General features: G+C 42.6%; 1 protein-coding gene across 6 annotated transcripts; it reads left to right on the forward strand.

Annotated features, from left to right (window-relative positions):
* The first annotated feature begins 4636 nt into the window (after positions 1 to 4636).
* TMEM154 (transmembrane protein 154) lies at positions 4637 to 73930 on the forward strand. Of its 6 annotated transcripts, none has more exons than XR_003609474.2 (13): positions 4637 to 4802; positions 10823 to 10876; positions 25124 to 25384; positions 25478 to 25516; positions 31031 to 31058; positions 32347 to 32432; positions 34255 to 34312; positions 52153 to 52301; positions 55323 to 55638; positions 62086 to 62244; positions 66292 to 66375; positions 66479 to 66639; positions 73635 to 73930. XR_003609474.2 is itself a non-coding variant. In XM_028104309.2 (8 exons), exons 1-8 carry the CDS (start codon positions 4712 to 4714, stop codon positions 52154 to 52156), a joined length of 621 nt encoding a protein of 206 aa, XP_027960110.2. In that variant the 5' UTR covers positions 4637 to 4711; the 3' UTR covers positions 52157 to 54608. The 6 variants fall into 6 exon arrangements, 3 of the variants coding, with proteins under 3 accessions (XP_027960110.2, XP_027960111.2, XP_027960109.2); XR_003609475.2 differs by having other exon boundaries at positions 66479 to 66631; XR_003609472.2 differs by lacking the exon at positions 73635 to 73930 and having other exon boundaries at positions 66479 to 66899.
* Positions 73931 to 115910: the final 41980 nt, after the last annotated feature.

The raw sequence follows: 115910 nt of genomic DNA on the forward strand, positions 1-115910 counted from the left end.
AGAGAGCTTGAGGTCCAGATTTGTGGTGCCACCAGCTTTGCTTTTCTTTCTCAAAATTCCTTTGGCTATTTGGGGTCTTTTCTGATTCCATACTTCCTTATGATTTTCTTAACATTTTCTTTTCTCTAGCTTACTTTAGTGCAAGAATGTGGTCTATAATACATATACAAAATTGATGTTAACGGATTATTTGTGTTATCCATAAGGCTTCCGGTCAACAGTAGGCTGCTAGTAGTTAAGTCCTGGGGGAGTCAAAAGTTATACATGGATTTCTCATTGTGTGGGAGGTCAGTGCCCCGATGCCCTGTGTCGTTCAAAGGTCAAGTGTAAAAGTCTATGGTATTTTGTATGGCAGCCCAAGCTGACCAAGACATGGCAGAATTGCTGTCAGCCCCTCTCCTGGCTATAGCCTCTCTGCACATGCTGGGGTTCAGTTTAACCCTTTGGCCCCAGCCCTGCCCTGCCCACTTATCTGTATGGGCACTCCTTTCAGAGCCTGGGACTTTAGCCTACTCCCTACACCCTCTCAGTCAGCTTCAGAGTGATTTACACGCCCACCTGCTCTTACAATTACCATGTCTGAGGACCTTCTTTATTAAGCAAGCACTGCAGACCATCAGCTGCCACCATCTAGCATTTAGACAGAGAAAGAAGCCCCAGAAAGTGTGTGCATGTGTCTCGGTGTGGGTGGAGTTTTTGTGTGAGTATGCATGTGGGTGTGTGTTGAGAGATGATATATAAACAGACAAAGGCCAGACCATATATGTAATAATAAAACTGTAATCCACGGTCTGTAGCAAACAACTCAGGAAGCCAGCCTGCTGTAAATCAAACGTGTACAAGTCAGACCCTATCTCTAGTAACCGGTCCAGGAAGCCAAACAATAGTCCTTGTAACAATGGCCCCTACTTTTATTCCCTCTTCCAAGTTGGGAGAAACCAAATATGCGCCCCCTAGCCAGTCACTAGAACCAGTAATTAGAACTTGTTTCGGGTTCCTCATGCCAACAGCCTCTGCTATCAGGGCATACGTGAAACCTTCTCTTTTTCCCACTATCAAGTTTTCCCACTCCTGTGCCTGCCTTTGAGCCTCGGCCAAAATGCAAGTGATGGTGGCCGACTCCCTTGCTCCAGCAAGCTTGGAATCAACAGTCTTTGCTTGTTCTCATTTGGATGATCTTCATGTATTTCCGCAGCATGCAGGAGCGTGGAGAAGCATGTGCATACGAGCCTGCACTCACTGTGAGATCTCATCACTTCTGGGTTGTTCCCTTGCCCCTCCTCTTGTAGAGCTGATGGGAAGGGAGGGTTGGGCAGGGAGGAAGCAGGAGGGAAGGGAGGAGGATTTGGATGAGAGTCACTTCTGTGACACAGACCATTGATGATAAGAGCCAAACTTTTGTGTGAAGTGATAGAGTCCTAGAACCTAGAACCAGTCCCCCCACCCCATCTCCAGCCCTCTTGAGCCTGACAAGGCCTCAGAGCGTTTCCCAGTCACCATACTTCATAACCTCCGTTTCTCCTTTCATTGTTGAGAGCCAATGGCAGGCACCAGGACAAGGTTACCCCCCTGCCTCTGTGCCTGCCAGTCCCTCCGGAGCCTCCCCTGTGTCTCATCGTTGTGACTGGGGCCCTGACTTCCCTTTAGTTCCAAGTGTATCAGGATTTAATCCGAGGCCAGGCAGCCGCTTGCCAAAATTAATGGTTAGTAAAATTAGAACAAACAGAGGTAAATCGCCTTTACCTAGCACACAGCCTCCCTGTGATTTTAACGGCGGCAAAGAGATCACTGAGGTGCTACAATTTTCTGATCAATGGTGGTAATTTTCCTCCCCCTTAAGATAAGCTTAATCACACTAAGGGTCTTAGCACAAGGGTCAAAAGAAAATTACATGGTTGTGCAGGAGCCATGGCCGGCACACTCGGAGAGATCGTGCGAAGCTGCCCGACTCTGCCGCAGAAAAGAGTCCGTGCTCCGGCCACATATACCGGATTCTGCAAAGCCCCCTGGCGAGCTGTCCTTTTAAAACTGAAGAAAGCAAGGCTGACACCCCGCCCTGGCCAAATGAGTGCCTGCAGCCCGGCGTCCAACACTAGTCCTACTAGGGTGTGAACGGCCGAATGGAGGAAACACCCACCCCTGGGCGTCCCCTCCAGCTCGTGGGTGTTACAGCGAGGGATGTGCGTGCTGGGACGGGGCACCGGCAGCCAGACTCAGCGCCAGACCTGGCGCCCGCACGTCCGAGCCCGTGGTCTGCGCACGTGCTCGGCGAGAGTTCTCGCCGTTTTTAAATCCATCATCCAGTGTTGAACTTGCCTGTTTTCTCCAGCTGTGTGCTCTGCATCGTCACCTACGCTGCAGAGGATCTTGTATCAGTTGACTTAAGCCAGTTTAAAACAGTGAAATGCATCCTGTGGATCCATGAACAAACTGAACATTTCATGAATCACCAACCCGTTTCTTGTGACTAAGAACGGAGATAAACAGTGACTAATGTCGCTGAAAAGCAACTATGCACTAAATCCCAAAACGGATGGCTGTGTCAGGGGCTGAGGAATTCCAGTTGCCTGGAGTGTTCACAGCAACCGGAGCACCAGAGATAAACTGACTGGAAGGGGGTGACTCATGGTACCTGCAGGCAGGGGGGTTAGAGACCAGATGGGTTTCTGATGCCTCTTTTTCTCTCTCGGCCCTTCTTGGCACTACCGCAAACCTGATTATGAAATTTCATTCTGTGCTGCCTAGGCCCTAAACCTAAACAGAGGGAAGGACTTCAATTAGAACACAAAAACCTAACACACTCTAATCTCCCCTGCTTGCCGGTCTAAACAGACACCTCCTTCCTGCATTGTTTCCACTGGGCAGGATTTCCACCCCCATTCTAATCCAACTCGGTCCTATTTTGTTTGCTAACCACCTCTGAGAAATTTATTGTTATGTAAGAAGGAAGAAAAGTGAAATGAAGATTTTTTTTTTTCCCCTGAGAACATATTCTGCTTCAGAAATGGGCCCTTTAAAAGATCATTTCTCTTTACCATAGATCCAGCAATCAAGCCCTTTGGTATTTCCCCAAAGGAGTTGAACACTTATATCTGCACAAATGCACCCAGATGTTTCTGGCAGCTTTATTTATAATTGCCAAAACTTGGAAGCAACGAAGATGTCCTCAGTAGGTGAATGAATTAATAACTGTGGTACATTCAGACAATGGACTGTTATTTAGCGCCAATAAGAAATAAGCTATCATGCCATGAAAAGACATGGAGGAAAATTTTCTTAAAGATTTTATTTATTTAGTTATTTATTTGAGAGAGAGAGAGATGAGGAGCATGAGGAGAGGGAGAAGCAGACTTCCCACCCACCGAGCAGGGAGCCTGATGCGGGACTCAATCCCACGACCTGAGATCATGACCCGAGCCAAAGGCAGATGCTTAACTGAGTGAGCCACCCAGGCGCCATGTAATGGAGGAAACTGAAATACACATTACTAAGTGAAGGAAACCAATCTGAAAGCCTACATGTCGCATGATTCCAACCATACTCCATTTGGGAAAAGGCAAAACTATGGAGGCAGTAAAAAGATCAGCGGGTGCCTGGGGTTAGGGTGGAAGGAGGGATGAATGGGTGGAGCATGGAGGATTTTTAGGGCAGAGAAACTATTCTGGAGGATATTATCATGGTGGATTTGTGTCATTATACATTTGCCAAGCCCATAGAATGTGCGACACGTGAGAGAACCCTAATGTCAACTGTGAACTTTGGGTGATTATGATGTATCAGTGTGCGTTCATCCACTGTAACAATTATACCACTTTTGGAAGGTGTTGATAATGGGACGCTGTGTTTGTGGGGGGGGGCAGTTAGGGAGTGTATGGGACATCTCTGCACCCTCCTCTGAATTATGCTGTGAACCTAAAACTGCTCTAAAAACACAAAGGCTTTATAAAGAAAAAAATAAATAAAAATAATAGAAATCATTTCTCTCCGGGGAAGCAGAGCACATTTGGGCATGTGTATAGCATTGTCCTTTACCTCCCTATGAGGGAGGTGGCATTCAGGGCCCAGGGATGGTGCTGTGCCTGGCTGGAGAGAAGTGTCCTGGCCATTTTCTGTTGGTACACATGCCCCTGCTTGCTAGGCCTAAGCTGTCCAACACAGCAGCTGCTAGCCATGTGGAGTTCTTTTAATTTAAATTAATAAAAATAAAACTACAAATTCATTTTGCACTGGTCTCATCTGAAGTGCCCTATAGCCTATGTAGCTAATGGCTACTGCATTGGACAGATTTGGGACCTTTCCATCATCTCAGAAAGTTCTACTGGATAGCACTGCTCTAGACTCTGCGCAGCCCCAGAGACTCCCCTGGGGGGGAGTAAAATCACCAATGGAGAATGCTTGTGGTCCAGGATCCTCAGTCCCGGATCCCAAAGGACAGCTGAGCTATGGACACTGTTTCTAAGAGACAGTTTCAAAAGATGGGGGCTGGCAACAGGGCCAGGACTGAAAAAGGCTCAGGAGACCTTGTTAACTGAATCAGTGCTTGTAGAACAACTTCTCTTTTGCAATCCTTGCTGGTCTGACAGGCTCCTGCAGAATTACATCACTTCCTAAAAAACAGGCAAACACCTCTCCTTCGAGTTAGCACCGACCCAAATGAGCAGGAAACAGGAAATGTTCAGGTTTCAGGGAGGCTGAAGCCCAGCGCAGCATCATGCCCGGGCGGCGAGCTGACAGGAAGGCTCCCCGGGCTGCCCTCGCCTTTGCCCTGGTGATCACGCTCCTTCCCACCAGCCAGGCTCGGGGTAAGCTACCTCCCCGTTCTCCACCCCAGGGAAGGATAGCCAGGCTTGTTCAGTGCCCGAGGCTACAGAACTCTGCGGGGGTGGGGGGGGGTGACACCCAGAAAACCTAGTCCTTTCTGCGAAAGAAGGAGACGAAATTAGAATTGTAGTTTTGTGGGGGGGGGGTCGGGGGGGGCTTGGCAGGCTTTCCCTGCAGCTGGCCAATCCCGCTCCAGCTCCCTCACTCCATTTAACTTTCCCGCAATTTCTGTCTTCTAACAAGTGCAGGGTCCCTGTAATGTACCGGCTTTGACAGGCATATTAAGGAAACCATAAACTTTTTTGGCAGTTTGTGTAAAAGAATGTTTCAATCAGAAGTCATGAACTTACTTTTATAAAAATGTGGGCTGGGAAATCTGCTAGTACCAAAATCTCCTAGAAAAACTAGGGTATGGAAATGTACTACTGGAAAGTATACTAAAGAAAACCAGTAAGTTAAAAAAAGAAAAGTAAACAGGAAATTATCGGAGGAGTTACCAGGCATCCATTCTAACTTTTCAAGAGAAGTCTTTCATCTGTTTTTCTTTGATCTTTTTACTTTGGGGGGATATTTTCTTTGCATTGATTGTTACTAATGAACTTTTATTTTAGAAAGTAATGTGATTGTAGCAAATCAAAGGTATTGGAAAGACAAAATATTAAATCTCCTTATTTGGAGCTAAGAGCCACCAATTGATTTATACCCTTGACAGTTGCTACAAGCACAGTCACCCTCGATTGCCTCATATTGTTTTGTTGACTTGCCCTTGGGTAAATAAACTCATTGCCCATGATTTCTGTCAACAGATACTACCTGTTTCTAGTAGTGTAGGTCAGTATTTCAAGCAAAAGGAAAGTTCTCAAGTTTAAATAGGATAGGGGGCAGGGGGCAGGCACAAGGCACTGACCTAGCATGTGGCAATTTCCTGGAGATTCACAGTCAGCACCCAACCACACTGCCCCTCCAATTTCTCTTGCCCTGGGTGCTCTCCATGTGGTCTTGCCAGGCATCTGAGGTGGAAAATGAAAAGTGAAAGGCAAACCATTCTGACTGGAAAGATGTCTGGTTGAGATGGGAGGTAGTGTTTCAGATGCGCCGAGGGGGACAATGTGCTGTCTTAGGCACAGTTTGGGGGCTGGGAACAAGCATAAAGATGACGAGGTTCAAGCTGCATGGGTGGCACAGAGGAAGGCGCTAAGGCAGCGGAAGATCAGATGTCCAAGCCCCTTGGCTGCTCAGCTCTTCTGACTGGGACTCCGGGGGTCCCTCCTCTGCCCCAGTGGAGAGCCCTGTGGGCCAGACCCCTTTCCCTGCAGGTTGTCCTCAGCAGCCCAGGAAGCAGAACTCAGCCATCCCACTTCCACTTCTTGTGCATCTCAGTGCTACCACAGAGGCCTCAAACATGCCCTGAGAGTAATATTTAAGTTTGCCTGAGTATTTTCTTGAGCTTCTGAGTATTTTCTTGACATTTCTGAGTCGAAGCTTATGCCATCTGGGAGATGCAGAAGGATCACCTGAAGCCTCAGCACAAGTTTTCTTTCTAAGGCTGATATCTGATCAGTGGCTTTTCCACATAAAGACCTTTGGTGGCTCCTTATTTACGCCACTTCGACTCTCGCTTCAACCTCCTTCCCATGGCATCTCCCCCCATGTGCCCTCCCCCAGTCCAGTCATACCGAACGGAGTGTGTGCTCCAGGCCTCTGGGGCTCTTGCCAAAAGTGAATGACAAGTCCTCTTTTTTCTACTTAGTGAACTCCTATATAATCCTAAAGACCCAGACTGGAAGTTGCGTCCTCCTTGATGTCTCCCCTCACTGCACCTTCCCTGGTGACTTTACCTGTGTCACGCCCACATAAAACTTAACTTCCATACACACAGCTAATTGTGTTGAATCCTAAGTGTGTATGTGCCCATATCTCCCACCAGGCTATGAGCGCCACCAGGGAAAATGCTCCGTAGCTCATCTCTTACTTCCCAAAACCTTGTTGGGATCCGCATAAATCAAGAACTGCATCATTGTTGATAAATGCTACAATCATTCTAGAATGGATTTGAGGCTGAGCATTAAAAGCCGATGAGCTCCTGAAAACAGGCAGTGTGAGAATGTCAGGGAAGTCAGGAGAAAAACTACATTTCAGCCGAGAGCAGAGTTTACCTAGATAGTCCAACACACTTACTGGGCCCTGTCTGGATTTCCAATGTCAGAAAATGCAAAAATGCCCACTCACAAAAAGCTAGATAATCAAAGCCAAGGGGAAGTCTCTTATAAATTAAAGACTGATTATCTATTTTTTTAATTAATCAATGTCTACCCTTTTGAGCTAATGGTGCCTAAGACCATTAGTTAGTGTATAGGTGTCACACTCTTATTTCCCTGAATTCTTCAGAAAGTATCTTGGAGATGTTTGGTAGTAGGGGCCAGTCTACTGAACAGCCTGACACCCCTCCTTGCAAGCATATTCCAGTATATAGCTCAAGTCAAGCCAACCACAAACAGGTAACATAATCTAATATCAGCAGTTTCCTGGCCCAGTATCAATACCTCAGAGTCAGGTGTCCTTTCTCTTTACATGGAGAGTCTGCTGCCGTCTTGATTACTATCCCAAGTGAAATAATCTACTTAGGAGTCACCAGGAGAGAAATGAGAAAACAGCTTTTCTGGGATTTTGACCAAACAGATGAGCCCAGTTAAAGAAAGCCTGTGGCTTTGGGTATCTTGGCCAGTGTTGGACGCTAAGGAAATTCAGACTCAATGTCAGGGCGACATTCTGTCCAGGGAGTGAGGGAGTCATTTTCACCTGGCTTCTTGCCCTGTGCCCTATCAATGTTAGCCTAACACTATCAGAGAACTAAAAGCAACTTCCCAGACACCGAAACCATGGGATTTATTAGCTGAGATGGGCAGGATGGTTTGTAAAAGAAGAGCTAAGGGCACGAGGCAGAAACAAGGAGGCTGTAACTGTTTTGGTGGCCAGGACTAAACACCAGGTTTGACCGGAAAGACTGGGAGATTTTCTGCACCGTTTCAGAAGAGTAAGAACCATGTAAGTAGTAGATACACCTTGAGAAGAAAAGAAAGAATTAAAGAAAACACTAATTGCATACATGGAGCTGCGCTTTCTGACACTGATCTCATTTCACTGAATGTGACTGGTATCTGCTATTGCCTCGGACAGTTCCAATTTCAAATAGTAATAATGATGAGAGCAAACACATATAGTCCTCATGGTATGCCAGGTGCCCTTCTAAATAATTTACATACGCTCACTCATTTAGTTCTCCTAACGACCTTATATAGTGGGTTCTAGTACTAGCAGGGGTTTTACATATGAGAAAATGGAAGCACAGAGAGGCTAGGTGACTTGCCTCAGGTCACACAGCTAAATAGTGGCTCTAAGTAAGATTCAGTCTCAGGAATCCGAGCTCTAACATATGCCATAACACCTCTGGGTGTTTTAGGCTCTGCCAGGATATGTGTCTAGCTTCAGGTTTAGAAAAATATGTCTATGGTATCCTTCCAACTGTCGATGTATCACATACCTCTTAGACCCCCTCAGTTAGGGTCTAAGGTTATTGCATATTGATAAAGGAGCTCTATTTGTTTGGTTGGGTCAGAGACTGGCCTATAGGAAAAGGGATGGAGAGAGTTGGTTTAACTTTGGCCTGTAGAGGGGGAAGGGAAGGGCTGCAAGGTGCAGAGTGAGCAATAGAGCATCTGGGGATTAGCAAAGTGAAGACCAGAAGCAGGAAAAGTGGAATGATGAAGTCACTGGTAAGAGGTGTCAGGGTGTGGGAACCAGGGAGAAAAAGCACAGCTTTGTGGGAGAGCCCTGTGGAAGAGCCCTGCTGAGCGCTGACCCCAAGGACCGAATCAGGGACCCAAAAAAAAAAAAAAAAAAAAAACAGGCAGAAAGGGATTTACTGGGGTTTCAAGTCCCTCTGTGTCTAAAAGCCTGATCCAAGGATCCAGAAGAGGGCTGGATCTTGGCTGGGATGGGCCCAATTCTGCAAAGAAACAATACAACCTGCAATCTGCCTACCTGTGTCGAGTTTGCACCACCCTCAAATGTTGGCAAAGATCTAGAGAAACAGGAACTCCGCACCACTGGTGGGAGGGTTTGTGCAATCCCCTAGCCTATCCTGCTGCTTAACCCGTTCATTGGGCTTTTCATTTCAGTAATATTTTTCACTCTAGAAAATTTTGTTCATTTCCAGAAAAAAAGTATACTGTCTTGCTTTTATTTTTTTCTTGTGTTAGTTATTTCTTCTTTTATGTCTTTTTTTTAAAAACATAGTATTTTCTGATAACTTTTATCTGCCGTGTATGTAGACCTAATGTTGTTGCTCATTGTATCTGTCAATTCCCATTCATGATAGAAATCTTGGGGGCACTGAGGACGCACTCTGGCACACAGGAGATGACTTCACCCCATTTGACAGAAACCCAGATTTTCTGATTCCAGCACCAGGTTACTGTAAATACTTTCCCAAAACAACCTAGTCCTGTCACCACAGAATAGTGTTTGGAAGATATGGAGGCAGGGATGCGCCAGGCTTGAGCAGAGCCGGTGGTGCTTGGACCTCAGGCTTAAAGCCCAGCCTCGGGATGGAGAGGGGACCGGCTGAGCCGGCCTCAGGGGTCAGACTCCAGGAGTTGTATGAGGAGGAGCCAAAACCCCATGAAACGTACAAGCCAACAAAGCAGAGTCTGCTGTGGGGGCCGGTCAATTCCAGAAGCAGGTAGACAAGGATGCCAAAGTTATTGCCAAGGAGAAAGAAGTAGACAAAATCAAATTGAAAATCAGAAGGGGGCCAGGGTCCACAGAGTCAGGATAATGGTGAGATCAGCCTGGGCGTGACACACCTGACTCTGATTAGAACTTGGCCAAGATCATTGCTCCTTCCTTTCCTCCCTCCCTCCCTCCCTCCCTCCCTCCTTTCTTTCTTTCTTTCTTTCTTTCTTTCTTTCTTTCTTTCTTTCTTTCTTTCTTTCTTTCTTTCTTTCTTTCTTTCTTTCTTTCTTTCTTTCTTTCTTTCTTTCTTTCTTTCTTTCTTTCTTTCTTTCTTTCTTTCTTCTTTCTTTCCTTCTTTTTTCTTTTTCTTTCTTTCTTTCTTTCCATGGCCTGGTGTTTTAGCTTTAACTTTTAACCCAAGAGATGGACAAGAGCCCCTGAAAGCATTATATAGCCTCTTATGTTCCTATGGGCCCAAACCTTTGTTCTAGGAAATCCCCATAGGTAAATTTGTCTCTGAATTTAAATTTCCTGTATCATCTTTTTCTTTTCTTCTTCTTCTTTTTAAAACATTTTCTGGGGCCTGGGGATTTCCTTGCTTTTTTGAGACTTCTTTATACAAGTAAAAAGTTGCCTCATATTTCATTCAGGATCTCTAGATGTTGCATATTGGGAGAATTTTTCAGGTTACCAACTATATCAGATTACTGAAAAAGGAAATTTTTCTATAGAGTCAGCCTGGAGAACAATTTGGAAATATTTAGTCAGCTGAATATGTTCATACCCTACAACCCCAACAATTCAATCTTAGGTATATACCCCAGATCAAAAACAAATGTGCAGCAAAGAGTCATGGCCAAGAATGTTGACTGTAGCATTGTTTGTAAAGATGGAAAAAATAGAAACAACTTAAATGTGCATGTACAGAAGAAGAATACATGAAACTTAATATAGTCACAAAATGAGATAGCATACAACAGGTAAAATTAACGAACTAGTCCAAATGTAGGAAGATGACTTAATCGCAAATGTAGTGTTGGCCAAAAGAGCCAACTGAAGACTATTATGCACAGAATGATTACATTTATTTAAAGGTTTTAAAAACACCCCAAATTATGCTTATATTGCTTAGGGATATAGGCATATCTGAAAAGTTGGGACTGATAACGTGAACTTTAGGAGAGCGGTTACCTTTGGAGAGGTGGGGGGGGAATGAGATTGGGAAGAGTACAAGGAGGGCTTCACCTGCATTTCTGATGTGTTTCAGAAAAAAACATGACAGTTCTGAAGACAGCAAATGAAGACCCATTGGCCAATCCCTGTGAGTGTCCTGTTTTTTTTTTTTTTCAGATCCATGAGCTAGGAATAGTTTCTATATATTTAAATGGTTAAATGAAAACTGCATTTTGCTTTCTGGACCAAAAGATCTAAAATATTTATTCTCTGCTCTTTAAGAACCACCCTTTGGTCAATATGGAAAAGTGTAAGAAAATTTGTGGTGGGTACTCGGTTATCTGTTACATTGTTCTCTAAAAAAAATGTTAAAAAAAGTATAACCTCAATACAATTATTGCTTTAAAAATTAATATCATCATATATCCAATCAATGTCTAATTAGCTCTGATAATTACCTTGTAAATGTTTTTTAATAGTTGTTCTGTTCAAATTAGGATCTAAACAATATCAACACCTTTTAAAAAAAAGGTAGGTATCCATTCATAATAAAAAATAACTAGAGCACCTCTGAGTTCTTCTCGAGCTTTCCTCTATCTTTCCTTTCCATAATTCCCAATCTCTTTGAAAGACAGTCAACATGTCTTTATCTCAACCCACTGCAAGCTGGCTACTGTATCAAGCACAGCCACTCAAATTGCTCTCTCTGGATCACCAGTGCTTTCTTTCTTTTTTTTTTTTTAAGATATTTGTTTATTTATTTATTTATTTATTTATTTATTTATTTATTTATTTATCAGAGAGAGAGAGCACAAGCAGGGGGAGCAGTAGAGGGAGAGGGAGAAGCAGGCTCCCCGCTGAGGAAGGAGCCCGATGTGGGACTCGATCCCAGGACCCCGGGATCATGACCCGAGCCGAAGGCAGACGCTTAACGACTGAGCCACCCAGGCGTCTCCACCAGTGCTTTCTAATCGCTAAACCAAAGGGACCCATTTCTGTCCATATTACACGTCTTCCTCTGTATCACTTAACATAATTAATCAATTATAGAAATGCTCCTCTTCCTTGGGTCTTATGATGCCATTTTCTCCTTGATCTCCTATGACCTTGATGGCTCCCTTCCAGTTTGGGGTTAGGAGTCTTTCTTTTCCACCTGGTCCTTTCATCGTAATGTCTATCTTTTGTTTCTTATTCCTTATATCCTTCCTGGGCCACGGCATCCATGTTCATGGCTTTCATCTCACTCCTCGGCTGATGATTCCCAAACACACCGCCTCCCACCAGGCCTCGCTGCCCAGCTCTAGACCTGCATTCTCGCCCTCAGTTCTCCTTGGACACGTCATAGGGGCCTTAGGTTCAGCATGTCCAGAGCAGAACTCTTCAGCTCCCTGCTAGTTTAGGCCCTTGTTAGCGCTCACCTCGTCTGCTTCATTAACTTCTTTTTTTTTTTAAAGATTTTATTTATTTATTTGAGAGAGAGAGAATGAGAGACAGAGAGCATGAGAGGGAGGAGGGTCAGAGGGAGAAGCAGACTCCCCGCTGAGCAGGGAGCCCGATGCGGGACTCGATCCCGGGACTCCAGGATCATGACCTGAGCCAAAGGCAGTGGCTTAACCAACTGAGCCACCCAGGCGCCCTGCTTCATTAACTTCTTAACCTATCTCCTTGCCTTTAGTCTCATCTCCGAAACCAATTTCACGTAATGTCCAGAACAATAGCTCTGTGACAAAAAGTAATCATTTCCTCCTGCACTTACCCTTCAGTGGGATTTCCTTTCCTTAGCTTCCAGACCCCTTGACATCATTTCAAGCCCCTTTGAGTTGTCCTGAGTTCCTTTCCTGCTTAACCCTGACACTCCCCACCGCACGCCTGAGGGTACAACGGCTTGAATGTGCCAAACTCTGAGCCTTTCTATGTGCTTCAACTGTAATGCCTTTCCCTGACATCTTGGCTTGATGAACTCCTGAGATTCATTTTAAGGATCTCCTCCTCTGTGAAGATTTCCTGAATCTTCCACCCCCAGATGAATGAAGACCTTCCTTTCCCATGTCCTCATGGGACTCCATACACAAACAATCATACACAATTGCTTTTATTAAACTGTATTTTAGTTATTGATTAATGTGCTACTGTCCCTACTTACCCGTGTCTGCCCTGGGAGGCTTGGACCTGGTCTCATTCACCTTTATCCCAGGACCTAGAACAGTGTCTGGTACATTATAGGCACATGACTGCCTGAGGAATGACATGAAATTTATCCAAGATTTATACATGTATTCATGACAAAATCATAACCATTTAAGTAATAAAATGAAACTGTGGTAATACCTGGATAAATATGATTTTTTAGTTAACCACATTTTTTTTATTCCAAAATGTTAATGATCCCAATCTTTTTATGTAGGGTTTACTTCTGTCTTCTCACACCCAAACAGGCAACAGTTACTGCTTCCCTTCCTGTATATTATGTAGCCACATCTACGAGTAGTACTGAGAAAGTATTCTTTTTTTTTTTTAAGATTTTTATTTATTTATCTGTCAGAGAGAGAGACAGAGAGAGAGTATGAGCAGCGGGGAGAGGGAGAAGCAGAGCCCGATGTGGGGCTCGATCCCAGGACCCCGGGATCATGACCTGAGCCAAAGACAGACGCTCAACTGACTGAGGACCCAGGTGCCCCCTGAGAAAGTATTCTTATCCGTCTTCCTCTCAAACTAGGGATGGAGTTCAGACCCAGAAAATATACATTGAGCAGCATGACAATTTGCAGAAAGGCCAGGTAGTCACAAACATTTTGGGGAGATTTTGAAAGGAATATAAAAGGAATACAAATTCCATAGATGATAAATTTCAAGCCAGTAGGAGCTGATTTGAAAACTCGAAAAAGAAATAAAATTTCTGTATCAGGAAAAATGAATAGAAAAATCTGCCTGGGGGTGGAGATGACAGCACAGAAGAAGGTGGTTTGAAAGGGAAGTTATCTACCAGAGCAGGGTCCAGTTGGTGGTGGTGTTTTGGTTTCTTTTCCTCGAAACAAAACCACCAAATCTAGTTTGTTTTGGAAATTTGAATTTTTCTTCTGTGTGTCTTTGTTATATATGAATTACAATGTCTTTATTATTTCCCGCTTCCCCACCCCACTGTAGTTTTCAGAAACACGAGCTCAGTGGTTACGAGGGTTTGCTGACATGTGCTTTTATCTTACATTGACAATATTAATTTAAAAGTTAATGTATTCTTTTTTAAACATAATGCTTGTTTTTTATGGTCAAGATTACTAGATTTAGCAAATAAAACTAGAGGACACCCAGTTAAATGTAAATTTCAAATAGACACTTTTTTTTTTAGTGTAAGTACATCTCGTGCAGTTCAGTGTTAGAGGCCACACAAATATTGCATGGGACATGTTTAGACTAAAACATTATTTGTTGTTTATCTGATATTCAAGTTTAACCGGGCAGCCTGTACTTTAGTAGCTCTCTGACTATGATTATCTTTTGTCAAGCAAAGACCATCCTTACGTTGGTGCATCACTAAGACCACAGGCATATTGGCTGTGTAGCCAGTTAGCAAATATTAGAAGAAAATTTAGGCTGAGTCCTAGATCAATCATTCAACTCATAAGTAGAGGACCTGTGCTGGAAAACGCAAAACAAAACAAAAAACACCCCAGTGATTGCATAGGCTAAAACCAGGAATCCAGGAGTGGATCAACTTTAGAGAATCTACTAATGTAATTCATCCCATTAAAAACTAGAAGAGAAAAAAAAATTGCAGGATCATAATAATAAAGGCCGAAAAGGGGTTGACAAGAGAGTGGGGCTGCCCAGCATCAGTAGCTCAAGTGGCAACACTCAATTCTCAGCGCTCAAGTCCTGCTAGATTGCCCCGGGGTGGAGGGGCAGGGCTGAGTCTCAAGGTGAAATAGGATCAGAGGGAAGCAGGGCTTAGAGACCCGGTAGGGGCCTTTGCTGACCCCAGAAAATCCCACCCACAATCTGCTCCCCTCAGACACTGCTCCAGAGACCTCAGGAGATGGCCTCCTTCCTCAGCCTCCCAAACTCTTGCTCTCTGCTCCTCCTTAGGCTGATGATGTGAACTTCTGATTGCACCCTGTCCCCCTTCCTCCTGCAGCTTGTGGTGAAGGTACATTAGCCCCTGAGATACTAGCCCACATCTCCTTTCCCTACCCTCCCGTCCTCTGATGTATCACAAACATACATCTACCACTGAGCTTTTTGGCTTGTCTCTGTCTTTCGGTTGCTTTCTCTGGCAACTCTGAGCCTGTACTGATCTGAGCAAGGAGTGCCATGCCTGGACAGAGGGCGCAAGAGCCCACCTGTCTCCCTCCCCTACTCAGGGGGGCGCTGATCGCAGGCCAGGGGGAGGACAAGGGCATGGCCAAGGACATTTGTTTCCAACTTCCTCTCTAGAATTGTATCCTTGAAACTGGCTATTCAAAAGAGAGACAGAGGGAGGCCTGGGTGGCTCAGTTGGTTAAGTGGCTGTCTAGCAAAGACAGCAGAATAAAGAATCCTAACTGCTTGAGACTATTTGCTGTCTCTATGAGACCCATACTGTTCAGACAAAGTCTAAATAAATTCAGTTTAAAGAGCATGCATCAAATACTATGAGTAGAGCATTGTGATACATGCTAAAAGGGAAACAAATGATATATACGGTCCCTTAGGAAGTTCAAACTCTAGAGCTAAAATCTTAAAACTTAAAAATTGGGGCATCTGAGTGGCTCAGATGGTTAAGTGTCTGCCTTCGGCTCAGGTCATGATCCCAGGGTCCTGGGATCGAGCCCCACATCAGGCTCCCTGCTCAGCGGGGAGCCTGCTTCTCCCTCTCCTTCTGCTGCTCCCTCTGCTTGTACTCTCTTGCTTGCACTCTCTGTCTCTTAAATAAATAAATAAATAAATAAATAAATAAATAAATAAAATCTTTTAAAAAAGAGAGAAATATAATAAAAGTGGAAAATTATTCAGATTAGTAATGATAATAACCATATTTTAATAAAATCCTCTTTTTTCCCCATTTTAAAGCACTTGTGTGTCTATTATCCCACTGATGGTAGAAAGAGTTTTAAAGGTGAAAAGTGTGTATGTGGACTCTGTCCCATAAAAATACATGTATTCCTTTTAAACTGCCAGGTACCATAGGCCAGTATAAGTCTCCAGTGTGCAAAAAAGATAGTCAGAAGGTCAAAAATGCAGCTTTCCCAGGTGAGTAACTTCAAACCGAGACAGCCTGAGGGTCTGGGCAAGTCTGACTAAATATGAGTAAGTTTTCTCTTAAAAAGACATCAAAATAAACAGTTTAAAACAAAAAAGACATCGGAGCATTGTGGTCCCCCTTCGTGGGGCATGTTTTCATCTGATAATGAATTGCAATTGCAGGTGTGTTTCTCAAGGCAAGGTGGTAAAAATATAACCAAACTTCACAAGTAAATTCCCAGAGCAGACTACCACAGGAAAGCATTTTACCAGATGACCCTCCTCAAAATAAGCAAAGGAAACATTTGTCAACCTTCTTTCAACGTAAGGCATCGTCACCTTCAGTCATCCGGTGGCTGGAGAGAAAGGGTGTGCAAAACACAGGCACAGCTTTCCCTGAACTACCCTGTGAGAGTTAGAACCTGCCCTTACCCCTCTGTGCTTTTGCCTCACATCTGTTCAACCATACTTAGTCTGACCATATCTTCTTCAGGTACATATGTCAGGAAAAATATATTAAGTGAATATTTTCAATTAACCAAAATTATTAAATATGTCGTACAACAGAGCCTACAGTGAAAACAACAATGCTTCCGATGCCCTAGCCCTGTCCCCAGAGAATTAGGTCACCTGAGGGAAACCATGTGGAACACCGGATTCCCCCCACCCCACCAAACAAAAACTAGAGACATGAAAATTTTCATCACTCAGGATTCTTCACTTGGCATTAAATGGTTCCTCCCATTTTCCAGCGTTTTCTTTAAAATTCAGATAACATTTTGAGGAAACCACCTGAGATCCCTAGTTCTCTTTGTGACTAAGAATGCACTGTGTGTATTCTTGGAAGAGGGTGGACAGAGGGGAGGGGACACGATATTCTTGATAAAAAGGGGAGAGATGTCTTAACAGTGTCTCTCCGACTAACCTGGCCTATTTACGTTTCCTGAGCAACTTGTACCCGACGGCTACCTCACAGCAGACAGGGTTCCAGGTGCTGGGGATAGATATGGCGCCAAGCCGCGGTGGCCTCGGGCAATAAACGAGTACCTGAATGAACTACTCTTGGATCATAAACAGTTAGCACTCTTTTTGAAACCAAGCAAACCAGAGAAAGGCCAGAACACTTCAGAAGCCATGCAGGATGGTGTCCCAGGGGCCCAACGTCAAGGAGCCATGGTCCATCCACTTGGTGTGGGCAACTTCCTGCTTCAAACGCGATCACCCTCCCACAGACAGGCTGGGGCCTGATTTTAAGGTGTTTGTTCCCATTTTTCCCTGGCCCATCACAGCCAGATTCCACAGATGCTGAGTAACTGATTTGTAGAGAGATACCAGAACCGGAGAGCTAGACCATTTATTTGATGGCTGCATATATCCGTTCACTTTGCTTTCAGGGGCTTCTTTCTGGGTAGGGTTCTCCAATCATCTTTAAAGCTGGTAAGGACTATCTTCACAAATAACAACAAATTAAAATAAAGTCAATTGAATTACAGTTTAACTCAGTAACTCTCAACCCAGCATACTTACTGTGTACTCACTGCTGAAATCATGGGGGGAGCTCTGAGAACAGATCGTTGCCCACGTGCAGCTGCAGATACCCTCACATAACGGATCTGGGTGGAGCTTAAAATCCACCAGGCGATGCTGGTGCACAGTAAGTGTTGAGAACAAGAGGTGTTACCAATAATTAAGCACAACTAAATGAGGTTGTTTGGGCAACTTAAACCAGTGGCTGTCAAAGTATGGCCTCCAGACCAGCAGCATTTTGTTAGAAATGAAAATTCTTGGGGTGCCTGGCTGGCTCAGTCAGCAGAGCGTGTGATTCTTGATTTGGGGGTTGTGGGTTCAAATCCCACCTTAGGTGGGGAGATTACTTAAAAATAAAGTCTTTAAAAAAAAAAACCCTTAAAATTCTTGGCCTCATCCCAGACCTACTAAAGCAGAGACTCTGGGAGCAGGGGCCAGCACTCTGTGTTTGAGAAGCCCTCCAGGTGATTCTGATGCTAAAGTTTGAGGACCACTGGTGTAAACCTCCAAGCTGATGTGTCGGCAGTGACCATTAGTGGAAATGAGGGTTTTACACTCCAGCGCATTCTCTCCTGTTCAGACTTACTCGGGAAGGCATGGTCATGACAGTGTTCTCTCAGTCTAGCCTGGCCAGAGTCTCTCAGGAGCTCCAGGCTTCAGTGATGATTCTTAAGCTACTGCATTCTGGTGATTGAGTTGGCAGCTTCTAGGCAAGCCTTGGGCATCCAGCTCCCTGACCTCTGATTCTTCTCCACTTTACCAAGGAGGAGCACAGAGAACAGGAGGGGAGGGTGTTGGGGTGGCCCAGGGGAAGACGAGAAATGGGTAGGGTCGGCAGCAGTGGTTCTCAACCTTGGAGTCACCTGGAGAACTGTAAAAAATACTGAGGCTTGTGTTCACCGCAGATACCATGAGGTAAAGGTTTGGGCATCAAGAGTGTTAAAGGTCCCCAGGCGATTCTTTCGTGCAGCCAAGGCTGAGAACCACTGGAGAGCTTCTTGGTTTGGTTTTGTCTCATCCTTCTCTCACTGACTGGCTCTTTGCTGTGCCCAGACGTACGGGGGTGATAAGAAGTAGGCAGACTTCTTGAGTTTGGTGTCTTGAAAGCTTGAAATTCATATCCTCCAGTTACTCCTCAGAGCAGGGCTGAGTTTGAATGCCTGACACTCAGCTTGTGTTTCCCTTTGTTTCATTATCTGAATTATAAAATTGTTAAAAATCGTAAAAAAAAATGGGCTCTTGGGTGGCTCAGTCGATTAAGCATCTGCCTTCAGCTCAGGTCATGATCCCGGGGGTCCTGGGCTCCCTGCTTAGCGGGGAGTCTGCTCCTCCCTCTGCCCCTCCCCTCCCCAGCTTGTGCCCTCTCTATTTCTCTTCCAAAAATAAATAAATAAAATCTTAAAAAAAATAAAATGAGATAAAATAGTTGACACAATTTGTGCACGGAGTCTACATAACAGATGAAAGAATGGGTCCTCTGATTGAGGTCCAACATACTTGATGATATCCTGAGTTTATGCCATTCTCTCAGCCTTGTTCTGTTTTCTGCTATAACAGCGTTCTTTCAGTTCCTACGTAATACTTGCTTTTTGTGTTTTTTTTTTCACTTAAAAAACTAGAGCTTGGTTGCATATTTGTTCCACTTTCAAAAAAGGAGAAGTTAGCTAGTTTGCTTCACTGGGAAGCAGAGTCATTTCCACTTAGTGACGGTGTTTGGAGCTGTGATGGGGGGGGGGAGGGGTGTGACCGGCCCGCTCGGAGGGGGCTGGGGCTGCCAGGCTCACTTCCAGCATTTGCCTGTTTCCGACCCACAAGGATTTCCTCAGGGTCCTTGCCAGATGTGTGGAATATGCGTCCCAGATGTGTTTGCATGGATATAGTCAATGATCCTTTGTGAGGGATGCCACAACGGTGCGGTTGATGATCTGGTAATTTTAGGATTTGAGGATTAAAAGCCAAGCGAAGTGCTTTCCTGGTTCCCGTCACTATGCCCATGATCTTGTAGTAATGCGGCAGGATCTGAGCAGAGGGGGAGAGATGGTGAAAGGGAGAGTGCGGGGGACAGGGCGGGGGGCGGGGAGGGGAGTTGGCGTTGGGGCCACTTGAAGACAGGGCTTCCGTGGCCTGGAGCCCTGGCCGCCCCGCGGGCATTCCGTGGGCAGCTCGCGTGCAGGGCCCAGGGTCCCTCCGCGGGCGGCCCTCACACACAGCCCGTCTGCTTGTCACGTCCTGTGCTCGCTCTTTCTTCTTCTCTTCCGTACTTTTGCTGGCTAACGCCTCTCCCTTTTCGCTCTCAGGCTTGATCCTCTCCATTTCTGCAGCTTTCTCAGCTTTAGCCCCCCGGACCATACATCTTTTACCCTGAAATATGTCCAAATTTAGGTAAGAAGACACAACCAAAAACATGAAGACATTGTAGCAGGCAGATTAGTCCCGTGGGGAGCCGCAGAGAAACTGGAGAGTCTAGAGATCGCGGAGGGCGGGTGGGTAGAGCGCGGAGGAAGTAGCAAACCCACCAGCAGGTGGCATGAGCGCGGTGTTCTCTGGGTTATCTTGGGTTGTCAGGGGTGTGATTCCCTTTGCTCTTCAGCCCAACGGTACGCGAGAGGCAGGACAGGGGCCTCCTTTCCTGGCCTTTAAGAAACAGAGGGTTGAAGCCGTGAGGGGCTTTCGCAGGCCCCGTCGGTCTGCGTCTTGCGCACCACCCCATACCACGGAGATGTCCACAAAGCCCGCGCACCATGCAAGACACGGCCCTGCACGCTCTGCTCCACACGGCAAGCTCCAGACTCACTTCCTGAAAGAGAGTTCTGGGTTCTCCCGCAATAGTGCTGGACCCCTTAGGTTGTCAAGTGTCGCTTTTATCCCAGAAGCATAGGATGGTTCCTACGGGAAATCACCACGGACTGCTAGGGGCCTTAGCAAGTGTTGCTTAGAAAAGGCTGGGGTCCAAAGGCATGTCTGGGGACACCCGTGTCCATTGGGTTAAAAGTTGCTGTTACTCCACAGGCCACAGGAGGAACCTCCATAACGTCCCCTGAGTTGCCCCCTGGACTCCCCTGCCTGCTCTTGTGACCCCTGGCTGTGCTGCGGTTCCCACCTTGGGTTTGTCCACCTCTGGTTTTCTTGCTCTTACCTCTCTGTCCCCTTGGTCACCCATGCTCAGTCACTGATTTGATTCAGTGGCCCACCCTGCTTTTCCAGCTCCCCTTCTGACTACAAGTAATGCTCCTGGCATGAACTCTTGGGCCTGATCCCCACTGTTTGTCAACTCCTGCCCCCGCCTTTCCCATCCAACACCCCCTGCACCCCCAGCACTTTCCTGATTTAGTTTCTGCCAGTTTTCATCGTGTGAGGCCTGGGCTGGAGCTATTTGGAGAAGCTGTGAGGGCGGACCACAGGCTTGGTGCTGTCCGTTCTCCTCCTGCACCCAACGCCCTCGCCCCTATTCTCACCACACTTGAGACAAAATACAGACAGTACAGGGGTGCCTGAGTGGCTCAGTCAGTTAAGCATCTGCCTTCCGCTCAGGTCATGACCCCAGGGTCCTGGGATCGAGTCCCGCATCCGGCTCCCTGCTCAGCAGGGAGCCTGCTTCTCCCTCTCCCTCTGCCGCTCCCCCTGCTTGTGCTCTCTCTCTCTCTCTCTCTCTCTCTCTCTCTGAGACAAATAAATAAGTAAAATCTTAAAAAAAAAACAAACCAAACAGACTGTATGTGCACATGTGCCAAATGAAGGATGGGCAGGGGTGTTTATTGTGGCATCTCTGAAAACGGAAGAGAAACAACCGAAATCTCTGTCAATAGGAATAGGTTATGATACAGTCAAATAATAGGGGGAAAAAACAACTGTCTGTATATAGACAGGAAATAATCTTGAAAACCAATTTTTAAGTGAAAAAAGCAAGAGACAGAACATATATAGATTTTGCTACCTTTTGTGTTAAAAAAAGAAAACAGGAAATGATATTTATATACGCATGGAGTTTCTCTGGAAGGCAACAGAAACAACGGCTACCTCTGGGGAGGGAACAGTAGTAACTGGGGGATGTGGTGTAGTGACATTTCCTTTCTGACCTTAGTACCATGTGTCTAGTACCAATTCAAAAATTCTAATTAAAAACAAGATAAACACCATATGTGTGGAAATGTGGAAGTAGATGGGGCTTTGGGGATCACCCCTTAGTTGTACAAATTAGGACATTAAGTCACAGGGGTAAATAATCTGTTCAGATTCTCGCTACTATGAAGTGACAGAGCTGTGACTAGAACCTTCGCTGTCATTTGGTGCTTATGCTCTAGGGAATGTGGCTTCCAAATCATATGTAGCAGAACTTATAAATGACAGGGTTGTACCCCAGGACAAGACATTCGAGACTCAGGTTCTTCATCTGTAAAATGTGCACAATAAAGTTGTTATTGTGAAGATGAAAGTAGGTAGTGCCTGTTATCCTAGCTAGTTCCTAGCATACGAAGCATCTGATAAATGCCAGTTACTGTTATTTCTTATTTTTGGCTATGATGGTGTTGGATGGGGCAGAGAGGGCTGGGAAGAAGGTTATCATAGAAGCATCTGGAGATGAAGGCTTGTAGGGTAAAGAAAAATAAAATAGAGAGGGAGAGAGACCAACCCCTTGGTTCTTATTTATTTAGGTAGTCACTAGAGATTCTGAGAGGGTAAATGATGCTTAATGTGGAAAATGTATGTTAGGGTGTATGTGAGAGGGATATGGGGAGAGAAATTCCAGCCCTTTTCACTGCAAATTGTCACTAAAGGCCACCTGTGACCAGCACTGCCCCTTATGCTAAAAGATGAATGTACAACCCGGGACCATCTGGTGTGCTTCTTTCCATTTCTCTTTCATTCCTGATTATCCAAACGCCCTTGTTATTCCTGCTACCTTATTTCCTTTCCTATTTTCTCTTCTTCTGGGGCCATGGGTCAAATGGTGACCCAAAGCCTTCCTTGGAGGGGTGCCTGGTTGAGCATCTGACTCTTGGTTTTGGCTCAGGTCATGATCTCAGGGTTGTGGGATCAAGCCCTGCAATGGGCTCTGTGCTCAGCGGTGCATCTGCTTGACATTCTCTTTCTTTCCCTCTGCCCCTCCTCCTGCTTGTGATCTCTCTCTCTCTTTTCTTGCTCTCTCTAAAACAAATTAATTTTAAAAATAAAATAAATAAAACTTAAAAAAAAAAAAAAGCCTTCCTTGGAGAGGCGCCGAACACATCCTGCTCTTCTGGACAGCTTTGCTCACAGCACATCTGGGCTGAGGAGCTTAGCAGGAGACCCACAAAGCCAAGGCTTCTGGGACCCATCCCCCTGCCCTTCCCTTTCATGCCAGAAAGCCACCTCCTTATAGGCAGAGGGGCAAGGACATGGGGTTCCCTCTCTTGTTCACCACTTGATGACTGGTAATCATATTCCGGTCTAATTGGAAGGAAAATACCGTGTGAGGTTCAAAGCTCAGGTTCAGCGACTGGCCCTCTTGGGTTCAAATCCTCCTCCATGATTGCTCTGTGACTATGGGCAAGTTGTGTAACCTCTTTGCCCCAGTTTCCATCTGGGAAAATGGTAAGGACAAAATGAGATAATCTGGGTAAAAGGCAGAGGCTTAGTCAATTCTCTATAAAGGTTAGCCTGACATAGTGGCGGCAGCCTCAGCTGTAGTAGAAGTAAGCAAAAGAGATAAAAGGCAAGTCTGGGGATTCGAGGAAGGTCTGTAAGCACTGACCTCAAGGAACAGGGTCAGTACCACCAATTGCACCTGCATATGTGCCACTCACCCCCACCCCCTGTAAATGTCTCATCGTCACCAGCTGGATTATCAGTGAAGAATGCTATTTGGTCTCCGTAGTTCTGCAAGCAATGTGACTCTAATGAGGAGATTGTTCTAGTGGACAAATATCTTTTCCCGGTTCAGGGTGATACATGATGCATCAAAGCTTTTAACATATGCTATTATTATTAACTTATTACCTTATTTCCAAGACGTAAATATAAGACAAAGCTGTTTAACCCAGACAGAAGTCAATAAATAGTAGATATTTTTTTTTAAAATCCTGCTTTTGGCATAAACACGTGAGGAATACCAGTTAGTTAGACTCTGCAGTTTATAATTGATTCTGATGGTTTGGGGTGGCATTTACCAATGTGATTATCAAGTGGATTCCCTGGTCTTGGAGGAAACTGAAATGTTCATCTGTATAACCAAAAAAAAAAATAGACTGTGATCAAATAAATATTTTTATATATTAAATCAGAGGAATCCCTTGTCATTCAGTTGCACAGATGGATAGGGTGTGGGATGGGCCCTGCAGGGGCCTGCTCTGGCATTCCAAATGGTGACCTAACCTCTGGTTATAGAGCACGGCTTGAAGCAGCTGACTTTTCTGTTTGCACAGCACCTTGCACTTTAGAAAGAACTTTCCCATACGTCATCTTATGTATTGGGTAAGTTTTCTAAGGCCTAAACTCATATGCTCTCTTCCTCGGTGGGCCGCATTTGAACGATAGACAATGTTATACTATGGTAGGATGAAAACCTTCGGCTTACCTTACTGTGGTCACTACATAGCTAAGATGAGGAGAGATTTTTCAGATAATCATCAGGCTCATAGTCCTTCCCTGCCCTGGGATGGGCCCCAGGATGGTTTTCCAACACAATCTGAAATTCAAACAGAGTAAACTGGTTTATAGCTTCTTAATAGGGAAAGTTCTAAAGATGCTTTTTATTAAATACATTTAAATATTGGTGCAGTTTCCTTAGTCTCTAAGGGAACTTCCTCTTTGAGAATGTCACCTTACAAATGAAATCCGCACTGTGTTTTTATTTAGAACCCAGGAAGATTTCTGTCAGATAATCTCAGAGAGACTCAGTTCTCTGCAGAATGTGAGAACTGACACTGAAATCTAATCAGTCGCCCCAGTTTCCAAAAATTCTTCCACACCGATAGGTAACCTTTTATTAAAAATTAGGACAGTGCGGGGCGCCTGGGTGGCTCAGTCGGTTAAACGTCGGACTCTTGGACTCTAGGTTTGGGCTCAGGTCATGATCTCAGGGTCGTGGGATGGAGCCCCATGGTGGGCTCTGCGCTCAGCGGGGAGCCTGCTTCAGATTCTCTCTCTCCCTCTGCCCCTCCCCCTCGGCTCCTGCCCTCACTCACACAAAGGCACATGCAATCTCTCTTTCTCAAATAAATAAATAAATAAAATCTTAAAAAAAATTGGGACAGTGTGCATTCCTTTATACCCAAGTGTTGTGAGGAAAGTAGTTAACTTCTAGTAGATATGAATTTAGATTTATAGCATAAAAATAGCATCATGCCCTATAGGAGATGTTCTGGAATATCACCCTCTTGACACAACAAAGCTTCTCAGTGCCCTTCGCGTAAGTGTGTCTAACGTATCTGGTCAAGGCTAAATTGCCTGCATTTGTGGCAGGTTTCTCTCTGGGCTCTGATTCCATGTTCAATATACTCCCAGCTCGAGCTCCATTTACGCTAAATCAACACTCTGTCACACTGAACTGGAAGACCAAACGCAGTGGATCAAGTTTACCACTGGATGCATGTAGGATATATTTAAAACTCATTGAAAACAACATAGTAGCTTTGTCTCCATGGCACTCTCAATTTTGTGTGTGTCCCTACAGATTTCTCTGAGGAAACAGAACAGTCAGCAGAAATGCCCCTGGAAGAGGAAAACAGAGATGAAGCTTTTCATATTCAAACTGCATTTGTTGCCGTGACCACGGGAGCATTCATGGCAAATTCAAGTTTTGGCGACATTGATGAGGATGAAAATCAGTTGGAGTTTGTATTAATGGTGTTGATCCCACTGGTTTTATTTGCTCTCTTATTTTTATCAGTGATAATCCTTGTAATACGCTATAAAAGAAAAAGGACCAAACAAGGTAAATATTTTGTATGTTCCCATTTCCGGACAATCGCTTCATGTGTTAATGAACAATCAGTAAAACAAAATATTTTTTGCTTCTTCTACACAGAGCCTTCTAGCCAAGGATCTCAGAGTGCCTTACAGACATGTGAGTATGATCCTAATGCCTGTCTGGAGTGGGTGATGGGGGAGGAAAAAGAAGGGAGAGGTTTTAAAGTTGAGCAACCAGGACCACATAAACTAGTAAATGATGAACATCCCCTTATTTTTCAAAAAGAGAATGGCTTCAGCCTAAAATGAGATTTAAAACACACAGCTCCCCTCTCTGTACCTAATCCAGAGGAGGGCCTTGTCTAATATCGGCCAAGAGGTCCATGCAACATTCCCTAAATTGGAGGAAACGTTCAAAAGGGCAAAGCGGTGGGTCAGTTTGGGGTTGGGGATGGGAAGGCTGAGACCTTGGGCTCGTCTCCACTGGAAGAGGATTCTTCTGCCGTATATTCTGTATATTATATAATATATTCTGTATATTGCCGTCGAAGATACCGTTTTCTCTTCCATGCCCAATTCGATTGTGAAAAAGCCTGAGTAAAGCATTGTTCTTATTCTCATTAAAGCTATGCTAACTTTTGTACGAAATTCCTAGTTGGCTGAAGATTACCAGCATCAAGCTGAAACCGATCTGATAGAGAATTCCCTAGGTCAGAGATACCTCTGTGGGTATTCAGCTCCAAATCTAGGAGCAACAAATACTAGGTGTCAGGGTGCTTCTAAGTCCAAAACAGACTTGAGGACTTTTGGCTTGTGCTGGTAAAAATGACTCTAATTAGACTTTTTAAAGTTGAAGCCTTTAGTTATTCCAAAAATCACTCAAGGGATGGGACTATCTCTAATGAGCTACATATTGATATGTGCATACAAAAACTCACTGTATATCCCTCACACTCACTAACAGGGCACCCCTGGCTTTGCGATCATGCCCTTGGCCTGCAGGCCTGGCTCACTCTCCTCGTATCAGGAGAGCCTTTAAGCTCTCGGCAGGAGCTATAAATGGTCATTTTCCATTATGCCAGCAGGTATGGTAAAAGTGAGCTAGGGAAGAAGCACTGATGTGCGTTACCTTTCTTGGCAGGAGCCAATATAATAGTTTCCAAGGGAGTCGAAAAAACCACATGTTTTTCCACTGCTTGAAATTTCAGGGTGACCTAGTAACAGTGGTCACATGGGAACTCCTTTGTAAGCTAAAGAAAAAGATAAAGCAAACGGAGATGCCTGGACCCCATTTTTTTAACCTCAGGGACAGTAAGAATTTCCTGCCTAAACCATAGCCCTGCAGCCAGTCTTACCTAATGATATTATGGGATTTGGGGGGGGATGTTGGGGGTGTCTGGTCAAATGTGCCTGCTTTCAAGGCTCTAAATACAGGAAGGGATTTTTCATGGAACTTCGTTGTGAGCATCTCCAAAGTCAAAAGCCATTCACCATCAAGAACTGGCCTCCTTCTCAGAGGACTCATGCATCGTGCTGGAGCCACACTCCCAAGTATTTGCTATTCCCGGAGCCTGGCTTATACACACGTTCATGATGCTTACATGCCTGGTTGACACTACTCTTCTGTTTGGGATTTCCTTCTTGTCTGCTTGGCAAACTGCCATTCCATTCTTCCATGCCCAGTTCTGAAGTTTTTATGAAGCCTTGAGTAATCGCTCCTTGGGCAAAATGAATCACCACCTCTTCTGTGTTCTCACTTACTGCGCACAGCATTTACGTTGCGTAAGTTGGTGACTTGTCTTTTTTCTTTTTTTAGTCTCTCTTACTAGGTTATGTTCTCTTTAAGGTCTGAGAGAACCAAGAACTTGTCCTATTTATCTTGTTTAATGGTGTGATGTGGGGGTTAGAGTATGGGCTCCGGAACCGCACTGCCTGGTTGGCTTTTTTCCCTAGCTCTACGACTTCTCTGATTCAGTTTCCTCATCTGTGAAATGGGCAAATCCAACACCTGGCTTACAGAGCCTCGGTGAGAAGGAAATGGATTCATCTATGTAAACCACTTTGGAAAAAGGGTAGCTGGCATATTGTGTTAGCTGCTGCTTCTTATTATTATTGCCCCTTTGACCTGACACGGTATTATATTAGCTGCTCAATACATGTGGTTGAATGAACGAGTTAATGAAACAGCGTTAGTACTTTTTTAAAAGAACACTTACCTATTCTCAGAGATAAAAAACAAATTCGAAACTTATTCTTAATACAAACTGGCACATTCTTTTTGTTTTAAAATATGCCTCACTTTTAAGAGAAACAACACAGAGATCTTAAATTTTCAAAACAATTGCTTATCACTAGTTTTGATAGAGAGAGCTTAATTTGAATATTTCCTTTAATATAGATACAGATGGTTAACTGCTTAACACATGAATATCTCTTCAAGCAAACTAAATGCTGAAAAGTTAAGCACTACTGTCTCCCAAAGTCCACCCATTCATATTTAACATTATAACGCAGATCAATAAAAGGAGAGGGGCGCCTGGGTGGCGCAGCGGGTTAAGCGTTGAACTCTTGATTTTTGACTCAGGTCATGCTCTTAGGGTTGTGAGATTGAGCCCCACATCAGGCTCCATGCTCAGCGGGGAGTCTCCTTAAGATTATCTCTCCCTCTCCGTCTGTGTGCCCTCCCCCCAACTCTCTAAAAAATAAATAAATCAGTCTTAAAAAAACAAAGGAGACTGTTCAAATTAACAAAATTTGATTTAAGTATTTTTTTCCAGGAAAAATAAAACTGTCACACTGGGTCAGACCAGCGTTTTGCTTGGAAAGCATCCAAAACGATGTTTTGTGGGAGGGCATGGGTGATGTCGCCTCAGAAAGTTAGAAATAGACACATTGGTTCTCCCCCCACGTGAATAGCGCCTGGTGTGTTCTTCTCCAGCAGGAAGTAAACCTGCACATTTGATGACTGGGGAGGACCCGGCCAACACCTTTAGAAAGAGCCCTTCTTCTGACCGGCAATCAGGTTTTTTTTCCTTTGGCCTTGTCCATTTTCAAGTCCAGGAGAAGGGAAGTGCTGGGCGGTAATTTGCTGTTCAATTGCCCTTCTTCCTAGATCTCCAGGAGTTACATTTGTAGCTGTTCTTATTTAACATTTATTAAGGGACTCGATGGGCTGTGTCTCTGTGTTAGCTGCAGGCATCCCTTTAAACAGGCTGTGGCGACGTGAAGCCTGGCTCGGCTCAGAACATCTCCAGAAAGACTCTCTCTTGCTCAGGGTTCCGCATGGAAAAGAAAAGCTAAGCCAGCTGGTCCCCTGTGGGGCTCCGCGCCACCCCCCGCCCCCCTCCCCCCCCCCACGCAGCCCAGCGGTCCCACCACCCACCACCCCACCACCAGAGGTGCACAGAGGAGAGTAGCTGACAGGCGGGGGTACGGGCGTGCTAAGTGGGTGTAACTGGGGACTGGAGGCAGAGGACAAAGTGGGGAGGAGGGTATGACACGGAAGGGCTGTAGGAGGGAAAATGGAATCAAGTGCAGGTGCGGGGTTGTGTAAGAGGTACATTTGCCCTCCAGTTTCGGAGGGAGTAGATGGCTATTAATAAAGAGATAGAGGCCAGGTGGAGAGGTGCGGGCAGGGCCTGATTGCTGGGGACATGTAATTGGTCTCCCCCCTGGCTTAATGCTCAGCTCTGGTGAGCTCTCCCAGATGTTTTTCTGTTGCCATGGTGGCTGGGCCGGGGGTAATGGTCTCGGAGCAGGAGAGACGAGGCCACAGAAGGCTTTTTGCTCTGTTTGAATACTGATTACAGGAGCTTCGCATTTGGTGCATCTGGAGCACTTTTGTAATGGGTTTTTAAACTTTTCCATCATCTGCATGCAGGGTTAGCTTTTGCTCTCCACAAAGCCTGCGGGCACTCAAATTATAAAGATAAATCCATGCCTTCTACGGTGGGGCTGTGGGGCCACTTGCTCTCTGAGAAATTAGTGTGGGTGTGTGTGTGTGTGGGGGGGTGTTACTAAGCAGGAAAAGAGGGGGAGGAAAAGGGGGGGAAGTGACAAAATAGGGGGATCTTTATGAGTCACCGGTAGGGGAGGTTCAATGTGCAGGGACTTTATTTATAGTAAAACCCCTTAAGGAAATATCATGTCAATTTGAGATTAAAATTATATAAAAATTATAAAATGAATATACTCCCCTTTCCCCAGTCCAAGTGTCTGCACCTGCAGGGAGGATCAGGCGCCTGCAGGGAGCTTCAGATTCCTACCAGGGGCCAGAAAGACATAACCCAGTGGCCCTGGGAGGTAGGCAGTAATGGCACGAAACTTCCATCTGTGCCTAGCTTTCCTGGATCAGCAAGGCCGTGAAAGCTTGCCAACCCTCAGGAAATGACAACGGCTCCCAGCTTCCAGGAGCTCAGTTCCCGGTGCCTGCTGGCTGTGTTTCCTTGATGGGGACCCGCATTTCTGCAGGCCTGGTGAAAAGAGACTTCTGATTGCCAAGGATCGGGAACATCTGACTATTCGGTGGACCCCTGTAAAGTGGTTTGCTTCCTGATGGTTTTCACATGGTAGAGGGTGCTGGGGGCCTATGCTCTCCACTCACATGACATGACTGCCTCATTTCTCTGGATGCATTGGTTCCCCTGCCAAACAAAACAGAGCTGGAGCTGGGGCAATGCGCCCTGATTCTTGCCACATGTTCATCTGGAGTCTGATGGGCATTTGACAGTCTGTTACCTGGTTCTCACCTCAACCACAGCAACACAGAGCAGTTTTGCTCAGAGCTTCGATTTTACGATATTACGAAGTCCAAAACCGGGTGTGAATTTAATCCGCGTTGGACCATCCAGATTAAGACCTACTCATTTATTCAATACAGATTTACTGGGTGTTTGCCAGGTACTGTGCTAGCTGGATGGGAGGTGAGGGGACATCAGGGCGAACAAAACAGGCATGATGTCTGTCCTTTTGGAACTATGTTTTAGCGGGAGAGACAGACAAAATTAAGCAGATGGGTTGATCAGTGACAAATTGTGGCAAATGCTGTGAAGGACCAAGAAAGGTGCTGGGCTGGGGAACAACTGGAAAGGTGGGCCCTACTTCAGATGTAGAGTGCTCCTTGAGGAGAGACTATAAACTGAGACCAGAAGGAAGTGAGGAGTCCAGCCAAGCAAGCAGCAGGGGTGAGGATAGAGTTCTAAGGGGAGCGCTTGATGGAATATACCACGACCTGTTCCGGGACAAAGAGACAGTCCCAGTGTTGGGCTTGATGTGTCACGGGAGATGCAACAGTGATGTTTTGAACTGGGACATTTTGGGTAGGGGGTCAAGGAACCATCCCTCTTGTCTGGCTCCTCCTTGCCTTCCCTCACCACTGTTTTCTTCCACATATGGATTAAAAGAATAAAAAGGGATAAACTTCTGATTTGAGGTAAACACTCTCAGAGGACCATCTTATCTCTAAAAAAAAAAACCAAACAGATTTCATGTGGATTAGGACCTCGTTTCAATATGGCACATGTTTGACTCAGAGGTTAATTATTGCTCCCTTAAAAATGCGATTTGAAGTCATCTCCTGTGTTTGTAAAGGAGATCTCAGCTGTTGTTGAAATAAAAAGTTGTTATGGACAGTGAAAGCTAACATGGCCTTTATTTTTTTTTTTCTCTTTAGGTGAACTGGGAAGTGAAAACATCAAAGTGTAAGTCCCCACTACCTCTGACCCAGCTCAGTGAGGACAAGGGTATCAGGGAGAGGAGCAGATTAGAAAGCCATCTGCTTTTTATGAGTTTTTGTTCTGACACCCTTCAGGGACCCTTGAGGGGCCTCTTGCTTCCTGGGCCCTGGGAGAGGGCCCTGAGCAGCCTATGGGGATGCACGCTCATCCCCCAACCTCAATTCAGTGGGGGATCTGGGTAAAGAACAGGGTCCTCTTCAGAAAAAACTAAATCTTTTTGACTACTACCAGTTCCAAATGCATTGTAGTTCAATATTCTGACACTGGGTGTATTTCAAGGACATTGGTTTTTTCATTCTTGTTAACATTTTATCACCGGGAAAGATATGTTCCCTGGTATTAAAGGAGGAGAGCCCTGGTAGAAGCCTAAAGTTCATGTGGCAGAACCATGGTGGGGTGGGAGGGAGAAAAGGAATGGAGGGGGAGAAGAAGGAAGGATGGTGCAGGGAGAGAGAGAGAGAGGGGGAGGGAGGGGAAAGAGGGGAGAGATGGGGAGAGGGAGGGAGGGAAGTGGGGGGGGAGAGAGAGAGAGAACAAGGTTCCACCAGAAGAGTGTGCTGGGGCCCGGTCACCACCCTCGCCCCCACTTCCCCCTAGCAACCTTGCTTGTTTAAACACTTTGCTCACTTCCTCTCCACGGTGTCACGCCCACACTGTGGTTCAGAGCTGGTGGTCCTCCTCCCCAACCCCATTTACATTGACCGGGGGCTTCTTTCCCGTAACTGTGGGCTCTGCGCCCTGCTAAGTGAGTGCGGTGGGTTTCTGAAAGCAAGGGCTCTATTTCTCCATGACAGAAGAACCTGGGAATTGGAAGGAGAGGTGAGGAAAGCAACCTGTTCACGGGGGCCTCTTGACCTGGGGCCCAGATCAGAAACCTCAAAGAAAGGGAAGTGAAATTAAGCAAGGCTAAAATGCTCAACAGGGCAACTCCTCGGAGGATCCTCACCGTGGAAGCCTATTGGCTCAACGTTGTGCCTTCTGGGGGGCAGGCAGTGTCTCCGGGTCTCCCTTTGAGCTGCGTGCCCTCCATCTTTGGATCAGCGATAGAGGAAGGTTTATTTTCGTTCTAGCCTTTCCTCCATTTAGAGTTTGGTACATGTGAATAGGGCAACCCCCCCCCCCATCTGCCCTGGAGTGTCACACACGACCTCAAGTTCACCTTTCTCCCACTCAGCATTCCAGGCTCTCCCAAAAGGAAACTCTGTCCACCACACTTCTTTTTGTTTTAACGCGGTTTTTGCTCTCTCTCTAGCCCCATTTTTGAGGAAGACACGCCCTCTGTTATGGAAATCGAAATGGAAGAGCTTGACAAGTGGATGAACAGCATGAATAGAAATGGTACGGTCACCTAAAGTTCTTTTTCTGTCTTCTCTAGTATGAGAAGACTGTCAGAGTTTCAGAAATACCCCGTAAATCCTGGAGTGTGTCAGGGTGAGCCCAAGCCACATTAGATTTGGAGCATGCAAATGGTGAACCTGGGTCTGACCATCGTTAAAGACTCCGTTTGATTAGGCCATCACTTGGTGCCCTTGGTTTTTACTGTTGTACAAGCTTTTCAAATGGCCTCTTTAAAGAAGCCGATGGTCTTTTTTCAAACAAGGAACAGGTCCAAATTATCTGGAAAAAGTTAGCATCTGGCATTACCTTATATATGGTAGAATTTAGAGATCTACAATTTTAATCTGTATATGGATATAAAACTTTACCACATATAGTTTACACAGATCTGTGCTGTCCAGTACAACAAATGCTAGCCACATGTGGCTATTTAAATTAAAAATTTAGAAAAATGAAATAAAGTTAAAAATTTTGTTCGTCAGTCACTCTAGCCACATTTTGAGTGCTCTGTAGCCACTTGCGGCTCATAACTACTATATTATACAGCACAAGTTTAGAACATTTCCATCATATAGAAAGTTCTATGGGACAACACTAATATAGTAGTATTATAGATTTGCTCATGAACTTGTTGATATCTGGCAGTAATTGTATGTGTTCTTTACTTTTCATTGAATCAATGTTTGGATTTAAAAATGATGGTAGCTGTTTTTTTCCTTTTTAAAGTTCCGTTTAAAAAGTCAATAAATTATTTTCACGCTCGGATTAAATTAATAAGATCCAATATTTATATTATCATATCATTCGTATTTTTCACATTCGTCTTTAAAAAATACTCCGGGGTCTGTCAGATTCAACAATAGTGAAGTCCAAATCCAGAGACCTGTTATTAGAATTATTGTACCAGAGGCTTATCAACATAAGCTTTCCAAAAGATTAGAACCATTCAATGAACTTGTGTAATTTCCAACAGAACAGTTTTTCATAGCCCAATATGGAGGAAAGAATGGCTCTGTAGAGCATTTAAGGATGGGGGCAGGTCACTGAGGTAATCCTGAAGGTAGTTTCATTTTGTTATTTTTAGTTTATAAAATATACCTACATAATAGAATTTGGAAAATGCAAAAAAAAAAAAAGTAGAAAGAAGAAAAGAATATACCACCCAAAGATAACCTCTCTTAATCATTTGCCATATTTCCTTTTGTGCCTGGGACAATTGTAATACAAAATCAGGATCCTGTTACACTCACTAAACCAGAAACCTAGAAAAAGGCCTTTCTTTTTAACACCCACGGCAAAGAGTTATTTTGACACATATGTGATGGAGCCGATGGATTTTGTTTTTCCTTAAAAATAACTGGGGCATAATAGGAGGGAACTCTGACGACTTTAAGAAGGTTAGTTGTTCCTCACTTTACCTGCTGCTTTTTGATTGGGCATCGTGACTGAAATCATTCTGCAGGCACATCAGGACCTCCGGTAAAGCAATTTTATTCCAGTGTCTAACCTGAAACATGCAGATTCTAGCTTTTGGAGCAACGGTGGGGTTCTTCGGGGACTGAATAACCAAGCAGGGAGGCATTGTGCCCTTTCCAACAGGGCCAGGGCCATGCTGAAGTCTTGTATCTGCGCTACTGATGCTTTTTCCATTTCAAGAGCCTTGCCATCATTAATCTTTTAACCTCGGGAACTCCCTAGTGAGGCCATTTCTGCACAAGTAACCATACAGATCAGGGAAATGTGATGCTTAAATGTAAGAGTTTTGCGGATAGAAAATAGAATTTTGGTGACTAAAAATGAGTTTGCTTTTTTTCTGTCCTAGCTGACTGTGAATGTTTACCTACTTTAAAGGAAGAAAAGGAATCAAACCACAACCCAAGGTACTTCTAGTTTCCACTATTGATGATAGTTGTGTGGGGGAGGGGAGAGGAGACCACAGTAGAGCCCTTTTGCTTACCGTCTCTGTGCCTGTAAATTTTATGGGACAATTTACATGGGTGTATGTGTGTGTCATGTGGAGAAAAGAAAGTGTGAGTTATGGCAAAGAGGAAAATGTAAAGTAAATATCCTAGTGACTCCATCTTTAGAAGTAAATTGGTATTGGCATTTTCTTGCCCTTCTAAAGAGACACTGTTGTGTCGGCTTCCGTTTTAGTCATAAAACTGTGATTATAACAAACTAGAGGTTTGTTTAGCTTGGATGGAGAGATGTTTGGTAAGGAAAACAGATGGAAGTGGCCATCTTAAAGGGGATAACTGTAAATAAATGAGCAAAATGAACATATTAAAAAACAAAAACAAAACAAAACCAAACAAAACCCCACCTGGATTGGATTGTTATAGGAGAGAAATTAAGTGAGAATTTGATAAACATATTCCATCCTACCACTAGGTGGCTCTGCCTGATAGAAGATTTTGGTGTCTAGGGCTTGGCGTTGTTCAGCACACCGTAATCTTGTTTAAATGTTGTTCTCTTTTGTGAGGATGGAAATGACCATGTTTGGGGTGTTTTTGATCAGAGAATTGTTTGGTCAGGACGCGAGAAGTGTCACAGGAGAAAGGATTGATGATGCAGCAGCTTGGGTACTTGTCCCACATGGCAGCACTGTGATTTGGGGGGTGCCAAGTTGTTGGTAGGGGTGACTCAGAGGGGGTCGGGGAGCAGAGAACGTGACTGAGCCTGTGACCGAGACTTTACACTTCTGTGGGAATAAATAGAAGAAACTTTCAGAGCAGGATAAACACCACCCGTCTTTTCTCCCTCCATGTTAACCAAAGTTCCTGTGCCAGTCATCTTAACTGTTTCCAGAACGCAGTCACTTGTCACTGGGCAGTCCCTGAGGCTGGAGCATCACAGGGGAAGACTGATAGTCGATAGTGATTGGGCAGTCAGATGTTTGTCTTCTGAACCCTTATTCTGCACCTTTCCCTCAACCTCCTCTGAGAGGTGGTCACCCCACATCTCACACATCAGGCCTCCACAGTCTTACTGAGGCAATCCTCAGCTTTGACGTGGAAATTCACTTCGTATTGAAGGTTTCAGTCATTATTATCTCTCCAGGTATCTTCATGTTAAAAATTCATCACTGGCTCAGAAAAGATTCTATACTATTTAAATGAGATGCCAGATATTAACAAGCAGACGAAAGAAGAAAATGTTAGGGGGAGTATCACAAAGGAAATTACAAAGGAGTATTCTCTCCACATTTTAATCTTACCTAAAATTGAGTCATTGTGTATGTTCAGTGTGGGGCTCACCCACATCACCACCGAAACCCTATAAATGTCTTGTTAGCGTATCTCTGACCGGCACCCTCAACTGATGTGAAACATGGTGGTTTTTATGTACCTGCCTCTTGATCTTTGAAATTATTGGCAACATAGAAGAAACTGAATGTTAGAGGATTGTATGGTTGTGAAAGCGTGTTAGAGATCACATTTCTGAAATATTGGAAGGTTGGTCTTGTTAATAAGCTTGAGCTCACTTCTGCCTGTGAGACAAATACTTAACCTATTTGGAGGGCTGCTTTATGCTAAACTATTGCTTTTAAGGTGCATGTCTACATTCCTCCGTTGGTCCAAAACAATCTGGCTTCAGTTCGCAGGATGACAGTCTGGCTTCACCTCGTTCCCACTCAGTGAAGCCAGCACCAGCGTATGGAACCAACAGTGGCAAATCCCAAGGCTTTGGTACTAAAGGGACTTTCTGATTACTCAAAGAGCAGTACAAGATTGTAAAGCAAATCTAATTTTTAGTCACTAAAAACTCAGAAAGATACAAAGCACTTGGAACAAAGCCTGCCACAGAATAAACTCTCAAGAAGTATTGGTATTATGATTATTTTTAAAGGTTTTATTTATTTATTTGTCAGAGAGAAAGAGAGAGAGAGAGAGAGCACGAGCAGGAGGAATGGCAGAGATGGAAGCAGGCTCCCCGCTGAGCAGGAGCCTGGCATGGGACTCGATCCCAGGACCCTGAGATCATGACCTGAGCCCAAGGCAGACACTTAACCCACTGAGCCACCCAGACATCCCTGGTATTATTATTATTAACTTAAAATTGATATACATAAATTCACTGCCTCTTGGGCTAAGGAACCCATGTCCAAGGACCCAGGCACATCCATATTAGTGGTTGGGGCATTAAAAAAAAAAAAAAGCTTTCTATTTTAGTGCAGTTTCAGGTGTACAGCAAAATGAGCAGAAATTACAGAGAGTTCCCATATACTCCCAACCCCCCCACACGCACAGCCTCCTAGACTTGGTGTCCCACACCAGAGGGGTACATTGGTTACAATCAGCTAACGTACGTTGACACATCATTATCCCCAAAGTTCCCCATTGGCTTTTACGTCTGCGACTCATCCTTCCTCTACCATTCAAGTAGCGTGCAGGGGAACACAATGCTTCAGAAAGTACATAACAGTCACTGGAGAGTGAGCTTAGTAGAAAACACACGTCTCGATCCTCTTGCTACATTAAGACTTCCAGAACCCATTTAAAGGGTTCAATCCTTCTTGATGCTAGAAAGACACCCTGACATGGAACCTCTGTTATATATAAAGTCCATGTGCTTCTGGAAAAAGGACTCACTCTGGTCACCACCCTCCCCTTAATGCACTGCACTGGGTGTGAAGACTTTTCTCATTAGGGTCCATAGTCTCCGGTCTTTCAGGTCTTTTCCCGCATATCCCATTGGCCAGCCATTGTTCATTACTTTGCCCTGTCCTCATGGAATGGACATTTTCCTTTATGCTATGGAATCTAACATTTAGCACAGAACTTTCATAAGGGTCAGAGACATACAAAGCACTCTGGGAAGTTTATACTATGGTTTTCATGTTTTTAGAAAGTCAATAAGGAAATATAACAAAGGAATTGTGGAGGAGGGGGAGCTTTATGTTATTTCCTACCTTAGCATTTTCCCCCTAATTCTTGTCTGCTATGGGTGAGGCATTGTGAGAGTAGTGGTGGAATAGTAGTGTTGGTGGAGTAGTGTCCAGGGGGTATGGCGGGGCAGTGGGAGGTGGGGAGAGGTCTGCCCTGGAGTTGAAGAGAATTTCATCAGTGGCGTTGTTAAGCTTTGCCAGCACTTGGTGATAACAGAAAGCAGATCCGTTGTGTTGGTTTTATTAGTGTTTAAATTCTCGGTAAAGAATGCCTTCCCCTTCTTGTCTACCCCAACCCTTCCAGCACCTTCCTGAAAGCTGCTAGATAGTTGTAACCACATGAAGGATAGAATCCCTTTCATCACTGTGCTTAAGGTCTAGCCAGCCTGTCCCTTCTTCCCGAGGCCTTTATATTTCGACAATTTCCTGCAAGTGCGGTGTTTCTGTCTTTGCAAGTTTAGGTGAATAATCACAGAAAAGGAATCGCAAATATTAGCCAAGTGTCCATCTTCTTTCCCGTTATGCCAATTGGCCACAGTGATGAGTTTATATTGAGAAATAGCATTGGGGAAGACTAGGGGGAAAATCGATTTGGTTCCATCCAAGTGGATTTAGAATTTTGAAAACACATTTATAACAAAAAATAATAAGACATTTATACAGAATTTTATACATACCAGAAGCCTAGGTACTATCACCTTGGAAGTTAGCTAGTCAGGGTAAATAACAGCATACCTGTTCCGGTTTTGTAATAATTCAATTGTTTATGATTCATGTCTGAGCTCAATGACGTAAAAATGGATCACTTCAATATTTCTCAGGAAAATCCAGGTTAGTTTAATAAAGAATTTTGTGAATTTCTTCCTGTTTCTGCTCCTCTCTGTCTTTTTTTTTTTTGAAAAGTATGATTGTTGATGTCGTTTTACAAAATATATTTACTGAACACCCAGTATGTGCCTGGCATGGTCTACATCATGCTGGTTCAACCAGTTAAAATGAAATAATCTGTATGAGTAAACCTGGAATCAGAGAGGTTAAGTGACTTGTCCAATTTCCACAACAAGTTTATGATAAAACTCAATGTATCTTTTAAAACTACATTTTCATTTACTTTTATTAATTGGTTAAGATAAGAGATATTCTACAAATTAGGAGACAAATTAGAGATTAAAAAATAGAAGGGACACTCAGCAGCAAGGAAGGCAGCCACCGTGAGGCGAATACATGACAGTATCTGGTGGATGACGTATCCATCACCTCATGTAGTCATTGACAAGACTGAACCATTAATTGTGAGAAAACAGCAGGTTCGGTGAACTGTTTTGGCCTCTCCACTCAAGTAAATCTCTGTGGCCACTTTCCTTCTTTCCTTCCTAATGTCTCAAAAGTCCTTTAAAACTCAACAGGTATTCAATAGGAAGTACGTTGAGTGGCAACTGATTTCCCTCAAATCTGAGCTTTGTTTTATGAGGGATACAAAGTAACATATGAGGGGCACAAAGTAACCGCTCATAATCCTGCAGGATGATAACCTCAAATAACATTGTTGAAAAGGAGGTGTGGGTGCGCGCGTGCACGCGTGCGTGCGTGTGCATGTGATGGTGAGGGACAATGTATTCAATTGAATAAACCACAGCATTGCTTGAAGAGTGGCCAGGGTTATGTCTGCCGTGGGCATGATCTATGTGTGTTGGATGAATTTTAGATCTGGCTGTGGTTAGCCAGATGTGTGACCTCTATAATTCCCCCCGCGCGGGCCAGGCCCGTTTCGGGAAGGAGAAGGGAGGTTATACTGATGAAGAGAAAGGGAGCATGATCGAATTGTTACGTGACTCTGTGTTATACTGAGCTCTGCACTGCTCCAAGCTTTGGAGCATCATGACACCAGAAAGGTTTGATGCAGGTTTATTGCCATCTTCGGAGCTAGGAAACATTAGCCGTGGTCAGACGGAGGGAGCGCTAGAAGATAAACTGGTCAGGAGACCAAAGAAGGCTGATCTGCTCCCGCCTGCGACCCAGGGGCAGTTAGGAAACGAGGTGTTCAGAGCAGCCTCTGGCCTCGTTTCGCTGCTGGCGTTCCAATGAAACGCTTTCTTAAAAATCGTAAGATGATGCTTTGTCATCAGTTCAATTTGTTTTTACAGTTTGTAGGCCTGTTACTATAAAGGCTTTTGGGGAAGCTGTCCCACATGCTTAAAATATCTCTATAACACTCTGAGAAAAATTGCTGGCTAATGCCACTGTCGCCGGCCAGACGCCAGAGCCGCCAGAATTAACATGGAGGCAGGCACAGAGGTTTCAGGCAGGATCCCTGAGTTTATTTGCAATCGTGGGGCAGTTTGCCAAGGTATTTTTCACAGGGAACTCTAGGATTTGCCAGCGTTAAACACAGCCGGGCTTCCTTGATCAGTTTGCACGGATGACAGCAGGGAACACGTCTAACTAAACGAAGGGACGAGCGAGCGAGAGAGAATGCCTCCAGGCTCATGTGGGGGCCAGATCCCAGGGCGTGGACTTCCTCCCGGGCCCAACGGCCACTGCTCCACCATCCCGGGGAAAATGGGCATGTGAGAGTTGTGACACTAGGCATGACCCAGTGCCCCACAGCTGCAGCAACTGGGGTCCGCTTTGGGAGCGTCTTGGGTGGCAGGCCCCCTGCCCTGCTCACCGACTCCAGAGCTGAGCTAAGCAGTGAGTGCGGCGTGTGCGCTCCCGGGCTCTTTGGTGCTCGCAGTGAACAGTTGGGGTTGGTGGACGGTCGCACACACTAAGCCTTCCAAATGCTTGTAGGGTGTTCTTACCCCCTGTAAGTACTTTCTCCTCAGAAATGGAAAGTGTGTTTTTGGAAGATGGTTTCTGAAAGCCTTTGGATGTTTGAAGCTGTGTTGAAGCTTGTGTTGAACCAATAAACATTTGCTTGCATAGAATCTGCAAAATAAGAAGAATCTACGTTCATGGGTTTGTATGTCAGGCCGGTAGCGTGGCTTCCTTAGATTTGCTCACTTCTTCTTCTTTTTTTTTTAAGATTTTATTTATTTATTTGACAGAGAGAGAGAGAGCACAAGGAGGGGGAGCGGCAGGGAGAGGGAGAGGCAGAAGCAGGCTTCCCGCTGAGCAGGGAGCCCGATGTGGGGCTCGATTCCAGGACCCTGGGATCATGACCTGAGCTGAAGGCAGACGCTTAACCGACTGAGCCACCCAGGCACGCCTCACTTATTCTTTACAACAACCCTATAAAGTCCATGGCATTATTATGTATGTTTTGCGGATGAGAGGAAATCAGAAAACTTAGGCCAAGAAGGGTGCCCTTGCCCAAGGTCACCCAGCAAGGAAGTGGCTGAGCCCTGATTCCAGCTCTGGCCATCTGACCCTGTGCTCTTACCTACTGTGTAGAAGAGCTTCTGTTAGCACATACTAGCATGTGCACAACCCTAAACGCAACACGAGCTGCGAAATACCGAGGCATAAACTTAACCAAAAAAATGCATGGTGTAACATAAAAAGAAATTGTTCAGTTTTATGGAGGGACATAAAAGATTCTTAAAAATAGACAGAGACATACTGTACTCCTGAAAGACTCCACATTGTAATGATTAAAATTTAGAGCTGTCTCATGCTTTAGATTAGACTCCAAATGAGTTTAAATGTTGAAAAAAGAAAAAAAGTCCAGAAAAAATATAGATAAATATTATTATAACTTTAAGGTGGGGATGGGTCGAAAGCATGCCACACAAGTTAAAAACCATATCAGGAAAGCACAGATGTACGGGTGCCAGGGTGGCTCAGTCAGTTAAGCATCCAACTCTTGATTTTGGCTCAGGTCTTGAACTCATGGTTGTGGAATGAAGCCCCTCGTGGGACTCCACACTCAGCAGGGAGTCTGCTAGAGAGTCTCTCTCTCTCTCCCTTTCCATCTCCCCCTCCCCCCGCACTCGCACACGCTCTCACTCTCTAAAATAAATAAATAAATCTTTTTTAAAAAAGCATAGATTTGAGCTACATTAAAATCTCAAAATTTCTGTACTTCAAAAAACACAATAAATAGAATGAGAAGGAAGAGGAAAACTGGGGGAAAGTATTTGCAAAATATATATATGATGAACAAAAATTATCATTCTTAATACATGAACCAATAAAAAGGTAATAGTCCCATTTTAAATATGAGTAAAAACTATCAATAAGGAATTTAGCAAAAGAAGTCAAAATTACCAACAGAGCTTTAAAAAAATGTTTACTTTTCTTAGAAATCATTAAAAAGTAAAATCATTAAAAAGTAAAAGCTTTAAAAAAATGTTTACTTTTCTTAGAAATCATTAAAAAATCATTAAAAAGTAAATCATTTACCCAAAAGTAAAGGTAAATATGATACTATTTTCACCTATTGGATCAATAAAAAATGAGAATAATAATATCCAGTATTGGAAAGAATGTGGGGAAAGGAAATCTCCCTAAAGAAAGTGTGGGGAGGAAGGTAAACTGTGCAAAAATGTCTAGGGAAGGGGGTAATTTGACAATGGGCTGTTCAAGCTTTAAAATGGCATACATTTTAACCTGGCAATTCCTCTTCTAGGTATGTTTAGGCAAAGGTAACAATTGGAAGTGTGCAAAGATCTTTTTATACTAAATAAAAACTAAAAATCAGAAATAGAGTCTACATGTTTAACCATAAGGATATAGTTTAAAAAATGGTTTTTGGTCTGGTGACACAATGGAAGTCTCCGTAGCCACTAAAAGATATGGTATATTTATTAGCAAGGAATGATGTCTGTATGTGAAGGAAGGTGAGAAAAGCAGATTACAGCACGAAATGCATAATATGATCCCATTTTTGTACAAAAAAATGTATATCATCATCAAAAGAAGGAAGTTTGGAAGAGTACACACCAAGATGTTAACTGTGGTAAGATTGTTAGTATTTTTGTTTTGCTTATTTGTATTTATTTTTTCAACAAAGGCTACGGATTGGTTTTACAATACTTTAAAAAATCACTCCTATTAGGACAGCTGGATGCAGATCGGTGCTGTAGACAAAAGAGGGCTTGCGCCCATAGCTATCCAGCTTTGTGTTACACTCTGCTTAGGGTGGCTGAAATTTCCAGGTAAGGCCGCAGAAGGAAAGAGACTTATGTGCTATAGAGATGAACTCCTAGATCTTAGAAATAATATCCTGCTACCCACCCAATTTCCAGGAAATGGAAACTCCTTGCCCAGTTTAAGAGTAGTTCAGGGCCACTGAAGTGAAGGGGTGGTTACATCTGCTCTTCGGCGAAAAAAATGTCTTAATTTTCCTTCCATCAGCTTTCCATTTCAAATAAGTTTTGCCACAGAAGTTGTCTTTTATTCACAACTGTCTGCCTCCTCCTTTCTCATCGATGGCCCGTCCTTAATCACAGCTTCTTCCCTCGCCTTCACAACACAAACACAAACACAAACACATAACCGTACACACAATGTCTCCCCTCTCCTTCCATGGATAGATCTATTTATCTATCAAATTGCTTCAGTCTTTTTGGAAACACATGCTGTTTCCCTGAGCAGGAGAGCTCTGAAATAGGAGTCAGAAGAATCTAGTCGGTGGCAGACTGTCCATGCCTGTGAGCGAAGGAGATCCGAGGTTCTGTTGGCTATTATCATTCAGGCCCTTTCTTGGAGACAAAGGTCACTTCAAGTAGGGGTATTCTGGAATTTGAGCGATGGGGCACACGACTGAAAAAAGAAGGGGAGGAGAGGTAGAGTGGCCTGCTTCCCGGGAGACGTGGGGGGGGAGGGCATGGCCTCACTGGGGAAAAGCTGCAGAGCCAGATAGGTGGCCAAGATAGCCAAGTTAGAAACAAAAGCACAAATTAGCCAGCCAGCACAGTCATGTCCGAATACCATGTCCATACTTTATGTCTCCTCACACCCCAAGATGCCTAATGATTGAATTCTAAATGACACCAAGAAGGCACCTCCAGATCCTTTGTGGATATGAGCGAAATGGGCTTTTGAAAACACGCCAGGACCACAAACTCCTGAGAACAAAACAAGACAATTTTTTTAAAAAGAAAAAAAAAAAGCAATTTGGCATTGATTCATAGAGAATGGGATTAGATTTAATTAAAGAGGGGAACCCCCAACTCCATCTGGTTCTCTCCACATCAGCACTAGGGAGGGATATTAGAGCAAGAGCTTGGGATTATTTCTCGGCTCTCATGGATTTCCTCCTCAGGGATGAAATATAAATTCTAAACCAACCTTTGTTTCAGAAATCACAAGCTGGACACCCTGGGCTTCCTGATTGTTTACGTTTTCTTGAGTCACCTCCATAGTGGAGTGACCCGCTCTCAGGAGCTCCTTGGAAATATACGATTGTTCTGTTTTCTGCAGTGACAATGAATCCTGAAACTGAATGGTGCTAATGTTTTCCAAGAGAAGCAGCCCCGGAGGGAGCCCGCCGAGCCTGCCAACAGAGGGTGAAGAGGATGCGAATTTAATTAATTTCAAATCGACGTAGACACGAGAACCTTTTGCTGTTTCTTCCAACGCCCACTCTTCCTAATGATGGCATCACCTGTCCTTGGAAGAATGCACGATTGAGAAGCACTGGGAAGAGGCTTGGCTGCCGTCCAGGGTGGCCTCTGAGGAAAGGAGGAGCCACGTGGTCTTCACCTCTCATCAGGGCCACTTCCCTCCTCTGGGCCAGCCTTCACGCTGCCTGTATTCATTCTGGCCAGCTCTCTCGGTCTTTGTTATCTTTCTGCTTCGTTCCTTGGAGTTTAAATCAGGAAGCTGTTTCATATATGGCTTCCTTCTGGGTCACCTTATTACCTAATTAGCTCTGGATAATTTCCTCTGATTAGTCAAGTCCTCTGATAGGTCATCTGCGTTCGGCAGGAACTTTCCTCCAGGCGAGTTACATCACGGAAAAGACAGAAAACAAAGCGAGTGTTTCACTGTACACATCATCCCAGGGGCTCGGTAAGCTCATCTACCTGCCCAGAAGGTGTACTGAGAGAGTCCACCGTCCAAAGGAGATGCTGTTTGGTGCCTTGTGGACTCTGAGCTGACCAGACCCCTTGGGACCTTCTCAGAGGAACAGGAATCTTCAGTGAGAGAGCAAAGTGATTTCCTTCTCAGCTAAAATCACCTGCTTGTTCACATTTCCCAAAGCGCATTCTTGCTCTCACCACACCTCCCTTGCCCGTGGTATGTGAATAGGACACGTGCACAGGGGGATCGGCTGTCAGCCTTCTATGTTTTTGAGATCTTTACGGTCATTTGAAACAAACAGAATAGGAATAGGAAACACCTGCATGTGTGGCTGATTTCACTCAGTGCACTTTCCGGTCAAGCTGGGACAAGCCCCGCATCCTTCTCGATGCAGCTGTCCAGGAGGCCACTATCAGTCCATCAGAGAGGACATTCTCCACCGTATTTGGTGACACCCTTTACAAGAAGCAATGGTGCAGAGGGCAGAAGGGCCTGCTTATCATTCCCATTCATGTACAATCAATCCTCATTTCATCCTGAATTTTCTACTCCTGACCTTTAAAGCAATCTAGCACATTGGGAGTCCTCAGGTCTTCTACAACAGCTATTTTATTCCAGGAAAGAAGTAAAGAATGAAAACTTTATTTATTTTCCTCTCTACATATAAACTGAGGAGAGATGAGGTTCACCAAACATTTGATGCTGATTTTGGGGTCTTGAAAGGCTGCCTTAATGTGTAACAAAAACTGCCCCTCTCCTCCCTTTTGGATCCTTCTGGCATACACGCCTTCTGAACTGTGCCCATAGTTTTAAAGGCAGAGTTCCAAAGCCAGGGAGATCTTTCCACACAATGAAAGAAAACTATCTGGTTGTGTTTAACCACTGCTATTCTGCTATCTTGAGACTTCACAGAGCTTTGGTAAAAGAGTCTTCGTGGTATATAATTTCAACAGATTTGTCTGTCATAGTCTCCTTAGCACATCCTAATATGGCATTTTTGAAGAACTTCTGTTCTGCACATTCATATTCCACTGTGGTCCACAATGACTCCCAGATATTTATGCCAAAATTGCCATTTTTCTGAATCATCGTTTCTGCCTATTTTGTTACTTTGTTTCTTCTCAACATTTTGGCTCTCAGAAGAGTCTCAGATTGCTTCTTTCTCTCTCCAGTTATCCAAGATTTTTGGTGAACACTGAGGCTTGTAAATTTTATCCAAGACTATCAAATACTGTGACTTTAGAAGTTTAGAGATCCAGAAGGGGTCTTGGAATCTCATGTTGATGAAACAATATTTTATGATACGATAAAAATATTCTCATTCGGTATTTAAAATCATGTCAAATTCCAGAAGAAGCAAGTTTCAGCAGCATGTCATTCAATTTATGTCTGAAAAATGTACCAACCTCTATAACTGCACAGTAAAGAAACCATTTTTTTAAAGGTAGTTTTTTCTGGCAAGATGTATGAACCAAAGCAGTGAAGAGTCAATCCTAGCACCCTATATCTTGTGTTACTGTTCAATCAATAGGTATCATATATTTATGATAATTTTAAGACTTGCTTTTAAACTCAAAGTTAATTTTATGTTTCAGATTATTGTTTGTAAACATCTAACAAATTTTCTCTTAATTGGCTAGCCAATCAGAACAAAATCTGACTTCAGAATATTTTAAAGATATATTAAGTGTCACTGCATGTTTTGGACATTTTAAGCAAACCAGGTTAACAATATTGTCGAGCCAAACTTCTCAGGAAACTTGTTTTAATAAATATGTAAGAATATCAACCTGTTACTCTTAACTCAGTAATGTGACGACTCTTTCTGGGGAGCTCACTGGTATCCAAACACAGGAGTACAGAATGGATCAAACTTCATATCCATGGTGGGGGGGGGGGGCGGAGGCAAATGCCTCTAGCAATGTAAATGGATGCTTTAAAAATGCTTTTGTCTATTTTTTTTTTATTTTGGTTTTTTAAAATATCAATTTGCACCATCTCTGGAAGGAGGCCCCTATCATGAGTAAACAGAAAATATAGACTTTAGTTTCAATTTCTGTCAGAATTCATACAAATTCTGAACGTACTGGAGTGATAAGGCGCAGTTACATACTAGGAAGACACGGCTGAAATTCCCATTGTGGGGAAAACATTGAAACTTTATGCTAAATTAAATTTACACATGCTATGTTTTTACACTCAGAAGATACTCAGGATGAATCCTGGGGTTCCATTTAATAGGTACGACAGGAAGGCCAGAGTAGTTTCACTCATAGATTACATTTCTCCAATCTTAAAGTAACCAGGAGAGTCACTATATAGTAGTGTGGACTGGAATTAGTCAAAGTGTTTATTAATTATTATAATCCAAACAATAAATTGCCTAAATTTGTTTGTTTGTCTGAGCAGCTCTTTGGTATTACCTTGGAACTCTCCCATCTGATACCAAAATTTTATTTTCCTCCCAGTCCTTTTGGGGGGTGGCTATTTTTAGATACACAGTAGGTTTTTTTGGTTTCTTTTGGGTTTTGCCCTATTACCTTTTCTAAAAAAATGTCATATTCACAGAATAGTGATCCATACAGTTATATAAAATAAATTTTTTTTAAAATCGATTCTATAGATACTCTAAGCTCTTTTTGAAATATTTTAAGAAGTTAAATTCCTAAACCAAAGTACATCCAGGAATATGAAGACTTTAATTTCAGTGCTGTACAAGTTGAGAAATTCAGCACTGAACTGTTTAAGACAACCAAAGGTGAGTGGATTCTCTTCAATTGGACTTCAGGCGTGGAGGGCTCAGGTAATCATGTTCCTCACTTCCCATCACAGTATCATCTCTGGCCTTTGGTATTTTATAAATAAGTAATTGGACCTTTTACAAAAAGCATATTCTTCACATTTTTCACTTCTTTGGTCTGCATGGCAAGAATTAAATAAATGACACATAGAAACTACAAATAGTGAGCAACATTTTTTTCAGTGTAATTATCAGTGGTGAGTAATCACCATATTACTCTGACTTAGGTGAAACCCCTGAAATTATAAATAACATCAAGAACCTAGGGAAACCCTGTGTGTTTAATAAATGTCAGCTTTCAGAAAGAGCGGATAATGTGATTTGCCAACAAGTTAAAAAATAATCTGGTAGGTCGTTAGTAATTTAGCATGTATGCATCTTGTTTTTAAAGTTAAGAGAAAATAATGTAAAAAACTACTTTATTAGATGCTCTCATTTTTCAAGCAGTATCAAGTATTTCCTCAGAAATACCTTCCTCAGAAGGTCAGTAAGATCATCAGATGTTGTATTTACCACTTGGCTTCAATGTAGAAATTCTACCTGGGAAGCCTCATGTGAGAAAGGGCCCCGTCACTACTGATTAAGAACTGATTTGCAGGGCGCCTGGGTGGCTTAGTTGGTTAAGCGACTGCCTTCAGCTCCGGTCATGATCCCGGAGTCCTGGGATCGAGTCCCGCATCGAGTCCCGCATCGAGTCCCACATCGAGTCCCGCATCGAGTCCTGCATCGGGCTCCCGGCTCGGCGGGGAGCCTGCTTCTCCCTCTGACCTTCTCCCCTCTCATGCTGTCTCTCTCTCTCTCTCTCTCAAATAAATAATTAAAATCTTTAAAATAAAAAAAATCTTTAAATAAAAGAACTGATTTGCAAAACTACTCAAGTTTTGTTTTTGTTTTTTTTCTGTTTGTTCGTTTTCAGAGAGGAAGGGGAGAGGGGAGGGGCAGAAGCAGAGGGAGAGAGAGAATCCCAAGCAGGCTCCACGCCCAGCACCGAGTGCAGCATGGGGTTTGACCCCACAACCCTGAGATCACGACCTGAACTGAAATCAAAAGTTGGTGGCTCAACCAACTGAGCCATCCAGGCGCCCCACAACTACTAAAGTTTTAAGACTGATTAAAGGTTTTAGGGTTTTTTCTCTTGCCTTGTATGCTGAGAATCATATATATAAAATATTTTTCCTTTACAGCTTATGGCTTTAGAAATATCAGATATACATGTGTATATGTATAAATTGCCCTATTCTCAGCTGCATGATTTTTTATAAAAAAAAAAGAGTAAGTCCATACCAGTTTGTATGCTAAATTGTTCAATCAGCAGTGATCAACTTAAAAGCATTTCTAAATTTAATTGAAAAATGAAGCACTATAAGATAGGAGTAAAGAATATCTTTGACTTTAGTTTCTATGTAATTAATGTATATTAACATTTAAAATAAATGTTTATTTGAAGGTAAGATATTTGTTTACTAAAATGTTGTAAAGGGGTGAATTAAACATCTTTTAAAGGAAAATTCTTTTAACTTCTGTGACTATGAAAAAGAAGGATTGTTACCTTCGATAATTATGCTCTTTTGATCCATATACTTTTTAAATAAATGAAGCAATGTCAATTTTAAAAGTTCTTATAGAATTGAAACTGCTTTATACAAAATTATCTACCCTAAAAATTAATTGGATTTTCTACATATCTAAAAGATATTATAACACATTCTTGTCTTTTTTTCCTTTGCAAAATATTTTTAAATTGAGAAATGAAATTTTAATTGTCTATGGAATGTAATTTTTAAAAGTATTTTTAGTAAAAATAGAAAAATCTCAGAGCTGAAGCCTTCTCTTTGTCCTGATTACTCACTTTTCTTCGTGCCTTTAATTCTAATTTCATTTTCTACACATTGACATTGTAAAAGTTAGAACAAGGCTGACAGGCAGGTTCACCACACACAGATCATATGAAGACATCTTTGAATAAGAATGCGTTCTTGCAGGTCACAAAAACTAGTCAGCACATTGACAAACAATGAGCAGAAAGATCCCCCCCTCCAGGCCACAGTTAAGGTACAACCTGGTCACTTACGGCAGTGTTTTACCCCTAGAGTCTGTGGCAGCGGGTATTTCCTTCCTATTTCAACCAGAATGACTAAGGGACTGAAGTGATGAGACAGATCAGCCTCGAGACGGCTTGAACCCAAAAAGCAGACAGTCTCACAGCATTAGGGAAACGAGACTAAGAGAGAAAAATAATACTAACTGTAACTAGCATCTATTGTGTGTATCAGTTAGGAATTAAGTTCAGCTTCTAATAGTAGACACACAAAACACAATTGTTTTAAGCAAGATCTTTTCTTCTCACACATGAAAGAGTACAGAGGTAAGCTGGTGTGGTAACTCCACGGTCACCTGGGACCTGGGTTCCTTCTGACCCTCCCCCCTCCATGGGGCGGAGCTCCCGTCCTCCAGGTGGCCATATGAAGGAAATGCTCTAGCATCACGTTCACAAGGAGGAGAGAAAGGGAACCAGAGCAGGGGGGAGCCGCTTGAAAGAGCTTTCCTGCCAGTGCATTGAAACAACTAGGCCTACATCTCATTAGCCAGCCTATCTGCCAGGCAGCAGGGAACAGTGGTCTCCGGGGTTGGCACATTAGCCCATCCAACAATAAGGTTCTGCTTCCCAAAGCACTGAGACAATATTAGGTATCCGAAGAGGTAGCAATCCAGGCCATAGGGGGTTAAGCACTTATCATGTATCATCTCATTTTAATCCTCACCATATACTTTTAAGACTGGGTTAGAGAACTCATGAACTTGTCCCATGTCTTCCCAACTCCAGAGCACGTGCTTTAAACTACTATACTAAACCACCTGCCCAGTAATAAACAGTAGGAGAATGATTAAGAAGGAGTTAGTCATTGTCAAGGAGGCCCATCGGTGGGCACGATCAGATGAGAAGTAACGGAAGCTGCGGGCTGGCGGGGAAGGAAGGACCGTACACAGTGCCAGGGGGAATGGTTTATCATGCTGAGAAAAAGAAGCCAGGCCTTGGAATCGGGGGGATAAGGGAAAAAACCTAGTCTTTGGACCTAGGTACTGGTAAGGATTTGCTCACTGAGTGAAAAAATAAAATCCCACTTACTGGAGCTGAAGTCAACAGGATAGTGGTTGTCCTCTTTAAGGCTGCAATAGAGAGGCATGCCCAGGTACTCTCAAATACAGGTGGTTAGGGCGCCTGGGTGGCTCAGTCGGTTAGGCGACTGCCTTCGGCTCAGGTCATGATCCCGGAGTCCTGGGATCGAGTCCCGCATTGGGCTCCCTGCTCGGCGGGGAGTCTGCTTCTCCCTCTGACCCTCTCCCCTCTCATGCGCTCTCTCGATCTCATTCTCTCTCTCAAATAAATAAATAAAACCTTAAAAAAAAATACAGGTGGTTAGCGCGAGCATGTGAGAATGTAGAGTTGCTTGAAAGATCACCTCTTCAACAGCCATAATCATTGTGGCTTTCAGAACAGCCAAACCTGGCAGGTACATAGCACTTGCGTGGAAGAGCGAAAGCAGCATTGTTTGAGATTCTCCCTGAGCTCAAGAGTCCCACCTCTGGAAGCATTCATACTTCGCAAGAGAGAAAAATCTGATTGAATTGGCATTTTGTCCATGTATTGCCGGCTAACTACTTAAAACTTAGTAGCTGAAACCAAAAACAAAATAAAACAAAACAACAACAAAAACAAAACCAAAAAAAAAAAAAATAGTAGCTTAAACCAGCAACAATCATTTATTTTGCCCATGAGTCTGCAATTTGGGTGGGACTCATTGGGAATAGCTCATCCCTGTTCCACATGGCATCAGCTGGGCGACTGAATTGGGGCTGGGGGATCCGCCTTCACCTGGCTCACCCCCATGGCCGGCAAGCTGGTACTGCTGTTTGATTGGAACCCAGCCAGGTCTGTGGGCCAGGGGCCTTGGTTCCTACTACATAGTCCTCTCCACTGCAGCCACACAGTAGGATAGCTGGGTTTCAAGAGCAAATATCCCAAGAGAACGAAATGGAAAGACATGGCATTTTTACAAGCTAGACTCAGAAGTCACATATCATCACTTCTGCCATCCTCTGTCATTTGAAGCAGTCAGAAAGTTCAAGGGGGAGAGGACATAAATGCTACCATCAGTGTCAAGAGCAAGTGGGGTAAGAGATATGTTACAGGCATTTTGGAAAACATCATCTGCCAAAATTGGTGTGGCCCCATGCTAACCAGAGGAAATACAACAGGCAAGCTCACACCACGTGTCCTCCGGAATATTTGACCTCCCTTGAGTCTAGTGCCTGTATGGCTGTCTTTGGCTTAGACATATATCCCTGGTCCAGTAATTTTTGGTAGGTTTCACCACCTCCATGAGGCCTGAGACACAGCATAGAACAAGCTGTGGGGGGAGCAGACACATAGAAACTTATGCCTATTCTCAGTACCTAAGGTTCTAATGGGAACAGATTCGACTGTGAGCACCTTGAGGATGGGGATTAAAAACCATTAGGCATCTCTGTGTCCTGAACAGAGCTTGGCACTAGGAAATGTTCAATTATCATGGGAAAACCAATCACCTACTGAGCTAAGAGTCACTGTACTGCCCTTACTCAGTATCAAGTTAGTCTTTATCATCAGTGACAACAGGACCCAAATAGAGAATTGCTTATTGTCCATTATCATTTTCTTCCCAAGTTTCCAGTTCCATTGTGTTTCCCTCACCTTCCAGCTAATAGTTTCTGATGCTGTTTTTAATCTCTTTTTTGAAATTGTGCTATTGTGTGTGCTTTTTGTTTTTAGCTGTCTTAAATCCAATCTGGAAGGTGGCAGAGAACCACCATAATTGAACTAGCAAGAAAGTGGAAGTGGAGGAGAAAAGGTGGCCCTGATTTGGAGGGGAGGGAACATGAGGGGGCAGCCCAGCAGATCACTGAAATCCTCTCAGCCGCTTCTTTCTGCTCAGCTCTGGGCTCCCCTTCTTTGCTCTCTAGACCGTGCATGGGGAAAGGAAATGCGAGTTTTATTAATAAAAAGAGTCAATGATCTATTTTAGGTGATGATACAAGCAAGATATGAACTGTTTCTTCCCTGGATGGGAAGACAGATGAACAAAACGAGAGGTGCTGTAAATTCTTCCTCAAAGTTCTCCAGCCAGCACTAAATATAGATGAAGCCAGCCAAGCCAGCTAATGGGGCAAGATGGTAAACTATAGGACCCATTTATTTCTCACCTCCATGAATCTGTACAGAAATCCCTCCGTCTTGTTACATGTGGTGACTGATGACTTTTCATCTCATGTGAATTTGCCTTTCTGTCCGTAACCCACCCCTGTTCCTTTCAAGACGAACCTCCATCCTTCCTCTCTGCTTAGAGTGCCCAACATTCTACCTTCAGGGACTGGGGATAGATATATCTGGGGAAGCAGACAAATGAATTAATGTCAGGATTTGTGTTCTGAGTGGGGCTGGAGCATGAACAAGGGGAACACAGTGGTCTGGGGAAGGAGGTGGGACGTATGTGAGGAAAAACTCTTAGGGAGTTCTTTGGTTCAACAGATGAAACCAAGATAAGTTGTGAAGACCAAGGGGCAGGATAGGAATCAAAATCTGGAACACAAATCTGAGGCAGGAGTTAGACAGAAGAAGACTGGAAAGTGTTGGGAGTGAGGAGGGTGAGGAAGGTTCTGGGTGATTTCCACAATGGAGCTGAGCTGTGCAGAGTCTGCTTTCATTGGCCACGGGATGCACAGGGAATGGCAGTCAGCCTGGCTTTATGGTGGAAGGGCAGAAAGGACACACAATAATACCTTCTCTATGGCAGAGTTGCATCTCTTCCCTGTTAAGTTGAGAAACTCAGTTCTAGAGAGACAGCATGAATATTAAACCCTGGGCTAGGATTCATGCTCCCACAGCATTGGGACACACACCCTGACTCCTATCAGATTTGTGGGAGCTAACTGGATTGTCTGAGAAGGGGCAGACCATCTACCTATCTGGTCAGATCCAGAGCAGGCCGCTCGAGGTGCGGCCTGGGCAAGGCCCAACACTTTCTTCTGAATAAACGTTACAAATTTATCCTAAATAAATACACTTCTAATTTTCTGCCCTCACATGTAATGTTGGTGTGTTTGTTTAAACAAGACTCAATTCCATGAGAAAATTTCCAACTCAGAATACCTCAGACCAAAAGAAACTTCCAGGCTCAGGTAACCAAACCGGGAAGAGGCAGGAAGTTGCTGCTCTCAGAGACAAGCAGAAGCAGGTTCAGCTACAGCAAGGGGCGGCCAGACCAGGTACTCAAACACAATAAAGATTCTTCAGTGTTTTTGTCTTTCCTTCATTGTCTGAAACAACTTTCTCCACAAGACTATAACTATTGCAGCTAGTAGCTCCAGGGAGCTCATCTTTCTGTCTTTCCCACCAAAGTAGAAGGCAATCTCTTTCCATTACCCAATGAAGAAAAGTCCCCCAGCAGGACTTTTATGCCTAACCCTGTGAAAATGGTATTGGGACCAACTAGGGTTGACATTTCCCTTACTACCACAGGTTGAAGTGTGTGTGTATGTGTGTACGTGTGTGTATGTGTCTGGTACACACATTAGTTGCTTGGTAGGGTGGGTGGTTGATTAGTTCATTAGTTGGTTGGTTGGTTGGTTGGAGAGGATTCATGAGGAAGCAGCTTCTATAGGGAATCAGAGCGCTATGACCAGATGCAGGGCATTTGGGACCAACCAAGCACACAGGTATCCATCACTACCCGTGCTCTTCTTTCCCATTCCCCTTACTATCCACATTCAGAGTCAGAAGTCCAGAGTGGGCCAGGTTCTCAAGATGGGGGATCTACCGATGCTTTTCATTTCCTCCTTTGTACATTTTTAGTGTTTTCTAAATGTTCTACAATAAACATGTATTACCTTTGTAATTTATGTTACAAAAAATAGCGTGGGTAAGTTTCCATTAACCAAAGCAGAAATATTAAGAGCTCAAACAGGAAAATTCAATATTTTTACAGCATAAGAACGTCTTGTGAAACTTTGTTGCAGAGCTAATGAATACATTTAGGTGTATATGACCAGGACCACTTTTTGTAGGAAAGAGAAGGGGTTCTGAATGGGGGTTGGTAAGAAGCCCTGATAGCCTCGCTCTGCAGCGTGGAATGTATTGGGTTTTTTTTCTACCTGCATTCCTGTATCCCGGGCTGAACAAGGACACATTTTGCGCATTTCTCGTCAGGGCTTATGAGAGAATCAGGGCAGCCTTTGAGACCCTGCATTTACCTTGTGGATTGTGTCACCATTGAGGACAGGAGCAGAAGGTATCAAAGCAGTCGTCAAGATCCTAAGAAGCTGAATGAGAGCAAGCCAGCATTAGAAAGACTTCTCTCCCCACAATGCATAATGTCTAATCACTTGGATTCTTCTCTTTTCTTTTCTTTTCTTTTTTACCATAAGAATCATTAAATATTAAAGAATATTTTGAATAAAGAGCAAAAATATCCTCCATTTAAAATCGTCTCCCTTGTATACTTCTACAGTTGCCACAGTTTTTATAATTAACACACTTTTCATAGAGCAAAAAAGTATCGAAAATAAAGTCCAATTAAAATTCCCCACCCCCCAATATCATTCATAATTCCACCAGCTTAGCAAGGAGATTTGTATTTTTAGGAGTGATGTGGAATCTCCACCAACCCTTTCTAAGAAAGGGAACATGAGAAGAAGGCTGAGAGTGAACCCTGTTGAGGGTCACGGGTGGGGGGGGCACTTCCTCATGCAGCCTGAGGGAGCACGCTTTCCTGAGGAGAGCAGGAACACTCACTGGCTGCTGTTGGGGGCTTTAGAGGGGTCCATAGGAAAGGGAGCCACTCAGAAATCCCGGAGAGAGAAAGTACTAAAAGCCTTCCCTCAAGATGCCATTGGGATCCATTCATTCTGCAAACATCTATTGTTTATACCTACTTTGCGCCAGGTAATAGAGAGACAGAGGGGAGGTGGGGTAGCGTGGGGAAGCCCGCAGCCTCTGGAGCCAGACTGGCTGGGTTTAAATGCTGGCTCCATGCTTCTGGGTAGGTTACCTAACTTCTCTGGGCCCTACTTGCCTCATAAGGTTTTCTGAAAAAAACCACATGAGTCAATCCATGTGAACGCTCTGAACAGTGAGTACGCAGTGTGTGGTAAGGATTGTATAGCGCTGGCTGTTACTATTGTCATCTCTGTCCTTAAGGAGATCACAGTCCAGAGGCTGCAATGGCATCGACTGTAAGTTTGTGCAACAAGAAGAAGGATCTGCCAGGCCCAGGTGGTAAGATGCAGAGTTGTCGGGAGGCTCCCCTGCCAAACAGCTTTTAGGAAATTACGCTGCCCAGGACTCTGGCCTCGGCACCATTTTGTAGGTCATGGGGTCACGGAAGGCAGTCACCTAGCGAGAGCCAGTCCAACTGGGAATGACAGTATGATGATGAAGACTTTTATTGAGCATTTACTCGGTGACAGACACTCTTCTACTTGTTCCCTGGGAACTAACTCGCTTAACTCCCCAGGTAAGTATATTATTACCCCCATTTTATTTTTAATATTTATTTATTTATTTTTAGGGGGGTGAGGGGCACAGGGAGAGAGAGAATCTCAAGTAGACTCTGTACTGAGTGGGGAGCCCGACATGGGGCTTGATCTCACGACCCTGAGATCATGACCCGAGCTGAAACCAAGAATCAGATGCCTAACCAATTGAGCCACCCGGGTGCCCCTATCACCCCCATTTACAGAGAGATGAGGTAACTTGCTCAGGACACACAGGTAGTGTGTGGTAGAGCTGGGATTTCAACCCAGCTAGTCTGTTTCCAAAAGCCATCTGCTTGTTACCAGGCTCACTGTGCAGATGGGCCGTTTTCATTGACTATGAAGGAATTGTGCGAAGGGTGACCCTGGATGGCATCTTGCCCACTTATTTGAGTATCATTCATTTGTTCCTTCAGCTGACGTTTACTGAGCCCCTTGCTCTAAGTAGGGCACAGAGGGACCTGTTGGGTGCAGAAAAGAAGCCAGGATCCTCCCATCGAGCTGTTTCAGGAGATAAGGCTTGTGCCCAAATGCAGAGTGACAAGTTCCTGGGGAGGAGCAGATATAGGGCTCAGAGGTACAGAGGAGGAAGGATGACAGGGCTGGGGACAGCAGACAAAACCCCGGGCGAGAAAGTTGAATTGGAGCGAGGTCTTAAAGGACAGAGGGTTGTGACAAATGGTCATTCAAGAAAATGGCATTGCAGTTCCTAGAGAAGAGCATGAGGAAAGGCACAGAGTTGGGGAACAGAGTCCAGCACAATTTGGCTGAAGCACACAGGGCGTGCGAGAGACAGTGGCAGGTGAGGTAGGAGGCACAGGGAAGCCAGGGCCTTGAACTCTGGTTTAGGAAGTTGGATTTCATTTAGTGGGAATGAGGAGCTCTTGAAGACCTTTGGGAATGAGAGCACGACGCTCAGCCCTGGGATTTGGAAGAATGATCCTCACATGTGGAGGGTCAGTTTCAGGGAGAGAAGCGAGTAATAGGAAATGAGTGTAGCAGCAGAGGGAATTAAGGAAAAAGGAGAAAAGAAATAGGAAGGACACAGCAGATATGATCAGGTCACTGCCCACCCTCCTTTAGCTGCTTAAAAACCTTCAAATGGCTTCCCATTGATTTTCAAATGAGCTCAAAGTCCTTAATATGGTCTGAACACGACCTTTGCCTCTTGGATTCCTCATGGCTCCTAGTGCTTTAGCCAACAGCCTTCTCTTAACTCATGGAGTACGCTGTGCCCCTTCCCTCCTTAGACTTTCTCACGAGCTCTTTCCTCTGCCTGACATGCACCCCTACCACCCCCACACCTGTCCCTACTCTTTGCCACAGTAGGTCCAACCATCCTTCAGATTTTGGCTTAGTCAAAGCCTTCTTTGGCCCCCACTGTGTGTTCTCACTACCTTTTCTTTGTAGCATGCGCCGCCATTGCAATTTTACATTTGTTTTCGTGATTCTTCAAAGAATGCCTGTCTTCGTTATAAGTTTCATGAGAACAGATAAATCCCTGTCCTTGACTGCAAGCATCATGAGAAGCAAGAGATTTCTGTTTGGCTTGCTCTTGTAGCCCCAGCACCAATCACCTCTTGAGCTAACACGCCCTCAAAATGTTAGATCAATGAATGCAGCATCTACACGATTTGGTAACTGACTGAATAACAGGAATGAAAACTAACACCAGGCTTTGGACACTAGTGGCAGGAAATGTGGTGTTGCCATTTGCTGCAAGGGGGAACACAAGAGGAACCTTTTTTCAGGTTACATTTTCCAGATTATGAATCTGGCGTCACACAAATTGATTTGGAGTTTCCCGCAGGTCGTCAGTTTGTCCGGCAGGCCGTAGCAAATTACCACTACAATTTAAGGGGGATATTACAGCTAGAGAAAGAAAGTGTGACCAGTTTGTGGGTACATTAATGAGAATTAGTTGCCTGTGTGTAGCAGAAAATCCAAAAGAAGAGAGGCTTGAATTTGCAAGGGTTTTTTGTTGTCTCACCTAAAAGAAGTTTGGAGGTAGGAAGTCCAGGACTGATACTGTGGCTCCAAGGTCGCCTGAGACCATGCTCTCTATCTTTCTATGCCACTGTTCTTAGTATGTGGATTCTATCCTCAAGGCCACCTTTGGCATCTGATGGCTGCTGGAGCTCTGGTCATCAAGCCTGTCCTGCTGGCAGGAAGGAAGAAGAGGGAAGGTAACAGGCACTCCCCTGAAAGCCTGATGCACTTATGTCTCATTGGCCCAAACCACTAGAAAAGCAGTGCATCTCGCCTTAAGTAAAGCTGGAAGACGTAGTCCTTTAGGGGTGGGTGCATTGCTATCTTGAAGAAAGTCAGGTGTTCTCCTAAGAATAATGTAATGTCGGACGGGCAATGGCTGATTCTACCACAGGAAGCTAGAGCCTGGATGAGATGGTTGAGTCATGAGAGAAGTGTGCAGTTTCGTAAGTGTTCATCCAGCCGAGGGGAATGAGTGTCCAGTGACGGGTACGTGGAATTTTAGAGAAGCAAGGAATTTCAGTAATCACCTAGTACAATCCCTGAATTTTGCTGAGGAAGAGACTCGACCCATAGAAATAGAGAGCTTTGGCCAACGTCATACCGCAGGTGGGTGGCAGACCTGGGGCCAGAACCAGATTCCCCAGATGAAGTGAGGAAACAGACTGTGCGGAGAGTTTGTAGCAGCCCCAGATGAACATACTTGAGTAAGGACTCACTGCACACAACATTACAGTGATTCAGAAGAGAGGCTGGCATGGAAGAGTCTTGGGTTCGAATCCCAGCTGTGTGAGCTTGGGCAGGTTACCCAGCTTCTCTGAACCTCAGCTCCTCTTCAGTGTAATGGGGTGATGGCACGGAGTCGGCTCTTTATCACTGGTGGCCATTCTTACCATTATTCTTAGAAAGAAACAGATGTCTTTAGAATAACTGAATGAATCCGTGAACAAACAAAACATGAATGGATGAAATGACAACAGATAGTTATCCGTCTAGATGCTTTCACTGTTTGTTCGCTGAGAGCTTTTGAGCTGGAAGCTCATTTCTTCTATGCCCTCGAATTCAATTCTATCTCTATAGCAATGTGCTCTACTAAGCATCTGCGCTTCCTCGGACTCCCACTGGTCTTCCTGCCAGACCCTGCCATTCTCCTCTGTGACACCTGCACCCCATCTATATATATGCCAATTCTGTAAAAGATGAACCAGAGACTAGATGAACTAGGCACGGACTTCCTTCACTCCTTGATATCAGTTTCCTTTTCCCACCCTCACATATCCTCTCTCACTACCTCACCTGCTCCCCAACTTCCTCTCCCATCCACCTGGGAGCACATTTGGAGTGTTGACACAAGACTGAGCTTAGTGCTGTGGGACAGTGCAAAGAAGACAAGAGTCAGAGACGCTGGCCTTGAATTGTTTTCTATATGATGACAAATGCGTGAGCCATATGACATTTCCTAAGACGTCATGACGTCGAGGTATGATGGACTGTAGTTTTCCCACCTTCCCCCTTTATGGCTGACATTTCCCCAACTCTGTCATTATCTACTCTTTGCTACTTTATATAGTTTTTGTGTTATTAATTCTTGTGGAATTATAAAGGTTGGGAAATAGTTATATTTATGGTCTCTTCTTTCCTATCTTAAAAAAAAAAAAACACAACTCATCAATTCAGTACCAACACCGAAGGTAAAATAGCATTAAATTGCCAAATGAAACATGAAAATCTGTAAATACTACGTGAGATCCTCGTTAAAACTAATTTATTCTTTTTGGGCAGATACCGGGTTCTAGTTTGATTTGGAAATGCAGAATTTATGTCTGTTGTAAAATATCGCAACAAGTCCCATATTGCTGTGGCCAGGACGAGATGCCAGCTGGAGAGGAAACAGGGCTCAGTATTTGCCTGTCTGGGAGGGTTTCACATCCACAGAGCCCAAGGCCCTCTCTGCAGTCAGAACACTCCCGTATTTCCTCTCCTACAGCATTCTGCTTCTACCACTAACCAGCGGGGGACTTTGGGAAGGTTCCCTGACTCCCCTGGGCCTCAGTTTCCCATCTGCAAAACAAAGCAGCTAGACTAAATCATTTCCAAATCAACAGTTGTCCCACCAAAGTGCGCACAAAAAGCATCTCTCTGAGCAGCTTCTTAAAAATTCAAAGTCTTGGGTCGCCATGCCAAAGGGAGATTGGCCCATGAATCAGCAGTTTTAATGAGCAAGTCAGATCATTCTGAAGCAAGGAACTTGGGGACCCCACAGAAATCTGCCAGAAGCTCTTATTCAGCCTCGGTATGCTGTATCTTCCTCTGAAACCGATTGCAAATAAATTCTCAAAGAAGTAGAAGATGGAGGAAGAGGAGGAAGAAAAGGAAAAAGAATAAGCAAGAACCCTGTTATCCTTGGGAGCAAAGGTTTGAAGGGCAAGCCCCGTGGTTCCCGGGGCTGAGCTGCTGGCACTCTCTGCCCTGAGCCCCCGGAGCCCTCACAGCACCACACGCATCGGAAACTCCATCAGAGGCTGCCTTTCTCATTAGCTCGCCGTGCCCAAGTATGAGACCTCTGGCAGTGGGACCTACTTTGACTTACTGGGCATTTTTAGCAGCCCCTGCACAGTGCCAAGTGAGACCCCCAAGACTCGATGAGATACCAACACAAGTGAGGCATGACTAGCTTTGAGTCCTGTAAGAGAAGGTCTTCTCAGATTTCCACCAGCGAGGAAGCTCAAGCATGGATCCCTCAGCACCCAGGGGTGATACTTTCAAAGACCAGCTCCCTTCAGTATGGCTCTGAGAGGGCAAGGGGGAGAAACTTCCTTTCCCCTGATGAGCTCTTTCTTCCTATTGCTAGTTTAGGGTGATGGGGACAATGGGGCACTTTTCTGGCATTTAAATTAGGGACTGCTTAGTACAGGAAGTTGAAACATCACCAACGGTGGCTAAAACTTACTTTGTGCTGGGCAACATTTTAAGAAATTTACCTGTGCTAACTCCTTTAAACCTCTCCACAAACCTGTGAGAGAGGTATTATGATCGTATTCAATTTCCAGAAATGGAGGCACAAAGAGGTGAAGTAACTTGCTGAGGGCCACCATCTTGGAAGCAGGAGTTCCGGGATTCCAGGCAGGGCAGTCTGACTCTGCAGCGGAAGTTCTAAACCCCTTGGCTCAACAGCCTCTCTTGTGTTTTGGGGAGTCTCAGCTCTCCCTCTTCTGTGGCCTGCGACCACAAAGAGCCCCTTAGCCATTCCTTTTCCAATTTTCCCATTTGCATCCTCGGTCTGCAGGAGGGCTGTGTGGAGAGAGGGCCAAGCAAAGAGGGCAAATGCTCTTGGGATAATGGAGGACGGCCTCGATGCCTTCCTTCACAGTAAACATCCAGAAATCTGGGGAAAGCAGATAGCTTTGGTAGGCAGAGAAAATACCGGAATTGCTCAGCAGTGATGATCGGATCCTTTGGGGCCCTGCTATAAACATACCTGCAAATGCAAGAGAGAAGCTGCAACAGCTGTAAGCCCCTCTCCGCCCAGCTCTGATAACTTTCAAAGCAAAGGTCCAGTGCCTTTCCTTTGAGGGTTGTCCTTTTTATTTTTCTTTCTTTCTTTCCTTTTTTTTTTTTTTTTTGTGCCCAAGTAAGTATGCTCCTCTTATTCTTCAGGTGATTAGATAAAAAGATAAAATGCCTTGCACATATAGTTTCCTCCTGCAGGAAGTGAGCGGATGGGAGAGATTCACTGTAATGATGAGTCACCACCTGGATTTGAAACAAACACACCTACAAAGAGACGCGGGGTGTAGACTCAGTAAATAACCAGCCAACTGGCCCTTCTGAAACCAATAGCTGCCACAGATTCGTTTGTCTAAAAAAATTTTTTTTTCCTCTTCATTTTTCACTGCCTTGGAGCCCTCCTAGGTAGCAGCCTATTCATTCTCTCCATTAAAATGCAGGGCTCTCTACCTTCGGAGTCCTGGGAGCCAGGCTCAGTACAGAGGGGAGAAATGAGGGCAGGGCTAAAGAGGAACATATAAAAAATAAATGAGCCATTCATAAAAATGAATATTATTACCAAAAGGAACCGTCTGCCAACATCTCCATGTATATATTAACTCAGCTGCTGAGCTCTGTAACAGTGCAGAATTAAGCCAATGCATCATCTTTTTAGTGGTTGCTCAGTTGATCTACTATTAACTTTAAACAACCAATTGTGAAATGAGCGCTTCACTATGCCATAATGATGATGAGGCTTCGCCCGGTACTATTTTTTATAACGTAAGCTTGAAAATTGGTAAAATAAATTCAGCTGTGCTTAGCACACTCTCGTAGCCCTCCGGAACCAGATATTCAGGTGTGGGGGGGGGTGCGGGGGGAGTCGGCTCCACTCAACCAGCTTCGTGAAGTCATTTGCACAAATTCTAAAAACTGCCTTTATTTTTCTCCAGCTTAGCATATCTTTCCCTGAAAATCCGAAATGCCAAGATGTTGGGCTTTTTGCTGTCTCCATGAGCAATTTCAGATGGCTTCTTTTTCTTCCCACTCCACGACTTGCATCTCAGATGCCCGTCTTTTCCTCCGAGGCCTGCGCGTTGGTCGAGGTGACGGTATGTAAGACGCTGCCCGCAAAGAGCCTGGGTTGACAGCACCAGCCTGGAGACGGACTGAGCACCTGTTTCCAGCATCTGGCTTGGCCATTTGCCGGGTCACCCGAGGCTTTTTGTTCTTTGCTTCTCCAGGTCGGTGTTGTGATCCGGCCCCTACTTGGTGACTCTGAAGAAAAGTAACTGATTCCCCCACGTGGCTTGTGGAATCAGGGTCGTTAACTTTGCAACCACACCTTGTAAATCTCTCCAGGCTACAAGCTGGTGTCTGTCCCCTGTGGTTCCGAGAACAATCCACGACAAACACTGACAGGAAGGGCCATTATGGTCGTGGATGTTCTCACCATCTGGAATGGTTACAGTTGTCAGGATCCGAGATGACTCACTGTGCTGAGGAATCATTTCTCTAATGGCAGCACTAATCAGGAGGGACGAGGCCGTTGCTAAGTGCTGCTGCATGGAGAACATGCCCTGCCAGATGAAAAGGAAGGGCCATGGATTTGCTTGTGCTCATTTGAAAATAAAGTGGCTTGGAATGTTATCCTTGCTGCCATCTAATGACAGGGCCATCCTTCACATCAGGACCTGGCACCTCTGGCCAGCCTTCAGGAGGGTTGGCCGTTTCCGTGGGCAGACGGGCTCTCTGTCCTTCCTCTCTGGGTGTCCCGTTGGTTTGCTCTGCGGGAGGTTTAGCAGCTTGGAGTAGAAAGGGCAGTGCAAACAGATGTGGATATGGTTTTTTATGCAGCCCCCTCCCTTGAGCGTTTGTCCTAGTACTATTCCATGCCAACTCTAAACCTGCAATAGACTCTCCCCTCCCTGCGGTCACGGTTGGCAGCGGCGGGGGTGGGGGTGGGGGTGGCGGGGCTTTGGAAATTCCCATCGGCAGCTGGAGACTCTGAGGGGATCATCAAGCTCATCCTGAACCTTAACTGTTGCCTTCAGTGGGACTCAACCCTTACCACCCCTTGATTTTGGACTTCCGGCCTCCAGAACTGTGAGAGAATACATTTCTTTTGTTTTATGCCACTCAGTGTGTGGTAATTTGTTACAGCAGCCCCAGGAAATGAATTCAGTGGGGGTACCAGCAGACCTTATGGGTCACAAGAAGACACCAGGCGAGAGCCAAACAGCCTCCCCGTGTTACTAAGAGTTGTCATCAACTCCTTTGTGAACTTGCTACACCAAATATCCTTAGAGTTTGTGCTTGAGGTCACTGTGTTGTAAAATATAGAAAGTTTTTATTTCATGGGGCAGGAGGGTGGTTGATTTATCTGAATCCACCCCTTTTGTTACCATCAAAGGAGTCCTGAGTCCAAGCTTAAAGCTCACCCCTGCCCTTTTTCCCACGGGGTGGAAACAAGGACGCCATGACAATTTCCGCTAGGTGACAGTTCAGGGTGTTCTTTGTAACTATTTCACATTCATTGCCATGGGGTGGCCACATCATCCTTTTCTCTGATCTTCTTGCCATCCTTCCTTTTACGTTGGCCTTCCCTTGTGCAGCTGCATACCCATTTCAGCAGTGATCCTAAGAATCCCGACGGAAGGAAATCCAACAGCATTGTTAACCTTCACATGAAAGTGGACACTTATGCATGTTTAAGAACTCATTTAATTCTCACACTCAACTTGTTACGATCCCTCGTTTATAGACAATAAAACTGAGGTCCAGGGAGGCTAACTTGCCCCAAGTCAACCAACCAATAAGCACCAGGACTGAGACAGTAAGACACGAACTCTGGCTCAAGAGTCCTACGTATAACTGCTGTGCAAACTGCCTCCAAGGCTGATCACAGAGGAAAAGATCTTGCGGGGGCTGCCAGCCGCACACCGTCTTCTGCTTCCCAATGTTCCCCTTCCGTCTGGGACCATCCCACTTGAGACTGCAGCTCCCCCATGTAATGCTGCGATCGGCGCAAAGACTCCCAGCTCCACCTGTAATTCCTCCCAGCACCGCCACAACTGAGCTGAAATCCTTAAAGCAAGCCTCCACGATCACACGGAGAGCACGTGTGCCATGTCCCCTGGAGCTCAGGATGTGCCTCGCCGCCTTGCTCCCAGGCTTTCTCTACCACGGAGGCCATCTTATTCCCTTCCCCAGAAGTGGGGTTGGGAAATGAGGGCTAAATCCCAGCCCAAGGGCCAGGGAGAGGCTATCGGGAGAAAGGATTGCTCTTTCTGCCTGCCTGCCTCGCCCTCCCACTTCTGCTTCCCTGCTGAGGTCCAGCCTCCTTGTTTGGGAATGATCACACACATTTCCCATGGGGAAAATCCCCCCTTCCCCCCAAGTGAAGGTGGTCCTATCCCCTCCTCTCAACGGGACCTCCACATTCTAATACAACACCATAAACCTGGTATCACACCCTGAGGCCTGCAGGTCCAGGAGCAAAAGGAGGGAACATCCATTATATCCTCTCTGCGATGGAAGGGGCAATTTCCAGTCACAAGAATAGTCATCTCATCCCCCTGGAACTTGACGTAGTCTCATTCTTAGCTCTATTAGCCATTTCCTCATTGCTATACTAAAAAAGACATTCCATTAAAGAAGTGAATAAGAAAAAAGGAACTGAATTTACTGAGTATAAGAAACATTTGGGTTTTTATTTCACACGTTCATTGCAGTATGAAGGTGATGTGACCACAGCTGACTCACAGTGTTAATCAATTAGCCTGCAACACATAGAAAACGAACGTGACAATGACACAGCAGTAGAAGTTAACACCTGGCTTCCAGGAAGCTGTGCCGAGCCTACGTGCTTTGTTTTATCTGGTCCCTCCTGCCCCCAACATTAGGGCTTTGCAGGCTCTGGCTTCTGATTCTGCCTGTGCCGAATCAGTTACCTCCAAGCGAGGGTGTGATGTGTTAGAAAATGATTTCAAATTTAGCGACATTTCAGGGCTGGGCAAAGGCTGCACACACTGCAGAAACGGAAGGATGGTTTTTGCTTTTGGACAATCTGCAGCACGCTTTCTTACTCTACTGCCCGCTGAGAAAGACAGGGTCCCCCCCCGCCCCCAGTAGAACCCTATTTCTGAAGTAAATATAAGTTGTACATTACGTGCTGAAAATGAAGTTGTCTATTTTTTTAAAAAACCATTTCTGATTCAAAACAGCAACTTGCTATAGTGATTATGATAGTGGTTTAGGGTCAAGTTCTTCAAAAGATAAATAAGATCATCCCAAATGTAATTATGTTGCAATATTAAACATTAAAAGCTCCATTTACCAACAGTTCATAGTCTGGGCTATTATGAAAGCAATTGAGTCAACTATAGAGCAGCTTCCAGCAGGATCTAGAAAGATGCTTAGAAAATAAAGGTTATTGATTTTTTTTTTTAGTTGAGGAGCAGGAAGAAAACTTAGTGATTCAGCTTCTTATCTTAAAGATGAGAGGGAAAAGGACGTTTGTAGATAAGTTTGAACAAATTTATCAGCCTCAGAAGAGAGGCTTTGCAGCCCTGTGAAGTGTTCATATCTGGCCTCCGAGCAGCCGCGGGTTATTTCTAGTGGCTGACCTGAACTGAGTGCCACAGTGAACCAGACAACGGCCTCTTCGTCATTCTCAACACCTCCCTTCTGCTTAGCTCCTGTCCAGCTCACGTAAGGTTGGGGATATTTCACATCTTTGCAAGCTGTTTTTTTTTTTTTTAAACATCAGGGCTGACTGGTTGCATTAACCATGGTGACCACACTCCGGCTCAGTCTCGCCAGTGATGGGGAAAGTCCGGTGTTTGTAGCAGCAGTTCTTGTTTGTGTGCTTTCTCTCTCTTTTTTGTTTTTGTTTATTTTTTTGCTAATTACATTCCTCCTAACCTTCTGACTGGCTGTGTCTTGGCCTCCCTCTGAAACTAAGACCCGGGAGGCATGGATGGGAAACTTAATCCCTCTATTAGGTAGTAGGCTGGACTTAGACACGTCCTTTAATGTCCTCTGTACCTCACTTCCTCGTTTGTAATGTGGAATTGATGAACCAAGGAATCTTTAATTTGATGAGATCTTAGATGCTTTTTAGTAGAGCAAAAATATTTTCTCTCCCTTTTTTTCAGATGAAGACATTGAAGATTAGGGAAGCTAATGAATTGCCTACAATTAGGCAACTACCACCTCATAGGATTGAGAATAAATATGGGGTAATAAGCAAAGGATATTTTAATAACTTATTTAATACTCCAAATTCATAATTGTCTTTGGCAAAATGTTGAGGTAAATAAAGGCTGTTTTCTTGCCTTTCAGCTCCCTACTTCTCTCCGAGTCCCAATATTTGGAGCCATTGTTTGCTAAGAGGGCCTGGTGATGCAGTCATAGCCTGTCTACTGCAGCTTTTAATATTGCACTTAAGGACAGCTGTGTCTGTATACCTCGGAAAATAGACTACAAAAAGCACTGGTAATTAAGTAAGTTTTAGAAATTTGAAGGTAGCATGCTTCTCAGTGTTAGCCTTTTGCCACTACTCCTGAATCTTGAACTTAAAAAGATTAGGGCACAATGGGACAGCACCTGGAGGACAACGGACAAGATGTTGGCAGCTGAGAAGACAACCTCTGGGATGTACACCATTCTCTGTTCTTCCTTCCTAAAAAAGTGGTCATTTGGAAGGCAACCCAATATGAAACAAAGTTAACTTAGAAAGTGAATAAAACGTGATTAAGTTTCAGATACCTTCCTTTCAATGTATTTTGGCTATTTCAGTTAAAAAATGTTGACCTAACTTCTTTTTTTTAAGTTTTTCTTTCTTCTTTTAATAGGTAATAATTTTATTTATTTATTTATTTATTTATTTATTTATTTATTTATTTATTTATTTATTTTAAGTAATCTCTATGTCCAATGTGGGGCTTGAACTCATGACCTAAAGATCAAGCATCTTGTGCTCCACTGACTGAGCCAGCCAGGCACCCCCCCAAAATGTTGACTTAAATTCTTAAAGCAGATCTAGAACTCTATCTTGATTCAGTGCTATAAACAAGAGCCCAGTGTCAGGGGTTCATGCGAGACTTGGACCAACAGCATTAGAGTCATGGGGAAACTTTTTTAAGATAAAGATTTTCTAGGTCCTAGCACTAGATATTTTGAATTGACTGAAGTGGAATGGGTCCTGGGCATGTGTATTATTTTAAATTTCCAGATATTTGTCAGTATCTATTGGCAGGATGCATTGGTCATACGCCCAGGTACTCTGACAGGTGCTCTGTGGTTTCAGGCCTATAGAGGAGAAGTTTACAGCAAAAGGTCAGCGCAAGTCAGAATCCTGGCAGGGAATAGATGACACAATCAAATCAGGTAATTTGAAGAAAGATCAATAAAGAGGAGAATTACAAAGGCATGGATAGGGTGTAGGGAAATCCACAAGGGATGGTATAACACCCCAAGACTAGCAACGCAGGGAGTCACTACCACCCTAAGCCTAAAAAGCCAAGGAAGGAAAGGGAGTGGTTGTTGGAACAAACAGATGGTCACCATATGGAGAAGACCACCTGACAGAACTTGTGATCTTGTAAAAGGATGCAGCCATTGTATATCAATGTTCATAGCAGCATTATTTACAATAGCCAAAACGTGGAAACAATCCAAATGCCCATCAACAGATGAATGGATAAACAAAATATGGCACATACAGTGCAATATTATTCAGCCTTAAAAAAAATAAAATTCTGACACATACTACACCGTGGATGAATCTTGAACACATTTTGCTAAGTGACACAAGCCAGACACAAAATGACAAATACTGTATGATCCCCCTCTAAGAGGTACCTGGAATAGGCGAATACATAGGCAGAGAAATTAGAGTAGAGGTTGCTAAGGGCTAAGGGGAAGGAGTAATAGTTATTGTTTCATGGGTATGGAATTTCTGTCTGGGATGATGAGAAGGTTCCTGAAATGGATTAGTAGTAATGGTTGCACAACATTGTAAGTGTGCTTAACACCACTGAATTGTACACCTAAAAATGGTTAAAATGGTAAATGTTATGTTATGTATATTTTATCACTTTTTTTAAGTGCAGATAGGAAAAAAGAAAAAAAAACCCACCAGGATGCAGCCAACCCACAGCAATTCTTTAGGGAGCAGGTCCAGCTTCTTTGTTCTTCCATCCCCCCGCTCACTCCTTACTGGTGGACCCAACTGGAATGCACAGAGCAAGGGAACCCATTGATGTAGTTCATGAAGATCAGCCATGCAGGGCACAAAACAGGGTGGAGAAGAGAAAATCTGAAAAGACAAAAGGCAGCTGCGTAGCTTGGGTCCTGTCACTCAATCATCCGCTCTCTAGAGGAAGCATCAAACCTACCACCAGAACAACATCAAAAAAGCATTAGAATGAGAAAAGCTAGTGGCAGGTGTTTTCCCCTTACCCAGAAACAACCGTACGCAACCAGTAAACATAGCGCTATGTTTTCAAATTAACCCAGAAAATCTTTGTTTAAATGCCATGATATTCATTCATATCTTTTGATCTAGAAATCCCACTTCCAGGAAACTACCCTAAGGAAACAACCAGAAATGTAGACAAAAAATTACATACAAGGAGAATCCCTGCAACAGTATTTATAAGCACAGTAGTGAAGCAAGGAAACGTCTGGCATGCACAATACATTAAGTGGGAAAGCAAGCAGCAGAGAGAGTGTACGTGTGAGGCCAATTGTGTTGGGAAGCTGCAAACTATGCTAACACATTAGAGAGCTTATCTTTGAATGACTGGATTAAGAATGATTTTTTCCCCTCTTTTAAGCTTTCTTATTTTTCAACATTTTGTGTTGAACATGATTTACTTTGATGACCAAGAAAAAACAACACGTTATTTTTTTAAAGCCTCGTGTCTGCCTTGCTGAGAAATATTCCCAGTACAGTGACCTACAGAGTCTTCTCTGCCACCCTCTGGAAAAGGCATTGATTACCTGCTGGTTGCCTATTAATTTGAAGGGAAGCAGCCGGGGGAGGGCAGCCACCTCCTCCAAAACAGACAGCGTGTGTGGCTGAGGGTGCAGCTTCCTTTGATGAAATATTGCTAAATGATGAAATTCTATCTCCTGCAAGAAATGATTTCTGCTGGCTGTGCAAACGTCAGGCTGGAGCCTGCCCTTGGAGAGGCGGCTGCGTTACTGTGTATTTGTAAAATCAGCAGAGCCTATGCATGAACGGTCACAGTGGGTGATTTTACAAGCTACTCACGACGGGCATCTGCACATAGAAAACCACAGCTTGGAGAAGATTGAACCTATTGTGATTCCTTCTTATTTCACGCTTTGCCGTTTTGAAAGGGTTTCACTTTACCCAAGAGAAGATGCTCTTTGGTAAAACGACGACAGAGACATATGAAACTACAATATATGAACGTAGACTTGGTACAATCTGGCCTTTGATACATTGTTTAACCGATTTTCAGCCTTGCCCCGTGTGCTCACACTCCCGGGGCCATGACCGGCTCGTCAGCAACACCAGCTGTGTGCAGGAATGTGTGCTTCCAGAAGGAATTGAGTACTGCTTAGGAATAACAGCTTTGGGAGGCCTGCCCCATGGATGTTCAGCCCCAGTTCTCCCCAAGACTTCAGGTGTCCTGACATAGGCCAGAGACCCTGCTGGGTCTGCTCAGTGCTGGGCCTCTACACTTCAGACTACTTATTGGTGATAATGGGCAGGTCGGTATTTGGTGGCACCGGGACACCTGTCTGCTGCTGGCTTGACACCAAGTCATTGCATCAAGTAAGCAGATGGTAAGAGTTTTTAACCCACACCGACTGTGCTTCCTTCAAACTGCGACTTGGTGAAGTCTCCGAACTTTTTATCTGGTCTGCCTTCTCCCAAGTATCATTTGCAGTGAACTTTACCTTGCAAATCAACTTCTGGCATTGCAATGTTTTAACCAGGGAAATTAATTTTGCCATCAGGGAAGCCAATAATAAAACATTACAGAAAGTTACGAGTGCTTCCAATTTTAAAAATTAGAATACAAAAACGAACCATCGAGAGAAATCATTCTTAGTTAGGATAGACACAACAAAAAATTTGGGAAGACTTTTCAACATGTTGTTTGGGTCACATCCCCAGAGACTCTAACCTTGAAAATGCTTCACTTAAGAGAGATTGCATTTGAAGAATTACTGGAAGAAATGAGGCAATTCTAATAGCATTTATTGTTAGAATATTTTCTGAAGGACGTTATATGATTTTCCTTTGTACTTGATTGCATTCGGTCAAGAAGATGTTTACTCGCTGCTTCTTCTTGCCCCAGACTACTGACTTCAGATTGACGTGAGACCCGAGGAGACAACCATCTTAACTGAAAGCGGAAGTATTCTCCTCCTCTGTTAACAACGTCTTTCCTAACTGAGCAGCTCATTTTCCCCACAATTTGCCACATTATGGCTTAGAGCTCCTGATCTCAAGCCAGAGCAAGAGGGAATTTATATTTCTCATGGCATTATTTCTAGAGAGAAATTAAGTGTGAGCATAAATAACTTGGCCGAGGGTACAACGAATGACGGCAGACAAATCTGAAGATGCCCAGAGATACAGAACATAATAGTGTGGAGGCATTTGACTCTGACTATGTGTCTGTTCACAGAGAGGAAGATGAAATGTTTTTTGTTTTTTTTTTTTTATCAGTATTGGATGAGAACATAATTCTTTCTTTTCCCCCTCCTATCCTACATAAATAGAACACAGTATTGAGGTTATCAAGACAGTCTCAGACAAGGCCAGAAAGGGAAGCAAGGGTGCCTCAGTTTTTCATACATGTGACCAGAGTCTTGAAAAAGTCATCAGACTACCATGTCAGGTAGTAAATGTTCAGTTAACACAAAGGAAAGTGTTGCAAACAAAAGTTCATTTCTTTATTAGCTTAGACATACAAAGTGGTAATTGTATGTTACTCTTACCCATGGCCAATTATTCCATCTCTCTGGGTTGAGCCCTCAGAGAAGGTCTTGATGGCACCTGCTGGAAACGAAAGGACCCAGATTCATTTTTACGTGACAATGCTTTCAAAACGATGATGCTTTGTGGGCTCTCCGTAGATACCAGCGTGATCCATACAGACGAAGTTTGTGACTTATACTCCCAGAAAGAGATATTAACCAGCTTGAATGAACGCTTTGAAATTTCTCAGGTAGTTTAGGATTTCTGTCCCCTATCTCATTAGGGATAAGTTAGAAGGACAGACTTCCAAACAATATCTGGGATGAGATACTAGTAAGAGCTGGACAAGAAACTCCCTTGAAGATGAGACTAGTGGAGATTGATTCATGAACGGAGCTACCCTGTGGCTCTGATTCTCAGGACTTCCCTCTAAGCGTGCCACTGTTATCTGGGAGTTTATGTTCAAAGCTTTGCAGCATCTGTCCTAGATCTTTCCAGAAAAAGGATTGCTAAGCAGGAGCAGAATGATCACATCATTCACACTTGAACTCAATGCGATGAGCACATTTGTTTGTCCTCATTAAGTGCCGCGTCGCAGGCGCTAACCGACATGCAGAGGCAGCGTGCTGGGGCAGGGCCAGGGAGCGAGAGCTGGGCAGGAGAGCTGGGCTCTTTCTGCCTGCAGCCTGGGGAGATTACTGCTTCTCTGAGCTCTCAAGTAACTTGTCAAGAGGAGGCATTTAGGCAGAGGTTTTCCAGAAGCTCCCAGGACCCAAGACCCCCTCAGGGGTCTGGAGGAAAGCCAATCAGGGTACCTACAGGTACCTTGCCCCCATTTCAAACTTGGAGGCTTTATATATATCGAGTTCTAAGGAAGATTGATTTTAAAGGTGTAAAAAGCCCAAGACGAGCTAACCTTCATGTTCTTTACTTACGAAAAAGCAAAGTGAAGAGCCTGATCATCTTTTCTCGTGGTCAAACACGATGGTGGCTGGAGCACGGATTCTGGAGCCAGCCTGCCCGGGTTCAACCCTCATCTCCTCTGTCTAGAGCTGTGTGACCTCGGGCAAGTTTGTTACCTTCTCTTTGACTCAGTTTCCTCATCTGTAGCATGAGTGTAATAGAAGTGCTTGCTGCATAGGATTCTTGCGAGGATTACATGAGGTAATCGATATGAAGCCCTCGGAACAGTGCCTGGCACACAACAAATGTTTCCTATTATTATTGGCCCCAGCTAGCAGCGAGCTTCTGGCCAGCATGGTTAATAAAGCCACAAAAGGAAATGCAGAAGAGCTCACTCATTCCACATAAAGGTGCTTGGGATCATAATTGGATTTGCTGAAAGTGCCTTTTTAAACGGTACTGTTGGTTTCTGAGTCACATTTGGGAAGAAAAGCAGAACAGAAGGTGATAAATTCCTTTATGGGAGAGCTTGGCAGGAAAGGCAGATGCGACTGTAAAGTTAATTGGTGAATGGGAGGTGGGACCCCTGGGCAAAGGCAGACTGACGGTAGGAACACGTTCTCCCTCTCCAGCTCCGGCTTGTGGTGATTAATTCATTAGGGATTCTGAAAGGCCATTCTTGGGTGGCTGCTGGTCCTGTCTTTGCCCAGACAGGGATGATGTCAGCATAGAGTTTATGGAGTTCTGCAATCCTCCCAAGGACTCCAGGAGCTTATGGAGCGTCTCCAGGCTGCTGGACAGCACTCTGAACACTGAATCCCACTTGGACCTTGCGTGCTGCAACTTACTTTTCTCCATCATGATTTCTGTTGTTGTTGTTCTCTGTACAAGCAGTGGGGCATGAGAAGTAACCTCAAAAGTTCCTTACATAAGACTCAGTTTTCTATCCCTGCTGGCTTGAATCTGTCTGAGAATTCGGCTCCATTTGTCACGGGATGAGATAACACACTGGGCGTACACCAAGTTGAAGATGCAGAATTTAAGATTGTAAAATATATCATTAAGAAAGAAATGCCTGCTAATGAAACTCTAACACAGGCTTTAAAAAAAAAAGTTTGAAAATACTCCTTTGGCCTTACTTAGACCGATTTTTAAAAATCACACACCACTCTCACATAAATACATACATACATAAAAAGGAAAATATCAGGTTGGGGTTTTCCTAAAACTTTTTTGCATGCAGAGTCTGAGTCTTCTGAATCAGTTTTTTTAAACCCTCGGTCAACATACCTGTGTTCCTTCACGTAATATCATCTCTGTGCCGTCAGGGGCAATGGGTATGTAGAATGTCAACGTCAAATCATAGTGTAAATTTCTGAAGACATTGTAGATGGCCTGGGGACTCGGCACCGGTGGTGACAACCATGCCACGTCTTAATTGAAATGCCCTATGAACAGCCATGACAGGTTTGTGGCTGTGTCGGAAATGACAACTCTTTCATAACCGCCACCAGGCCAGATGCAATGACAAGATGCATCCTAAATGAAGGAACATTTAAATGTGGGGGGAAAATATCTGTATCTTAGAATCCATGACTTGGTAATAAAGGTTTACACTTGTTTTTTCAGAGGATGGGTTTAATTATCAGGCCACTTTTCAAAGATTGTCAAAAAAACTGTACCTCATCCTGTTAGAAGATAACACAGCAAAGTTTTGGCCTTTTTCAAGAACTTGACAGTTCCTCCCATCAAGGTCTGCTGAAGGATTGGAATATTCCAGAGGCAAGAGCCTGCCTTGGGAGAGGACAGCTGCTCCTGCCTCGGGTTTCACATTTGCCCAAAGTGTCGTCCCCTTAAATGAGTCATTTATTTGTGTGATGGCATTGTTATTCTCTGTTAAAATACAAATACCCTTAAAAAGGTCATTCAGTGATGATGGACTCTGAAAAACAAACTGAGGGTTCTAGAGGGGAGGGGGGTAGGGGGATGGGTTAGCCTGGTGATGGGTATTGAGGAGGGCACGTTCTGCATGGAGCACTCGGTGTTATGAACAAACAATGAATCATGGAATACTGCACCAAAAACTAATGATGTAATATATGGTGATTAACATAACAATAAAAAAATAAAAAAAAAATCTTAAAAAGGTCATTCAGTGTTACTATCTGATTAATGATTTCTCCCTTCCAGACTGGGTTTTGCCAGAGGTTTATTTAAAGGAGCCAACCTTTTATTTTTTTTTATGTTTATTTTTTTTATTAACATATAATGTATTATTTGTTTCAGGGGTGCAGGTCTGTGATTCATCAGTCTTACACAATTCACAGCGAAGGAGCCAACCTTTTAAACTACAACATTTTTTTAAAAGTAATCTCTTGCCCAAAGTGAGGCTCAAACTCATGACCCCGAGATCAAGAGTCACGTGCTCTACCAAATGAACCAGCCAGGTGCCCCTCTAAAGGAGCCAACCTTTTAAAAAGAAAAATCTCTGAGGGGCACCTGTGTGGTTCAGTCAGTTAAGTGTCTGCCTTCAGCTGAGATCATGATCCCAGGGTCCTGGGGTGGAGCCCCACATCAGGCTCCCTGCTCGGCAGGGAGTCCGCTTCTCCCTCTCCCTCTGCCTACATCTCCCCCTGCTTGTGCTCTCTCTCTCTCTGTGTCAAATAAATAAATAAATCTAAAAAAGAAAAGAAAAGAAAAGAAAAATCTCTGAATGTTTCAATAGCATAAAGCTTAGATCAGAGAAGACTACATAGGGGTGCCTGGGTGGCTCAGTCGTTAAGTGTCTGTCTTCAGCTCAGGTCATGATCCCAGGGTCCTGGGATCGAGCCCCCGCATTGGGCTCCCTCCTTGGCGGGAAGCCTGCTTCTCTCTCTCCCACTCCCCCTGCTTGTGTTCCCTCTCTCGCTGTGTCTCTCTCTGTCAAACAGAAAGAAAGAAAGAAAGAAAGAAAGAAAGAAAGAAAGAAAGAAAGAAAGAAAGAAAGAAAGAAAGAAAGAAAGAAAGAAGAAAGAAAGAAAGAAAAGACCACATACTGTATGATTCCATTTACATAAAATGTCCAGAATGGGCAAATATCTAGAGACAGAAAGTAGATTAGTGGTTGCCAGGGGCTGAGGGGAGGGGGATGGGGTTTGGTATTGGGTCCAGGGTTTCTGGAGAGCCTAAACTGTTCTAAAATTAGATTGTGGTGATGGTTGCACAAGCCTGTGAATATACTAAAGACACTGAGTTGTACACTCTTAAATGGACGAATTGTATAATATGTGAATTATATTTCAACAAGGGAACAAGAGAGTTTAAAAAAAAAAAAAACACTTGTCAGAATGTGTATGAAATAACCCAACCAGTTCTTTTACACTTACCCCAGTGATATTTATTTAATAAAAACTTAGAAATATTTTGTTCAAAGCAACACAAAAGACTCAACAAAGCAAATGCTAGGGGCTGTAGCAAAGAGCTGATCTCTTCTTGGAGGAGCCCACAATCAAGGAACAGCAGAAGGGAAATATATACATAAATAACTCTGGGGGTCAGGGGGAAATATTCTGAGAAGACTTGAGGACATTTCTTGGTGAACTCAGGATCTGACCTGGCCTCGAAGGCATTGGACTTTGATAGGTAGGTATGGGGGGACGGAGAGGTGGCACAGGCAGAGCAGAGAAATGTCTTAGATCTTCTGCAAGCAGAGAGAGGCTCTTGGCAAGAGCCCCCGGTCCAGGTGAGTTTATGGGTCCAAACTGCTGAGAGCTTCTCCAGGAAGAGCTGAGGAATCGATGAGCCACAGAGCGCGAGGATAGGTGGAGTAAAGCCAGAGAAGGTTCTGGGACCAAGGGGAGAATGTTGTCAACAATGAGACAGGAGTAGGAGCATTGAGCAGGGTCACTCAGCTGGCTGCTGGTACAGATTCTGTTCTCAAATCCTGCTTTCCTAGCTCTCAGTTCTGTCATCTCTCCCCTGGAACGATTGTCATAACACATTCTTTGCCATCCCTGGCACTGGCCTCCATTGGTCTTGGGAGACTGTGGTCTTAGTGGACAAACACCAGCTTTGTTCAACCGCTCACCATAGGATCAGAAGCATTCGTGTTCCATTAACACCTATCCCCGCCCCTCCTACCCCTGTTCTCTAAGGGGTCCGCCCACTTTGGAACCTTGACTGGAACTAGCAGGTGGACTTGTGAAGGACAACCTTCTTTCTTTAACCAACTCCTTAGATTTTTTTTTTAAGATTTTATTTATGTATTTGACAGAGAGAGACACAGCGAGCGAGGGAACACAAGCAGGGGGAGAGGGAGAGGGAGAAGCGGGCTTCCCGCTGAGCAGGGAGCCCGATGCGGGGCTCGATCCCAGGACCCTGGGATCATGACCTGAGCTGAAGGCAGACACTTAATGAATGAGCCACCCAGGCGTCCCTTTTAGATTGTTTTTTAATTCAGGAATTTACAAAAAAAAAAAATAAGTTGAGATTGATCGAATCCATACTTTGGCAACTAACAATATAGACTTAACCAAATAGTTGACCCAATCAAAATTTATATATAAAAATACATGGAACAGTTCTGGTGTTAACTTTTATTCCCTCCTCACTGAGCATCAGATGTGATTCTTAACTAGATTTCACTGAGGTCACTGTATCTGTGTTGGCCTGTCAGGATCTTTTCCTTTTCTTTTTTAAGATTTTATTTATTTACTTGACAGAGAGAGACACCGTGAGAGAGGGAACACAAGCAGGGGGAGTGGGAGAGGGAGAAGCAGGCTTCCCGCTGAGCAGGGAGCCCGATGCGGGGCTCGATCCCAGGACCCTGGGATCATGACCTGAGCCGAAGGAAGATGCTTAACGACTGAGCCACCCAGGTGCCCCAGGATCTTTTCCTTTTCTTTCCCTGGACATTTTTATTAAGTTATCTCCTACGAGGCTTCATGCTGTTTCTCATCCATGCTTGTTGTCATCAAAATTGTTATTTCCTTGCATGAAGGCTTTTCGTTTTCTTTCTCCATCTGCAGTGGCCCAAAGTGGCCCTTTTAGGAAGAGAATCTTCATCAAGTGTGCTTCTGTCATGGGCCAGATAGGAACGCGCGTGGAGCAGAAGGCAAGTATCTCTTCCCTTGGCGCTGCAAAGGGCTTGTAGCGGCCACCTGTTGTCCAGGAAATTCTGTCATCCCCCACTCTCTCAGTTGATTCTTTGCTCTGTGTCGGAGCTGTGCCTGTAAGCTCTCAGAGAAATAAAGAGGATGTTTATAACTTCTTGTTTGAGTATTAAGTTAAAAAAAAACTCTCTATCCGGCTCTGAAGTCATTGGCTGATAGAAACACCCCGGTTTTGCTCTTCCCCCTTCTCTGTGTAGTCTCTGCTCGGCTTTCGTTCTTAGTATGGGCCACTTGGCTCCCTGTGGCGGTAACCTCGCATGCAGGCCCACACGCGGGCACAAGTGCCACTTCTGCTGGGGGTCACACCATTTAAAGGAAAGACGGAGAGGTTCTGGGAAGCCTCACTTGGCCTCTCATCCCGGCGCTCCGTAGTCCTGATTTTACATCTGTACTAATTTCCTTTCTTGATCAATAGATGCATGCTCATAAAATACTAAAACCATAGATGCCTAATTAATTCAAGCAATCGATATTCCTACCCATCTGTACCATCATGGTGGATAATCAAAAATTTGCACTTATTGTTATTAAATCAAAGAATAGTATAAAATTAGCTCGCTTTCCAATTCCATAATATCACTCACTGTAGATTCCTCTCCTTCAAAATACTTGAATGGATTGGCTAATTCACACTATGGGATGTTTTCAACTGTTTACCAAATTGGAAGAAGTCCAAACCAGATGCTTTTAAAAAATGCATTCTTTATAAACCAGGAAAAGATCCTAAACTCTGAGAGAATCCCAGATGTTTGGACGTTTTATCTGAACTGGGATGATAAAACCCTCTTGTCACTCATTTGTCAGACCGAATGATTTCTTTATTGTGACTGATAATTGCAAGAGCAGCCTTGGCTGATGCCATTATGGACATTACCTCTTCCCATAAACACCAGTAGAAGAAAATTCTGAATTACTAAGAATGGTCCTGCTCTATGATTCTTCTATGATTACTTCTATCAATTTCTTCAGTCTTCAGTTTCACATTCCCAACAAATATACAAATACTGTCTTTCTTTGCTTGTAGGCCAGTTCACAGAGAGCACTGTTACTTAAAATTATTTTATTGGCTTATATTTCAAATGGTTATAAACCTGAAGACTTCCAAGCAAAGGAAATACTTAAAAACAATTTTTTAAGTTTAAATAGTTTACCCCCCCCCTTTTAAAGGTCAGCTATTTTATGTTCACATTTTGTAAATTAGTCATTCAACAAATATTCATATGCTATTAACCAGTGAGAAGATAAGTGGCAGAAGCACTTGGTCAATAAACAAAGAAAAAAATGCATGATTAAATATGTGATAAATGTTATAAATGAAAAGATGCAGTGGGATATTAATGGTGTGTGTGTGTGGTGTGTATATGTGTGTAGTTAGGTAGAGAGAGGCTTCTTGGAGGAGGTCACACTGAAACCAAGGCCTAAAAACAGGAGGTAGACAAACAAAAAGAAGGGGGAGCAGGGTCCCAATTAGAAGGAAAAGTAAGTACAAGGCCTTGAAAGAGAAAAGATGTTGGTATATTCAGTTGGAGAAAGGATTTCAGTATGGCCGAGATCATGTGGGCCAGGAAAGAAGGTTAGATTTTATTGGAAACACAATCTGTTTAAGGTGGTCAAACAATGCTGTATCATGATTCAATTCATATTTAAAAAAAATTATTCTGGTTATCTTTTGGTGGGAACAGGAAGTCAGGCCACTACTGCAGTGATCCGGGCAAGAGTGGAGAGTGGCTTACAGCTGGAGAGAAACTGTTGGAAGTTGAAAAATATTCAAGGAAGTAGAAAAGGCAAGATTTATTGAAAGCGAGAGAAAAGAGGGAGGGAGGAACAGGGTATGGCAGGGCCTTTTGGATTTAGCAACTGGATGGAAGATGGTACCACTCATTAAGATGGAAGAAAACTAAGGGAGGGAATGTTCTGGGGGTGGGGACTGGGTTGAATCAAGAGTTTTGTTTGGGGGATATTGACTTTGAGGTGCCTGTTAAGAAAGTTCTGTATTCTTAAGGATGGTCATGCTCTATGATGCTTTTGTGATTATTTCCATCAGCATCTTCAAACATCAGTGAAACTCGGGAAATGGCAGAGGCAGATTGATAAGTACATTGAATATATGATGTATATGAGCTTAGAGGGGAGGCTTGGTTAGGAAAGTATTTAAAACCATGGGTGTAGATGAACTGCCCTAGGGAAAGGATATTTGAGAGAAGAAATTAGGCCTCCTGATTGAATCCCCAAAATCCCAACATTTAAAGATGGTGTCGAGGAAGACACGTCCACAAAGAAGCCCGAGGTGTCGCTAAAGAAGTAGAAGGGGCACCAGAAGAGTGTGGGGTCAGGTGGGTAGACAGGAGAGTGTTTTCAAACGGTAGAAGTGGTCCCTCATTTCAGGAGGAAAAATTTCAATAGCATGGCAGGAGCCAAAGCCATATGGAAACTTGGGAGTACCCAAAGGTCATGGTGATTTTAAATGCCTGTTTAATCCAACTGTGTATAAAGTTTAGTTTACAGGGGCGCCTGGGTGGCTCAGTCATTAAGCGTCTGTCTTCGGCTCAGGTCACGATCCCGGGGTCCTGGGATTGAGCCCCACATCGGGCTCCCTGCTCAGCGGGAAGCCTCTTCTTCCTCTCCCGCTCCCCCTGCTTGTGTTCCTGCTCTCGCTGTGTCTCTCTCTGTCAAATAAATAAATAAAATCTTTAAAAAAATAATAAAGTTTAGTTTACAAGCTAAAATCCCCCTGACAAAACAAGTCCAAAAGTCAAGCAAAATGTCAAATGTCCTGCAGGATCCTTCATTTCTAGAAAGAAAGAGAAATAACAAAACTTATGCAAGAACTTGTCACATAAAAGATCTGGCAATGCATATAGTATATTTCAGTAAACAAATCAAAGGACAGGTTTTTTTTTTGTTGTTGTTGTTCAAGTGGGTGGATTTATTTACTGTTAAATATTCCTGCATAAAATGTATGTACACTATGAGTGCAACTATATTTGAACCATGCATGTGGGAGGTAACCTGCAAAAAGGGAGTTATGACAGTTACATGATTTAAGAAAATGATGTTTATATTGCTACTATATCATCTTTTTCTAAAACAAGGAAAATGATTGATTTCCCATGACGTGAAAAGTAAGGAACTGAAGTTTGTGTGGTTTCTGCTCAACAGGTACACACTTTTTTGGCTGATGGGAACTTCCCAGACCAGGCAGGTAAGAAATGACCCCAGACCCCACAGTGAGGCAGTGTGGGGGGAACTCTAACCCGTCTTCCCCATCTGTGTGTGTATTTCTTTTTCCACTGCTCCTTTAGTACCACAAAATGACCAACCCCTGAAACTCTAAAATCTACTTTTCATCTTACTCCCTAACTTCTTTGGGACAAGATTAGAGTTGGCTATCAAAGCAGCATTGTTTATCTGCATGATTTCCCACTTTGATTATGTACACCTAACCATGATTCCGTGGGTTTGTTTCTCCGGATGGTCAGAGGGGCTGGACCACCTTGGCTTCCCTCGCTGCTGTCCAGGCCCCAGCTGGACTGACTGCCCGTGGAAATCAACCATGGGGGCAGAGGGGGGGTGGGGCAAAGCAGTTGCCTTAATGTTATCAGTAAATACTTTGTTTCTTAATTATTGGCAATTTCCCACCATGAACCAGCAGAAAGAATCTCAATTTAGTTTCCGAGGTCAAAGGTAGAGTTGGGCAAGAAAAGCAAGGAGCAAAAGCAATGTGGATTGATCTTCACCAACCTCTCAACCTGGTGCTCGCTGAGGTCAATCTTAACATCAGTTTTTATTCACTAAGCATTTATTGAGTGCTTTGGGTGGTCACCGTGTTTGCTGCCAGCCAGATTCTTAAAGCACCTCACTGCGATGATCAATTATGAGAGACAAAACAATATCCGGATATGTGTCCTTTTGAAATGCAAATAACTGAAAAAAGTAATAAAAAATTGCCACTGCTTTTGTAAAAATCAGAAGACTCAGCCCCTGCTACCCTGAGCCCCATTTAACACCTTTTGCAAACTCTAGCCACTCAATTAGAGGGAACTGGCAAGATGAAAGGCATAGAGCTTGCAGATTAAAATATATCTCAAGAACCCTTTCCATGCTCCAAGGTAGAAATTATTCATAGAATTATAGATGAACAAAACTCCCTCTTTTAAATTTAAAAACTGTTTAGAATACTGTTTTTTTAAACTACAAATTACTTCTTCTTCCTTATTTTAGATGTTTTATTTTAGTACCAGCTCCTCCTCCTTTCAATCACTGTGACATCCATTTATATTTGAAAGAACATAACCTAAGATCAGGCAGTAGTGATGCTATTTAAAAGACTGATCATTTACTTGCATTGAGAAAAGACACATTTTTTAAATGGCATGTTCAAAACTTGTGTAAACATCTTTAAGGAGCCGCTCCATGATGACATTACACATTCTCTTTCGGAATAACCTGATTTTGAAGCTCATTCCTTTTCCATCCATGACTTTTTTTTTTTTTTTTTAGAGTAGGAGAAAGAGAGGGGGGAGGGAGGGGCAGAGGGAGAGGGAGAGAGAGAATCTTAAGCTGGCTCCATGCCCACTGGAGCCCGACACGGGGCTCGATCTCATGACCCTGAGATCATGACCTGAGCCAAAATCAAGAGTCAGACACTTAACCGATTAAGTCACCCAGGAGCCCCCTTCCATGACATTTCTTTTTTTTTAAAAAAGATTTTATTTATTTATTTATTAGAGAGAGAGAGAGAGAGAGAGAGAGAAAGAGCATGAGAGGGGAGAGGGTCAGAGGGAGAAGCAGGCTCCTCGATGAGCAGGGAGCTGGATGTGGGGTTCGATCCCAGGACTCCGGGATCATGATCTGAGCCAAAGGCAGTCGCTTAACCAATTGAGCCACCCAGGTGCCCCTTCCATGACATTTCTTAATGTTCTCTTTGCACAAAAGATGCTCAGAAGGATGGGGGCACCTGGGTGGCTCAGTCAGTTAAGCATCTGCCTTCAGCTCAGGTCATGATCCCAGGGTCCTGGGATCGAGCCCCACATCTGTCTCCCTGCTCAGCGGGAAGGCTGCTTCTCCCTCTCCCTCTCTCTCTGTGCTCTCTCTCTCTCTCTCTCTGTCTCTCTCTCTCACACACACACACACACACTCTCTCTCTCAAATAAATAAATAAAATCTTTCAAAAAATTAAGAAAAAAAAGATTTTCAGAAGGATGGGGAGATTAAAAAACACCACTTTTCAAAAAAGATGACAGCATGCTTCATAAAAGGGTAGAATAAAGACAAAATGGCATGGAATCCAGAGCCTGGATTAAGCCTTTCTGAGCCTCAATTTTCTCTTCTGTATAATGGGTGATAACACTAACACGCACCTCCTGGAGTTACAGTGAGCTAGGCAAGATAGCAGCTGTTATTATGAGGAAGTACATTTGGGGTTGGATGCTCATGTGTTTATTTTGCGGGGGAAGTATAACCCAGTGGGACCCTAAAAATAACTCAAACCTATAGGGCTGTACATGTATTTTTTGATTCAGTGAAAATTCATACTCAGTATTCTAGTTTATAAGCCATGAGAGAAAGTTCAAAAGCCTTTGTGGAGAAAGAGATCTTACTGAAGTCTTCTTAAAGGACACATTCATTTACTCACTCAACAAGTAGTTACTGAAACCTACTACATCCCAAGCATTCGTGCTAGGTGCTGGGGAGTGATCAAAGGAGTTTCTGATCTCACCCAACTTGGATCTAATGGAGAGGAGATCGTGATTGACCAAATAACCACAAATAAATACTACAATCTATAAAAAAAGCTATGAAGAAAAATTCTGACTTCTTTTAAAATCTTGGAAAATAGAACAGACATTGAAAAAAACACTTGAGAAGTATAATTTTGCCATTTCCCAATGTCTCAGTGCCTTTCGTAATTGATAGTTATGATGTTAGTACTTGGGTTCACTTGTTTGTGTGTGGCGCTCTTTGTGAAGATAAACTGTATCAAATACATCTCAAATTTTCAAGATTGGATTAAAATATGGAATCACTAACATGGCAAATTGATGAATCCCCGAAGCTACCACTTCATATCAAGGTCATGCACACATTTTGAAGGGGCAAGAAACTCTGGACCGGAAGCCGGGGGTGGACATGGGGAGCGGAAGCCTACCGAAGGCAAGGACAAGATTCCCAGAGCAGTTGTCACGTCCACTGGATGAGGAAACCCTGAGCCAGAGTGACAAAAGGATTGCGGCAGGGTTAGAAGGACTAGTCACGGCACCCAAAAAGCAAGTCTCTGGGGGAGGGGAGTATTTATTAGTTTTTACTTGTATTCAAAGAATTTATCCAGAAGGCCTCTGAGAAGTATTTTTCAAACAGTAGGTTATGACCCATTCTTGGGTCACAAAGTAGGTTATGACACATTCTTGGGTACCCACTGGCATTTTTTAATGAAATAATAGAAAATGTCCATGTGCATTGTCCATAGCAGAGATGAGGTTGTCTGTGTTTGGGGGTGTATGTGTGCACCAAGTGGCCTCTGGGGTCCAGAGCCTGTGTAGTGGTGGGAATTCCCTGAGGAATACCCTGTCCCCAACTTTTCTTAGAATATGGTCCTTTAAAGTTAAAACCTTCTCCCAAGCAAGTTGGGCAGGGACAAAGAGCAGCGCTCCTACCAAAGCTTAAGTCCAGGGATCCGTCTGCACTAAAGATGGTGTCTGGATGGGGGGCTGGCCTGCAAAAGTTCAATCTAGAAGAGTCGTCCTTGAAAATGAAAGAAACAGAGACCATGTACAAGGCAAGAGCATTACCTTCCTTCGATGGGAAGGAAATATATCGGTTGGAATCGGTGATATCTGGCCATTTTTTAACCTGCAAATGGCAACCTCCTTTATTGAAATTAAGAGGTGGGTTGGCCCGGCTGTGGAGAGGTCTCCTGATGACACAGCCTCATTTAGGACTTGACCTGTGAATGGGAAAGGTGCTGATAACAGAGAAAATTGGGAATGGGATTAAACCATGGGCTTACATTCGTATTTTCTCTGCTGGGCTGTTTGTCCTTGAGCAACTGCTCTGAGCACCTGTCAGCTGTCTGTAACTGAGGCCATTGTGTCTTAAACAAGGTATGCTTAGAGGGAGCTTCCTTCTCTCCTCAGCACCTTTATGAATAAGAAGGCTTTCTAAATACTATCAATGTTTTGAGTTTTATTTCTCCCACTTGATAAGATACTTCTTTTACTGTGGTTAAAAAAATTACTTTATATAAAAACTTTTTTTTGAAGGATCAAGAAGTTGATCATTTTATTTGCAGATATAATTTCTAACTTCTGATCTTACCACATTGATTTTGGATGACAGAGAGAATTCTCAAGGAATGGATAGCTGGTCTTCCTTCAAGTCCTTAGAGCATTCCAGAGAAGACTCCTTGATGATAAACAGGGAGGAAAGATTGACAGGGTGGGGGGGTCCGGGGGGGGGTAATGGAGGGTTGTACAGGTTTGGCAAACCATGGGGTCCCTTTTTGCTGAGTTAAGTTGGTGGAAAGGGAGTGAGAGAATAGGCTCTGAGCTGGGGATCCAGACAGATAAACTGTTGCGGAAGAAAGATTAGTAAAGCAGTAATGGAAGATGCCAACTTTCATCCCGGTGAAGGGCAGGTGGTTCTCTGCAGAGGCGGAGGAAGAGTCGCAATCTAGGGACCCCAGAATGAGGCATAAGCTGTCAAGAGAGATGGCAGATCTCCAAGATAACCACTGCTTTCTTTCAAGAAAGGGTCCACCCTGTCATTGCAACTTCAGCCGAGGTGTCCGATCGAGGGAATTTGCGTTCTTCCAAAAGCGTTTCTTAGTCGAGGCCAAAGGGCTCTTTATTTCACACGTAGAGAGAAAGAAATGTTCCCTTAAAACTCTTACCTAAAGTCGGGGCGCCTGGGTGACTCAGTCGTTAAGCGTCTGCCTTCCGCTCAGGTCATGATCCCAGGGTCCTGGGATCGCGCCCCGCATCGCGCCCCGCATCGCGCCCCGCATCGGGCTGCCCGCTCTGCGGGAAGCCTGCCTCTCCCTCTCCCTCTCCCACTCCCCCTGCTTGTGTTCCCTCTCTCGCTGTGTCTCTCTCTGTCAAATAAATAAACAAAATCTTTAAAAAAAAAAACAAAACTCTTACCTAAAGCTTCCATGTTGTGGGAAAAGCATGTGGGTAGAAAGGGGACAGATCTGAGTAGCATCTTTTTTAAAATGCTCACCACAGACTTGCTGTGAGCCCTTGGGTAAGATAGTTAACAAGTTAGGAATCTTAAAGAACTACAGTCTCTTACCCTGAAAATAGGGAAAATAATGCCTCTTTTGTAGGGTTGTTGTGAGGATTACATAAGACAAAGTTTATAAAGTGCAAGGCCATTGCTGGGTACCCAATAAATGAAGTTAGTATGTATGTTATGATCTTTCTGGTCCAACAAGCAGTTAAAGGAAAACCAAAACAGAGTATGCAACTCTTTTAGAACACCAGTTTTGATCATAATATAAACATTTGGGGCAGATTTACAGAATTCATAATTCAAGTTGGGGGTCTTTTTAAAGGCTTTTATGAAAGTGTTGCATGAAGCAGCTCAGACAGATAAGTGCAAATTCTATGGCAAGATCAAAGGAAATGTATCCAGTTTTAATTCTTGCATGAGGATCAAGCCTAAGAATTACTCAAGCACTTTGGTTTTCTTTCTTTCCACTTTTGCTGATTAACCTCTGTTTTATTTAATGTTGGCTTCTCTGTTATGGGTAATGCGAGTAACATTTGGAACAAAGGCTTAAAAATTATAGACAGTTCAGACTTAGAGCTGAAACATATCTCAGGGATTATATCCAGTCTAGTATATTCTAGATGAGACCCATGCAAAAATAACATGTCACTATTTTGTCATATTCCTATATCACTTACTTAATATTTTTCTTTAGGTCAATTGTTTAAAAAAAAAAAACACATAATACCTACTTTACTTCCAAGCAGTAATATTCATAAACATTACAGGTTTGATAGGCTAGTAAAATAAGTACATAAAAGCATGTCATCTAAAATTCTCCCATGTACTACTGGTGGCATGGGGGGTCACACACTCAGGTAAACACTGATCACATACACCCCTCTATTTTATAGATGAGGACGCTGAGACCCAAAGAATTGAAGTGATTTACCCAGAGTCTATGACTGCAACTCCAATAAAAGGCTTGATACAAGAATTTGGTAATTAAAAACCACCTAGGGGGGCGCCCAGGTGGCTCAGTCAGTTAAGCATCTGACTCTTGATTTCAGCTCAGGTCATGATCTCAGGGTCGTGAGATGGAGCCCTGAGTCAGGCTCCGAGCTCTCCCTCTCTCCCAAATAAATTGATAATTCTTTGGGGGGGGAAGAAAAAGCCATCTAGGTATTTCAATAGTACCAATTCTTCTTTTTCACATTTCCCATATACTCCCCAGAATCCAAGAGAGTAGGCAAAATAAGGATTGGCCTTAGTGAATGAGAAAACACTACATATTATATATAGCCCCTTCAAAAAAATATGGAGATGAGTCAAAGGACAAAGAACTAGATTTTATAGTTTGTTTCTCTCTTAAAACAATTTTAATAATCACCTGAACATAGCCCAAAGCTGAACCATTTACCTCGGCTCGTACCCCTTTATGGAGTTTATTTTTACTGACCAGATTGAGGTCAGTAATATTGACCTTCTCCTGACCCTGAATGCCTTATTCGTTGAAACTCGAGTGTTAGTTCCTGTTTGCACCATTGTACCTTGTTAGAGAAGGTATTTCTATTCTCCAGAGAGTGAACAATAAGCTACTGTATGTTTGGTCTCTAGAGTTCATTTCTTCATGTTTTCATTAGTTTTATTCATAAGATTCTATTAGAGTCAATTGTTAAATTGCTGGAAACGTCCCCAACAAAGGACAAAAAGGTTCTTCTATAAAACAAGAACAGCCCATCCCCTGCCCAGACTTGAAGGACCATAAATTGGTGTAATAAATTGCAGAATATAAGCAAGTAACTTTTCTTCCTACTCTCCTAAGGGGCCTGGGATTTGTGAGCCCACATCGGAAAGTAGGTCAGCAGCATAGTAAAAAAAATCTTACTAAATACGAGTTGGAGTTCACTGCTTTGAAAAACTGTGGTCCAATCTAGTTAAATCAGAGTCCATTATGTTCATTTTGATGGATTCAGTTATCATACATAACCTGGAGTAGTTGAAATAATTGTTATAATTAATAATATCTCATTTAAGATATTCCTTTTTTTTTAAAAAAAATTCTCCTTTTACTTCCAGAATTAATGGTTAGAAAAACATTCCTCAGTTTATCCCAGAAGTTTCATTTGACTCAATTCCACTGTGGAGCCACATTTCCCTAGTGTCTTAAAGATCCTAGAATCCCTTTCTCTCTATTTTGAACTCATGAGAGCATTTGAATACAAATCTGTTTTGATTCATTACTACAAAAGCACATTATCCAAAAAGGTGTACTAGTTGAGAATATGCGTGGTCATGTAATTTCTAGTCAAGAACACAAAAGCCAATACATCACTTAATATTTATTAAGAATTAAGGACCCAAAGGGGGTTAGTTACTAACAAAGACAGAAGCACACGTAATTCTATGTCAAATGAGAAATTTTAGCATATTCATTGGAGCAAGCATTAATCTTTTATGAATTGTACAATTTTAAATAAGGCAACATAGGGGAAATTACAATAGAGTGAAGAAAAGAGGCAATTTTGGGGAATTATAATTTATTGAAAACACATGCCAAATACTTCCCTCAGTCCTGATGAATGGAATTGAGTCATATTCTATCTGAGCTTCACATTGTTTTTCCATCCTACATTCTAGCAAAGTCTGAAAACAGCAACGTAAGGAGGCAGGGATGGAAATGTTGCAAAAATATTTGTTTTACAGTACAATGGATGCTTATCTTATTTTAAATTAAATGTTCCCTAACGGACAGCTGCTTAATGGTGTTCATGCGCTCCCCCTTCCCCTTTCTTGTGTAATTTGCCCACAGCACTCCCTCAAAGACTACTAGAGAGAGGCTTTTGCTATTCTTTAATTTAAAACACACACACACAAAAAACAATAGCCAACCATCTCTCTAACACACTGGTAGAATGTTCCCAGAACAGTTAAAAGCTCCTCTATTATACATTAGTGCCTTGTTCACTCCATGGACTCCAAGACAATTTCCCAACTATTTATTTGCTTTCAGCACTTTTCTCTGCAAACTCAGAAACCAGCTGCCATTCCCTTTATACCCTTAAAATTAGGTGGGAGTATGTCAAACAATGAATGATATAGGAAAGGGCTCCTAACTTTCCCATTGTACCTACGGAAGAACTCCTTTGGGAACAGAGAGATCCTCCAGGGGACACTGCCCCCTGCATCGGCAAAGGGCCACCTTACTGTGGACAAGAACACACTTGCCAGGCTGTGCCAACCCTTGTCACTTGCACTTAAAGATAAGACAAAGGATGAGATTTCTGACTTAGAACCAAGAGCCATGTTCTGACGGCGCCGTTGTGAATGGTACAATTTTAAATAAGCAACATGGGAACATTGCAAAAGAATGAAGAGAAAAGGCAATTTGGGGGAATTAGAATATATTGAAAACATATGGTGAATACTTCTCTCAATGCTGATGTATGGAGCCAAACCTCTCTGGTTATCCTTCTGGCCCCTGGAGCTGGATATATTTTTCGTCCACGCCTTGGACCCTCTCTATCTGAACACTTGGGTTCCAAGTTTATCTTGCCTTCTTGCCCACTCAGGACCCTTAGTTTCCGTAGCTAGCTTGCCCTGCTTGGAGGCCACACTCTGTCACTTCTTCCGGGTCAGTGAGCTGACCCATCTTACTGGCCAACCTCACTCCCTTCCCTCTTGTGTGTGGTTTTTGCCAATCAGCCAGGATAATGTTGACCCGGGACATCCTCTGTCCTGGTTCTCTCTAGCTTATCCACTCCCTGGCCCCGACTTCCTGCTGTCCTGAACGGACTCCTGTCCAGTTCCCAAATTCATGAATCAAGGAATCCAAAGATACACTAAATTCTGGCCTCAACCAAAAAAAAGAACAATGTAATTTTGTTTGAAATGTGACGAATGCAAAGTACTCAGGTAGTCAATATCCTTGAAAGTGATCATTTACGCCGAGCAATTAATAGCTTAAGTTGTTGGGAATTTCTCAGTACTGTATGCTGGAGGGACATGGTCCAGATCTTCAGACTGAGGGGAGAAAGGAGACAGAGGGTGGCAAGGGCCAGAAAAATGTGAAAAGGACTAGAAAAGGGGACCGACAGGAAAGATGAAAGGATGTGGGGTATTTGTTTGTGAGAAGAATTTAATTTGCAAGTTCATAACTCCCTTTAAGAATGTGACGCTACTCCAGGAGCTTTGGATTTTATTGTCCTCTCAAAGCTTCTGTTTAAAAAATACTACCGAAGGGACAAAAGATAAAAAGCAGAAGGAATGTGAAGAGAGTGTTGTTCATTCTGGTGCTTTCTGAGGGTGGAACTGCAATGACTTAAAAGGCCTATCACGGAGATAAGGAAGTCTCTTGAGAGCTGCCAGACCAGTATTTCCTAACACCCTTATTTCCTCTCCTGTCTCAGTGTGGCCCAGTTCACATTGTCTAAGGATAAGTCATGAACTGTTCCTACTCTGAGACCCACTAATTCCCCCTTGAAGAACATGCTCCAAGGACAAAGAACAAAAGTAACTTCCACAAACTTGTTCGTAGTGGCATTATTCAAGTTGTAGTGACGTCTTTTAGGGGTCAGCCCAGCCCGTGAGCTAGCCTCTCTTCTGTGGGAACGCCTTCCTCCCTCCCTTCCCCAGAGGTGGGGCCCCGACGACCATGTTTGTAGTGGGCAATCCCCCTCATGATTTCCAACTCAATCAGGGTTGGATCTAATGCAAGCCAGGATGTGGAACTGGGACAGAAAATTGCAGGTTAATCTCTGTATGTGGTCAGAGTGATACAATAAACTATGAGGTAACTCTCTTCCCCTGCAAGGACAGACAGTCAAGGTAAAGGAAAGAAGAATGAAGCAGATTTACCAAGAAAAACAGAGATAAACAAAGAATGGACTGTCAACTTTCTGGCTCCTTCCAGACGCCCAAACTGCATTTCTACCCTTTGACTCCGTGACACACCCCTCTATCTTTGTAATAAATTACCCTTTCAACTTAAAGTAACTTGAATCACTTCTTGTTGCTTATAACCAAAGTCTTAACTGGCCACACAATAATAAAAAAAATCAGAAGCAAAGTACCCAAAATAAGAAAATAAGTCAATTAGTGTATTTTAACATGATTAAATATCTTTTCAGGTGATTACCTACATGGAAAGATGCAGGCCGGAAAGCAGAATGGACATATTGCTTGCAACTTTTAAATTGTAGATTTAGTCAACAAGGGCTCAAAGAGGATACAAAGTCTCGGAAACAGTTACTGAGGGCGTGAGAGTTTCAGAAACATTGTTTGTACAGTATCTTTGAAATTTAGACCTCTGCCATTCTGTTTTTTTTTTTTTTAAAGATACCATTCCATTGTCTTCAGTATCTTACCTTTTTTTTAAGATCTTATTTATTTATTTGGCAGAGAGAGAGAGAGAGAACACAAGCAGGGGGAGCAGCAGAGGGAGAGAGAGAAGCAGGCCTCCCACAGAGCGGGGAGCCCGACGTGGGACTCGATCCCAGGACCCCGGGATCATGACCTGAGCCAAAGGCAGATGCTTAACCGACTGAGCCACCCAGGCGCCCTAGACCTCTGCCATTCTGAAGCAGTGATTTAATATCCCACTTCAAATCTTCCTCAGAAGGTTCATTATTCGGATATTGATAGCCCCCCATCAGTCTTCACGCAAAACTGGGAAGTTTTTCTTGAGTCTTTTTTTTCTCTAAAGGGCCTTTTATTGGGAAATGGTATTTAGGAGTTACAATTCTGGGTATGATATTTATTTATTTATTTATTTATTTATTTAAAAGATTTTATTTATTTATTTGACACAGTGAGAGAGGGAATACAAGCAGGGGGAGTGGGAGAGGGAGAAGCAGGCCTCCCGCAGAGCAAGGAGCCCGATGTGGGCCTCGATCCCAGGACCCTGGGATCATGACCTGAGCCGAAGGCAGATACTTAATGACTGAGCCACCCAGGTGCCCCTCTGTCTCTATTTTTGGAGCTGGAGTTAAAATTCCCAGGAAAGATGATGGCCGAGCTGACTGCCGCTCAAGACCCGGCACACATACAGAAGATGCGAACACTTGTTCCAGTTCTGGAACAGCTTATGGAGGTGAGGCTGACTCTAACACTTGAGGTGATGGCTGACACAGAGCTGGGGTTGCCTCTAGCTCCATTGGAGGCCTTTTTTCTGAGCCGAAGGCAGACGCTTAATGACTGAGCCACCCAGGCGCCCCTCTGGGTGTGATTTTAAAATCATCCTTACTTTTATGTGGAGAACGGAATAAAAGCAAGCTGAGTGTAATTTGAGAAATGGACTAGAAGATGGTGTGATGGTCCATCTGGACTACCAATAAGAGGAGTCAGGGTTCCTTGAAGAGTAAACTGATTAAAGGGTCTGGCGCAAGAAATGTCAAAGACTAGCCTGGAACGTCTTACCATATCAGAGAGGAGTGAAGCAATCTCAGACTACTAAGGACGTGTCAGAAGGACTCAGGAATCCACCTGCAGAGACTTCCAGTGGCCATATGAGATAATTATATATTGATAAAAATAATAATCACAAGAGATTGACACAGATTAAGGCGTTTAGATCCATGAATTCATAATAAAATTAATTCAAATAATTAAACATGCATATGTAAAACCTTTGAAGGATACTAAGTCATTATCTACGTTGAAAATCCCAAAGGATCATTTTTTAAAATCCTAGAACTAATTAATGATTATAGCAAGATTGCAGGACACAAGTTAATATACAATAGCCAGTTGCTTTCTTATATGTCAACAGTGAATTTGAAATCAAAACACAATGCCAAAGTTGAAAATAGAGCTACCATATGACCCAGCAATTGCACTACTGTGTATTTACCCCAAAGATACAAATGTAGAGATCCGAAGGGGCACATGCACCCCGATGTTTATAGCAGCAATGTCCACAATAGCTAAACCGTGGAAAGAGCCAAGATGTCCATCGACAGATGAATGGATAAAGAAGAAGTGGTATATATATACAATGGAATATTATGCAGCCATCAAAAGAAATGAAATCTTGCCATTTGCAATGACGTGGATGGAAAGAGAGGGTATTATGCTGAGCGAAATAAGTCAATCAGAGAAAGACATGTATCATATGACCTCACTGATATGAGGAATTCTTAATCTTAGAAAATAAACTGAGGGTTGCTGGAGTGGTGGGGGGTGGGAGGGATGGGGTGGCTGGGTGATAGACATTGGGGAGGGTATGTGCTGTGGTGAGCGCTGTGAATTGTGTAAGACTGTTGAATCACAGACCTGTACCCCTGAAACAAATAATACATTATATGTTAAAAAAAAAAAAGGAGAAGAAGATAGTAGGAAGGGAAAAATGAAGAGGGGGAGATCGGAGGGGGAGACGAACCATGAGAGACTATGGACTCTGAGAAACAAACTGAGGGCTCTAGAGGGGAGGGGGTTGGGGGGATGGGTTAGCCTGGTGATGGGTATTAAAGAGGGCACATTCTGCGTGGAGCACTGGGTGTTATACGCAAACAATGAATCATGGAACACTACATCAAAAACTAATGATGTAATGTATGGTGATTAATATAACACAATAAAAACAAACAAACAAAAAAACCCCACAATGCCATTTACATTAACACCAAAAGAAATACTTAGGTATAAATCTAACAAAATATGTTCAGGTTCTATATACGTAAAACTATAAAACTGCTGAAAGAAATCAAAGATCTAAATAAATGGAGGGGGACGCCTGAGTGGCTCAGTTGGTTAAGTGTCTGCCTTCCTCAGGTCATGATCTCAGGATCCTGGGATCCTCAGACTCCCTGCTCAGTGGGGAGTCTGCTTCTCCCTCTCCCTCTGCCTGCCACTCTCCCTGCTTGTGCTCTCTCTCTGTCAAATAAATAAATAAAATCTTCAAAAAAAAAAAACAAATAAATAAATAAATGGAGAAATATTTCATCTTCATGGACAGGTAGCCTCAATATTGTCAAGATGTCAGTTTTTCCCCAACCTATTTATAGATTCAACACAATCCCAATCAAAATCTCAATTATTTTATGAATATCAATGTCAATTGTAAAGTTTATATCATTTTGATACTGAGAAACTTACTCATTATTTTGAAAACCAGTAAATAAAGGGGAAGAATAAAACAAGAATAAAAGTAAATTGGATATGTTATTTCTCAGATTAAAACCTTCCAACTGTTTTAAATTGCATTTTAAATAAAAGGCAACCTATAAGGCCATTCTTGATCTGGCGTCTTCTAAACACACTCATCTTATTTCATGCCACTTAGCCCCTTGCTTATGATGTTCCAGCCACCATAACCTTTAAATAAACTTGCTTTTTTCTGCCCCAGGTGGACTCCTCTTCACACTTCAGATCTCAACTTACCTTTCCAGGGGGGCCTTTCCTGACCATCTTAGGAGTAAATCCCAGTTATTTCCTCCCTAAAACCTAACCAATTTTGTATTTTTTTGTTTTTGTTCACTTGTTTTTCCCAGCACATTGTAAATTTTAAGAGAGGAAGAATGCCTTGTTTCCACCCAGGAGCTACCACATAGAGGCACTCCATAACTATTCGTGGGAACAGTGAATGAAGTTATCCATCACGTTGAGACTGGATGGTTGAAAAACAGGTGAGACTCTCAAAGAAACCAGCAAGGGTGATTGTGGGATCTCTAGAAGGGCAGAAGCACTAAGGTCCGTGTGTACCAAAGAGCCAGAAGAGCACTGGGGATAAAAAGAAATGTGATTTCAAGGATGCATGGGTGGCTCTGTCAGTTAAATGTCTGCCTTCAGCTCTGGTCATGATCCCAGGGTCCTGGGATCGAGTTCTGCATCGGGCTCCTTGTTGAGCAGGGAGCCTGCTCCTCCCTCTCCCTCTGCTGCACCCCCTACTTGTGCTCTCTCTCTCTCTTCTCTCTGACAAACAAAGAAAATCTTAAAAAAAAATGTGATTTCAAGGAGAAGGTCATTGTGGAGATTGAGAAACAGATGTGATCACCTTAGGCTTTGGGAACACTTTTATGGAGGATTACAGTTTTAAAAACTGTAAATACCACTTTAAATATAAAAATTGTAGAGTTCCTAGGCCTTAGCCTATTTATTCTCAATTAACTACTCCTATGTTATAGATAATAAATAAGGGACCCTTTTCATTATGTATATGGATGTGGCATGGGAACAAATAATTCTAACAACTCTCATTATTATATCTGATCTTTGATATGTCTTGATGTGAGCTTAGGTGTATGTATAGAAAACCCATCACGGTTCTATTTTGTGCTTTGGCAGCTTTCAAAATGACTCAATGCAAATGTATCTTTTATGATTAGGAACACTGTCATGCCCAATGCTCCTTTTAATTTCTTTCCCTTTTGAACCGAGAGATTTTTCTGAGGCTAGCTGTTAGTAAAACCTGTCATTATAGTTTCTGAAAATTAAGACTGGGCTCACTGAAATTTTTCATAAAAATGCTAGGAAGCTGGTGGGTTCTGGAGAACATATGGCTTTTTTCTAATGTCTTAATCAAACAACATAAATACATTACAGAAAATTTGGGAAATCAAAAAAAAAAGATGAAAGAAATCAGACATAATCAATCCCCATGACCCTCATGTTACAAATCTGATATATTTTCTCATATGCTTATTGTTTCCTAGTTCAATCTCAGTGTGCATATAAGGTTTTATCCTAAATTTTTCTTTCATTCTAAAACAGAAGGCAAGCAAATTAAGTAATTTAAAATGGACATAGGTAAGGGGAAGTAAATAAAGGAGACAGATGTAGAATGAGTAGTCAGGAAAGGTCTCACAAAAATGTAATTTGAGATAGAACCTGATCGACAAGAAAGAATCAGCCTCCTGACTGTCTGAGCCAGATCCTTCTCACACCTGATCAGTGAGGACAAAGAAGCTGGACAGGAATGAACTTTGAGGAACAGAAAAGTGGCCAGTGAATGGAGTAAATGAGCAAGAGGAACATGGACGAAGATGAGTTGGGGGAAGGAAAGGAGGGTGTGTGTGTGTGTGTGTGTGTGTGTGTGTGTGTGTGTGTGTGTAAGAGAGAGGGAAAGAGGATCCTCTGGGACCCCGGAAAGCATGGTAAAGAGATTATTTCCTGGTCTAAGAGCAAAATGAAGCTATTATAAGATTTTACACAGAGCAGTGACATATCTGACCTATATTCTTAAGAGTACTCCAGTCACCAAAGATAATATACAAAAATTATTGCTGCATGAGTGAGGACACAAATGCTAAGGACCAAATCCCAACTCAAATCAGCTTAACCATTCCAAACCATTTGTCAGGAATGCTCATGTATAGTGGGAAGTATAGGGAGTTGAGTTAGGGCTATACCCAGGGGTCCAGAGGATGTCCTCAGATCTTTCTGTTGTCTCTCATTAATTCTGCTTCCCACCCTCTCCTCTGCAACTCTTGAACCCTGCCAACCGGGGCTACAGCTGCCAGTAACCCGAGGTCCTCCAAATGGAAGACAGCTTCTCTCTATCTTCAATTTGGAACAATCTGGGAAAAGACTCAATTTGGTCAGGCAAGAAAAATGTATCTTTTCTTTGATCAGTTACCATGTACAGGGGGATGTTACATTGTCACCGGTCCGACCTGCATCATATACTCACCAGTTGGCAGAGATGAGGTTGGGCTACCATGACATACACCCCCACCAGGATCACGCAAGATTGGGAAGGATTCTCCAAAGGAAAGGAATCTTGCTACCGGGAGATTCGTAACCATGCTGGGCAGAGTAGGGAGAAAAAAAAGAAAGAAAGAAACAACCAGTAAGTGTACTGCATGGTCATTCAACTTACATAATCTTTTTTTTTTTTTTTGCCGAGTAATATTCCACTATATGTATATTTTATTCATTTAATATTTTTGTTCAAACTACCATTGTCAAGTTCTCTACTTCACTGAAACAATTTGATTGTTTCATAATTCGGTTGTTTCCAATTTTTTATAATCATGAATAATATTCTATGACCTGCATCATATACTCACCAGTTGGCAGAGATGAGGTTGGGCTACCATGACATACACCCCCACCAGGATCACGCAAGATTGGGAAGGATTCTCCAAAGGAAAGGAATCTTGCTACCGGGAGATTCGTAACCATGCTGGGCAGAGTAGGGAGAAAAAAAAAGAAAGAAAGAAACAACCAGTAAGTGTACTGCATGGTCATTCAACTTACATAATCTTTTTTTTTTTTTTTTTGCCGAGTAATATTCCACTATATGTATATTTTATTCATTTAATATTTTTGTTCAAACTACCATTGTCAAGTTCTCTACTTCACTGAAACAATTTGATTGTTTCATAATTCGGTTGTTTCCAATTTTTTATAATCATGAATAATATTCTATGACCGTCCTACGGCATATGGCTTTTTCTATACCTTTTGTTTTCTTCATTTCCAGAAAAGGGACCCTGGATAAAAGGGCATGAGATCTTCTTTTCTTGTTGATACATTTTGTCAAATTTATTACTTTCTAAAAGCTTTTGTCCATGTGAAATGTCAGTAGACATTCATAAAGCATATACATTTTTCTGTCCTCTTTACATTAATGAGTACCATCCCCTTTTCATTTTACCAGTTTAATAGGTGAAAATGACAAATATTTATTTTGTTCTTTGCTTTGTAAAATCACAACTGCTGGGGAAATTTTGTATTTAAGATTAGTTGTAGTAGCTCTTCTGTAAATGTTCTGCACGTGCCCTTTGCTGATTTATCTAGTAGAATCTTGGTAATTTTTATATCTCTTTATCTGAACTCTTTAAAGTTATTAGTCCCTTCCCATAAGTGACAGTGTTTTCAAGTTTGCAGTTTGCCTTTTTATTTTAACTTTCAAAATTATATTTGCTTTTATGTTGTCAAATTTTTATTTCATCAATTGTTTCCAGGCTTAGAAATTCATATTTTTCCAGCAACTTGAAAAATATTTAATTCTATTTTATTTTAGCTCATCTAAAACTTGATTTTTCTTTTTCATTTCTCTACATATCCCAGATTTTATTTTTTATTTATAATGTGAGGTGAAGGTATGAGCTGATTTTTCTCTCCATTGCTGGCTATTCGACCCATTACAATTTATGAACTGATCTTTCCTTCCCAGTTGATCTGTGATACAACATTTAATATGTATTTTATGCATGCTAGAACCCATTTATAGGCTATTATGTTCCACTGAGGGGTTTGTCAGTTCAATCCTTATACCAGCACCACAAGGTTTTAATTCTTATTGCTTTTATGTTTTAGTGTCTGGTAGGACTAGCTCTCCACTTCATTTCTCTTTAGGATATCCATGTTATTTTCATTTGGTCATTCTTTCAGATAAAGGTTAGGATAACTTCCAAAGTAAAAAAAAAAAAAAAAATTCCTATTGAGCTGTTCATTGGAACTGCATAAATTTTAAGAGAGAAAACTTCTGGAAAGTATCCAAATGCTAAGATCAGGGTTTTCTCTCATCAAATAGATCAGGATTCTGATACCTTGTTCTCCTCTGTCTGGTTTTGCTCTTTCTTTTTGGGAGCAAAATTCATTTGCACGAGGAAGAAATTTCTGATTCATGTGGAGTTCTTATTTAAAATTTGTAATATAGAAAATACTTCTATTGTGGCTGACCTCAGAATTGAAGGTAGGACTTAAATATCATCAGCGGGTTGGACTAAAATTCCTATACTTTTTGTTGTCTCTTTTTAGTTTTAGTATTTCTATAGATATTTTAGAACCTAAAAAAAGACTTAGAGTTTCAGGATGGGGAACCCAACGTGGGGCTGGATTCCATGACCCCTGAGACAATTACTGGAGTAGAAACCAAGAGTTGGTCACCCAACTGACTTGAGTCATCCTAGCGCCCCAGTTGTCCAACCCTTTAAGAAGTTTATCCAGTGTCTGGAATCTTACGGGATCGTGTGTGTGCGTGTGTGTGTGTGTGTGTGTGTGTGTGTGTGTGTTCATATCTATCTTGAGTAGGCTATAGTTCCCAAACACTATGTTCAAGTTGGAGCTCTCCTGTGTGGGTTAGGATTTAGGGTAAACCTTACTGCTTTCTTTTTATCACACTTCTTTACCACTCGATGCATTGCAATTGGTGTACAGGGAAAGCCAGCTTCAAATCACCAGATTTAAAGAATGAAGGAAGTCACCAAAGCTTAGCCAGAGGATTGGGTATGGAAGCAAGAAGGGACAGTACTACCTCTCTGTTTTTTGGTGATGAGAAAGATGTCCTAATTGTATAAGCCTGTGTTTTGCATTGCTTTGTGGAAGCATCAAATAAGATACTTCCTTCTCCCCTACCTCACAAAGCTGTGTGCAACTGTCTAGAACCTGGAGATCCTTGGAGGGTACAGCTTGTGTGTGTGTGTGTGTGTGTGTGTGTGTGTGTGTGTGTCTTTGGGACTATAGAGTTTCTCCGATGACTTACAAAACCATACTCAAGCTTGCTGACTGTTCCAGGAGATCATAATTCTCACATACATTTATAGACAACATGGATTGATTCACCTTCAGTTTTACTGGGATGATTTTCCTGTCTTCACACATTTCCCTAGTCTTTGAATCTTTGTTTTTGTCTCAGTCAACTGTATTTAAATTCCTACTTAATTGTCGAACTCCTTAAAGTTTTTATTTTTTCTCCTTTGGCAGGCAAATATTTTCTCTCCTGAAGAATCTTGTGGTCAAGAGAATAAAAAGCTCTTCTTTGTAGTTCTCAGAATAAGGAGCAGTTTCTTTTTTTCTACACTGTACACTGCCTAGCAGTGCTTTGGTTGGCACTCAATAGGAATTTATTTACTCAAAATAGATTTTAAAGAATATCAAATTCATTCAATACCCAATACCACATTTATTCAAGTACCATATTCATTCATTCATTCATCTAGTTTCTGGTAACTTCTTTTATATTGTCCTGGAGTGGAAGTAAAGGGCACAATAAAGACTCAAATTTTTTTTAATAGACTTTATTTTTTACAGCAGTTTTAGATTTACAGAAAATGAGCAGAAAATAGCAAAAATTTCCATATACTCCCTTCCCTTTCCCCAGTTTCCCCTATTATTAACATCTTGCATTAGTGTGATGCATTTGATACAACTGATGAACCTATATGGATACATTGTTATTAACTATGGTCCGTTACATTACATTACATTACATCACGTTACATTAGGGTTCGATCTTTGTATTGTACGTTTCATGGGTTTTGGCAAATATGTAATGACATATATCCACTATTAGAGTACCATGCAGAAGAGTTTCATTGTCCTAAAAATTCTGTGTTCCTCCTGTTTATCTCTCCCTCCTTCCCAGAACCTCTGGCAACAGTTGATCTTTTACTGTCTTTGTGGTTTTTCCCTTTCCAGAATGTCATATAGTTGGAATGATGCAATATGCACCCTTTTCAAACTGGCCTCTTTCACTTAGAAATATGCACTTCAGTGTCCCTTGTGTATTTTCAATCTATAGACTTTAAAAAATTCATCAACAATATGGATTAAACACCTACTGTGGCTAGGCACATTGATAAGTGCTGAGTATACTGCAGTAGACAAAACAAGCAAGATTGTTGCCCTTGACCTAAGTTTGAGAACTGTCAGATATTCAGTCCCCAACAACAGCTTTTCCATGGCAACAAGTACTCTCTCTACCTGTTGTGTTGAAGGTCTTCTTGTTCTTCCCTGTGGAGATCATTTGCTTATGTCATCAACTTGAGGAGATCAATGGTATCCACAAGTGATTTACCAGGTTCCTGACTCACCAGTTCCCTCTCTTTAGTGTAACAGGAATGAGCTCTTCTGGCTCACAGCATAGATCCTGATCTAATTTTGACTACAAAATTTGATGAAGCAAGAGGAAAGCAACTGCCCAAAAAGGTGGTCTCTGCCTGTTTTCTTAGCTTGGAGCATATCTAGATCTTCCTTCCTATCTAATGACTAACATATAGAAATTTAGTTCTGCCTATAGTCAGTAATAAAATCTAAAGTTGTAGTTGAAATTTCAAAAGATAATTTATGGATCACCAGTAATACAGTTGCAAATGAAAATATAAGGCATCCTCCAACTCTTTCGTTGGTTTCTTCCCCCCAAATTGGCAAGATGCATCTTGTACGTGCTAGATGTCATTAGATGAACAAAATGAGGAATCTAGTCCCAGTCTCAAGTCAGGTCTATTTCATTTATAAATACTTCACATTTTAAGAGGATTTTTTTTAGCTTGTTTATTATTCACTCTTAAGATGGAACTGAAGTGATGGATTTCCATTATAGTTAATAGTAGTTTTAAGTTTTCCATGAACGCAGGGTATTATTTACCCTAATTTAAGGTATTTATATTCTGATAAGACCAATGTTAGAAATAGGCTATATTACCAAACAAAGCAGTATTACGTATGTAATTAGAAACAATACTGCTAAGAACATGAAAAGGTACAACAGATCAGTAAGTTACATTAGGGTTTTGTTTTGTTTTTTTTTCTCTTTAAGCCTTGAGGTTTTCTGTACTATATAGTATATTTACAGTCATGAGAACCAAACTGGTTTTAACCAGATTAGAAAAGAGACTACATATGATGATATCATAATGCCTGAAGAAATGAATAATTAAGTCTGTGATTAATACACGAACACAATGGGGTACTGAGATACCCTACTTGTCAGCAAATACTTTCACAGATTTTATTTTGAAGTCTTAGACCCACAAAAGAGGACTGTCAAAATGGTTATTAAATCACAAAGAATGTGGACACCCACAAACAGACAATTCTTTTCAGTCCTACTGCAAGAAAGAAATCTACAACGGAAAGATAAAGAAAATCTGGAAAGAGGCTTTATTTATTCATTTTATACTAAGAATATGCATCTATGTATGACAAAAAAGTTCTATACTGAAGATAAGAAGGGGGCATGACGATTTCAATTATTTGGGATGATTGTTATTGGTGTAAAAAAAAGATTTGAAAATGAGAAATATTTAAGGTAATAACTTGTTTTTTCCCTTGAGGTCTGTCTTCACATGCAGGGTGCAGCAGAACTTCTTCGCCTAGGAGACAATCTGTATCCTCTTAGATTACAAACCCGTTATCTCTTTTTCCTTATTAGTTTTCTATCCTTAGACATCTAATCACAACTGCTGTTTTCTGTCCTTCCTTTATGAGGGAAGTTTTATATAGAAGAAGCGGAAAATTGTGGTCAGGTGAATGGGTATGCATGACCTGCCAGGCCTTAGGATGGGAGCTGCAGGGGATACTAAGTCCTTTCATTCAGGCGCTGTGGGAATGAGCCAGTGCCACTTGGAGCCATACTGGAGCCTGAGGCTCAGGAAAAATCAGTCATCCTGATCCTGTCTTCATGTAAAATTTCTATATCATCAAGTATCGTCATCTATATTTGGCATTAATTTAAATGTTTTTAAAGTTTATATAAACTATAATATAAATATTATAAAAATGTTTATAATATCACATGAATATATAATACAAATATTATAAAATGTACTAGATATGGTACATTCTGTGAGATACATTTTTTAAAAGGTGGTGAAAATCTTCTAGATTAAAAAAGACTAAGGAGATGACCACCAAATGCAAAGAGTGAAATGTGATGAGGTGCTGATCTGAAAAATGCTTGATTATTGAGTTTTTTGCTGCTCCCTTAAAATTCGTATCTCAGGTGGGTGCCTCCCTGGCCTCACCCTGGTCCCAGGGCTGGAAAGGACAACGGGGGCAGGGTAAACTGCAGCGGTCCAAGGCGGAGGAAGACGTGTCTGGTTAGGGTGAGAATCAGCAGTTTCCAGAAGAAGCCTTAAAGGATGAGGCGGGTTTCTGCCTGTCAGACAGTTGAAGGAGGAGGCGAGCACCCGGGAAAAGCAGGCACCTCAAGCAGAAAGAACAATGTGGCCAAGGGCATCAGCGGGGCAGGCGTGAGGCCTGCAAGTGGCAGGCAAGCCCACCAGTCTGGGGATGGAATGTGCATAGGTAGTAATGGGAGCAGAAGCTGAAAAGAGATTTAGATCTTTCTGTGATCTCTGTTTAATTCGGGAGGCATTGGGGGAGGGGGCTACTGAAAATTTGTTCTTCTGTTTTTTAAATTAAAATGTATTTTTGATGTTTTCTTAATTTATTTTCAAGCACTTACATGGAAATAGTTTAAAACTTAAGATGTATTTTTGCTATATGCCTCTTCTAAATCCACTGGAAAGGGATAGGAGTGAAACTAGGGTATTGGAGAGGAGTTCAGGAGCAGGTAAGATGAAGACGTGGTGATTGATAATAAGCACAATTCCTATAGAGCCTGGATTCTCCAGGACAGTCTCAATTTAAAAGTTTCTGTCTTATTATTTTCATTTGTACATTCTGCCCCTCCCCAACTTTTTACAGCTTTGTTAAGGTATAACTGATGTACAATAAATGGCACGTTTAAAATGTGCCATTTAAAACATAAAATGTTTTAAAATTAAAACATTTTTATCAGTTTTGACATATGTTGTCAGCCGTGAAACCATCACCATAATCAATAATGCACGTACGATCACTCCAAGAGTTTGCTCAGGTCCTTTGCAATTCATCACTCCTTCTCACTTTCTGCCCCTATCCCCAGGTGACCATCAACTGCTTTCTGTCACCATAGATTAGTTTTCGTTTTTCAGGATTTTATATAAATGGAATTTACACAATATATCCTGAATATAGTACCTTCTACAAGACATGTTTTAAACAATGGAGGGAAGTTCTGGATTTAGAAAGACTAAAGAGACATAACAACCAAATGCAAGAGATGAAACTTGGTTGGATGCTGGTTTGAAAACACTAGAGACCACACTAGGGAAAATTTGAGTAGGACTGGATCCTACATGACAATACGGAATAACTCTTAATTCTCTTGGATGTGAAAATTGTACTATTTTATGTAAAAGAGTATCCTAACATTGTGTGTAAAGTGTCTTGGTTTTAGCAACTTACATTCAAATGGTTCAGAAAGATAATTAAATAGAGCACTATGGAAACACTTTAACAACCACTGAATCTGCATGGTGGGTATAAGGGCATTTATAAAATTTCTTCTCAACTTCTCTGTATGTTTGAACTTTTTTTTTTTTAATAATAAAAGCTGAGGAGAGGGGAAAGGACAGAAAATGAAAAATCAAGACTCTCCTGGAAAAATCTAGGCTATAGTCAATCACCACGTCTTTTTTCTATTTCTAATCTCTCACCGCTATCCTCTCTCTATTCAATGTTATCACCCCACACCTGATTTAGAAAAAACACACATCTTAACCGAGAGCAACAATGAATTTCAACCTTCACCTCAGATCATATATAAAAATTAACTTAAATTTGAGCATAGGCCTAAATGTAAGGGCTAAAACCATAAACTTTCTACAAACAAACAAACAAACAAACAAACAAAAAACAGGGGAGAAAATTGTAGTAACCTTGAGTTTGGCACAGATCTCTTAAACACACGCAAATGCATAAACTATAAAAGAAAAAAATCAATAATTTGGATTTCATAAAAATTTAAATTTAAATTAAAACCACAATGAGATACCCTTGTACAGCTGATAGAATGGATACGATTAAAAAGACTAATGGTACCAAGTGTTTGGGAGAATGTGGAGTGACTGGAATTCTCACGTACTACTAGTCGGAATGCAAAATGATATAATCACTTTGGACAACAGCTGAACCAGTTCTTAAAAGTTCAATGTATACCAATCAAATGACCCACCATTCAACCCTTAGATATTGACCTAAGAGCAATGAAACAGCTCAAGTATCCATCAACAGGTAAATAAATAAATCGTGATATGCCCACACAATGGAACTCAGTAATGAAAAAGAATAAATTATTGATAGAGGAGGGGAAAAAGTCCTCAGAATAATAATAGTAGAGAAGACCTACATAACCTTGGCTATGGTGATGACTTTTTAGATATAACGCTAAAGGCACAATAGATGAAAAAAATAATTCATAAGCTGGACTTAAAATGAAAAACTGCTTTGTGAAAGACAATGTCGAAAGAATGAGAAGACAAGCCACAAGTTGGGAGAACATATTTGCAAAAAAGCTCATCCTTCATGGCTCTGCTCAATAAGACCTTCTTCTGAAACCCCGACCTTCCTAACTTCCTAACCACAGAGGCTGAGTGTTTTCAAGCCATATTGCAAATACTATTTTTTTATTCATTCACTCAAAAATATTTATTGTGTGCATGCCATGTTTTAGGCACTATTCTAGGCATAGAGCATATAGCAGTGAATAAATCACATGAGGTCTCTGGCTTATATTCTAGTGGATATGTATGTGGTGGAGGGAGACTATAAATAAATATAACAGAATTCCAGGTAGAAATACTACTGTGAAAAATTAAAAAAAAAAAACAATGGAAGAGTAAAGGGGGATGATGTGCTGTGTGTTCTCTTATTTTATTTATTTACTTATTTTGAAGGGCAGTTGATGATAATGTATTAGTTTCAAGTATCAAAATAGTGCTTTGACTTTTAGCTACATTATGAAATAATTACCATGATAAATCTAGCTATCATCTGTCACCATACAAAGTTGTTACAATATTATTAACTATATTCTCTATGCTGTACATTCCATCCACATGACTTTATTTTAAAATTGGAAGTTTGTACCTTTTAATCCCTTGCCCCTATATTGCTCATTCTCCCATCTCCCTCCCCTCTGGCAACCTCCAGATTGTTCTCTGTGTAGATGAAACCATTTCTGTTTTGTTTTGTTTGCTCATTTGTTTTGTTTTTCAGATTCCACATATAAGTGAAATCATATGGTATTTGTCTTTCTCTGACTTACTTCACTTGAGATAATACCCTCTAGGTCCATCCATGTTGTTGCAAATGACAAGATTTCATTCTTTTTTATGGCTGAGTGATATTCCATTGGAGGTGTGTATGTTATCTTAGAAAGGAAGTCAGAGGAGGTATAGCTGACAGCCATTGGTGCCTCACCCACATCCCTTAGGTACTCTGGAATGATCCAGTACAAGCCAACCTCACTGGAAACACTTGTGTTCTCTGTCTGTGGCTTCTCTTTATCTGAATGAATGTAGGGCAGGCCCATGCTCAGGGAACAGACCTCAGCCAATGGAATGGGAGGTGAAGGACAAACATCCTAGCTTCCCTTCCTCCTTGGGTGGGACCCCTTTGATGTGTATTCCACATGTTCCCCAGAGATCCCCTACGGGATTAATCTCCAGTTGTCCTCAGCGGTACCTTGCTCATTAAAGTGCTCGGTACTGTTTCCTTCCCTTTCTGTCTTACTTCTCCATTCCTCTGCCGGTACTTCCCAATATCACATTTTACCTTTCAAACATGCCACCTCTACTCAGATCCTTAGTTTTGGGGGAACCCAGCCTAAGTCAGTGGGTCCTAGAGGTGATGCAAGGAAGGAGACGATCAGAATAAGGTACTAGAATTGGATCACTTGCTGGTCAGGTGACAAGGAAGACCCAGTTGCTATTGATAATCTCTGGCATGCTCTCACATCATTATTACTACGAGTATTACCTCTGATGAGTTGGGATAGTGTACAAGTGTACAAAAATTCACTGGCCTATAGAATAACTCTTAAACTGCCATCTATGGGGGGCAATGGTAATTATTAGAATTTTGAAGTTAGTATGTTAGCTGTTAGAGGAGCCGTGAAGGAAGAAAATAACAGGCTCAGATCAGGTAACCATTAATTTAGAACATGGTTTGAAAGAAGGCCAGAAATCTTCCCTGGCGTCTTTTAAAGGTAGTCTCATCTCTTGTGGACAGAGTAGATAGACTAAGTTGAAAAACAAGACTTCAGATTTGATCTTCAGTGCCCAGAAGTTTTCTTAGGCTAACATCAGGGACTTGAAAGGGAAGAAGAGGAGCCTTGCGACCTCTGATGGGAATGGTTGGGATTAAAGACTTAACTTTAAGTTAACTCCCCAGATTCCTCTGGATACTCTGGGCCAGAATTCTCTGGAGCCCTTCCTCTTGCTAGAGGAAACCAGTGTCTGATTGCCTGGAGATTGTGTAAATGCTTTACTTAGGGCAGATGCCTTGCAAGATGATGCTTGTCTGCAAGATCTTTCCTTGTCTCTCTTTATTGCTTCTAGACCAATAATTAGAAGTCTTATCATGAGCCAAGCAGAGAAATACTGCTATGTGAAGAAAGGGATTATTCACCAAAAGCACTGCAGCACCTGGCAAATATGTACCAGCTGGAACTGGGAGAATTTGCCTAGAAATGGAACTTAAAGGAGCTGGATCAGGGAGGACAGACTATAAGGCTGGATAGGGGAGAGTGCCTTATGCAGTGACTCAAGACTTTATGCCCTAGTAGAATGCCTAGAACTGTACCCAGTACATTGCAAAACTGGCTCTTTGAAACTTGAAAACAATGATGAGATGGAGATACTGGAATTTATTTTATTTATTTATTTATGTATTTATTTGACAGAGAGAGAGAGAGAGAAAGATCACAATCAGGGGGAGTGGCAAGCTGAGGGAGAAGCAGGCTTCCTGCTGAGCAAGGGGCCTGATGCAGGGCTTGATCCCAGGACCCTGGGATCATGACTGGAGCTGAAGGCAGACGCTTAACTGTCTGAGCCACCTAGGCACCCCCCGATACTGGAATTTCTTAGGAGGAAGATGATGAAGGGGTAAAAAAAATCCAGATAGGTTAGAATTAAGAGTATCCCAATGTTTATAGCAGCAATGTCCATAATAGCCAAACCATGTAAAGAGCCTAGATGTACGTCCACAGATGAATCGATAAAGAAGATGTGGTATATATATGCAATGGAATATTATGCAGCCATCAAAAAAACGAAATCTTGCCATTTGCAATGATGTGGATGGAACTAGAGGGTATTATGCTAGGTGAAATAAGTCAATCAGAGAAAGACAAGTATCATATGATCTCACTGATATGAGGAGTATGAGAAACAAGACAGAGGATCATTGGGGAAGGGAGGAAAAAATGAAACAAGACAAAACCAGAGAGGGAGACAAACCATCAGAGACTCTTAATCTCAGGAAACAAACTGAGGGTTGCTGGAGTGGTGGGGGGTGGGAGGGATGGGGTGGCTGGGTGATGGACACTGGGGAGGGTATGTGCTATGGTGAGCGCTGTGAATTGTGTAAGACTGATGAATCACAGACCTGTACCCCTGAAACAAATAATACATTATATGTTAATAAAAAAAAGAATGCATTTATTATGTAATACTAGAGAACCTGCCAGCTAGCAACATTCCCTGGGAGGGCTCAGAGGATACTCCCTTCACTAAAGTGGTAAGTGTAGTATTCTACAAGTACATTCTGAGAAGCTCATAATTGCTTATCCTCTAGATCAAGACTGATAAAAGATGCCTCAAAGTCAATGGACATAACAGGATTCTTGAGGCCAGATTGGCAGCACTAGGCCATCAGGGGCAATGGGATGTAATTATGGTCACATACATCAACATGAATTAATTTTAGGGACCTAACGTTGATAGGGAGGTAGGTTAGTTCCAGAAGAACCCATGAATTGTTTGGATTTTAAAAACATGCAAAATGAAAATGTAAATGTGTGTGTGTGTGTGTGTGTGTGTGTGTGTGTGTGTGTGTGTGTGTGTGTGAAAGAGAGAGAGAGAGAGAGAGAGAGAAACAGGCTAGTAAACACAAAACTAGAATAGGGGTGCCTGGGTGGCTCATCCATTAAGTGTCTGACTCTTGATTTCGGCTTGGGTCATGATCTCAGGGTTGTAGGATTGACCCCGAGTTGGGCTCCTCGTTCAGTGGGGTGTCTGCTCCAGATTCTCTCTCTCTTCCCTCTGTCCCTCCCCACCACCTAAAAAATAATAGATAAAAAAACTTTAGAAAGAAACTAGAATAATGGTTCTGGAAGGAAGAGAGAAGAGAATAGGGATGGAGGGAAATGTATAACAGGACTTCTATGACATTGGTAATATATTCTATCTCAAGTCAGGTTGTAAGTACACAGGTGTTCATTTTATTGTTATTCTCTATACACATAAATTATACATTTTGAATGTATTCAATATTTAACAAAAATAATTTAAAGAAATAAAGCTTAACCACAATTCCTTTCTGTTGTGACTCACAGTAGAGAGTAGAGGCGTCGGACAGATCCAAGTCAGATTCAGGTCAGGTTGGCTGTACCACCTTAGGGAAGTTACTGAGTCTCTGAGTGATAGGTTTCTTACCAGGAAAATGATTTTGATAATGTCTTTCCAGCAGGGTAAGGTAAGAATTAAATGAGATAATTTATATAAATCTTATAATCAGTGTCTGGTACGTATCAGGTGCAATTTAATAAATTTGTCCACCCTTCCCATTTTCTTCCTTTTTAGAAATTTTCCATCTTCTTTATTTGGTTTAGTTCCAATTTAATTATTTCTTGTAAACAAAGAATTATGTCAGATGGGTTGTGCCTTAATTTAAAAAAATATTTTAGTTTCAAAAGACCATTATCTCATTTGATCCTTTCATTCAGTCCTCATTGACTAGTACAGGATGGAACATGTAGGAGCCCCAGTAAATCCCAGCAAGCGAAGGAATGTTGAAGGTAGGTTTAATGGGCTGAATTGTGTTTCCCCAAAATTCACATGTAGAAATCCCAATCTCCAGCACCTCAGATGTAACTGTATTTGGAGATAAGGTCTTTAAAGAGGTGATTAAATTAAAATTAGGTCATTAGCTATGACTAGTATCTTCCTCAGAAGAGGAAGGGACCCTAGGGATGAGCTCCCACAGAGGAAAGGCCATTTAAGGATAGAGCAAGGAGGTGGCTATCTGCAAGACAAGGAGAGAGGCTTCAAGAGAAACCAACCCTGCCGACCCCTTGATCATGGATTTCAGCCTCCAGAGCTGGGAGAAAATTAAATTGTTGTTTAAGCCCCTTGGTCTGTGGTATTTTGTTATGGCAGTCTTTATAAACTAACATGGTAGGGGAAGTATTATCCCCAAGTTATAAATGTATAACTGAGTCTCAAGGCTTAGACTTTCACAGATTTACATAAGCAATAAAAGGGCAGAATTGTCCTTGAATCTAGGTATCAAATTCTGGTTCTTTTCACTATAGCCTGCTTCTTGTCAAATTGTGCTATATTGAGATATTTCAATCTGCACAAACTTGATTTTTTAAATTCTTATTTTTATCAAAGTAATATATGGGTTCGTAAAAAACAATAACAAAAATAAACAATGGGGCACCTGGCTGGCTCGGTTCGTTAAGTGTCTGCCTTTGGCTCAGGTCATGATCCCAGGGTCCTGGGATCGAGTCCCATATTGGATTCCTTGCTCAGTGGGGAGCCTGCTTCTCCCTCTTTCTCTGCCCCTCTGCCTGCTGGTGCTCTCTCTCAAATAAATAAATAAATAAAATTTTAAAAAATTAAACAAACAAAAATCAAGGGTCACCTGCCTTTTGCCTCATCTAATGTGGCTTCCTTAGAGGCAAATACTTTCAACTCTTCAGGTGCTTTTTCCTCTTAGTATTTGCATCCAAATAACATGCTGATACAGATATGTCGTGATTTTTTCAAACCAAGACGTCATCTATTAAGTTCCTACTATTAGAGATGAGTCTTTAATTATCTCAACACACACAGACACAGACATATACCATTATCCCTTGCCCTTCGTCTTTAAAAAGTTTTATCACAGTCTTTGATACCTTTCTTCTTCTGTGTTATCTCAGTTTCCTCCAGGTTAATTTTCTTTCTTTTCTTTAATTTTCTTTACTTTCGTGTCAGACTTTCCTCAAATGCTCGGGTGATCCTTGTCTTTCTATTCATACTTAAGAAAAAGCCTGTTTTCTGCTTTACCCTGCATTTGTGCCCTCAGAGGCAACTAATGATTTCAATCTTGCCATTTTCTAGGGTTCCATATCAGGAACTGGCTGGTTATCACAGGACAATCTGCTGCAGAAACTTAGGTTTTAGCTTTCTTTTCCTGAAGTGAGTTGCTCCTGCCTACCTACTATCTTCTAGAATTTCCTGACATCTCTTTTCTCCTATTATTTTATCTCCTGTTGTCTTTGTACTTTTTACACCTTTACCATTATTTGAGGGGGTTTTGAGAGGAAATAGAGAACAAACATATGTTTTTCAACAGTAGTCTACATTTCCAATGTTGCCTTTTCTTGGATTTTTACTATTAGTCAAAAAGTCATGGTTAGTATCAGCTCAATGCAAATGACTACAAATATCCGTGAGTAACTATTTTTCCAGGTGCGTCTGTCAGAACGTCTTTTATATTGAAAACCTTAGCTTGTGTTATGAGTAATAAGAGGAGTATGGTATTTCATACTTAAGTATCACTTATTTTTGAAGACGTTCGTGCATAAAGCCAGGTGAGGAGAGGAAGCACACAGGGAGAAGGACCAGTGTGGAATCAAATTCTGAGCAGGCCAAGGAGGCCTTCCACATGGTATGTGGTGGCAAAGCCTGGGCAGGGGGAAGCGAAGATCCATGTGGAGGGGTGGCGTGCCATGAGTGGGTGGGGGCAGATCCCAAGCAAGGTGAGGAGGGCATCCATTCTGTGGGGTAGCCTGTGGTGAAGTGTCAGAGCCCAGGTTTGTTGAAGAGGGTGTCTGACCATGGGGATAGCCTGGCACAGGGGACCTAGCACAAGCAGCTGAGGAGGGCATCTTCAGAGGTAAGGGGGCAATGGCAGTGGTGTGAGTTTGATTATAAACCAACGGATGGATCAAATCAGTAAGCATATTAAGGATAAATGCAAGTCAGGTTTCTCACCCTAGGAGAAAGAAGTCATATATATGGAAAAGGAAAAAACTAGAATAAACCCCCAGGTGTTGGATTGGAATTAGATATTAGCAGTGTGAGCTCATGGATTACACTGTATCCACATTTATATGGCACCAGTATTGATATATAAATACAGAAGTAAATATTTGTACATGTGTGTGTATGTGTGTGTATGTGTGTACATGTTCCCTAGTGCAGTCCATCAAGAGAGTCTGAGAGCTGTGAACTCAAATTGCAACTAGTGGACCCAGATTGTGGCTTCTAAATACCATTCACATTTAGAAGCCACCCAGATTGTGGCTTCTAAATACCATTCACCACTTAAAGGAACCAAGCTCCTCAGTAGGGTGCCAGATTTATCATTTAAAAATATAGCAGATATCTAGCAAATAAGAAATTATTGCATGGGACATACCTAGGCCAAATAGTTGTTCATTATTTATCTGAAATTCAAATTTAACTGATTAACCTTTATTTTGTTTGGTAACCCCTATTCCTTGGAGAAAGGGCCATGCCCGACACCGGGGCAGAAAAAGTACAACATAAGTCTGGAACATTTTGTTGGGCTAGGAAAAAAAAAATGCTAAAAGAATGATGGGACAAAATGACATAGAAGCCAATTTGGAGGGGTTCCCACTGGCCAAATATAGGACAACTTAAGCATCAAAATAAATAATAATAGTAACAGATTATAACTCACTAATCAAGAGAGAGAACCATGAGCCTATACTGATATCAACAAAAGAGTAAAATGAAAGCTTGATGAGGAATAAGATATTTATTTAGAGCTAAAGTATCTCCACAAAAGTATCCTCACAAAATTAATAGTTATTAATTCCAAATGGAAAAAATAATAACTTTATTTTGGAGTTACCTAATTGTGGAGAAGCCTGACAGACATCATTTTAATCAAATGATTAAGCCAATTGAGTGGCACCCAATGAAACGCAGTAACAGCACTACTTTGGTGATATTCTTGCTAAACAGAAACACACCCAAGTTGAGGGATGGTCTACAAAAGAACTAACTGTAAACTTCAAAAGTATCAAAGTTGTGCAAGCCAAAGAAAGACTGAGGAAACATTTCAGACTTAAGAAGATTAAAGAGATGTGACAATTGAACGCAACACACATTCTGAAGTGTATCCTTTATTTTGCTATCAAGGTTATTACTAGGACAACTTATGAAATTTAATGGGGGGAGGGGTCCCAGGATTAGGTGGTAGGAATCATCAGGGTTAATGTCCTGATTTTGATGGCTGCACTGTGATTATGTAGGAGAATATCCTGTATATACCCGCTTAAGTATTTGGGGGTGATGGGACATCAAGTTGGCAATTTATTCCCAAATGGCTCAAGACAAAAAAGTTCTCTAAACCATACTTACCACTTTCCTGTAAGTTTCAGATTGTTTGAAAATAAATAAAAATGGTTATTTTTGGTTTTAATAGGGAAACGAAAATTTAATCATTCTTAGACATAGGTCTAAAAAAAGAGCTTTAAAATGCCACTGGTATGATGTCTTTTGCAATGATGATGTAAGAGACTAAAAGCCAACCATCTGGAGATCACAAATTCATTTATTTAAAAATGCTCTTGAAATTAAATTGCTCGGATTTTTAAGCTGTTACAAGAAGCAAAAAAAGAAGATTCTACATATTATTGATATTTGTATGCAAAACATTAAGGAAAATTGCTATTTCAAATAAAAACACACGGTAGCTATTTCTGGGGTTTAGAGAATGGCATTTCATCTCTGGAGTACATCGTCCTTTTAAGAAAAACATCTCTAAGGGTGTTATGGACTGAACATGTTGATATCTTATTACTGCCCCCATCTCCCCGCCCCCCATTCCCATGCAGCCATGTGATGGTATTAAGAGGTAAGGCCTTTGGTAGGTAATTAGGAGTAGATGAAGTCATGAGGGTGTAGGCCTCATGAATGGGATTCATACCCTTATATAAGAGTTAGGAGAGTGGTTGATGTTCTCTGTTCTCCATGTGAGGCTACAAAAAGTCTACAGTCTGTGACCTGTAAGAGGGCGCTCATCCAACCATGCTGGCATCCTGGTCTCAGACTACCAGCCTCCAGAACTGTAAATTCCTGTGGTTTATGAGCCACCTGATCGATGGTTTCTTGTTATAGCAGACAGGACAGACTAAGACAAAGCGCGTCAGACACTGCTACTTTCCTACTCCTTATCTGTTCTTCCCACTTTCCTTATTAATGGAATTCCAACCTCACTTTGGGCCACAATGCCCAGCAAAAAGATTTCTCAGCCTTCTGTAGATCTAGGCATGGACCCAAGATACCCTTCTATCAGTCAGACCTAAACGGGAGTGTGCTGGAAACATTGGGGAAAGAATCAATGTTTCCTCAAACAGGCACCACCCTTTCCTCTTCCTTCCAGTCTGCAATTTAAGTGTGACTCCTGAGGAATGGCCACCCGCCCATTTGTGACTCATTAGACCACAGGCTTGATGATAAAAGTCAGTGTGGCAAGGATGGCAATGAAAGAAAAGCAGCCTGGGTACCTGATGGTATTATGAGCTGCTATGCCAATCTTGGATTCCCGACCAGAGGATTTCTCATGAAGGGAAACAATGAATCCTCTCAGTGTTTATGCCACTTGGGTTTTCTGTTATTTGCATCTGTGTACATTATTAATAATGGGTTTGAAGGGCTTTTTTGTGAGAGGTGGAGACCCAAGAGAGTTGAATGATTTGCTCAATGAAATAAAAGGAATCTTGTATTTAAGGAGATTGTTCTGAAGGGATGTGAGGAGAATGTGGGGATTAGAGTAGCAAATATAGGGTGATGGGAAGAGACCTAAGGAAAGACATAGGCAGTGAAAGAAATCCTTCAGGTCGCAGTTGGCCAACAGTTTTAGGAAAAGTTGTATCTGACGTTGATTTTGAAGTTGTTTCCTGTACTATGAGTTGGTTCTTATACTATGATAACCACTTGTTACCTCTCAACCTGAAAGTCCACTACATAGAACAGTCTCATGTTGAGGAATTTAAATAGTAGTGTCCAGCACGGGGCACAGCATTGAAATAACTTGGACAAGCCAGCTACAGTGGAGAGAGCTGGCTCTGAACTTTTCATGGCATATAAGATGGTAGGCCGTGACATTTTATTTGGTTATTAAAAGAAATGTCAACCCTGGAATAAAAGGCTGAAAAAACTGAGGATTTCTTCATCTTTTAAATGGCAGCCCATTTGTTGAAAAGGCAGCCTTAAACAAATACCTGAAGGCTAGTGGTGTTCTAATATGCGGTACTTCTTTCACGGAAGAATCAATCCCTAGAGTTTTTGTTTTCTTCTCTCTAAAAGTTCTTTTATAGTTTGGATTGGAACTCAGAACTCACGTTTCTATAAAAACAGTTGAACAAAGGGGGGTTGCATTCTCATGTCAGGTCGCAAAAGCTTATATAACCCAACCTCACTGGACCAGAATATTAACACAATGACTTGCTATTCTTTATGTTTCTAAATGCAAACTTGGTATTAAACTCAGAAACTTAATACAACTTTATATTCTGCTCAGTTCACTGTCTGATTGAGGTCAGATAGAACTCCTCTACGTAGTAACCAAACAATCTGAACTCCTGTGATACATGTGATCCGGTATCTTAACATCCTTTGCTTTTAAGCGTTGTAGACAAGGGAGAAGTCACAAGCTGATTGTCTCACAGGAGACTTTAGAATCAAGCCTGGGAATGACCCACTTTACTTTTGCCCACATCTCCTGGCCAGACCAATTACATGGCCTCAGCCTAATAGCAAGGGAAACTGGGAAACAGTCTTCCTATGTGGTCAGGGTGAGGAATAAGGAATGTGGGCATCTTGCACCTATGTTGCAGAGTTTTGTGAAGATTGAACAACTGCACATTCTAAGCTCTTTTTTTTTTTTAAAGATTTTATTTATTTGACAGAGACAGAGACAGCAAGAGAGGGAACACAAGCAGCGGGAGTGGGAGAGGGAGAAGCAGGCTTCCCCCCGAAGAAGGAGCCCGATGTGGGACTCGATCCCAGGACCCCGGGATCATGACCTGAGCCAAAGGCAGACGCTTAACGACTGAGCCACCCAGGCACCCCACATTCTAAGCTCTTGACAAATGTTATGCCCCTTTCTTCCTTTGGAATCAGCTGGGTAATACTCGTGGTGGTGGGTTCTGATGCTAAGGACTCCTAGTGAGAGGGTTTTGGTAAAGGAAATCAGGTGCAGATTCTGGGAGAGCTAAGAAGAGGTTACAGTAGCCTGAAAGGTGGGTAGAGAATAAGAGAAGATAAGAACTGTGCAGTTAGATGCTCTGGAAAGGGTTTCTAGAAAGTTAAGACAGATTCAAGGAGAGGGAAAAGGGGTAATAAGGGTTTTGGATGGGAGAAAAATCAGAGCTTTCCAGGAAAAGCACGGTGGGGCAAATGTGGAAGGAAGCAGTGTCTAAGAAAATATTATAGGTTATTTTCAGAAAATAGGGGAATGCTCAGTATCTCAGTGGGTTCCCCATTTATTAAAGCTGCACTAAGTGATGTCAAAGGTGAGTGAAAAGCTACTGAATAAAGGGAGACCATCCTCCACTAAAAATATATTAATGCTCTTAGACTTATAACATTGTTAAAGAGAGAAATGACATAATGTAAAACAATTATTTCCAAATATTATTGGAGAGTCCAGTTTTTAGTTTCTCTAAAAATATTTACATTTAAATATGACTGAAGAATGCAATGTGTGAAACTTGATTGGATCCAGGTTGGGGGAGGGCACAAGC

The sequence above is a fragment of the Eumetopias jubatus genome, unplaced genomic scaffold (genome assembly GCF_037043125.1).
Source record: "Eumetopias jubatus isolate StellerSeaLion01/CBP00866 unplaced genomic scaffold, mEumJub1_p1.0 scaffold_2, whole genome shotgun sequence".
NCBI classification, from domain to species: Eukaryota; Metazoa; Chordata; class Mammalia; order Carnivora; family Otariidae; genus Eumetopias; species Eumetopias jubatus.

Excerpts from the sequence above, each read along its gene's own strand:
- TMEM154 (XM_028104308.2), top strand. The coding sequence starts at position 4,712 with ATGCCCGGGCGGCGAGCTGACAGGAAGGCTCCCCGGGCTGCCCTCGCC. Across the intron at positions 4,803-10,822 it reads TCCCACCAGCCAGGCTCGGG|AAAAAAACATGACAGTTCTG; the intron begins GTAAGCTACCTC and ends GATGTGTTTCAG. Across the intron at positions 31,059-32,346 it reads GGAAGTGAAAACATCAAAGT|CCCCATTTTTGAGGAAGACA; the intron begins GTAAGTCCCCAC and ends CTCTCTCTCTAG.